This window comes from Bos indicus x Bos taurus, chromosome X, assembly GCF_003369695.1.
Source record: "Bos indicus x Bos taurus breed Angus x Brahman F1 hybrid chromosome X, Bos_hybrid_MaternalHap_v2.0, whole genome shotgun sequence".
Classification (NCBI taxonomy): Eukaryota; Metazoa; Chordata; class Mammalia; order Artiodactyla; family Bovidae; genus Bos; species Bos indicus x Bos taurus.
In genome coordinates, this window is record NC_040105.1 from 54683301 (window position 1) to 54827479 (window position 144179).

General features: G+C 39.8%; 1 protein-coding gene across 4 annotated transcripts; it reads right to left on the reverse strand.

The window, feature by feature from the left end:
• Nucleotides 1-20701: 20701 nt before the first annotated feature.
• Nucleotides 20702-100441, reverse strand: MAGED1 (MAGE family member D1). Of its 4 annotated transcripts, none has more exons than XM_027534291.1 (14): nt 100364-100384; nt 67024-67111; nt 26756-26829; nt 25304-26032; nt 23989-24657; nt 23791-23854; nt 23495-23574; nt 23206-23297; nt 22894-22973; nt 22760-22802; nt 22423-22485; nt 21750-21864; nt 21121-21506; nt 20702-20912 (listed from the first exon to the last, which is right to left on the reverse strand). In XM_027534291.1, the coding sequence occupies exons 3-13, from the start codon at nt 26798-26800 to the stop codon at nt 21129-21131; spliced, it is 2358 nt and encodes a 785-aa protein (XP_027390092.1). In that variant the 5' UTR covers nt 26801-26829; nt 67024-67111; nt 100364-100384; the 3' UTR covers nt 20702-20912; nt 21121-21128. The 4 variants fall into 4 exon arrangements, with proteins under 4 accessions (XP_027390092.1, XP_027390091.1, XP_027390093.1 ...); XM_027534290.1 differs by lacking the exon at nt 100364-100384 and adding an exon at nt 68366-68453; XM_027534292.1 differs by lacking the exon at nt 67024-67111 and having other exon boundaries at nt 100364-100441.
• Nucleotides 100442-144179: the final 43738 nt, after the last annotated feature.

Consider the following 144179-nt stretch of genomic DNA (forward strand, 5'->3'; position numbering starts at 1 on the left):
TAACAAAAAATATCCCTGAATCGTAATCCTTGCCACTTTTCATAGAGTACATAATTCCACCATGACCAATTTCAAGTTACCAGTTTCACTGAATGTAAAGACAGGATGAAGTACACATAGGGGAAAGCTGGCCCCAGCACGTTATTGGTCATAAGCAATAGGAAGTTGACTTTATTAGAAAGATGTCAGAGACTCACAGAACTGGAGGAAGACTGGAAAAAGGAATCTGAGAACTGGATAGGGAGCACAAAGCAGAAAAACAGGAATAGTCTGATCAGGATGCTGCTCTGGGGATAAAAATCACATAAACCATCTTGGGTCAATAAGTTAAGCTTCAAAGTCCAAAGGAAAGGCATGTGATTGAGCAGAGTAGGTTGCATGCCTGCCCCTTTACAATAGCAGGACAGGGAGAGGAAGAATTTGGCTTATGACATGTCAATAGGATGAGGCACATATCTGAACATGTCATCCTACAAAGACTATGTATGTTTTCTATTAATGAAAAACAACTGACTACAATTTGAGTTGAAAATAACATCCATTTATTATCTCATAGTAATTGTAGGTCAGAAGTCTAGGCACAACTTGACTGGGTTCTCTGTTCAGGCAAGCCTGAAATCAAAGTATTAGTAGGTCCACATTCCTTTATGGTGCCTCTGGGGGAAGAATTCAATTCCATGTACATTCAGACTATTGGCAGAACTCCTGTCTTTGTAGTTGTTGGTCTGCGGTCCTTGTTTCTTTCCTGACTATCAACTGAAGGCTTCATTTAGTTCATAGAAGCCACCCATATTCTTTGCCATATAGCCCCTCAAATTTTCAAATCCAGGAATGGGTAAGTTCCATGCACTAAATCCTTCTCACTCTTCAAATATCTCTTAACAGGAAGAGTACAGGTCCCCCTAAGACCTCATCTAATTAGTGTAGGCCCATCCAGGATGATCTTCCCAATTTAAGGTCAACTGATTTGGGACCTTTATTACATGTGGAAAATCTCTTCACGTCAGTGTCTAGATTGGTGCTTTATTGAATAACTGTGAGAAGCTGTATGTACACCAGAGGTGGGGATCTTGTGATTCATCCTAGAATCCTAACTACCATAGTTTTGTCTACTACAAAAATGGGAGAACTATAATATTCTAAGAGGAAATTGAGTGCCACTAAGAAAATGAATGGATACCAACAAGACAGATATTCCTTACAGTCCATTTGTCCAATATATACACACACTTTTGCCATCTCATATGCTGGGAAAATGACAACATGAAACTGTTCTTCATACAAGCAGAAATGTATTTGCTCATCCCCAAAGGGAGCCAAACCTGAAGTGTTACCAATCATAGTATCCAGGTCCAAGTTCAGGATCTTCAGATGGCATCAATTCTTCTTCTGGTTCAATACAAATATTGAATCAATATTCTGTAATAAAATGGATAAATACAAAATAAATCTACCACTAACTCATCATGTATAAGTGTTAGTCACTCAGCTATGTCTGACTCTTTGTGACCCCATGGACTGCAGCCCACGAGGCTCCTCTGTCCATGGAATTCCCCAGGCAAGAATACTGGAATGGGTTACCATTTCCTTCTCCAGGGGATATTGTTGAACTGCGATTGAACCTGGATCTCCTGCATCGCAGAAAGATTCTTTATCATCTGAGTCACCAGGGAAACCCTCATCATACATAAAATAGTAGCTAAAAGTGAATGATAAAGGGGCACGCTAAAAATATATACTTATATGCATATTGTTGTGAAGAATCAAATATGGTTAACTATTGCAGTCTTCATTTCTAAAACTTGTTGCAAGGTCAAAGTTGATATAAACTTTCTTTCTTTACTCTTCATGTCCTGTTTCCTTTTGTCCCGTGAGCATTTCAGTTGGATGGCTTCTAGATCTAGAAGAACAATTCAAACATTTGTTTATGTGGAGTCTGAGAGATTGGTAGCCTTGTCTCTATGGGGCTGCTGTAGTTGTGTAATAACTTTAACCATGTTGGGACATGATAAGTTACCCTAGAAGATCTCCTGGTCTCCAGACACACTTCTTTCTGCCCCCATTATGTAGGATCAACCTTACTTCCCCTTGAAGATTGAAATCAGTCATCTTAGCACTTGACAACACCATTTGTCACTAATTTTACCCAGTAATTGGGGTGATAATATAGGTTAGCTAATTGATTTTATATAGAGGTAAAACAAACTTCTAATCTCTTTATGACTGAAGGTAGCTGTACAGCTTGGATCCGGTACCCACAGATGTTAGACTCCTACCCCGACTTCCCAGAAAATGGGAGTTAGGGGTATCTGCCTTGACATTTGCATTTTAAAGAGATGGGTTCCAGTCTTTGAGAAAGGCATTTCTGGGTTGTAAAGCTGACAAAAGACCTATCTAGTTCGTGAAAGGATTTATCTACATTTCAAAGAAATGTAAAGAAATTACTAACAACTTTAGGGTTTCTAAAGTACATGAAAAAAGAAGGAAGGGGAATCTTTTCCTTTACTTTCTACAGGGAACTCTAAACCTCTTATTTTAAATAAAATCCTAACACTCTGAAAAGAAAAAAGAAATCGGTCATCTAGCCAGTTCAAAAGACCCAATTTTTGCCTATTTGTCTACTGGCACGGAAATTCCAAAATCACCAGGTGGCCATCTAAACTTCCAAGTCAATGGAGACATTGTTGAGTAATCTGATAGGACTATGCCTTCCTTAGATACTAAAAACTTCTAACCCAGTAGAGTCCAAAGTTTCAGGGAACAAAAACATTTTGTGAATAGGTCTTTAGGAGCAACTCTAACTTCCATTCTTCCATTCTTAGACATAGGAATTCTGGTTGTTGATCGCCTGCATGCGTGCTCAGTCCTGTCTGACTCTTTGCTACCCCATGGAGTGTAGCCCACCAGGCTCCTCTGTCCAAGGAATTCTCCAGGCAAGAATACTGGAATGGGTTGCTATTTCCTCCTCCAGGGGATCTTCCTGACTCAGAGATCAAATCCACATCTTCGTCTCCTACGTTGCAGGTGGATACTTTGCCACTGAGCCACTGCTGCTGCTGCTAAGTCGCTTCAGTCGTGTCCGACTCAGTGCAACCCCATAGGCAGCAGCCCACCAGCCTCCTCTGTCCCTGGGATTCTCCAGGCAAGAACACTGGAGTGGGTTGCCATTTCCTTCTCCAATGCAGGAAAGTGAAAAGTGAAAGTGTAGTCGCTCAGTCGTGTCAGACTCTTAGCGATCCCATGGACTGCAGCCCACAAGGCTCCTCCATCCATGGGATTTTCCAGGCAGGAGTACTGGAGTGGGGTGCCATTGCTTTCTCCAATGCAGGAAAGTGAAAAGTGAAAGTGAAGTCCCTCAGTCGTGTCCGATTCTTCTCAACCCCATGGACTGCAGCCCACAAGGCTCCTCCATCCATGGGATTTTCCAGGCAAGAGTACTGGAGTGGGTTGCCATTGCCTTCTCCGACTGAGCCACTAGATGACCTCATATATATTTGTGGCTACTTCAAGACATATGTAGTATTCCCTGGTGGCTCAGAGGGTAAAGCATCTGACTGCAATGCAGGAGACCTGGGTTTGATCCCTGGGTCAGAAGGATCCCCTGGAAAAGGAAGTGGCAACCCACTCCAGTACTCTTGCCTGGAAAATCCCATGGACAGAGAAGCCTGGTAGACTACAGTCCATGGGATCGCAAAGAGTCGGACACAATTGAGCGACTTCACTTTCACTTTCAAGACATATAGCATTATATTGTAGGGCAGCACCTCTAACACAAAACGTGTTGTCTCTCAACTTGTGGCATAACTTTCTTCAATACAGTCATTATTCTATTGGATAAGGACATTTTTTTTTATTTCTGAGTGATGGAGTACATGATAAAAGCAGTGAATTCCACAGGTATAAACCAATCACCACACTGTTTGGGTTTAAAATAATCCCTTGATCAGAAGCAATTCTTCATGAAATTTCACATGGATGAAGTTTCTGTAATATGGATGAAATGTTCTGTGAAATCACAGATGGTGGTATTGACAGAAGTACTGCAGGCAGTGAAGGTAAGTCCATGTCTAGAATACTCACTTACTGCAGAGAAATTATAAAGCTAACTAACTCTTCCATGATATAATGGGTTCAAATTAATTAACATATGCCCTCAGTACTTGACTGACTGGTCCTTGAGATTAGTATATACTAGGAATTCAGTATAGTGTTGACAAGTTGGCTATCAGCCTTTGAACAGGGAAATCATGTTCCTAAGGCCATATATAACCTCAAAGAGTGCAATGGAAAGAAGTGTGTATAGATGTTGGATAAATGAACTTGAGTAATATTTGTTAAAATAAAAATAATTTTTAAATTTTTATTTTATATAATTTAAGACTTACAAAAGAGTTGCAAGAATAATGAAAAGAATTACCATATACAGTTAGCCTAGGTCCTCCAATGTTAATATTTTACTATATTTGTATTATCCTCCCTCTATCTCTCACTCTCTACACACACACACACACACACACACACACAAGGACATAAATTTTAAAATATTTTGAGAGTAAGTTGCAGACATTCTCTTATAGAAAACAGTACAATAATCAAACCCAGACCAGTAACATTGATATTAATAGACCTTATTTGGATTTTGTCAGCTATCCAAATTGCACCAGAATTTTGTGAGCAGAGAAGGGAAAGTATTGAATCTCTTCTGAGGTGTGAACAGGGCAGATGGTATACGGAAGCCAGGATTAGGGTGAAATCCAGAGTTGGAGCCAAAGAGGCTTCCACAGGCATTGGGCCTCCTCTGCCAGCTCCAGGTCTCAATGGCACCACCTTCCTCTTACTTCAGTATCCCAAGAACTACCTTGTGGCCTTCCACACATATGATCTTGCAGTAATCACAATGTTTTGTTTAGTCATTAAGCCATGTCCTACTCATTCGACCCCATGAACTGCAGCAAACTAAGTTTCCCTGTCCTTTGCTATCTCCAGGAGTTTGCTCAAACTCATGTCATTGAGTCGGTGATGCCAGACAACCATCTCATCCTCTGTCACCCCCTTCTCTTCTTGCTCTCCATCTTTCCCAGCATCAGGGTCTTTTTCTATGAGTCAGTTCTTCACATAAGGTGGCCAAAGTATTAGACCTTCAGTTTCAGTATCAGTCCTTCCAATGAATATTCAGGGTGGATTTCCTTTAGAATTGACAGGTTTGACCTCCTTGCTATCCAAGGGACTGTCAAGAGTCTTCACCAGCATCACAGTTTGAAAGCATCAATTTTTGGGTCCTCAGCCCTCTTTATTGTCCAACTCTCACATCTATACATGACTACCAGAAAAACCATAGCTTTGACTATACAGGCCTTTGTTGGCAAAGTGATGTCTCTGCTTTTCAATACACTAAGTTTGTCATAGCTCTTTCTCCAAGGAGCAAGTATCTTCTAATTTCGTGGTTGCAGTCATCATCCACAGTGATTTCAGAGCCCAAGAGTATAAAACTTGTCAATGTTTCCAATTTTTCCCCCTTTTATTTGCATGAAGTGTTGGAACCGGGTACCAAGACTTCGTTTTTTGAGGGAACTGGGTGCTATGATGCTCCTTTTTCACCCTCATTTTGACGCTCTTTACTTCCTCTTTGCTGTCTGCCAATAAAGTGGTATCATCTGCATATCTGAGGTTCTTGAGATTTCTCTTGGAAGTCTTGATTCCAGGTTGTGATTCACCCAGCCTGGCATTTTGCACCATATATTCTGCATATAACTCAAATAAGCAGAGTGAAAATATACAGCTTTGATATACTCCTGTCCCAATTTTGAACCAGTCTGTTGCTCCATGTCCTATTCTAACAGTTGCTTCATTGATCTGCATACAGGTTTCTCAGGAGGCAGGTAAGGGGATCTGGTATTGCCATCTCTTTAAGAATTTTCCATAGTTTGTTGTGATGAGAAATCTGTATGCATGTAAAGAAGCAACAGTTAGAACCAGACATGGAACAACGGACAGGTTTCCAATTGGGAAAGGAATATGTCAATACTGTATACTGTCATCCTGCTTATTTAACTTATATGCAGTGTACATCATGTAAAATGCCAGGCTGGATGAAGCACAGCTGGAATCAAGATTGCAGGGAGAAATATCAATACCCTCAGATATGCAGATGACAGACGACACCATCCTTATGGCAGAAACTGAAGAGGAACTAAAGAGCCTCTTGATGAAAGTGAAAGAGGAGACTGAAAAAGTTGGCTTAAAACTCAACATTCAAAAAACTCAAGATTATGGCATCCAGTCTCATTCATTTCAGTTCAGTTCAGTCACTCAGTCGTGTCTGACTCTTTGGGACCCCATGAACCGCAGCATGCCAGGCTTCCCTATCCATCACAAACTGCCAGAGTTTGCCCAAACCCATGTCCATTGAGTCGGTGATGCTATCCAACCATCTCATCCTCTGTCGTCCCTTCTCCTCCTGCCCTCAATTTTTCCCAGCATCAGGGTCTTTTCAAATGAGTCAGCTCTTCACATCAGGTGGCCAAAGTACTGGAGTTTCAGCTTCAACATCAGTCCTTCCAGTGAACACCCAGGACTGATTTCCTTTAGGATGGACTGGTCCAAGAGACACTCAAGAGTTTTCTCCAACACCATAGTTCAAAAGCACCAATTCTTCTGTGCTCAGCCCTCTTTATAGTCCAACTCTCACATCCATACATGACTACTGGAAAAACCATAGCCTTGACTAGATGGACCTTTGTTGACAAAGTAATGTCTCTGTTTTTGAATATGCTGTCTAGGTTGGTCATAACTTTCCTTCCAAGGAGTAAGCGTCTTTTAATTTCATGGCTGCAATCACCATCTGTAGTGATTTTGGAGCCCCCCAAAATAAAGTCAGCCACTGTTTCCACTGTTTCCCCATCTAGTTGCCATGAAGTGATGGGACCAGATACCATGATCTTAGTTTTCTGAATGTTGAGCTTTCGGCCAACTTTTTCACTCTCCTCTTTCACTTTCATCAAGAGGCTCTTTAGTAAAAAGAACTTACTAAAGAAGAAGAACTTTCTGCCTTAAAAGTGGTGTCATCTGCATATCTGAGGTTATTGATATTTCTCCTGGCAATCTTGATTCCAGCTTGTGCTTCCTGCAGCCCAGCATTTCTCATGATGTACTCTGCATATAAGTTAAATAAGCAGGGTGACAATATACAACCTTGATGTACTCCTTTTCCTATTTGGAACCAGTCTGTTGTTCCATGTACAATTTTAACCTTTGCTTCCTGATCTGCATACAGGTTTCTCAAGAGGCAGGTCAGGTGGTCTGGTATTCCCATCTCCTTCAGAATTTTCCACAGTTTATTGTGATCCACACAGTCAAAGGCTTTGGCATAGTTAATAAAGCAGAAATAGATGATTTTCTGAAACTCTCTTGCTTTTTCAATGATCCAATGGATGTTGGCAATTTGATCTCTGGTTCCTCTGCCTTTTCTAAAACCAGCTTGAACATCTAGAATTTCAGGGTTCATGTATTGCTGAAGCCTGGTTTGGAGAATTTTGAGCATTACTTTACTAACGTGTGAGATGAGTGCAATTGTGTGTTAGTTTGAGCATGGCATTGCCTTTCTTTGGGATTGCAATGAAAACTGACCCATTAATTCATGGAAAATAGATGGGGGAAAAAATGAAAACAGTGAGAGACTTTATTTTGGGGAGCTCCAAAATCACTGCAGGTGGTGACTGCAGCCATGAAATTAAAAGATGCTTGCTCTTTGGAAGAAAAGCTATGACCAACCTAGACAGCATATTAAAAAGCAGAGGCATTACTTTGCCAACAAAGGCCCATCTAGTCAAAGATATGGTTTTTCTGGTAGTCATGTATGGATGTGAAGTTTGGACCATAAAGAAAGCTGAGTTCTGAAGAACTGATGCTTTTGAAGTGTGGTGTTGGAGAAGACTCTTGAGAGTCTCTTGTTCTGCAAGGAGATCCTACCAGTCAATCCAAAAGGAAATTAGTCCTGGATATTCACTGGAAGGACTGGTGCTGAAGCTGAAGCTCCTGTGCTTTGACCAACTGATGGGAAGAGCTGACTCATTGGGAAAGACCCTGATGCTGGGAAAGATTGAGGGCAGGAGGAGAAGGGGACAACAGAGGATGAGATGGTTAGATGGTATCACTGACTCAATGGACATGAGTTTGAGCAAGCTCCAGGAGTTAGTGATGGGCAGGGAAGCCTGCTGTGCTGCAGTCCATGGGGTCACAAAGAGTTGGACATCTCTGAGTGACTGAACTGAAATAACACAGTCAAAGGCTTTAGCATAGTCAATGAAGCAGAAGTTTTTGGAATTCCCTTGCTTTGTATATGATCCAGGGGATGTTGGCAATTTGATCTCTGGTCTCTACATTTTCTAAATCCAGCTTGTACATCTGAAAGTTCACATACTGCTGAAGCCTAGCTTGAAGAATTTTGAACATAATCTTGCAAGCATGTGAAATGAGTGCAATTGTATGGTAGTTTGCACAATCTTTGCATTGTCTTTCTTTGGGATTGGAATGAAAACTGACCTTTCCAGTCCTGTGCCCACTGCTGAGTTTTCCAAATTTGCTGGCATATTGAGTGCAACACTTTAACAGTACCATCCTTTAGGATTTGAAATAGTTCAGCTGGGATTCCATCACCTCCACTAGCTTTGTTCGTAGTAATGCTTCCTAGGGCCACTTGAGTTCACACTCCAGGATGTCTGGTTCTAGGTGTGTGATCATAGCATAGCTGTTATCTGAGTCATTAAGATCTTTTTTCCATAGTTCTTCTGTGTATTCTTACCACCTCTTCTCAATCTCTTCTGCTTCTGTTAGATCCTTGTCGTTTCTGTGCTTTATTGTGCCCATCTTTGCATGAATTCTTCCCTTAGTATCTCCAATGTTCTTGAAGAGATCTCTGGTCTTTCCCATTCTATTGTTTTCCTCTATGTCTTTGCATTATTCACTTAAGAAGGCTTTCTCATCTTCTCTTGCTAGTCTTTGGAACTCTGCATTCAGTTGGGTATATCTCTCCCTTTCTCTTTTGCCTTTCACTTCTCTTCTTTTCTCAGCTATTTGTAATACCTCCACAGACAACCACTTTTCCTTCTTGTGTTTCTGTTTTGGAGATGGTTTTGGTCACTGCCTTCTTTACAATGTTAGGACCTCCATCCCTAGTTCTTCAGGAACTTTGTTTACCAGATCAATCCCTTGAATCTATTCATCACTTCCACTGTATAATCGTAAAGGAAGTGATTTAGGTCATACCTGCATGACCTAGTGGTTTTCCCTACTTCCTTCAGTTTGAGCCTGAGTTTTGTAATAAGAAGCTGGTGATCTTTGCCCCAGTCTGCTCCAGCTCTTGTTTTTGCTGACTGTATAGAGCTTCTCTGTCTTTGGCTGCAAAGAACATAATCAGTGTGATTTCAGTATTCACCATTTGGTAATGTCCTTGTGTAGAGTCATTTCTTGGGTTCTTGGGTTGTTGGAACAGGGTGTTTGCTATGACCAGTGTGTTCTCTTGGCAAAACTCTGTTAGCCTTTGCCCTGCTTCATTTTGTACTCCAAGGCTAAACTTGCCTGTTTCTCCAGGTATCTCTTGACTTCCTACTTTGCATTCCAGTCCCCTCTGATGAAAAGGACATCTTTTTTGGCTGTTAGTTCTAGAAGATCTTGTAGGTCTTGATAGAATCATTCAACTTTGGCTTCTTCACCATTAGTGGTTGTGGCATAGTCTTAGATTACTCTGATGTTGAATGGTTTGCCTTGGAAACAAACCGAGATCATTCTGTCATTTTTGAGATTGCACCCAAGTACTACATTTCAAACTCTTTTGTTGACTTTGATGGCTACTCCATTTTTTCTAAGGCATTATTGCCCCCACCCCCAGTAGTAGATAAAATGGTCATCTGAATTAAATTCACCAATTCCTGTCCATTTTAGTTCATTGATTCCTAAAATGTTGATGTTCACTCTTGCAATCTCCTGCTTGACCACTTCCAATTTACATTGATACATGGACCTAACATTCCAGGTTCCTATGCAATGAGAACCTGTTTACAGCACTGGACTGTACTTTTACCACCAGACACATTTATAACTGAGCCAAGTTTCCTCTTTGGCCCAGCCTCTTCATTTTTTATGAAGTTGTTTCTTTGCTCTTCCCCAGTAGCATATTGGAGGCCTACTGACCTGGGGGGCTCATCTTCTGGTGTCGTACTTTCTGTCTTTTCATTGAGTTGATGGGGTTCTGAAGGCAAGAATACTGAAGTGTTTTGCCATTCCCTTCTCCAGTGGACCACGTTTTGTCAGGCACTGTCTAGCAGGGACATGCCCCTCAGCTGCTCCACATAGCTCGGTGACATGTATGGTGTCTTGGTTGTCTCACTGCTGGTCTTCATTAACCATGTAAACCTACACCAGCCACCAGGTGTCAGTCAGCATGCTACCTGGGGGCCTGGGCAAAGGCCCTGCTGGAGTCACTGGGAGGTCTGGGGAAGGCTGGAGTCAAGGTTGGAGGATATTCAGAAGTGGAGAGCTCCCTGACTTCACTGCTGCTTCTGGTTGACCAGGGGCCAACCTGCTGCCTGCATGGCCCACCACCAGCCAAGCTCTCTGCCTCTATATTACAGATAGGAAAACTGACTCTAGACTGAATATCTTGACCAGTATTACACTAAGAATAAGTGAAAGCTGGATTCAAATTCAGATCTCACACCAAAGTCAGTGATCTTTCTGCTGCACATTTAAACATATTTATTTTCCAAAGGAGAGTGTGGGCGAGGTAAGAGAAGAACGAAAAGTTCTCCAAGTGCCCTCAGAGGTGGAGAAAGTTCAGAGCCATCTGCACACTGCTGCTCTCCTTGCTACAGTAACCACATAGTTCTTGAAATATAATTTACCTGGGATTAGTTGTCCAAAGGCAGTGATCCCAAGATTCTTCCAGCACTTCAGCACCTAACACAGCTGGGAGGATGCACAGAGTTCCATCCTTATTACACAGATTAGGTTTATGTCTCACAGACAAGAGCTAAGGAGGGGGGAAGAGATCATCTCTTCTCATCTGTCATTTTCCATTGACAACTGGGCAAGGGAGCCTCAAAGAACTCTGAGACTATTAAGGGAAGAGCCTGCTTCTTAGGCCTGGTGTCATCCCCAGACATCACACAGCTGGTCTAAAGAGAAGTTTTATAACATTGCCAAAAGCCCCTATAGCTCCCCTCCCTAAAGGTCAGCTATAATCTGCACACAAATTGGAGCTGGGGGTGTGGGTGTTGATGGGGAGAGGGAATGATAGCTCAGGGGAGACCTGCGCTTACCCGGGTGGCTTACGGATGGACACATTGTTCTTTCCTGAGGCTGCAAAATAGAGTCCATCTACCTGAACGTGGGTGCTGTAAACAAGTATTGGGAGAAGCCTGGGGTAGGTGAGGGCCTCTGTGGCTGAAGCTGGGACGTGGTGAAAGCACCATCCCCTGCAGAAAGGCAGCCCCAGTCCAACAGAGCTTGGGTGTTTCCACCAACACGTAGAATAACCAGCACCCAAAAAATGTAAGGACATCAGTCCAGACCCAAGGTACCATAAGATGCAGGTCTAGAGCAACCCTGCCTGAAAGGCCTGGGTGAGGTTCTGTTGTGGCAGTCTTAAAAGAGGTTGGAAAAGAATTTCCAGATATAGAATACTGCAGATAGGAGTGAATTTATCAAGAACAAATAGCAGAGATAAAGTGAGCGCTGTGAGCGCAACAGGCTGACAACTCCTGACAGACCAGGGACAGTTTTTGTGAGTTAATAGCCAATTTTTACAGCCTCAAGACAAAGAAAATTTCTGCTGAAAGGCTGGCATTAGGTGATTGGTTGGGGCACTATAGGGTGTTTATTGGAGTGGGTATCTTTGCCTAATTTGGAGTCAGGAAACTTCTAGGTGAGGATCACGGGCTTTGGGCAATGTTACAAAGGGGCTCAGTTAGCTTTGGAGGTGTCCTTGGTTCTGGGCTCTGCTTCTGTGGCCTTGGCACAAGGCTTCACACCTGTGGCCTTGGGCGAGACTCTACATTCTTCTCTCTTCTTATCAATGTGCCAAATCTTTGGCCCCTTAACACCCTGCTCATGTCTACCTGCTTATCCTCATCTTAGGTCACGAGGACCCAGGTCATTAGAAAAGGGGCAGAGACCACTCTGGCTTCTTCCTTCTGGAGAGAGGCATTGTGGGGTCCTGGGTTCCAATGCCTGCTCTCTGCCAGGGTGCATTTGCAGAGGGAAATGAGAGTCTGTGGAATGATAAAGTGACTTGTTCCAATGCAGTCTGTGTACTAACAGGCTGCTATCCTTGTTGTAGCAACAACTGGAGGTTTATTTATCACATTCTAGATGAAACAAACTCAACAAGAAGGTTAGAGATACATGGCCCAAAGATTAACAGAAGCAGAAAAGCTGCCAAGGGGCCTAGAAAAGGGGGGCCAGTCAAGAGAGTCAGGACCAGACATTGGCCTGTGATGTAAGTTTTCCTCTGGGTATGTGGAAGATGCAAGAATTGGGGCTCATGAAAACCTTTACTTGAAAATATCTAACTATCTGAAGGCCTGTCCTGCCAGTTTTTCCCAGAGCACAGAGTACCTCATTCCTGATTTCTACCATGAACTCTTTTCAGGGGATGTTCAAAGTCAGCAGTTGCAGCAGCTCCTAATTTAATCTATGCAGAGGCACATAGCAAGTGGCAGTTTCCAGTTGGCAGGGCCTCTTCATGGGCATTAATTTGACCATGATCTGGGGGTATTTTATGACCATTTTGTCCTATAGTGCTGTGAAAGTCCATTCCCAGGTCTGGTGAAGATTTTTCTGAAAGGTCACGCAATATGTTGTTACTGGACTATGAAAGTAGCAAAACTCCTGGGCCATATCTGTCTAACTAGTAGTCTCATAGTCTAGAAAAATATTCCCTCTTGTTGCTTTATCCCATATGTAGAGTAACATTATTACAATCATTGATCTCATATGGAACTATACATCATCATTTCATTAGAAACTCAGTCACACATTTAATAATGTGAGAGAGACAATTCTGTAAAACAGGCAATATAGAAAACAATATAGCTAGCAGTTATAGAAAGGTCATAGGTAAGAATTTAAGAACTTTCCTTAGGTGCAGCCTTGGAAACTAACAGAGATCATTCTATCGTTTTTGAGATAGCACCCAAGTACTGCATTTTCTTTTGTTGAGTATGAGGGCTACTCCATTTCTTCCAAGGGATTCTTGCCCATGGGAGTAGATATAATGGTCATCTGAATTAAATTCACCCATTCCAATCCATTTTAGTTCACTGATTACTAAAATGTTGATATTCACATTTGCCATCTCCTGTTTGACCACTTCTAATTTACCTTGAATCATGGACCTAGCATTCCATGTTCCTATGCAATACTGTTCTTTACAGTATTGGACTTTACTCCCATCACCAGTCACAACCAAAACTGGGAGTTGTTTTTGCTTTGGCTGCATCTCTTCACTCTTTCTGGAGTTATTTCTCCACTCTTCTCCTGTAGTATATTTGGCTCCTACCAACCTAGGGAGTTTATCTTGCAGTGTCATATCTTTTTGCCTTTTCATACTATTCATGGGGTTCTCAAGGCAAGAATACTGAAATGGTTTGCCATTGCTTTCTCCAGTGGACAACGTTTTGTTATAACTCTCCACCATTACCTGTCTGTCTTGGGTGGCTCTACATGGCATGGCTCATAGTTTCATTGAGTTAAACAAGGCTGTGGTCCTCTTGATGAAAGTGAAAGAGGAGAGTGAAAAAGTTGGCTTAAAGCTCAACTTTCAGAAAATGAAGATCATGGCATCTGGTCCCATCACTTCATGGGAAATAGATGGGGAAACAGTGGAAACAGTGTCAGACTTTATTTTGGGGGGCTCCAAAATCACTGCAGATCGTGACTGCAGCCATGAAATTAAAAGACGCATACTCCTTGGAAGGAAAGTTATGACCAACCTAGATAGCATATTCAAAAGCAGAGACATTACTTTGCCAACAAAGGTCCGTCTAGTCAAGGCTATGGTTTTTCCAGTGGTCATGTATGAATGTGAGAGTTGGACTGTGAAGAAAGCTGAGTGCTGAAGAATTGATGCTTTTGAACTGTGGTGTTGGAGAAGACTCTTGAGAGTCCCTTGGACTGCAAGGAGATCCAACCAGTCCATTCTGAAGGAGATCGGCCCTGGCTGTTCTTTGGAAGGAATGATGCTAAAGCTGCAACTTCAGTACTTTGGCCACCGCGTGTGAAGAGTTGACTCATTGGGAAAGACTCTGATGCTGGGAGGAATTGGGGGCAGGAGGAGAAGGGGACGACAGAGGATGAGATGGCTGGATGGCATCACTGACTCGATGGACGTGAGTCTGAGTGAACTCCGGGAGTTGGTGATGGACAGGGAGGCCTGGCATGCTGCGATTCATGGGGTTGCAAAGAGTCGGACATGACTGAGTAACTAAACTGAACTGTGGTCCATGTGATCAGTTTGATTAGTTTTCTGTGATTGTGGATTTCATTCTGTCTGCCCTCTGACAGGTAAGGATAAGGGGCTTATGGAAGCTTCCTGATGTGGGGGGAACTGGGTCTTGTTTTGATGGGCAGGGCCATGCTCAGCAAATCTTTAATCCAATTTTCCGTTGATGGGCAGGGCTGTTGCTTGACCTGAGACCAAACTATGGTGGAGGTAATGAAGATAATGGCAACCTCCTTCAAAAAGTCCCATGCACGCACTGACACACTCAGTGCCCCTGACCCTGAAGCAGGCCACAGCCAACCCACACCTCCACCGGAGACTCCTGGACACTCATTGGCAAGTCTGGGTCAGTCTTTTGTGGGGTCACTGCTCCTTTCTGCTGGGTCCCGGTGTCCACAAGGTTTTGTTTGTGTCCTCCAAGAGTCTCTTTCCACAGTCCTGTGTAAGTTCTGTAATCAAATCCCACTGGCCTCCAAAGTCAAATTACCTGGGGGTTCTCAGTCCCTTTGCCAGATCCCCAGGTTGGGAAATCTGCTGTGGGTCCTAGAACTTTCTTAACTGTGTGAGAATTTATTTGGTATAATTGTCCTACAGTTTGTGAGCCATCTGCTCAGGGGCTCTATGGTGGATTTAATGGTGACCTCCTCCAAGAGGGCATATGGCACAAGCTGTGTGATACAGGTCTGCTGCACAGAGAGTCCCTGCCCCTGCAGCAGGCCACTGATGACCCATACCTCCACAAGAGACACTCAAACACTCAAACGCAGGTCTGGCTCAGTCTCTGTGGGGTCTCTGGGTCCTGGTACACACAAGGTTTTGTTTGAGCCCTCAAACGTCTCTGGCGGGTATGGGTCTTGATTCTAAATGTGATTTTGCCCCTCCAACCATCTTTCTGGGGGTTCTCCTTTGCCCTTAGACGTGGGGTATTGTTTTTTGGTGGAACACAACATTCTCCTATTTATGGTTGTACAGCTGCTGCTGCTGCTGCTGCAAAGTCGCTTCAGTCATGTCCGACCTCATAGACGGCAGCCCACCAGGTTCCCCCGTCCCTGGGATTCTCCAGGCAAGAACACTGGAGTGGGTTTCCATTTCCTTCTCCAATGCATGAAAGTGAAAAGTGAAAGTGAAGTCATTCAGTCATGTTCGACCCTTGGCGACCCCAAGGACTGCAGCCTACCAGGCTCCTGCATCCATGGGAGTTTCCAGGCAAGAGTACTGGAGTGCGTTGCCATTTCCTTCTCTGGGTTGTACAGCAGTGAGTTTTAATTTTGGAGTTCAAACAGGAGAAGATGAGCACACATCCTACTACTCTGCCATCTTGATTACATTTACTACTGTGGGCAAGAATCCTTTAGAGTATCCCTCATAGTGAACAAAAGAGTCCTAAAAGCAGTGCTTGGGTGCATTCTCAAATTTGAAGAATGATCTCTGATCTTTGAGTGAACTCCGGGAGATGGTGATGGACAGGGAGGCCTGGCGTGCTGCGATTCTTGGGGTCGCGAAGAGTCAGACATGACTGAGCAACTGAACTGAAGTGAACTGATTCATCACTTATTTGCCCATACAGAGAACAACCACCTGTAAAATCACATTTACTGCCATTTCACTTAATAAAGTGTAATTCCATTCCCTGTTCAGTTCAGTTCACTCATTCAGTCATCGATGACTCTTTGCGACCCCATGAACTGCAGCACACCAGGCCTCCCTGTCCATCACCAACTCCCGGAGTTCACTCAGACTCATGTCCATCTAGTCAGTGATGCCATCCAGCCCTCTCATCCTCTGTCATCCCCTTCTCCTCTTGCCCCCAATCCCTCCCAGCATCAGAGTCTTTTCCAATGAGTCAACTCTTCGCATGAGGTGGCCAAAGTACTGGAGTTTCAGCTTTAGCATCATTCCTTCCAAAGAAATCCCAGGGCTGATCTCCTTCAGAATGGACTGGTTGGATCTCCTTGCAGTCCAAGGGACTCTTCAAGAGTCTTCTCCAACACCACAGTTCAAAAGCATCAATTCTTCGGCCCTCAGCCTTCTTCACAGTCCAACTCTCGCATCCATACACGACCACAGGAAAAACCATAACCTTGACTAGACGGACCTTTGTTGGCAAAGTAATGTCTCTGCTTTTGAATATGCTATCTAAGTTGGTCATAACTTTCCTTCTAAGGAGTAAGCGTCTTTTAATTTCATGGCTGCAGTCACCATCTGTGGTGATTTTGGAGCCCAGAAAAATAAAGTCTGACACTGTTTCCCCATCTATTTGCCATGAAGTGATGGGACAGGATGCCATGATCTTTGTTTTCTGAATGTTGAGCTTTAAGCCAACTTTTTCACTCTCCACTTTCACTTTCATCAAGAGGCTTTTTAAAGGACATGGTAAGAGTTAACTTCAGGCTTTTACCCAGGGGTGTTTCTGTTATATTAGGATCAGAGCTCCAAAAAAGTATTTTAACAAGCCAGCTTTTTCTAATTGCACATGTGAAAAGAACCAGTTTTGCAGTTTCAAAAAAAATTCATTTTAACCAGTTTTCTCCAGAGTCTAACAATATTCTGGCTATATTGTCCTTTTCTTTTCTGTGGTCATGGTCTCATAGCTAAAAATTTTAAACCAAAGCATGTTCAGATTGACTCTGACTGTTTTCCCAGCCAGAATTGTTTATCTGGGGAGGTAGGGGTCTTAGTTTGATAAGAATCTGAAGGAGTAAGGGAACTTGCAATAGGGGAAGGTTCTTTTCCTGTTTTCTTCTCCTCCCCCCACCCTCTACTGCCCCAGGAGATAGGAGTTAGAAGCGGATTCTGTAGAATGTTAGAAGAGTTTTCCCCAGGCTTTTGATTATAGGAAAAAGTTCTGGGTTAGGAGATCTGATGGAAAGGGAGAGACAGAGGGAGTTGAGGAGATGGGGTGGCAACAGAAAGACATATGTGGCATGAGTCCCTCAAGTACAGATTCTGACTAAGTGCCATTAAGGTTTTAGCACAAGGAATGGCAAAAGAAATCAAGTTGAGGATTGTGTTATAATTTAATGTGCCATTAAGAGGCCATTCCTCTTGGTTCCCCAATTTATACCAGATCCAAGTTTTGTTGCAAAAGAATGTTAGCTTTTTCAAGATTTCCAGGGTCAAATTTTTCTAGTTACTGAGAATACAGCCTAGAGGTGAGTCTAAGGGAGGTTCTCAAGATGTACCATTCATGTACCATGAATCCATTCTTAGAATGCGAGTATTGAGAGCTCACTAGCCACAAAAACCATCCCAACTTTCCCAGTGAATCCTCCACGTGTGACAAGGCACCACATGTGGCTAATGGCACAAATGCACAACTGTCCCAACAACCGCATCTGACAGTGAGAGGTGACCCGAGTGTTTGACAGAGTGGCACAAAACCATGCAGTTAGGCCCAAGCCTAGGCACACACTGCGAAAATACACCTGGTGGCTAAGGTCAGTGACAACAGAAAAGAGTTTCCTGGAACCAACTGTGAATGCTTTTTGACGATTCCCTGAAATGTGGACGGCACTCTTTGGGACGACTCAGAGGCTGCTTTTAGGCTCCTGTAAATTAATCTGGACAGAGGGAGGAAAAGTGAAAGTAGCAGAGAGGACAGGCTGAGGAATCTGCCTTGTAGCCCTGCTGGGAAGGCAGGCGACCTGGGGAGTGGGCTGTTTTGCTTGAAGCAATATGTGCCTGAGACAGTGCACAAAGTGGTCTTGCTGGGGGCAGATGCTCTGATAGCCTGGTCTGTTCTGTGATTCCCCTTATCCTGTCATGTGAGTCTTCAAGCAGCAGGTGCCCTAATGGTTTTAAGTGCCTGACCCATACCCACACAATTTTAATTGGCCTGGTCCTCAGCTTAATGGAGGAGGAGAAAGAGAAAACGAGAGCCCTCATCCACTTGCAGAGAAGGCAATGGCAACCCACTCCAGTACTCTCGCCTGGAAAATACCATGGACGCAGGAGCCTGGTGGGCTGCAGTCCATGGGGTCGCTAAGAGTCAGACAGGACTGAGCGACTTCACTTTCACTTTTCACTTTCATGCACTGGAGAAGGCAATGGCAACCCATTCCAGTGTTCTTGCCTGGAGAATCCCAGGGACGGCAGAGCCTGGTGGGCTGCAGTCTATGGGGTCGCAGAGAGTCGGACACGACTGAAGCGACTTAGCAGCAGCAGCAGCATCCACTTGGGTGGCAGATACTGGGGCGTGGGCAGTGGAGCCTTTGGAACATGCCAGAGAGTAACCCTGACCAGAGTTGCTCAATTGCTTCCACGGCCACTTGCCTGTTCACAGAGGGTTTGAGAAAAAAATAAGAGAGAAAAGGAGAGTGGGGTAGAGCTCCCTGAGAGTAGTCCCTGTACAGTCCACCAAATGTTGGGCCAGTCCAACCATGAGTTGGAAAAGAATTTCCAAATACAGAGTACCACAGATAGGAGTAAGTTTATCAAGAACAAAGATCAGAGATAAAGTGGGCACTGCAAGTGCAGCAGGCTGACAACTCCTGACAAGCCAAAGAGAGTCAACAGTTTTCATGAGTTAATAGCCGATTTTTATAGCCTCAAGTCAAAGAAAAAATCCTGCTTTAAGGTTGGCATTAGGTAATTGGTTGGGGTGCTATAGGTGTTTACTGGAGTGGGCATCTTTGGCTAAGTTGGAGTCAGGAAGCTTGTTAATGATGATCAGGGGCTTTTGGCAACATTACAAAGGGGTTCAATTAGCGTTGGAGGTGTCCTTGGTTCTGGGCTCTGCTTCTGTGGCCTTGGTAAAAGGGGACTGGGGCAGGATTCAACAGTTCCCCCAAGCTTGCCTAAGAAAGTGGTCAGGACCCAGGCCTGGCTGAAAGAGGGAAGCCTGGCAGTGAGGACAAAAGGCAGGGAGGGGTGGGGGCTCCAGACTACTGGCTCCTTCCAACTAACACTGGGTTCTTCCTCTCAGAGGATGGATATTACCCAGGAACCTGAAAGAAGCCTTGGACACTGTCCTTGCCCACTGCCGAGCCCTTCCCAGGAAGCTAAACTCTTGGCTCTTGCTTTCTTCAGTCCCAAGAGCTCCTACATCTGACCTTGCCCACATGCGTGGGTTCCACTAAGCCTTTGAGGAAGTTATGACCTCAACCTAACTTGATCCTCAGCAAGAGAACTCTGCTTCCAGCAAGACTCCAGCAGTTCAAGCCATTCCCATACAACAGCCAAAAGGCTGACTGGCTCTGCATGGAACTTTGTCTTACTTTCTGAATTTTTGTTCCCTAAGCAATAAAGGGGGCTTTCCAGGTTGTTCTAGTGGTAAAGAACCCACCAGCCAATGCAGGAGATAAGAGACCAGGGTTGAATCCCTGGTTGGGAAGACCCCCTGGAGGAGAGCATGACAACCCACTCCAGTATTCTTCCCTGAAGAATTCCTTGGACAAAGGAGCCTGGCAGACAACAGTCTGTAGGGTCAGAGTCAGACACAACTGAAGTGACTTAGCATGCACACATAAGCAATAATTTCCGTTTTCTCCCTGGAGGAGGGGAGAAGCCATTGTGAGGCCTCCTTCACTATGCGTAAGATGTTGTCTCTGTGATGAGATCCTGTTCCTGTGGGGGTAGGGAATTGCAAACGCTTTCTAGAGGCAGATTCCTGGGCAGCATTTCCAGAGATAGCAGCGGGGATGGAAGTGGGGGGATCAGTGGGCCCACTCCTTTACAGGCAATGTGATTAGGTATGAGACTTTTCTTCTCACACAGGAATCTTTGGCACCTGGTTCATCATGTTCTCTGCTCCTATTCTTGCCCCCATCAAAGAGTTATTTCACTTTCCACATGGATAATATAACCAACACCCTTGAGTCCCCAGAACATTATCTCCAGGAACAGCTATATTCCCTTCCCTTCAACTACCCACTCTCTGAACTCTATTATTATTACCTGGAGTTCTACCTCCTCTGTCTTCTTAAATGCAACTGTCTGACCACCTACACCCTCTCTCATTTCATCTTTCAATGTCACTCCAAAACATCTAGCAGCATATCTATCACATGATTCACTTAAGTGATATTTAATACCATACCTATTTTTAGACCTCTTTAACATTCATGTTCATCAATCACTCTTTTGTTTCCCTATCCATTAGCTAGAAAACGGATCTGCCCTTCAGGCTAGTACTGAGGCCCCATTTCTCCCATTCAAACATGGTGATTTTTCATTAAACCCAAAAAAAACAGGGAACACATCTAATTTACTTTGCAGTTTCAACGTTTATTTCTGATACCAAAACTTGACAGCACACAAGGGAGGGGGTAAGCAATAGACAAGGAACAGCAAATAAATTTTTCCTGCATGCCACTTTCAGTCAACAGGATGTGGCTCTCTAGATAGCTGCGTTTAGAAGGATTCTGAGGCTTCATCCTCACTCAGGGGAAAGACAGTTGCAACGTATTAGCAATATCTGTGAACATAAAAAAGAAAAAAAAATTAAAAATCAATGCATATACCAAGTAGTAAGGAATATAAATAACAAATACTGCTTCCCCATACTTCCTTCATCTCATCACCATGGGTTTCCTAGAACTCCCAGCTAGAGCACATAAATACATTCCCATGGACTCTATAACTCCCAGTGACCCTAAGTGCCCAATCCAAAGTGATATACCTACCCAAAATCTCACTCAACCCAGAAGAAACCGATGGCACCAAAGTTGGCAGCAAAGTTGGCACTGGCTGTACCACCAGGGCCAATAATGGGGCCGGCAAAGGTCTGAGGAAATCTGGAGCGAGCATTCTGGTGGTATCTGGCCCAGAAGGTAAATGGGATTCTGGACCAGGGATCTCCAAAATCTCCTTCCTCATCCCACGTCAGCAGCTCAAACTCAATGTCATCCCAGCTCCAGGGCCCAGATACGGCCTCATCTCCAATCCCCATGCGGGTTCTCGCCTCAGCCCGTGCCTCAGCCTCGGCTGCAGCAGCATCCAAAGCATCCAAGGCCTCATCTGCGGCCTCCATGAACTGTGCAGTCCAGTCACGAGGGTCTCTCTTCTGAACCTGAGATGAGGAGTAGAAAATAAAGCCCGTGATAGTATTAGTTAATATTTATGAAGCACCCACTATATACTTAGCACCCTACTTTGTGCTACTGTTTACATAGTAACAACAACAAATACCACCAATAATGTGGCACCTACCATGTGCAATACCTAAGAAAGATCTCATTCCTGCTCTGGACTTTTCCCAGCCAGTCATACTTCATCCCTTAACCTATCAAGTCTAGAGCTGTTCCTCTATTACCTCTGCAATGAATCGTAGCACTTTCATCTTGCTAGTCTCATGGTAGGATCGGAGGCCCCAGAGGAACTCATACTCAGGAGGGTTGCTGTTGGGTACTCGTCTGTAGTCTAGGTACCTTAGAAAGAGGAGAAAGGCCTTTGTTTCTACCCAGCCAAAATCAGAGTTCATCAATGCATAATAATCCGAGATTCTGACACCTCAGATTTCAGGTAGCAACTCCCTCCAGTCTCATTCCAAAACACAGATTATTTACCCTCTAATAATCAAGCCTTCAAATTCCTGTGTTTCTACACCAGTCACCTAGGACTAGAGGATGACTTATATAGAGTCATAGAAAGGACAACACTTTTTCACCCCCTCTGCCACAGTTCTGACTCCAGGTTCTTACAATCTTGTTACTGAACCACAGATAGGCCCATTGAAAAGCCTCTGCTAACCCAGCCTTGGGAATATCTACTGTAGGCGTGGTGGACAAGCTCCACTTGCAAGACAGCTATACTGCAGGAAAATTTAGCCACAAGGAATATACTCAGTAAATACTCCTGAGTATATATGTGTGCATATGCATAGGTATAGTTAATATAAGAAATGAGCAGCATGGGAAGGGCTTTCTGAGGCTGACCAGCACACAGAATTCATGAGGACAAGACAAAGCCGCTTAGGCATCACTTACTTTTGTTTTACAAATTCGTAAGTGAGAAGCTTCCTCAGATCTCCAAGGAGGGGATGTCTTACCCTGAAAGCAAAAAAAAAAAAAAAAAAAGGAGAGATCCATAATTAGAGACTGTGACATTGCCCAAAGGAAAGAAAAGAGTTTTCCAGCACAGAAGTCAGAGATAAGAGAAGAGGAAGAGACCAGGACTATTTCCCCATCCACCCAGGTCACATCTTTGGGCTCTGTACCTCCCCAAACCAATTCCCTTAGACTACCAGGTTGATGCAATCCTGGAACCATCCTCTGTTGCCAAAGAATCATATAACAGGCAAGAGATGAGAGAGCCCAATCATACCCAGGACGCAGTCCCATCTTGCGTAGTGCCTCCCAGAGGACAGCTGCAATGGGAGGCAAGGGGAGACAAGGGATGGAAAATGAACATGGAAATCAGGCGGTAGCCAACCCCCAGCTGCTGGCCCGGCCACTCACCTTCACTGGCACGGTTGCCATTCATGAAGATGACACCCAGAATCACTAAAAGGAGACCCAGTTTTGGTGTGTCTTTGGTCCTAAAGAAGTAAAAAAAATATATATACATATTTTCAGCAGCCATTTACACAGGCACCCCAGGCCGTTTACCCATCCAGCTTTCCTAGTATTCCTCAGCTAGGAGACAACTCTATCCCAACTCTGCCCATGACCTGCTATGTGACCCTGAATCCTGAACCCTGATCTACTTGAAACTCCCAGGAAAAAACCACCACTGAGAATGGCAATGTCTCTCCTCCTTTCCCATCTTACGTTCCCAGTATGCCAGCCAGGGACTCAGGGGTGCTGATGAGAATATACAGGTGTTCTTCCTTGTCAATTTCTTTCAGTTGAATTCCAAATTTCTACAGGGGCAAGAAAACGGACTATGAAATTACAGAATCTAGCATAAGCATACCCACATTCACTCCCTGTGATTTGCATCAAACTCCCAATAGGAATCCCATGAATCTTTTAAACCAAGACTTTCTCATAATATCTATCAAAGCCCCTCCTCGCAAACCTTTCCCCATCAGTCTGTCCTTCAGGGTTGCCTTCTCACCTTCTCCAGGACAAAGCATGCACGTTCAATGATTTCTGGATACACATCAGTGTATTCACGGATGATATCCCTTAGCATTTCTGTAGGTGAGAGGAGGAAGCATCTGAGCTGAGCAGGGGCCACAGAGCTGTGACATCTTTGCCAGCCCTGCCCAGGGGAGCACAGTAAGTGAAAAAGGAAGACTCAACCATGGAAGGAGGGGATTGAAGGGGAGGGGACATATAAGCACAGAGATATCCACAGAGAATGGGGTGAGGGGAAGGGCAGATCTCTGGGAGAGGGTACTGAATGCCTACCTGAGCGCTTGATGGGCACCTTTGTGTAATCTTTAAGCATCAGGTACTTGACTAGCTTATTAGCCTGAGAGGGAAAAAGGAAATCATTCAAGTTATAAGATATTGACAGAACACTTGATTGAATTATAGATAGAAATACAACAAAGAAAAGAAGTGAGGGTGGGTGGGGAGAAGCAACTGGGGAGTTACAGTTCTTACTCTTTCCTGAAGAAGGGCCACATCTCGGGGCTGTGAGGCACCCAGGTTCTGTGAGGCACGCGAATTAGGAGAGGGGCGCAGGTTCGGTGAGGGGCGCAGGTTTTGCCAGTCTGGTGGAACTGGCCAATCAGTGGGGATCCAGTCAGGTGGGAGTGGCCAGTCAGCGGGGAGCGGCCAGTCGGGTGGCAGTGGCCAGTCAGGGGGTAGTGGCCAATCGGGAGGGCCTTGCCAATCTGGAGGACCTTGCCAGCCTGGTGGAGTCTGCCATCCAGGTGGGGTCTGCCACCCAGGTGGATTCTGCCAGGCCAGTGGGTTTGGCCAGACAACCGGACCAGGCCAGACAATGGGGTTTGGCCAGATCACGGGGTTCTGCCAGATCACTGGGTTTGGCCAGATCACTGGGTTCTGCCAAGCAACTGGGTTTTGCCAGGCTGGTGGGGTCTGCCTAGTTGGGGGGCTCTGACGTGCTGGTGGGGTCTGCCTGGTTGGCTGATTTTGCCAGCCTGATGGATTCTGCCAGGCCAATGGGGTCTGCCAGAGCACATTGGGGGGTGCGCCAGGTGGGCTCTGAGTGGTAACTGGAACTGGTGCAGACCTCCAGGTCCCTGGAGCCAGTGGGGCCCGCCTCTGATCCCCACTGCTACTCTCTTCCACGTTCAAGTTATTAATCTGCATTATCAAAGAAAAGGAAGGTCAGGGTTACCAAGTGTTTCTATGTCCTCACCATATCTATTTCAGGAAGGCCCCCTAAAACCCTCACCTGTAGTGACAGCCTGACCTACTAGCCAATGGTCACCCTGAGTCCTGGGCTTGTCTTTCACTGTCTTCCAGGCAGGAGTTTCATCTCTGAACCAGGCCAGGAGCAACCCAAGGGTGGGGCCTGAGGCTTCTCCTCTTCCTATGTCCATCACTGGCTCTGCTTGTACCACCCTGGACAAATCACTCAAGTCACTTCACCTCTCTGGGACTTATTTTCCTTCTCTGTAAAACTGAAACTATGATCCCTAGCTGCTATGAGGTACCTCGAAGATTTAGTAAGTGAGATAACCTGCGTGAATGTGCCTAGGCCAAGATCTAACACATGGCTACTTTTAAAATGTAAAATGAATTACACAAAGACTGTATATATTACGGGTCCATGTCTCATCTCCCCATTAGTCTGTGGACTAACAAGAATCATATTTACCTTATCATCCCCTACAATGTAGCTGAATACAGTTATATATATTTAATTTTGTCTTGTTTAGAACAAATGAACCGCCTCAAAGAAGAAAGGAGAGAGCCCAAAGCAAAATAGAACTAGCAGGGATCTCACCTTACGGGTCCTCTTGCCCCGAATTATAGTCCTGGACTCCAGATTCTGAGCCTGGGAACCATCCGCTGATGTCTGTGCAGCTGCACCATCAGATTCACAGATACCTGGGCTTGGGTCAGCCTCTATGTCAGTGTGGGAAGTGGCCATCTTGGCTGGGTTAACATTCTGGGTCTGGGGATCAGCAGTTGGGGCCGTAGTGGTGTCATTCCAAGCCTTGAAGGCTGTCTTGGGCTGAGGGTTGACCATCTCACTGGCATTGAGAGACTGAGAGAAATTGTAGGCCGCATTTGGGACCACTTTAGTAGTGGTATTCTGGGCCTTAAAGGCCATGTCTGACTTGTTGGCAGTTAACTCACCGGTAGGGGCTGCCTGGGAAAAATCATAGGCAGCATTTGGGCCCTTTGCGGGGGCATTTTGGGACTTAAAGTGTGCTGTAGGCAGAATGTTGGGAGTCTCCTTGGCATTAAATGCCTGGGAGAAATCATAGGCAGCATTTGGACCTTTTGTGGTGGCATTCTGGACCTTAAAGGCTGTCTTAGGCTTAGTGGCAGTTGCTAAAGCCTGCGTATCAGCCATCTCACTGACTGCTGGGGGCTGTGAACTCTGAGGACTAGCATTCGGTGCACTGGCAGCTGCTGTGGCCTGGCTGGTAGGCGGGGCCTCCGAGATCTGGATGGCCTCCATCAGGGTCTGCATAAGCAAGGTGCTGTCTTCTACGGAGGCCTCAGCCTGCAAATAAGGGGTAAAAATTAAATCTCTGGGCTCCCGAAGTGGGGTTGGAAGGGTGAGGTGGGGAGCACAATGTGTAGGGAAGGTGAGGCTGGTTGATGCAAAAAGAGAAGGGTGAGTAAGACATCTAGAGGCCTGAGTGGCATGAAGGGGTTACAAAACATCTGATAGGGGCTGAGTGAGGCAGTGGGTAAACAAGGAGTGGGGCCAAATGAAGAGAGGGGACAAGTGTGGAGGGGGGCTGCTGATCTAGGAGTGAGGTTAGAGCAGAGCAATGCAGCCTGGGGTAGGAGCTCAGGAGGAGGAGGTGGAACAAGAGTGCCGCCTTGAGGAGTTGAGGAAAATAAGGGGGTCTCAGGGGGTGGGGAATGCGGGAGAAAGGGAAGGTGGAGGCAGGAGGTTGGGGGAGGGGGCGGCAGAGAGCTCCATAAGCGCCAGGACTATGGGGGGCGGGGGGAAGGTTCCTTACTCAATCGGGATTCTCTGGGCAGATTGCCCTTACTATTAACAGGGTCTCCCCTTTATCTGAAGGGGAACTGACGGCTGAAAAGGGATGACACCCGCCCCCCTCGCCACACACACACCTTAAACCATAGGAATTTGAAAAATGACGGAATCTAGGCATCAAGAAGGCAACATCAGATCCAAGCGTCTGGACAACCAAAGGAGCCCCGGGGGAACTGTCGGCTAGGGAAACGGTGGGGTGGGGAGTGGAGATCTCACCTGGAAGCCGAGGAGGCCCGCACCACAGTCCATTTTCTCAGACATGATTCTTGTCCCTCTGGCAAGAGCAGAGCCTGGGGGGTGTGGAGGAGGAGTTGGGTGTTATACTAGAGGGCAAACGGGAAGGAACGAATTTGGGGAGCGTTATACTAGAGGGCAAACGGGAAGGAACGAATTTGGGGAGATGGTGGTGTTTGAGGTTTGATTGTGGGGGCGGATGAGGTGCTGAATATGAGAGGAACGGGCCAGACTGGAGTGGGAAAAGTGAATGGATGTCCAGATGGAGGTTCTGAATCCTGAGAAGCTACGAAGAGAAGCTTCAAATCGGGATTCAGATAAGAATTCTGAATCCAGGCAGATTGAATTAGGATTCGCATTTGGGAAATTGAATGGAGTTTTCAAATAATGAGAATCGTATAACAGTACAGACCGAAGTCGAGAAATCTGTAGAGGTTTTGAACGATGGGAGGGGTTTAGAGAGCGAACAGGGATTCTGAATAAGGGAGAATCGGGTGAGGGGTGTGAATCGGGGCTTGGGGAGTGGAAAAGGGATAAGAATCCGGGATAAAGGGATCGGGATGAAAAATAGGGGGCCCGCACCAGGGGGCAAGATGCCCTATCTGGGGGCTAATTCTCACCTTGCCTCAGGCCCCAACCCCAACCCCCTCGTAGCCTCCCTTCTTCACGACTCAGAGGATCGGGATTGCAGTTTTCGGCTCTCAGCAGCCGCACCCTCTCCTTGTCCAGGAGAAAATGCCAGCGCGGCAGCTAAGACGACCCCGCCTCTTCGCCTAATATACCACCCACCACCTCAGATGGTTGTACGCATGCGCAAGACCTGATCGACCAAATAAGAGTCCCGCCGGCTTCCCCAACAAAAGCTTCGCCCTGAAGGCTATGCTGAGCATGTGCAGTGGGAGGCAGTCCCGCCCCTTTGCCAACACACCACCCCATCACCAACCAGGTTGACAGTATGCATCGGCCCCTCCCCCAAACAGATGCGCTGTGCCTCTAGATCCCACCCCTTGCCCCACGCGTCGGCCCCCCTACCTTTTCCGCAATGCGTCTCTGTTCTTTCCCTCCCCTCTAGTGGCCCCTCCTGTCAGTCAGCGTACATCAACCACCCGCTTGTCTAGCAGCATTTAGGTCACTATTAAAGAGGTCTCTGTGTAGGGTCTCTAATTGCAACAAGTGCTAAGCTCCTGCTAAAAATAATCTCATCCATTTAGGCACCTAGGAAAATGGCCAGAGAGGGATACATTAATGGCGGTAGAAAAAATCTGTGCCTGCCTGCCATGTGACCCTACAAGATCTCCTCCCCACTCAACAGTTTCCGGACTCAAACATTAGCTACTTTCTTGCCCTTTGTGCAGCTCCAGCTATTTATTTTGTGTGGGGAGGTGGGGAGGGATGGGTACAGCTTGTACTTAACAGCAGGATCTATGCTGGGGCTTGTTTTCCTCTCACAGAAGCCCTGAAAAGTGGATATCAGCATCTCCACTTTACAGATCAAGATAATGAGGTACAGACATATTGCATGAACTAGACAAGGACAGTCAGTAAACGGAAAATGCAAAATGTGGACCTGGTTTTCCAGACCCTAAAACCCATGTTGCACCATTGCTGGCTCAGGGACTGAGGCACCCTCACTTCTTCAGTTTGAGCAGCAGATTCACTCAACCTCCCCCACTCTGTCAACGTCCATCCCAAACTTGAGCTCATGCTCTGCATCGTGGAGAACACAGGAAGGGGCCCCAGCACCCCCTCCCCACCCCTGCCTGCTCTATGTGGGTCCACCCAGGTGTGCAAATTGCTCTCTGGGGTCCACTCCCTGATCCGTCAGGCCTCTTTTGCTCTAAGTGGCACAAATGTCCCTGAGGCCTTCTTGGTGCCCTCCAGAGCAGCCAGGACGCTCAGGTACTTGTGTGTCTGAATCATGGCAAGCCTCGACTGAGAGTGAATGTTTGCCCTGGTTCCTTCCAGGGCTGGGCCTCAGTTCCTGGGATGGAGTGCTGGGCCAGTTTGTCACTAGCTGTGTGAGCCCACTCAGGCCACTGGAATTCTCTGAGTCTGGCTTCTCAACATGCAAAATGGGAAAGACAAGTAGCACTTACTGGGGTCCTATGCAATGACACAAACTGTGCTTCCAGAATGGAGAGGCTTAAAAAGGCAGAAAATGTTACATAAATGTGAAATGACTCAAACTAAACTGATACTTTCCAAACATCCAAGGTACATCTTTGTACCTTTCACATTTATTCTGGCATCAGCTCCTGCCAGAAGCCAACATACAAAAGGAAGCTAATGCTGGGAAGTACTGCAGCATTTGGTCCCCAAGGGCCAACATCAATTCTGCCTGGCTGGATAACTTTCCCCATCTGTTGCATAGCAACCTCCTCTGTCAGCTGCCTGTTTTTTCTCAGCACTTCCTCTGGAAAGTGTCTGCAGTGGGACGTGATCAGACTCAAGAAAGGAGGCCTAAAACACCATTTTATATGCTTTCTGATCCCATATCTATTATCTCCAGTCTTGACTTATGAATTCTAAATCTGTAATCTGACAACCATTAGAATCCTTTTAGGGAGATGGATTTTTGTTTTATTCATTGCTGTATCCTTAGAACATAAAATGGTGCCTAGTGTATTTTATATGCTCAAAAAATACTTGTTTAATGAATGAATGAATACCACCATCCATTCTGTTGCTTATACAAGAAACCTCAGAGGCATTCTTGTTTCTTTCCTGTGATGAATTCACCTACTTTTCCTCATTACACAAATGCATATCTGTCATTAAAAATTCAAACATTACCTAAGTATTTCAGAAATTAAGTAGCCATCACTCCAAATTTCACCACTTTGAGTTAACTGTTAAGGGTTTGTTGCTAACTTCTCATACAACACTTTATGTACATATATTCTCACATAATTGGGATTACTTTGAATTGCATTCTTTTATTAATACTTACTGCCTCCCACTTGCTTTTACCTCTACCCTCATCTGAGACATGCATTTTAAAAACCATTTTTTATATTCTATCATGTTCAAAAAGTCCTTTATTGTTTTACAAAAATGAAGATCATATTATATATATTTTAATCTATCTGATTTATCTCAGTTAATGTTAATCTACCTCTGATTCATTCTTTTGCACTGCTGCATACTATTCCATGATAGAGAGGGACCACAATATATTAAATCATTTTCTCATTGATGGTAATTCATTTTGGTTTCAGGTGTTTTGGTGTGGGGAGGAAGCACATACTGACAACACTGCAATAAAATAACTGTACATATATCATTACTTTTAATGCTTAATATTTATTCCTGTGACATCGGATGCCCAGGAGTAAGATCAATACACTAGACAGTGTTTGGCATCATAAGCCTTTTCCAGTTTTTTTCCCAACCTGGTGTGTGTTTTATTAGTATCTCCTTGTGGTTTTAATTTACATTTCTGGTAAGTAAGTAGTGGAATACATATTCATATGTCAATGGACCTACTGGATTTCTTTTGTAAAGTGCTTGTGCAAGTCTTTTGCCTATTTTTCTTGTGTTGTCTTTGTCTTAATTATTTTGGAGATTTCTTTGAACAGTCTTACAGATGCTAATTGAAATCCCGTAGGGCTAGATGTATTGCAAGTATTTTTTTCACATTTTAGTAAGGTAATACAGTGTGTATACTCTGTTACGTAACAGTTCCAACTGCAAGAGCCACCTTATCAGCTAAAAGAATGTGACCTAGGATTTACCAGTGGTAGGGTCCTGAAGGAGCCTACTGGGTCGACGTCTATGGGGTCGCACAGAGTCGGACAGACTGAAGTGACTTAGCAGCAGCAGCAGCAGGGTCCTGAAGACCACCCTTGCATTCAATGATTCACTAGAAGCACTCACAGAACTCAGGATAGGTGCTACATTCAAGGCTATAGTTTATTACAATGCAAGGATACCAATTTAAATCCACAAAGCTAAAAGGTGGATAATTCACATGTCCAGGAGAGAACAGGGGTGAGCTTCCATTTGTTCCCTTTCAGTGGAACTGTATGGCCAGTGCTTAATTCTCCCAGCAAGATGTGTGACAAACCTGATCCCTGGAATTTACTGGAGGTTAGTCACGTAGGCATGGAACACCTGGGTGGCTAACCTTAGCTACTCAGTCTCCAGCCTGTGCTGAGGTCAAACTAATGCCACAAGGCTCAAGGCCCCACTATAAATCATACTCTTAACATAAACCATCTGTTGGCCCAAAGCCCCGGCTGAACAAAAAGATTCTAATCAGGCATAATATGCCAAAGGTTTAAAGGTTATCTCCCAGGAGCTTGTCAAGAGCTGGACCTTTCTTTGGAATGTGCAGACATTTTTCTGGAATGCTCAGGGTCTGAACACCTCAGACCTGCCGAGTCAAGTCTTCTATTGCACAAACAGTCATCAGTTCAGTTCAGTTCAGTCGCTCAGGTTAATGAGGAAAATGTAAATTATAACCACAATGAGTTAGTATTTCACATCTATCAGAATGCTTACAAAAAATACAACAGGTGCTGGCAAGGATTTGGAGAAAATAGATCCACTCACACATTGTTGCTGGGAATGTAAAATGATACAATCACTGGGAAAGTTTGGCAAGTTTCTTATAAAACCTAACATGCTCCTATTACACAATCCAACAATTGCCCTCTTGGGCATTTATCCCAGAGAAATAAGAACTTATGGGCTTCCCTTGTAGCTCAGTCGGTAAAGAATTTACCTGCAGTGCAGGAGACCCGGGTTTGATCCCTGGGTTGGGAAGATTCCCTGGAGAAGGAAATGGCAACCCACTCCAGTATCCTTGCCTGGAAAATCTCATGGACACAGGAGCCTGATGGGCTGCAGTCCATGGGATCGCAAAGAGTTGGCCATGACTGAGCAGCTAACACTAATGGTTAATGATGTTGAATATTTTTAACATGCCTATTTGCCATCAATATATCCTCTTTGGTGCAATGTTTCTTCATGTCTTTTGTCCAGTTTTCTAATTTAATTGCTTGTTTTTTTTTTAAGTGTTGAGTCTTAAGAATTTATGTATTTTATGTGTAAGTCCCCTGTCAGATATATGGTTTACAAACTGGTTTCTCCCAGTTTGTAACTTTTGTCTTCATCCTCTTTAAGAGAGTCACATGGCACATTTTTTTAGAAAGTCCAATTTATTGATTTTTTCTCCTTCTAAAGATCTATGTCATTTCTAAGAACTCTTCAACAAGCCCTAACGATCTGAATATTTTATCATGTATTATATTCCAGAAGTCTTGTGGTTTTAACTTTTGTATGGAAGTCTATCTTCCATTTGGATTTAAATTTTCAATTAGATGTGAGGTCTAGGTTGAGTTTTATTTGGGGGGATGGGAGAGGCAGAGCTACAAAAATCCATCTTATCATTCCAGCACAATTTGTTAAAAGATAATCCTCCCATTGAGTTATTTTTGCACCTTGGTAAAAGCTCAGTTGGCCATACCTGTGTAAGGCTATTTCTCAAGTTCTCTACTCTGTTCCACTGGTCTATGTGTCTACTCCTCCATCAGTACTGCAGTGGTCTTGACCACTGTGGCTATACAATAGTCCTGAAGTTGAATAGAATTTTGTTCTTTTTCAGAATTATTTTATCTGTTATTCTAGTTCTTCTGCTTTCCCATACATTTGGGAATAATTTATATCTACAAAGTATCTTGGGTTCAATCCCTGGGTTGGAAAGATCCCCTAGAGAAGGAAATGGTCCAGTATTCTTGCTTGGGAAATCCCATGCACAGAGGAGCCTGGTGGGCTACAGTCCACGGGGGTCACAAAGAGTAGGACATGACTGGGCACACACACACAAAGCATCTTACTGTAATTATGATAGCAACTGCATTCAATCTGTGGGCATTCTCTCCTTTTATTTTGATTTTCTTTGACTTCTTAATCACAGTTTTTTTGTATTCTGTCATTGTTGGGGGGAGTGTTCTATAAATATCGATTAGATCCTGTTGGTTGATGATGTTGGGTCTATCCAATTATGCTTTTTTCCAAACATGGGAAGTTTTCAGACATTTTTCAGTCCCTCCTCCCATGATGACACCTATGTTAGATCTTTTGCAGTAGTCCAACAAATACTTGAAAGCTCTGTTTATTTTTGGTTTTCAGTCTATTTTTACCTGTCAGATATGATACTTTCTGTCATTCCACCTTAAGTTCATTAATTCATTTTTCTATTTATTCTACTTCTGAGTTCATCTATTATTAGTTAAGTTCATTTATTGGATTTTGGATTTTTCAGTTCCTAATTTTCTTTTTGATTGCTCCTTATACTTTCTATTTCTTTTGGAGATTTTCTATTTCTTTGCTGAGACTTTCTGTATTCTATGAACAGTTGCTCATTGAAACATCTTTATCATGGCTGTTTAAAAACCCTTGTAGATGATTCTAATATCTGTATCATCTTGATGTTGGTATGTGTTGACTGTCTTCTCTCATTCAAGGTGTGATTATCATATTTCTTGATATGACAAGTGATTTTCAATTGTATCCAAGGTATTTTGCATGTTATAAGGATCTGAATCTTATTTAATCTTCTGGCTTATCACATGTGAGTGGAAGTCCATATTCCCACTCAGCCTCCACTGACACCTGGGAGAGAGGGGCTCCTTGTTACTGAGGGCTAAATGAGAGTTCCAACTCCATATTAAGCTTGTAGGAATACTGCCCTGACTGGAAGAGACCTGGGTGCCTAATTACATAGCCAGAGACTATAGCCATAACCATCGTATCTTCTCCTTTCAGCGTGATTTCACATTTAGATTATACAGAATGCACACAAGGACAAGCATGGAAGAGTACATCTACACCATTTATTCCTTCTTGCTGGAGGTCTAAGTCCCCAAGTCAAGTATTTTTTTTAAAAATTGAGATCTCTAATGTAAAATCATACTATAAAAATAATTTGATCACTTAATTTACATTAAAAAGTACACTACATTTTCCTTAAAGGAAATCAGCTCTGAATAGTCATTGGAAGGACTGATGCTGAAGCTCAAACTCCAATACTTTGGCCACCTGACGCGAAGAACTGACTCATTTGAAAAGACCCTGATGCTAGGAAAGACAGAAGGCAGAAGAAGGAGATGACAGAAGATGAGATGGTTGGATGGCATCACAAACCAATGGACATGAGTTTGAGTAAACTCCGGGTGTTGGTGATGGACAGGGAGGCCTGGCGTGCTGCACTCCATGGGGTCACAAAGAGTCGGACACGACTGAGTGACTGAACTGAACTGAACTGAACTGAATTTACGTTATATATTACAGTTATTCTGATGACTTGGTGAAACATCAAAAAGATATTAAGTAATAATCTCAATAAGTAATATCCCTTTCTTTTTCTTGAAATGACTTTACCATTTCACCATTTAGAATGTTGTTGCTTTTTTATAAGTAGTTTTTAAACATCATATTTAGTAGTTTATTTCTCTTTTTTACTTACAGTTTTTCATGTTTTTTTTCCTGTCTTTTTTCCCAAATCCTATCCCTGTTGATTGTACCATTTTAAGTACACCTTGGTTCCATTCTATTCTCTTACTTTTTATCACCTTGTTGTTAGAAGCATGAAGAGAGGAAGAAATGAAGAGAGAAAAATTGAAAAGAGAGGGTATAAGAGGAAGAAAAGGGAGGAAGGAAAAAAGAAACAGGAAAACAGTAATAAAAGAAAAAATTAATGACAATTGCAAGTAAATAGAATTATTAAGATAATGAGAAACAAGAGAATGGAGAAACAATGGATACTAAGTTGAAATGGAAAAAGCAGGAAGAGAATAAGGAAGTAGAATGCAGAAGGGAGAAGGGACGTAGAATGGAAGAGTGTGTAAAGGAAATGGAAGGAGATAAAACAGGTTAGGGGTAAATGAAAAAGAAAGGAAAATAAACAAGGGGAAAGAAGAAAAAGAAGAGGAATGTAGAGAAAATAACTAGGGAGAAAAGAGAAGTGTCTGAAGTAAGAGGGAAAATGTGGAGGAGGAGGAGTGATGTGGAATGGCAGCTTTCACTGCAGAAAGACTGCTTAATGTTAGAAGTTCTTTCTTTTTGCTCCTCAAATATCTAGTTCCCTTTATATTTGGTACTCATCAAAGTGCCAGGGGTCATTTCTCACATGATGTCACTCTTGCCTGGAGGTAAGACCACTGTGGTTTTCAATCAATAAGAGCCACGTGGCCCATGTTTTGAATAGATAAATTTGTCTGTGATACTCAGTATTTATAGAGCTTCCCAGCTGGCGCTAGTAGTAAAGTATCTGCCTGCCAATGCAGGAGACAGAGAGAAATATGGGCTTGATCCCTGGGTCAGGAAGATCCCCTGGAGGAGGGCATGGCAACCCAATCTAGTATTCTTGCCTGGAGAATGCTTTGGATAGAGGAGCCTGGCAGGCTATATAGTCCATAGGGTCACAAAGAATTGGACACAACTGAAGTAACTTAGCACACACACTCAGCATTTATCACATACTTTCTGCTGCTGGTTCTTCATCAGGTATGGATATCATCTGACAAATTTAGGTATACAAGAAATGCAAGTTTTCTTTTTCTCTGCAACTTAGCTTGAATTCTGTCAATTTCCCAATCTACTGAGCGGCTGAAACTCAACTCCAGCAGTGTGAAGTTCTCCTCACCCCATTTATTGGGGTTGTGCCTAAATTATGGTATCTCAGTGTCAAAAACATGAGGATGCGTGATATATGTTGGGTATCATATATACATGCCAGCATGATATGATGTCGTATTTGGTTTACCATTGTTTGTCCAAACAGGTAGCTGTTGACTTGAGCCTCAATTTCTACCACAAAGCCCTGATGGGGTCTCACTCTCTCTGAGGGTGTCATATTCCACTCATATACATGGGAAATACCCTGCTACTCCTATAATATGCTGAGGCTTTTTCATCTCTGTGAGGCTGTCTTTGATGAACATACTCTTTTTATACTTCCATGATATCCTGAGCTGAGAGAAACTATGTGAGGAGACTCAAAGCTCAGAATGCCTAAAGACACCACACAACCATTTCTATTTTGTAGTCTTGTTCTCATCCTCTTCCTGGCCTTTCCCAGGAAGTGAGATGCAAAGCCACACTGTTAGAGAATCTTACAAACCTATCTGGGGTTTCTTCCCATCACTAGAATACAGGGTCTAGGTTTCTCCTTTTTTTTCAGGAACCCACAATATCAACTGACTCTTTTTTTGCATTTCTTCACAAAACAGTGAATGTGAGGCTAGAGAGTCTTGAAAAGAAGTGCTAACAACAAAAAAGCTAAACAAACTAACAGTCAATGACTTTCCTTGTACTCAACAGAAAAATGAGGTTTCAGAGCAAATCACCATCCTGTAATATTGAAGGACAGGCAAATCAAGGGTCACAAATAAGATCTGCTTACCTAAGGCAGAAGACACTAGAGCCATAAACTTGTAGGAACTCTTAAATGAAAATGTGACAAACTCCTAGAGGCTGAATGTGGACTAAAATGAGAGTGAGAAACTCTTGGGAGTGGTAGTCCTGTTGGGGAAGCACATTTTCATGGGCTTTATTTCAGGAATCTCATCAGGTTCTCACAGTCAAGATCTGAGAAAGACCCCCTGCTATGGCCCCAGCATAAGCAGGGGAAGAGTCTTTGTGATTATACCTGTGAAATATGCCCAGAGCCTACTCTGTAACAAAGTCCTACTTTTCAAGAGGAAAGACTACCAGAGCTTTGTTTCAGCCCCTCTCTACCTTTCTTGTCTCACCTAAGGTGTGTGTGTGGCAGAGAAGGGGTGGGAGGGGTGGGGGCAGGGGAGGACTAAACAAATAGAAATACTTGTAAAGGCCACAGGCCAGAGTCACAGGCCCACTAAAACACTGAAATATAATTGGAATATTACAAAACACTCCCTTTCCCCCATACCATACCATACCTTGGGCTTCACAGGTGGCTCAGTAGTAAAGAATCCACCTGCCAATGCAGGATATTTAAGAGATGTGGGTTTGATCTCTGGGTTGGGAAGATCCCCTGGAGTAGGAAATGACACCCCACTCCAGTATTCTTGCCTGGAAAATTCCATGGGCAGAGGACCCTGGCGGGCTATAGTTCATGGGGCTGTAAAGAACTGGACATGACAGAGCAAGAGAGCACCTACCACCATACCAACAGGGCTCAAGTATATTATAATGGATTATATTTGAATGAAGAAGCCCAAAGTCAAGACAGGAGACAAAATCAAGGACACTAAAGGAATATGAAGCCTCTGCTACCTATTGCTAAAGCAAAATTTAATTGCTAAAGCAAAATTTAAACGAAGCCCAACTCCTAGTAAGACAAACATAAATCTTCACAATAGAGGCCCCCCTCTGTCAGTTCCTATTACTTGTCCAGCTTTCAAAAAAAATTACAAGGCACACCAAAAGGCAAGAAGAAAAAGTCTGAAGAGACAAAGCAAAAGTAACAGACTCAAATATGACAGAACTATTGGAATTATTAGGGAATTTAATACATTATAATTAATATGTCAAAGACTCTAATAAAAAAGCAGACAATATGCAAGAACAAATGGGTAATGTAAGCAAAGAGATGGAAATCCTCAGAAAGAATCAAATGGAAATGCCAGAAGGACTTCCCTAGCAGCCCACTGGTAAGAATCCACGCTTTCACTGCAGGGGGCATGTGTTCCATTGCTGATCCAGGAACTAAGATCCCACATGCCAAGGGGTGCTGTCCCCCCAAAAGGAAATGCTAGAAATACAGAAATCTCATAAAAGAAATAAAGACTGCATTTGATGGGGTCATTAGTAGACTAGACATGGCTGAGAGAATCTGTGAACTTGGAAGATATGGCCAGAGATGCTTCCCAAACAAATATAAACAGAAGAAAGGAAAAAACAAACAAACAAACAAAAAAAAACCAGAACATTCAATTATTGTGAGACAATTTCAAAGGATTCAACATATGCCACAACTGGAACAAAAGAAGAAGAAAAAAGAGAGAATGGAACAGAAGAATGGAATGGAACATTATATTACAAATAATAATGACTAAGACTTTTCCAAAATTAATGCAGACAACAAATCACAGATTCAAGAAACTTAGATAGAGAACACCAGCAGAAAAACACTAAGAAATTTACATTGAGGAACATCATATTCAAACTGCAGAAAATCAGAAGCAAAGAAAAAATACTGGAAGAAGCCAAGGGAGAAATAAATCGAAGTATACTTATAGCAGAATAAGGATGAGAATTACAGAAGACTTCATCAGAAACTATGTAGGCAAGAAGAAGGTGAAGTGAAATCTTTAAAATGTTAAAAGAATAAAACCCAATGGCCTAGATTTCTGTGTCTAGCTAAAGTATTCTTTAAAAGTGAAGGAGATATAAAGACTTTCTCAGACAAACAAAAACTGAAGGGATTCATCACCAGAAGATCCACCCTACAAGAAGTGTTAAAAGATTTATCAGGCACAAGAAAAATGACACAGGGCAGAAACGTAGAATTATATAAAGACAGGAAAAGCATTAGAGAGGGAATAAGTGAAGCTTTCCTTCAAAGAGGAAATCCAAACTACAATTACAGATATCTTGGGGATGCTTTAATAAAAGGAAATTTATGCAATACCTTTTTCATTATTAAATAATTACATGAAACTCACAAAAGAACTATCTCAACCACAAACATACAGCAAGGATAAAAGGATGAAATAAGTTATGGCACGTAATCAATAAACAAAAGAAGATATATTCATATTAGATTCATTATTTTAGATTAAGTTTCTTGCATAATGTAAACAGAATAATATACAAAAAACAATTCGATAGCTGTACAAGGAATAAAAAACCCAAATCACAACATGTGATTATAACATCCCTTTCTAAGTAAATGATAAACTAATCATTCAAAATACGACTTCTGAGGGATTTCTCTGGTGGTCCAGTGGTTAAGACTCTGTGCTTCCACTGCAGGGGGCATGGGTTTGATTCCTGATCAGGGAACTAAGATCCTGCATGCCACAATGAGTGGCCAAACTATGATTAAAAATAAACAAATATGATTCTTGAAACTCTTACAAAGATACTATACATCAAAGCCCAAACATAAAACACCATGGTGCCTCAAAATGAGCATTATGGAATTCTTAAATCCCTCTTCCATGTTTTCTGAAATGGAGGTAACTTGATTTCATCTCTTTCATTACATATGTAAAAGAACATAGAAATTTAAAGTCCTGTATACTTATGAGATGCTATGTATTGTGATAAGTGTAGGGGATAGAATGATGAGCAAAAACACACCTAGTAACTGCTTTCAAGGACTAATGGATCTCAGTCTTACATAAACAACTGAGCCCAATCACACACAATTTTAAGAAACCTTACTGTGTTTTTCATGCCAATTTTCATCATGGGAGCCGTCAAACTGACATCTTGCGATTACATCAAATGATTTTGTTATAAACTTAAATAGGTTGCTGCTAAGTCACTTCAGTCGTATCCAACTTTGTGCGACCCCATAGACGGCAGCCCATCAGGCTCCCCCGTCCCTGGGATTCTCCAGGCAAGAACACTGGAGTGGGTTGCCATTTCCTTCTCCAATGCATGAAAGTGAAAAATCAAAGTGAAGTTGCTCAGTTGTATCCAACTATTCGTGACCCTATGGACTGCAGCCCACCAGGCTCCTCCATCCATGGGATTTTCCAGGCAAGAGTACTGGAGTGGGATGCCATTGCCTTCTTTCATTACCCCCACCCACTTCCCTTCCAGTTAATTCCTCCTTCCCATCACCTAACAACTAACATTCCATTAATAGGCAGAAGATTACCAGAAGAGACAAGAGGAAGAAGCCTACTAGTAGAACTTTCCACACAGTTTGAGAATGTTTGTTTGATATTTTATCAGATGATCATGCCACACAGGCTCTCAGTATCTTGTGACATACAGGCTCTCTATCATTTGCACTGGCAAATCCATACATATATCTACGTTCTCAGATACCTGCAATATGATTTAGCTCCATGTGTGTCTTAATGTTCAGTATCAATATAAGATGTAATTTGAGAATCAAGAAGCATTAACAACAACTGTAACAGATAAGGATCTGGGCTTAGACAAGTCTTCACATACTTCAGCTTTATGGCATTTCCTGATTACATTTTATGAAACAAGGATCATCTGAAAAGCACTGGAATACCATACCAACGCCAACATTGTACACCACACTTGCATGCACAATAGTAATAGATGTACTCCATCTAAGACAGTTTTCAGTACGTGATGTTACATCACAATTATTTTCACAAAATATTTTCCATGACATTAAAAAGCCTTGCAAACTCCCTTTATAATAACTATGCACTATCCAAGGATATAAATTTACCTATGCCTAATTAACAAAAGTATTATTTCTATTTATTTTTGTTCATTAGATTATCATTGTGGTGACTTTTCCCCCACAAACTTAAATGCATATCTCAAATTATTTCCTTATGGTATATTATTAGGAATGGAATTACTAGGCAAAGGTATATGAACTCTTTTACCAAAATGTTTTCCAGTAAGAATTTTTAATCAATACTAGTAATGTACAAGAGGTCTCATGTACTCTGAGAGTGTTAGTATTGAATGTTTACCTTAAAAATATTTCCAGTTTGATAGACAAACTGATACTTAATTGATTTAAGTTGTATTTCTTTCATGATTAATGAAGCGCAACACACTTTCAGTGTTTATTAGTCATGTGTATTTCTGCCTGAGAGTTCTTTAAATATTAATGATATTGACCTTATACCTAGCACATTTGTTGCATTTTTTTTAGTTTGTAGCTTGCCTTTTAATTTTGTTTATGAATTCCTGATCTAAGAAAAAAGGTAAACCATTGCTTTCTTTTCCACTGTTAGTCTATTTTTTTATGGCAATCCAAAAGTCAAAGAGACATTTATTTTTCTGGAAATTAATTTGGAAATGTGGATTTCGGGCCTAAAAAGGCTTTCTTAGTAATTTACCTTTCAAGACTAAGTGCAAATGATAAAATTCTGAATTATTTTGATGATTTTTCATGACAGAAGCATGCTTCTACAGAAGTATAAAGTAAGAAAACACAATACAAATTCAGCAGGACATTTAATGGGACTTCTACAGTTGCCTCAGAATTTTGGTTAAAGCTGCATTGCTAAAACAAGCAAACAAAAAAGGATGCCAAGTATCCCCATATTCTAAAAAGAAGACACCACAGAGTCCTGAACACAATCCTATAGGGCTTAGGCAGGGGTGGCTGACTAGTCATGCTACTGATACTTATTCCATTCCTTTTCAGCCCAAATCAAATGTACTTAGAGACTAGAAAGAATCAGAGAACAATTTACAGTGTTGTGAGTCCTTGGCTTGGTAGTATCTTTCCCTCTCTTGAAGAAGGGAAGGGCATGTGATTCCCTTACCAAAGCCATGTGAGTGTTAATTGCTTAGTCGTGTACGACTCTTTATGACCCCATGGACCAATAGCCCACCAGGCTCTTTGGTCCATGGAATTCTCCAAGCAAGAATACTGGAGTGGATTGCCATTTCCTTCTCTAGGGGATCTTCCCAACCCAGGGACAGAACCAGTCTCCCACATTGCAGGCAGGCTCCTTACCATGTGAGCCACCAGGGAAGCCCAAAGCCATGTGACGAGGGATCCAAAGAACCACTTACAGAGATTAGGGGGAATCTGCATGAGGTAAGAGAAGGGATGCATGTTATCTTTTGGAATTATGGTTTTCTCTGGGTGTATATATATATATGCCCTGGAGTGGAATTACTGGGTCATATGATAGCTCTGTTTTTAGTTTTTTAAGGAACATCTCCATTGTTCTCCATAGCGGCTGCACCTAACCACATTCCCACCAACAGTTCATTGTAGCACTATTTACTACAGCCAGGACATGGAAGCAACCTAAATGTCCATCAACAGAGGAATGGATACAGAAGATGTAGCACATACATACACTGGAAAACTATTTAACCATAAAAAGGAACAAAACTGTGCCACTTGCAGAGATGTGGATAGACTCAGAGACTACCATACAGAGTGAAGTAAGTCAAAAAGAGAAAAACAAATATCATATATCAACATATATATGTGCAATCTAGAAAAACTGTATGGATGAACCTATTTCCCAAGCAGAAATACAGACCCAGATGTAGAGAACAAATGTATGGGCACCAAAAGGGAAAGTGGGAGTGATGAATTGGGAGATCCTGGGAATGACATACATATACTACTATGTATGAAATAGATAAGAAATGAGAACCTACTGTATAGCACAGGGAACTCTACCCAATGCCCTCTGGTGACCTAAATGGGAAGGAAATCCAAAGAAGAGGGGATGTATGTATACATATAGCTGATTCACTTTGCTGTACAGCAGCACATAACACAACATTGTAAAGTAACTATACTCCAAAAAATTATTTAAATGAAGAGAGGGGAGTTTTGCATTACATTTTGGATAGTCAACAGTATCCCTCCAAGTTGGAATTTCTGATGATTACTAAGGTTTGACTTGTTCCTAAAGACTTTTAGAGTGCATGCCTATGGCTTCTCATCACCATGCATTGAACTACAGTTAGGAACTTTTTTATATTGAAATTTAGTTAACTTACAATATTATATTCATTTAAAGTATGCAACACTTACAGTGGTCAATACTTTTATAGATTATTCAATACTATTCAATACATTTATAGAATATATTCTATTTAAAGGAATTATAAATTCCCTGTGCTGCAGAATATAAATTTGTGGTTTATTTATTTTACACATGGTAGTTCATACGTCTTAATCCCCTACTCCTACATTGCCCTTCTCTCCTTCCCTCTGCCCACTGGTATCCACTAGCTTGTTCTCTGTACCTCAGAGTCTGTTTCTGTTTTGCTATATTCATTCATCTGTCTTATTTTTCAGATTCCACATATAAGTGATAACATACAGTATTTGTCTAGGACCATTTATGTTGTTACAAATCACAGATTTTCATTTGTTTCTATGGTTAGTATTTCTTTGTATTTGTATACTACATCTTTATGCATTCATCCTTGTCTAACTCATTTATCCATTCAGCCTTGTCTAACTCAATGAAACTATGAACCATGCCTTGTAGGGACACCCAAGACAGACGGGTCATGGTGGAGAGTTCTGACAAAATGTGGTCCACTGGAGAAGGGAATGGCAAACCACTTCAGTATTCTTGCCTTGAGAACCCCATGAACAGTATGAAAAGGCAAAAAGATGCGACACTGAAAGATTAACTCCCCAGGTCTGTAGGTGCCCAATATGCTACTGGAAAAGAGTGGAGAAATAACTCCAGAAAGAATGAAGAGATGGAGCCAAAGCAAAAACAATGCCCAGTTGTTGATGTCACTGGTGAGGAAGTAAAGTCTGATGCTGTAAAGAGCAATATTGCATAGGAACCTGGAATGTTAGGTCCATGAATAAAGATATATCAGAAGGGGTCAAACAGGAGATATCAAGAGTGAACACCAACATTTTAGGTATCAATGAACTAAACTGGACTGGAATGGGCGAATTTAATTCAGACCATTACATCTACTACTGTGGGCGAAGAATCCCTTAGAAGAAATGGAGTAGCCCTCATAGTCAACAAAAGAGTCCAAAATACAGTACTTGGTTGTAATCTTGAAAACGACAGAGTGATCTCTGTTCATTTCCAATGCAAGCCATTCAATATCACAGTAATCCAAGTATATGCCCCAGCCAGTAATGCTGAAGAAGCTGAAGTTCAATGCTTCAATCAAGATCTACAAGACCTTCTAGAACTAACACGAAAAATGATGTCCTTTTCATCATCGGGGAAAGAATGCAAAAGTAGGAAATCAAGAGATACCCGGAGTAACAACTAAGTTTGGCTTTGGAGTACAAAATGAAGCAGGGCAAAATTTTGCCAAGAGAACCTACTGGTCATAGCAAACATCCTCTTCCAATGACACAAGAGAAGACTCTACACATGGACATCACCACAAAATTAGATTGATTATATTCTTTGCAGCCAAAGATGGAGAAGTTCTATACAGTCAGCAAAAACAAGACTGGGACTGACTGTGGCTCAGATCATTAACTCCTTATTGCCAAATTCAGGCTTAAATTGAAGAAAGTAGGGAAAACCACTAGACCATTCAGGTATGACCTAAATCAAATTCATTATGATTATACAGTGGAAGTGACAAATAGATTCAAGGTATTAGATCTGATAGACAGAGTGCCTGAAGAACTATGCATGGGGGTTCATGATACTCTACAGCAGGCAGTGATCAAAACCCTCCCCAAGAAAAAGAAATCCAAAAAGGCAAAATGGTTGTCTGAGGAGGCCTTACAAACAGCTGAGAAAAGAAGAGAAGCAAAAGACAAAGGAGAAAAGGAAAGATATACCTATTTCAATGCAGAGTTCCAAAGAATAGCAAGGAAAGGTTAAAAAAAGCCTTCCTCAGTGATCAATCCAAATAGAGGAAAACAACAGAATGGCAAAGACTAGAGATCTCTTCAAGAAAATTAGGGATACCAAGGGAATATTTCATGCAAAGATGGGCACAATAAAGGACAGAAATGGTATGGACCTAACAGAAGCAGAAGATATTAAGAAGAGGTGGCAACAATACACAGAAGAACTATACAAAAAACATCTTCATGACCCAGATAACCATGATGGCGTGATCGCTCACCTAGAGCCAGACATCCTGGAGTGCAAAATTAAGTGGGCCTTAGGAAGCATCACTACGAACAAAGCTAGTGGACGTGATGGAATTCCAGTTGAGCTATTTCAAATCCTAAAAGATGATGCTGTGAAAGTGCTGCACTCAATATGCTGGCAAATTTGGAAAACTCAGCAGTGGCCACAGGACTGGAAAAGGTCAGTTTTCATTCCAATCCCAAAGAAAGGCAATGTCAAAGAATGTTCAAACTACTGAATACTTGCACTCATCTCACATGCTAGCAAAGTAATGCTCAAAATTCTCCAAGCCAGGCTTCAACAGTACATGAACCATGAACTTCCAGATGTTCAAGCTGTATTTAGAAAAGGCAGAGGAACCCGAGATCAAATTGCCAACATCCATGGGATCATCAAAAAAGCAAGAGAATACCAGAAAAACATCTACTACTTCTCTACTGACTACACCAAAGCCTTTGACTGTGTGGATCACAACAAACTCTTAAAAATTCTGTAAGAGATGGTAATACCAGACCACCTGACCTGACTCCTGAGAAATCTGTATGCAGGTCAAGAAGCAACAGTTAGAACTGGACATGGAACAACAGACTGGTTCCAAATCGGGAAAGGAATATGTTAAGGCTGCATATTGTCACCCTGCTTATTCAACTTATATGACAGGACATTATATGAAATTCCAGGTTGGATGAAGCACAAGCTGGAATCAAGATTGCCAGGAGAAATATCAGTAACCTCAGATATGCAGATGACACCACCCTTATCACAGAAAGGAAAGAAGAACTAAAGAGCCTCTTAATGAACGTGAAAGAGGAGAGTGAAAATGTTGGCTTAAAACTCAACATTCAGAAAATGAAGATCACAGCATCTGGTCCAATCACTTCATGGCAAATGGATGGGGAAAAAATGTACACAGTGAAAAACTATTTTTTGGGGCTCCAAAAATCACTGCAGATAGTGACTGCAGCCATGAATTAAAAGACGCTTGCTCCTTGGATGGAAAGCTATGATCAACCTAGACAGCATATTAAAAAGCAGAGACATTACTTGGCCAACAAAGGTCCATCTAGTCAAAGCTATTGTTTTTCCAGTAGTCATGCATGGGTTTGAGAACTGGACCATAAAGAAGGCTGAGCTCAAGAGAATTGATGCTTTTGAACTGTGGTGTTGGAGAAGACTCTTGAGAGTCCCTTGGACTGCAAGGAGATCCAACCAGTCCATCCTAAAAGAAATCAGTCCTGAATATTCATTGGAAGGAGTGATGCTGAAGCTGATATTACTTCAGCCACCTGATATGAAGAACTGACTCACTAGAAAAGACCCTAATGCTAGGAAAGACTGAAGGCAGAAGAAAGGGACAACAGAGGATGAGGTGGTTGGATGGCATCACTCGATGGACATGAGTTTGAGTAATCTCTGGGAGTTGGTGATGGACAGGGAAGCCTGGCATGCTGCAGTCTGTGGGGTCGCAAAGAGTCAGACACGCCTGAGCAACTGAACTGAACTAATGGCTAGCGATGTTGAGTAAATCTGAACTATGGCTGAAAGATCAGCCATGATCACTACATTTGTAAGGTTTACTTCTGCTGATGAATTTTCTGGTGTTAGCAATATCTGAAGTCTGGTTAAAGCTCTTCAATGCTCTTTGCACATGTTTTCTCACCATCATGACCTTCTTGGTGACTTATGATCTCTACAGTTGGACTGAAGCTATAATCATGTGACCTACATCATGGGCTGTCTGTCCTATGTATGGATTTATCCTAATATAAGACAGAGTCTGAGATTAAAGCACAGTTACTCTAACACTTACTATAGTCCTGGAAGCTCTCTGGTTGGGAACCAATTCTGTGAGTATCTATTCCAAGGCTTAAACATCTATCCTTTGACGGGAAGTTAATCCACCTCTTTAACCTGTCTTTACACTCAGAAGCTCCTTAAATTCATAATCATGAAGAGTGACCCTTGAAATATGTGGTCACATTCCCTATGACCCAAAATCTTCCTCCAATCCTTGATTTTGAATAAAGTTCTTTTTCTTGATCAGGCTCTTTCTCTTTATCTGACAACACAAATTTTAAAGTACAGCCATCACTTATACCTGATACATGGCAGCAGTGAGGAAATCAACCAGCTTACAGGAGGGGAGAGGAAGAATAAAGAAGAAGAGCAAAAGGAAATGGAAACGAAAATGGAAAGAAAGGAAAGAATTCTTTAACAAGTCTCCTCCACATAGCTTCCTGAGAGGCAAGCTAGAGACTATTTATACTCCAACCTGACAAAAAACACTTAAAAAGACAGGACCAAAAATGTGAAATAATTTTTTTAAAGACACTAGACATCAGGAAGTGAAAAACAGTGATCCCTAAGAGATAAAGGAAAATGAGGTGAACCTTTACAATTTGGGGGAGTTTCCAGTTCGTGGTACAATGAGGGAGAATGCAGTCAAGCCTCAGAGGATTCTATTAGGTGACAGGGATAAGACCAGAAAGACCAAGGTGGCTGGAGTTCAGAGAATACTAAAAAGGAGAAAGCTGCACTTAGGGAGTACTCCAAAGACCTTTGAAGGATTGCAGTATTCAGGAGAGTACTGATTAGTGAATGCACTTAAGGAAATCATACAAGGCTAGGAAAAGAACCACCTGAAAGTATTAGAGGGAACAAGTGTCAAAAGCTCAAACAGGTCTGTGGACTGTTCCCAACATTCAGAGCAGAAAAACTCATAATTCCTGAGGCATGGGTTATTCAGAGGAGTCTTGCTTCAGTACACTGGGATGATTTAGCAAACACTGCTGTGGTCCTGCCTAATCAGTCTTAAAAAGCATGGCTTGAAAAAGATTTAATTACTTCAAAGTAACTGCTTCTTGTAATAAAGCTAAAGAATATGTATAATAATACAAAAATAGCACCCAAAGGTAAACATATATACCAAAATGTTACCAAAAAGTGAAGTTCATTATGTCTGGCATCCAATTAAAAAAACCCAGGCATATGAAGAAACAAAATAACATGACCCATCATGAGGAGAAAAAAAAAAATCAATCCAAACTGACACAGAACTTATATAGATGCTATATTTAGCAGATAACATATATGTGTTCCATATGACCAAAAAGCTAGAGAAAACAATGGTCATGTTAAGTAGAGAAATGATATATAATTAATAAGATGCAAATCATAGGTGTAGTGATTAAAACCATAATAACTGAAATTTTAAAATACACTGGATGGAATTAACTAGAAAAACATTAGTGAACTTGAAGACATAACAATAGCAAATATTCTAAATTAAAGCTAAATTTTTTTTTTAAAAAACAGTGCACAAATGCCATTTATCCTGTTTCCTCTTTTGGGAACACTTTTCCCCCATCCCAACCATCCATCATCCTTCATCCAGTTAACTCTGACTCTGCCTTCAGATCTCGGCTCAATCATCACTTCCTCTGTCTTTGACCTCCCTGAGTAGATCAACCTCTCTTTAAACCTATTCACAGAACCCCGTACTTCCCGTCCACAGCAGTATCAACTTCACAAAAATTTGGTTTGTTATTAATGTCTGCCTTCTTCACAAGATAGTAAAAGTCAATGACGACAGAGAAAACATGTTTATTTTTGCCTACCACAACATCATCCCCAGCATCTCAAATTATGCCAATTATATAGTGTCCCTGTACCCTGAATCCTGTATCTCTCACATCTGATATTTTAATCTATTCATTACACCCTCTTTTCCATATGTTCAACCTCTCTTTGTCTACTGGCTGTATCCTACCCAACATCTTCTTTTCTTATTTAGATAAACCTTTTTTTTTTTTATTATGGGTGATAATGTTCCCAATGCTAAACTTATATTTCCCAGACAACCTTGCAGATACTGGTGGTCATGTGTCACAGATCTGTCCACTGGACACTGGATGTAGGTGGAAACTGTTGGGTAGGATTTAGGGGAAAGCTTTGTATAAAGGAGAATAACTCTACTGACAAGATATTTTGCCTTCTCCTCTTCCTCATCTTCCAACCTGGAACAGACTTGCAGCAGCCATTGAGCAACTATGATGGAAACAGCATGCTAAGTAGGAGTCATGGAACAACAAATAATAAAATATGTGGTAGCTAAGATATTGATGAAAATCATGGAAGTCTTGGGCTTTATACCATTGGATTTGTTTTGGGTAAGATAAAACTATCCCCTATAAGCAACTTATTTTTCAGATCACTGTTACTCATATCATATCAATTTCAAATACCTATCACAAAACATGAAATCTCTCTAACAAACATACACAGTCTTTAACATACTATCTCATTCATACATGATTCCTTCTACAACTTATATGATAATGACTAATTTATGATCTCCATATACTATCCCAATTCTCTAAACTCTCACACTAACACACAACTGTCATTATTACTCCCATTTCTGCACATACATTGTTCTATCCTGCATTATCATACACACAAGAGTCCATACAGTATCACAATACCCATTGTCAAATACGACTATCTCTAATCAACTTACATTATCACACACACCATCTCCATCACTCAGTCACATCTACCATTACTCAATCCCTACACTATCACACAGCACCTATCCACACCCACTATCACACAGAGTCCACATCCCCACTATAAAATCTCCATCATCCTCCAAAACTCCTTTCCCACATGCTCATGTCATCTCCATATCATACACTCTCACAATGAATATCCACATTACCTCCATCCTCACACACATACTTGCGCCATTCCTGACAGTCAGAAACTGCATTTTCCCAACATACACTTTATTCAACAACCCCACTCAGACACTCATGATTTCCATGCTCCAAATGATCATGTTATCATTCTCCACTGTCAGGCATGCTCACTGTACCTATCTGCCCCCGCAAATTGGTAACACTTCTCATTGCCCACCGAATCACATACAAGCATACAAATGCCCTAACCCTATCACTTCCACCATGTACCTATCTTCTACCATCACACTACATTTTCCCCATTCCATCCACTGTCTACATCCTCTTATTATTGCTTGAAATGCCCCATCCACAATTTTCAAACACACAAAGATCCCAGTGTCTCATTAACTTCATATCCTTTCTCACCATTGTCTCTCCCACCCTACTCCTTCACACATCCATTCACATGCACAATTTTCATCTTCCACAGTATGACATACACTGTGTCCCTAACTATCATTACCACATACATTCTGCTCTTGCCCTGTCACTATCATTCACACTGCTCAACTTCATTTCCAGTGATCTCATATCGTCCTCCACTGTTATTCGTACTGTCCCCACTGCCACCACGATCACACAAACCCTGGCACTTCACCACCACACTATCCCACTGTCACTCAATACTCTTCCCATTTCTGCATCAAATATATAGCTCAGATCATCCACAATTTTATACATGGTGCCAAGCCACTGCAATCTTTCTCATTTCTTTTTTCCTCTTCCTTTCTCTTTTCTCCTGCCCCCATACCATAACTCTCCCAATATGAGGATATTACATGAATGCAAATATAATACGGAAATTTCTTACTTGAAGCCTCATTTCAGAGCTTTAGTAACTAGAAGAACATACCTTGCTCAAAAGTTACAATATTTAGAGTTCCCACTTGATAGTTGTGAATGGATTTCTTTCAGTACATTTGCCTTTAAGAAGCATTTCTTCATGTTTTATTATTGCATTTAGATGAAGTTTTGAAATGTTCCACTGATATGACTTTAATATGATACTATGCAATTATTTGCACTATACTTTAGTCTTCCCAAAATATCCCAATAGATTTTTTGTGTGAACCTGGAAGCAAAAGTGTGATATTTTTGGTACTGAAGAGGATAGACAGTTTCAAGTAAATGGCAGTACTGAATATATCACTGAGCTATGTTAGATGGGACACTTAATCTTTACTTCTCATGTTTCCATGTGGAAGAACTTCAACTAGACTAACACTCCTGCTCTTCTGCCCATGGGAGAAGAAATGAGTTATATGCCTAGTATGTTTAGGAGAAATATCTGAGTAGATTTGGCTCCGGCACTTGTGCTCTGCTTCCCTTTCAGTAACTTGTGTGTCTACAGTGAACATGCATTCTGACTGGCTCCTTGCTATGCAAGAAGGGGGTTACTTTTGGCCTGGAGTCCTGTGGTTTTGTAGTTGTCTAAGTCTGCCTAACTCTGGGGTCCACACTAATTGGAAGTTCACACTAAAACCATCTTCTCCAAGCAGCTTTATGAGTAATGAAGATAATGTTTTGATCTCCATCTATCTGATTCTTACATTTATATTTCAATTGATTCTGAACCTGGGCAAGGAATACAAGTGTTATTTACTTCAGTTCAGTTACTCAATCATGTCCAACTCTTTGTGACTCCATAGCTGCAGCACGCCAGGCCTCCCTTTCCATCACCAACTCACGGAGTTTACTCAAACTCATGTCCATCAAGTCAGTGATGCCATCCAACCATCTCATCCTCTGTCATCCCCTTCTCCTCCCGCCTTCTATCTTTCCCAGCATCAGGGTCTTTTCAAATGAATCAGCTCTTCGCATTAGGTGGCCAAAGTATTGGAGTTTCAGCTTCAACATCAGTCCTTCTAGTGAATATCCAGGACTGATTTCCTTTAGGATGGACTGGCTGGATCTCCTTGCAGTCCAAGGGACTCTCAAGAGTCTTCTCCAACACCACAGTTCAAAAGCATCAATTCTTCAGCACTCAGCTTTCTTTATAGTCCAAGTGTCATATCCATACATGACTACTGGAGAGATCATAGCTTTGACTAGATGGACCTTTGTTGGCCAAGTGATGTCTCTGCTTTTTAATATGTTGTCTAGGTTGGTCAAAACTTTCCTTCCAAGGAGTAAGCATCTTTTAATTTCATGGCTGCAGTAACCATCTGCAGATTTTGGAGCCCAGAAAAATAAAGTCTGCCACTGTTGTCATTGTTTCTCCATCTATTTGCCATCAAGTGATGGGAATGGATGCCGTGTACTGATCCCTTACAACTCCTACATGATGCAGACCACTAAAATCACGTAAATTCACTTTACTGGCTTTATCCATCTTTTAACATAAACAAGTTTCTAGGTGCAATTTGTTTTTGATTAGCACTTAAGACAAATATTTGGCAGCAATTAAAGGTCCGTCTAGACAAGGCTATGGTTTATCCAGTGGTCATGTATGGATGTGAGAGTTGGACTATAAAGAAAGCTGAGCACTGAAGAATTGATGCTTTTGAACTGTGGTGTTGGAGAAGACTCTTTGAGAGTCCCTTGGACTGCAAGGAGATCCAACCAGTCCATCCTAAAGGAAATCAGTCCTGGGTGTTCATTAGAAGGACTGATGTTGAAGCTGAAACTCCAATACTTTGGCCACCTGATGCAAAAAGCTGACTTATTTGAAAAGACCCTGATGCTGGGAAGGATTGAGGGCAGGAGGAGAAGGGGACGACAAGAGGATGAGAAGGTTGGATGGCATCACCGACTCAATGGACATGGGTTTAAGTGGACTCCGGGAGTTAGTGATGGGCAGTGAGGCCTGTTGTGCTGCAGTCCATGGGGTCGCAAAGAGTTGTACACGACTGAGTGACAGAACTGAAGTGAACCGAATTGAAGATTAAATCTAAACATGAAACTTTATGTCCACCACCACTAGACTCCCAACTGCCCTGGATTAGGGAGTTCAAATTCTTAAGGGATAGAAATACTATAGTACAGTAGGTGCTACTTAATTAATCAGGATGGTGGGGACTAAGCACCAACTGGATCTATCCTCCTTGGCCACACTGATAAGTCTTACTAGAGCATAACCAAAATAACTCTTTCCTGGGATAGGATGACAAACCTTTATGTGAAATATTAGAAAGGAAGTTAGATAATCATCTAAATGTATGGAAGCCTTTTTAAAGTAAGACAGATTTTACATCAGTGAATCATTTCTTAAGGCATAAAAACACCTTTTAATAAACAACTAGAATTTACTCTGATAGGATGTTCTTTTTAACAAGTTCTCTGGAAATTGAGATCTGACAGTCATTTTGGCTATTTTTTTTCCTTTTGCTAGCTAGCTTTGTGTTAGCTTTCAAGCCCTTGCATACAAACTTAAATACTGTGCTTGTCTGCTATTACTGAAATAACACCATTTCAGAGTACAATTTGTGTCCAAGGTAAGTAGGGCCAAATAATGGAATTTTCACAGTTTTTGCCCTAGGACAATTTGTGTTGTAAAGAACTGTTCTCCGGAAATAAAGCAGACTGCACTTTACATGTGATCTCTTTTGCATAGCAACACTTTTCATACTTGTACATAGTTGGGTGCCCTAGTGGTACTGACCTAAATATATCCTCTACAGCCTACATTGGAGGCAATAGTGGTCATAAAAACAAATACACATATAAAATATGTCTCAGCAAACAAAGAAAAATAAAACTGCTGAACAATATATGTGAAAACCTAACTGAAGAGGTATTCTTTTTAGAATACCTAAGGAAAGTCAAGCACAGCACATATACCAAAACCTTTCTGAATCTCAAAGCTTAAAAAAATTCCAATTACATAATAAAATGAAAGTCATTGATGAGCCCTGAAATGAGTAAAATACCTAGGAATAAACATAACTATGAAAGTGAAACACCTATACTCTAAACTATAACACACTATGGGTTTGAGATGGTGGAGTAGAAGGATGTGTGCTTATCTTCTGTGAAAGCACCAAAATCTCAACTAGCTGTTGAACAACCATTGATGAGAAGACAATGCAACCCCCCAAAAAGATACCCCACGTCCAAAGACAAAGGAGAAGCCTCAACAAGATGGTAGGAAGGGCACAATCACGACATAATCAAATTCTTTACCCTCCAGGTGGGCAACCCACAAACTAGAGAATAATAATACCAAAGTAGTTCTCCCATTGTTGTGAAAGTTCTGAACCCCAATTCAGGCTTCCCAGACTGGAGATCCAGAAAAGGGGCTGGGAATTCCCAGGGAATCTGACTTTGAAGGCCAGTGGGATTTGATTACAGGACTTCCACAGGATTGGGAGAACAAGAGACTCCACTCTTGGAGGGCACAAACAAAATCTTGTGTGCACCAAGACCCAAGGGAAAGGAGCAATGACCCCAAAGGGTACTGAACCAGACTTACCTGCTAGTGTTGAAGGGTCTTCTGTGGAAGCATAGGTTGGTAGTGGCTCACTGTGGGGATGGGAAAACTGGCAGCAGCAGTCCTAGAAGGTATCCCTTGGTGTAATCCCTCTTGGAGGTCACCATTAACCCAACTATAGAGCCCTAGACCCAGGGCTGGGTCACCTCAAGCCAAACAACTGACAAAATCCATCATCAAATAATTGGACTTAAGTTTTACTGAGCATGCCATCAGAGCAAGACCCAGTATTTCCCACTGCCAGTCCCTCCCATTAAGAAGCTTACACAAGAATCTTAGCCTCATCCACCAGAAGGCAGACAGAAAAAGCAAGAACTATATTCCTGCAGCTGTTAGAATTAAAACCACATCAAAGAAAGCTAATCAGCATGAAAAAGAAGAGGGTTATGTCCCAGCTCAAGGGACAAAATAAAGCCCCAGAAAAACAACTAAATGAAGTGGAGAGAGGCAACCTTCCAGAAAAATGATTCAGAATGATAGTGAAGATGATCCAGGATCTTGGAAAAAGCATGGAGAAAATGTAAGAAACGTTTACCAAAGATCTAGAAATACTAAAGCACAAGCAAACAGAGATGAGCAACACACCAGAAGGAATCAATAGCAGAATAATGGAGGCAGAAGAACGGATAAGTGACCTGGAAGACGGAATGGTGGAAATCACAGCCTTGAAGACATAATGGTAGAAATCACTGCTGAAGAACAGAATATAGAAAAAAGAATCAAAGAAAATGAAGACAGCCTAAGAAACCTCTGGTACATTATTACACCAACAACACATTTTAAGCGTCCCAGAAGAAAAAGAAAGAGAGAAAGGACTCGAGAAAATATATGAAGAGATAATAGCTGAAAACTTCCCTAACATGGGAAAGGAAATGGTCAACCAAGTCCAGGAGGCATAGAGTCTCAGACAGGATAAATCCAAGCAGGAACACATCAAGACACGTAGTAATCAAACTAATGAAAAGCAAAGACAAAAATTAAACACTAAAAGCAACAAGGAAAAAACAACAAATAACCTACAAAGGAACTTCCATACGGTTATCAGCTGATTTCTCAACAGAAACTATACAGAAGGGAATGGCATGGTATATTTAAGGTGATGAAAGGGAAGAACCTACAACCAAGAATACTCTACCCAGCAAGACTCTCCTTCAGATTTGACAGAGAAATCAAAAGCTTTCCAGACAAGCAAAAATTAAGAGAATTGAGCATCATCAAACCAGCTTTACAACAAATGCTAAAGGAACTTCTCTAGGCAGGAAACACACGAGAAGGAAAAGACCAACACAAAATAAACCCAAAATAAAGTGGTAATAGGATCATGCATATAGAAAATTACCTTAAGTGTACATGGATTGAATACATCAACCAAAAGACAAAGACAGGCTAGTACATAAAAACAGGTGCATGTATGTACTTCCACTTATCACATCATTTTACTTAACCCACCAAATTGTATATAATTATTTTATATTCATGCATGCTAAGTTGCTTCAGTCATGACTGACTCTGTGTGATTCTATGGACTGTAGCCTGCCAGGCCTCTGTCCATGGGATGTTAGTTTAATCATATTTCCATTATGGCTTGCAATTCTAATTATCTTTTTATTTTTTGTCTGGTTATTGAATGTGAAAATTGATAAACATCTTTTACTATTGCAACTATGTAACTATTATTTGCTAAATACCATTGTATCATGATTGGTCAACAGAAAACAATGTAATTCTATATCACTTAAACCACCATTTAATAGAAAAGCCCATAACCACTTTTTAAATTCCAGATGTATATCAAAATTATCTTGGAATTTTCTGAAAAATACAAATGCCCAGGCATTGCTTTTTTCTCCAAAGCTCCAAATGTGTTTTTAATGAGCAGCCATGTTTAAAAACAATTAGTCTATATGATGATCTTTTACTTCTAGTTTTTTAACTTTTTCTATTTCGTATTCAGTGTTCCCATTTCACTTAGTTTGTTTTCCAGTTTCTCCATCTCTTTGTTGTTGTTCTTTCTCAAGCCCTTTTTAAAAAAAAATTATTTATTTAAATTGGAGGCTAATTACTTTACAATATTGTGGTGGTTTTTGCCATACAATGACATGAATCAGCCATGAGTGTACACGTGTTCCCCATCCTGAACCCCCCTCCCACCTCTCTCCCCATCCCATCCCTCAGGGTCATCCCAGTGCACCCTGTCTCATGCATCAAACCTGGACTGGCGATCTCTTTCACATATGATAATATACATGTTTCAATGCTATTCTCCCAAATCATCCCACCCTCGCCTTCTCCCACCGAGTCCAAAAGCCTGTTTTTCACATCTGTGTCTCTTTTGCTGCCTTGCATACAGGGTCATCATTATCATCTTTCTAAATTCAATATATATGTGTTAATATACTGTATTGGTACTTTTCTTTCTGACTTACTTCACTCTGTATGATAGGCTCCAGTTTCATCCACCTCATTAGAACTGATTCAAATGCATTCTTTTTAATAGCTGAGTAATGTTCCATTGTGTGTATGTACCACAGCTTTCTTATCATCTGCCAATGGACATCTAGGTTGCTTCCATGTCCTAGCTTCCATGTAAACAGTGCTGCGATGAACATTGGGGTATATGTGTCTCTTTCAATTCTGGTTTCTTCGGTGTGTATGCCCAGCAGTGGGATTGCTAGGTCAAATGGCAGTTTTATTTCCAGTTTTTTAAGGAATCTCCACACTATTCTCCAGATTGGCTGTACTAGTTTGCATTCCCACTAACAGGGTAAGAGGGTTCCCTTTTCTCCACACCCTCTTCAGCATTTATTGTTTGTAGACTTTTTGATAACAGCTATTCTGACTGGCATGAGATGGTACCTCATTGTGGTTTTGATTTGCATTTCTCTGATAATGAGTGATGTTGAGCATCTTTTCATGTGTTTGTTAGCCATCTGTATGTCTTCTTTGGAGAAATGTCTGTTTAGTTCTTTGGCCCATTTTTTGATTGCGTCATTTATTTTTCTGGTATTGAGCTACAGAAGTTGCTTCTCAAGCCCTTTTTAAGCATAGTAGAAAAGCTTTTGTATACATATATATATAAATAGCATGCATAATATATATTCTAGAAAACTCATTAATTTTTGCCTAGCTGAAAATTTTATGACATCTTGATTCCACTTGTTTGAATTAATATGAACAGAATGCTAAATCTGTAATTTATATTCACTCAAAACTTTGATATAGTTCCATGTACTTTGGCATCTAGTATTATGGCTAAAAGTCTAGAAAGTTTATTACCTTAATGATTACAAAAAATTTGTTATTGAGGCTTGAAATTTCTAATTCAATTCTGAGAATATAAAGAAATACTATATTGTTTAAAAATATATAAAATTAACATGTGATGCCACACTATTAACTACAGTGCAGATTTTGTTCAAACTTCACAGTTTTATGCTAGTGTCCACTATTTTCATTCACACCTCATTCCAGATACCACACAGTATTTAGTTGCATTGAGTACCTTCAGCTGCCTGCAACAAATTCTGGTAAATTCTCTCTTCAGTTTTATTCTGTTACAAGTATTTTCTAGTTTTCCTTGTTATGGCTTCTTCACAGCCACCATTTAAAAGTGGGCATTTAATTTCAAAATACATGAGGTTTTAAAAAAATCTCTGATATTAATTTCTCATTTAAATGCTTTCCTCTCTCCAATCACCCTCTGTGTGTTTTCAGTCTTCTAATTTTATTGAGGCTTTCAGTGGCTAGGTCAAAGATCTCTGTTGGTAAATGTCACATTGCACTTGAAAATATGTGGGCTATTTTCAAATATCTTTTGATACTGGTTTCTAAAATAATTCCACAGTTATAAGGGCACAGACTCTGTAGGACTTCAACACATTTAGACCATGAAACTTTTGCACCTTGTTTTATGTCCCTAAACATGAACTGGATATGTTCCAGTGTCTCCCAACTTATAGTCAATGGGAACTTGAAAAGAATTTATACCCTACTGTTGTGTGAAAATTGTAAAAATATTAATTATGTAAAAAAAATAAAAACTATGAAACACTGATGAAAGAAATTGGAGATGATACCAAAAAAGGGCAAGATATTCCATGCTTTTGGATTAGAAAAATTAATCTGTTGAAATGGCCATTCTATCCAAAGCAATTTATACACTTAATGCAATTCCTATCAAAATACCCATGACATATTTCATACTACTGGAACAAACAATCCTAAATTTCACATGGAAACACAAAAGACCCCAAACTGTCGAATATTTAGGAAAAAAGAGTACTGGAGATATCATCCTCCAAGACTTCAGACTATACTACAAATCTATAGTAATCAAAACAATATGGCACTGGCACGGATCGATGGAACAGACAGAAAGCCCAGAAACAAAGCCAAACGTCTATGATCAATTAATCTATGACAAAAGAGACCAGAATATACATTGGAGAATAGATAGTCTCATCATCATCAGGTAGTATTGGGAACACTGGACACCTACATGTAAAATAATGAGAACATTTTCTCACATCATAGACAAAAGTAAACTCAAAATGGATTAAAAACCTAAAGGTTAAGACCTGAAACCAAAAAGCTTCTGGAAGAGAACACAGAACATTCTTTGATATAAATCATAACGATGTTTTCTTGGATCTTTTTCCTAAAGAAAAAAGAAAAAGCAAAAATAAACAAATGGGACCTAATTAACTTAAAAGCTTTTGTACAGCAAAGGAAACCATAAATGAAACCAAAAGAAAACCTACAGAACCAGAGAAAATATGTGCAAATGACTCAACCAACAAGGGGTTAATATCCAAAATATAAAAGGCTCATACAATTCAGTATCAAAAACAAACAACTTAATAAAAAATCGGCTGAAGACACTAACAGACATTCTTCCGACAAAGACATACAGGTGGCCAACAGGCACATGAAAATATGTTCAGCACTGCTAATCACCAGACAAATGTAAATCAAAACTACAATGAGATACCACAATGAGGTCTATCACCTCACACCTGTCAGAAAGGCTGTCATCAAAAAGAACACCAGTAACAAATGTTGGTGAGGATGTAGAGAAAAGGGAAGCTTCTCACACTGTTGGTGGCAATGTATATTGGTGCAGTCACTATGGAAAACACTATGGAAGCTCCTCAAAAAAACTAAACCTAAGAACTACCATGTGATTCAGCAACTCTACTCCTGTGTACATATCCAAAGAAAATGGAAACATTCATTCAAAAAGATACATAGACCTCAATCTTCATCAAGTCCAGTCTCTCAGTCCTGTCCGACTCTTTGCAACAGCATGAATCGCAGCACACCAGGCCTCCCTGTCCATCACCACCCTGTCCATCACCAACTCCCGGAGTTCACGCAAACTTACGTCCATGGAGTCAGTGATGCCATCCAGCCATCTCATCCTCTGTCATCCCCTTCTCCTCCTGCCCCCAATCCCTCCCAGCATCAGAGTCTTTTCCAATGAGTCAACTCTTCGCATGAGGTGGCCAAAGTACTGGAGTTTCAGCTTCAGCATCATTTCTTCCAAAGAACATCCAGGGCTAATCTTCTTTAGAATGGACTGGTTGGATCTCCTTGCAGTCCAAGGGACTCTCAAGAGTCTTCTCCAACACCACAGTTCAAAAGCATCAATTCTTCGGTGCTCATGGAAAAACAGACTGGTTCCAAATTGGGAAAGGAGTACATCAAGGCTGTATACTGTCACCCTACTTATTTAACTTCTATGCAGAGTACATCACGTGAAATGCCAGGCTAGATGAATCACAAGGTGAACCACCATATGACTTGGTAGCTCCAGTCACAGATAGAGTGGAGCTGGAAATTACTGGTCCAAAACAGTCACGGACAGAGGAGACCGAAGACAGGAGAGGGGAAATTTATTCTGAGAGAGAAACTCAGATCGCCACAAGAGGGCACAACAAGAATGCAGTATTTCCCCTGGTTCCCCTCCATTTTTCCTGCTGCTCATTCTCATCTTTTTTGCCCACACCCTTCACCCTCACATGCGTGTATTTCTGAGATTCTGTCCTGCTCCCCCTTCTCACTCCACATATTCTCTTGGGGCAGTCTCATTCATACCTTAATTAAAATCACCACCTCTGCATTTGACCTCCAAAACTATCTAACCCTACTTTCTTCACAGCAGCAGAATAAAATTGCTGGTTGCTTACTGAGTAATTCCTCTTGGACATTCCAAAGGTGCTTCAGATTTCAACTGTTCAAAATTGAACTCATCATTTTCGCCCTCAAACCTGTTCCTCATTTTGAGTTCCCCAGCTCAGGGAATGGCTTTTAAATCTCAACCACCCAAGGCAGTAAGAAAACTGAGAATCATCCTAGATTCCTTCTTCTCATCAGCCTTCACATATCCTCCAGTCAGGCACCAAGTTCTTAATTCCTTATATACATGTATTCTAATTTCATTCCCACTGCCTTAACTCAGGCATCAACATCTCTCCTCTTTTGTAATAGCCTCTGAAATGGTCTCCCTGTACCCAGTTCTGTCTTCTTCAGTGTATCCATCACAATCTCACCCACTGGATATTTCTAAAGTGCAAATCTTACCCTGTTAATTCTTTGACTGAAATCCCCAAATGTCTTCCCACTGTTCTTAGTATAGCATTCAAGGCTCTCCATGATCCAGCCGCTATCTCCTGCTTATTAAATACCCTCTCACTCTCTATGTTCCAAGTTTACTAATGATCTTTAACATATCATAAACATACTGTAAACACTGAATTATTTCATATAATGTGTCTTTGCTCATACCACCACTGCTTGAAATGACTCTTTATTTCTCAGATCCAACAGTTAAAACTGACAACACACCTTTCAAGATGTATGCATTAATTTTTTTCTGGAACCCTCTCTCACCCAGCAGAATTAACTATTTCTTTCTTTGTGTCTCTAATGTATTCTATATAGACTTTTTATCAAGCATCTGTGATATGTTGCTGTGTAGATTTGTTTACATGTCTCTTTTTACTAACATCAGTTTCTCTATGACCAGGAACATATCTTTTGCTTATCTCTATCAAACTATATATCAGAGTACCTGGTATAGAGAAGAAACTTAAAATATTTCTTTAAAAAATCATCATCAGGATGTAGTATATGAGGCCAGCCTAATGCCAGTCTCCGATCTCTGGCAAATATCAGTAATATGCCAAACAGTTGCCCCCTTGCACCTCAGAATCACTGTCAAGACAGCATAGTATGAAAACCTATTTCAATCGGTTGGAATAGGCACAAAACACTTATTTATCTTGGAATGTAGGCTGTCACAATGGAGCGCCTAAGTAATAAGAAGAGTTGATCTAAGAGAACTAGCATGGGAGAAGTAACATAACTAATGGCAGAGTATCTCCTAAACACTCTTTCAACAGTATGTTGTACCAAAAATCGGCACTGGGAGGTAAATTCTGTCCATGTGCATACAGACTGCCCACTGAAGAAACATCTTATCATCAGAAGAAACAAAACCCCATATATTGGTATTCTGATTTATACTTCAATTTTGTCTCAACTGATTCAGAAAATATTCCTAAGGATCAGAAATCTGGTAACAAGCAAAGTGCTGTACCTGAGCTAACAGGCGTATCACACCTGGAGAAACCATGAATCGACATATCTTCATTCCTTCTGCATCCAGGACCCCTGGGAAAAGTACTGCTGCTGCTAAGTCGCTTCAGTCGTGTCCGACTCTGTGCGACCCCACAGATAGCAGCCTACCAGGCTCCCCCGTCCCTGGGATTCCCCAGGAAAGAACACTGGAGTGGGTTGCCATTTCCTTCTCCAATGCATGAAAGTGAAAAGTGAAAGTGAAGTCGCTCAGTCGTGCCCGACTCTTAGCGACCCCACGGACTGCAGCCCACCAGGCTCCTCCGTCCATGGGATTTTCCAGGCAAGAGTACTGGAGTGGGGTGCCATTACCTTCTCTGGGGAAAAGTACAGAAAAGGATAAAAGCTCTTTCCTTAAATGGAACAATTTATTGGAGCACTGTTTCCAAATCTTAAGACCATAACACATATATAAAACGTGACATGTACAGACACGAGGCTATACTCGACAAGACTTTTCATGGCCAGAAGTAACTGGCCTGGAACCTCCAGGCAAACTGGGCTACCTGTGCAGTGTATTAGTTTCCTATCATCAGTACTAATTACCACAAACTTAGTGACTTAAAGCAGCATTACGTCTATTCTTTTATAATTCTAGAAGTCAAAAGTCTAAAATGGGTTCACAAGGTTGCATTCCTTCTGGAAGTTCTAGGGGAGAATCCATTTTCTTGCTTTTTCCAGCTTCCAGAGAGTCTATATTTCTTAGTTCATGACTCTTTTACTCATTATCAAAGCCAGCAACTTAGCATCTTCTTTCCTCCCTGCAGCCCATGGGGTCGCAGAGTCAGACATGACTTAGCGACTGAAAAACAACAACAAAACTGTCTTTGCCAATTTCAGAGTCTACACCATAAGAAGTGGTTATGAAGAACATTTGAGAAGAGAATCAGGCTATTAATGAAATCTTTCAAAATTGGAGGTGATCCCTATTCAAAGGGAGTTATAGGATAAACTCTTTATAACCTTTACTCCATTTTTTGGAGACCGATGTGCAATTTCTGGGAGTATTTACCAGATCCCACAACTGACTGAATGCTACAAAAACTCACTGCACTGAAGAATGAATTGTGATTTCTGGAATGAATCCCTAAGTGATAAATAAAGGCTAACACATCTCTGAAGATTTACACATTGCCATTATAAACTCAGAAGAATTAAACTCTCTGGGATTCAAATCCTAGCTCTTCCAGTGATAGCTCTGTGACATTGGGGAAATTCTTTCATCTCTTTTTCTCAGTTTCTTCATGTGCAAAAAAAGAATGAGAGTTCCTATATTATGACTGTTGTAAGAATTAAATGATTAAACTAACTATGTAAAGTTCTTATAGTGCTTAGCACATGGCTGTTATTGTTCAGTTGCTAAGTCATATCCAACTCTTTATGACCTCATGGACGGCAGCAAGCCAGGATTTCCTGTACTTCACCATCTCCCAGAGTTTCTCAAACTCATGTCCATTGAGTTGGTGATACCATCCAACCATCTAATCCTCTGTTGCCCCCTTCTCCTCTGCCCTCAATCTTTCCCAGCATCAGGGTCTTTTCCAAAGAGTTGGCTCTTCGCATAAAGTGGCCAAAGTACTGGAGCTTCAGCTTCAGCATCAGTCCTTCCAATGACTATTCAGGGTTGATTTCCTTTAGGATTGACTGGTTTGATCTCCCTGAGGTCCAAGGGATTCTCAAGAGTCTTTTCCAGCACCACAATTCAAAATTATCAATTCTTTGGCACTCAGTCTTCTTTACATGGTCCAACTCTCACACATGGTAGGTGCATAATTATATGCAATAACTGGAAAGCTTTTAATTAACTTTTATTATAAACCTTCTTTTCATTTCTACCAAAATTTGATTTTTCTCACAAAGACCTTTCCATAGCATTACACTAATACGATTCCTGTATTGTCTAATGCTGAGTAAAATTACACTTCAAACTGAAGGCCTTTCTACATTTACTGCACTATGAACTCACTGATATCAAATAAGGCTAAATCCTGCTGAAAGCATACTTATAATTTTTATTTACACAGAGGGTCTTGCCTTTATGAATCATTTAATGATAGATAAGACAGCCTCTAATTTAAGGCTTCTTCATTCTAGTAGTTTCTTTTCACCATGAATTTGCCGATGATAAAGAAGGATCTCTTTCCATCTCCACTATGAATTTTCTGATGTTTTATAGGGCTGATATCAGCAAAATCTCTTTTCCACATTCATTACACGCATAAGGTTTCTTTGCACCATGAATTCTTCCATACTTAGTAAGGTCTGAACTGGATCTGAAAAGCTTTCCACACAGGCATTACAAGCATGGAGGATTTTTTTTCCCATCAAATATTCTCTTCTCTCTCTCATGTTTCAAAAGAAAATCTCTGAGCTTTTCTTAAAGTCTTTTCCAGTTAATACATTCACAGGGTTTCTCTTCACTATGCTTCTTCATATACTGGAAAAAGCTTGATTATTCACTGCAATTTCTTTCACATTGGGAATGTTTCCCTACCCTATGAAATTTCTGGTGTTGAAGGAGAATTGAGCTCTGCCTGAAGGCCTTCCCACATTTTTACAGTCACATGAATGAATAAGTTCTCAGGAGTGAATCCTCAGATGTCAAATAAAACCAACCTCAATGACTAAAAATTACTTTATATTCATTACCTTCATAAGATTTCTCTCTACTAGAGTATTCTGAGGCATCAAGCATGAACACTAACAACAACATCAAAAAGCTTTCAGACACTAAATACACATAGAATTTCTGTGCATCAAAAATCTCCCAGTGTCATACATTCTAAAAATTTTTCAGAGTGATAGTCCTAGGAACTGTAACTCTATGCTATTTCTTCTAGAGGTTTTCCTCATATAGCAGACATCTAGCTCAGCCTATTCTCAGCCATCGCACTCTCAGCCTTTCTCTTCAGTAGGATTATTTTTATAAGTGGCAGGCAGTGTTGTGCCTGCAACAGACCTCCCTGGAAAAGGGAACATGTTAGATTCATTCCTGCCAAGCTTTCTTGAAGCCTATGTCATCACATGTTAGTCTTCTCCACAAAAGAGACTCTGACCAATTGGTCTTAGATTCTGGATTCATAATATTCTCTGAAATTTGGCTTTTTCTGAAATTTCCCTCTATCGAGTAGATCGTACTTAATTATAAATGATAGATCCTCAAACATAAATGGGTATAAAATATGTGTAAACCATTCACAAAAAGGAAATACAAACAGATAGTAAACACATGAAATACGTCACCTTATTAGTCATCAATAACTGAAACAAATTGAAACAACCATGTGAGGTTAACTGTTCCTTTTTCATTCTCACCAAGCAATTTATATGAGTGCATGTTTGATTGTGGTCTTTGCTGTTATGAATGTAAACTGGTACCAGTTTCTAGAAAACAACTTCCCAATGTGTAATTATCAGTCAGAAAAATAGTTGTACCTTTTGAGCCACTCTTTAGAAAATCTATCCAACAGAATGGTCAGATTGCAAATAAAAATTCACGTACAAAATGACTCAAGGAAGCATTAATATTAGTGAAAAAATGGAAACACAAAATATCCAAAAACATGGAAACTGCAGTATACTCAAAAAATTGCAGTATACTGTTCTGATGGGATATTATGCAGACATCAAAAATGTTGCCAAAAGTTGTTATTGACAAGGGAGATTCTCATGAGATAATTTTTAAAGAAAGCAGGTTTTAGAGGAGAAAGTATGAGCTGATTGCATCCCTTCAAAATTCTTATGTTGAAGTCCTAACCTCCAATACCTCAGAATGTGACTATCTGGATACAGGACCTTTAAAGAGGTAATTTAGTTAAAATGAGGTCATTAGGGTAGGCCTTTATCCAATATGGCTGGTGTCCTTACAGGAAAAAGTTAGAACACTGAGACACACAGCAGAAAGAACATGTAAAGACATGACACAGAAGAAAAGATAGCTATCTACAAGCCAAGGAGAGAGGACCGAGAAGAAACTAACCCTATCAACACCCTGTATTTCGTTATGGCAGTACTGGCAATGGCAAACTAATATAGCAGAATACAAAACTGTATATACTGAAAGAAAATATATCAATTAGTTAATAGGATTTATAGCTGGGTAATGAAATGAACAAGTTTATTTCCTTCCCTATAAAGTTTTAATACAAAATATGTTTTAAAAAAGGTACAGATATCCATAAGCAAACAATTTTAAAAGAACTGACAGAAAAAAATCATATAACTTTTACTTGATGAAGCTGCCAAAATGAGGTAGAAAGAAAATTGGTCAGAAAAGTAAGACCCAGGAACTTCTTGGCTTTGTCTCATTTTTAGGTGGCTGCTCAACTCAGGAAGGCTTGGAGAAGCAAAGTAATGTCAGGATGACTGGTTTGTTTGGAAGGTAGTGGCAGAGACAGTGAAGGAAATTCAACTGAGTAGAGAAATCAGAAGATGACCTGAACAAAGGAGGTGCTAAGAGTGAAAAGCAAGGATTTGGAAGAAGGAAGACAGCAAGAGATTCATTTTCAGGGTACTGAAAAAGGGGAAGCAATAGAGAAGTAAGAAGTAACTGGGCATGCTAACAAAAAGGCAGCCACAAAGAAAACAGGAAAAAATCCTCCTTTGCCTGGTCTTGTGGCCCCCACCAGATGGAGAGTTTGAGACAGGCATAGGGGTTCAGAATGTCACCCAAAATATGCCATGTTCGCATATTGATTATTTTGAATTAAAGGTACTTGAGAAACAGCTAGTACAAGGATACTCTGGACCTCCTTTGTCTCCCTGAAAGCAGGAGAAAAGTTTCTCAAGGGAAAGATATCTTCCGTGTGGTAGAAGGCATCCTTATCACCAGAGACAGGTAATTTAGAGCCCAAGACGGCCGGACAGAAACCTTATTAATTCTTTACTATTTACTACTTCTAGCCCCAAACCCTCTATGCCTTGTTGATACTTCATAAATTTATTGGGTTTTGTTTTGTCTAAAAGGTATATAACAGCTCTGCTCTGGTCACTTGAGTTTCACATTTTTGTAGGACTACTGTACATACAAAATTAAATTAGCTTTTCTGATTTGAGAGAATACCATTGAAACACGTACATCACCATATGTAAACTACATAACCAGTGCAAACTCGGTGCATGAAGCAGGTCACTCAAAGCTGGTGCTCTGGGACAACCCAAAGGGATAGGGTTGTGGAAAAGGTAGGAGGGGGATTCAGGATGGGGGAACACATGTGCGCCCATGGCTGATTCATGTTGTTATATGGCAAAAACATCACAATATGTGAAGTAATCATCTTCCAATTAAAATTAATTAATTTAAAAATTAAATTAGTTTTTCTCCTGTTAATCTGTCATATGTCAATTATTAGACCAGCCAAAGAACCTAGAAACGAAGAAGGAAAAAATTTCCTGCCCCTACAATTGCAACAATAAGGATAACAAAAGCACAAGCACTTCACTGAAAGGCTGTACTTCACATGGAAAACCTTGAGAGACAGATATTATTTCAAATACATAGATGAAGAAACGGATGGTCAGAGAGGGGAACTGACCAGTATTTTAGAATTAGTAAGTAGGGGAACTGACAGCCAATTCAAGTATGCCTGGCTCTTAACCTGTGTTTTCCCACCATGCAAAGGGGCCTGTGGGCACCAACCAAAATTCCAAAACTACCTTAACACTATCTAATAAAGGTATAAGTTCACAAGCCTCTGCCTGCCTCAGTTTCCTTTCTGTGCTCACCTAAGAAGCTTTCTTTCTGGGTTTCTTTGTCCTCAGCTCTTTCCAAGTTCAGCTGGGAATTTATTTTGGTCTTTTGATGTGGAAAATCCTGCAGTTGAAAAGGAAACAAAACTTTGTGGTTAGAATTGGGGTACTTCATGTCCCTAAATTCAGTTCTGAAAGGTATAGGGAGGGCGGTGGAAGGGCGTTTTTTACTCAGGAGGTTTCAGAACCAGGCAAAGGTCTTATGAAAGAGGCATAGAAATGTTTGTGTTTCCAAGGGCCAGGGAGAGGGTACTGACCTTGATCAATGAAAACTCGATAAAAAAAAAAAAAGTCATTTACTCTTCATGGATTTGTTCCATAATCCACAAACAAAAAACTCTGGAATCCAAAGGTTAGAGTGCACTGAACTGGTTAAGCACATAGCCTTCAGGGTTAAGCAGAGCAAGGCTAAAATCCCAATGCTGTTTCTTCCTTGCTATTGGACCTTGGGCAAGTATCTCTGCTTTTTTGAGCACTGGATGTGTGGAAACAATGTTGCCTGCCATTCCAGTAAACAACAGATGTTATCCACCGTCAAGTCAACAGCCACCGGAGACGCCACCCCCCGCCCCCGCGCCCGACCCCCCCACCCCCTGCCTCCCTCCACGTGGTTCATTCTGAAGGGAATAGAGAAAAACAGGAAGCAATCTATGCTGGGGACACTTGCTCTAGATAGTCATAAAATGCATATGTAAGAAATAAATTGATCCCAGACTCCTGCATCTTCCCAAACATAAACACTAAAATCATTAACTAGAGATGTATATCTTTGTGATTAACAATAATATTTTGAGGTTTGAGTACATTTTTTTCCCAGAAAAAAAAAAAAAAAAAAAACCCTCCTATATATCCTGTCTCCTCCCTCAGTAAGGTTCCCGAATCAAACTTAACTCCCAACTTTTAGGTTGTACATTTTAATTCAGCCAACAGATCTTTCCTTTCTAAAATGAAGAAAATAAAACCCTGAAGGTAATGAAACATCCTGAGCCTAAATCTTATCTCAAAAAAAAAAAAAGGCAGGAAAGAGTTCGAGGAAAATTTTCTAGTTCTGGTAATTGCCCCCCAGCTTGTTTGGACAAACTCTCATAATAAAACAACTGAAAAAAATCTTGGTAAAAAAGAAGTAACAACTACCTGAAAACAACAAAAACGGCAATAAAAATATGGCAACAAAGCAACACCATGAGAAAAGGGGAACCTAGAAAAGTAAATATAAGCAGAGGCAATTTCTGCCCTGAGGGCAATCCCCACAAATTTAACTTCCATTTCAGTTGTCTTGAAAGGCAAAGGAAACAAATTAAAGCCCAGAACTACTTACAGTAGGAAAACTATCAGGAGACCCTCCCTACAACCAGCTGGATAGATGGGAAGGAGGTCATTTTGCAGCTCAACTACAGGACTTGCCCTGGGATCCTTGAACCTTGAATTAGACAAAGAAGCAAATCAGCAGGATAACAGAAAAGATTTCAAACACTGGGATTAGCAAACCCAAGCCATAAATAAGTATTTTTCACAGATAAATAACAAACTTAGATATTTCCAAGCAACAGGAAATTATAACTAGTATATAATAATTAAACCTAATCAAACTAAAAAAAAATACAATATCCTAAATGAAAAGTTCAAGGAATAGCTTCAGTAGGGAGACTAGGAAAATAATTTGTGAAAATTTAAGACAAGTCAGAGGAAATTAAAAAGAGTCAAAAGGTGGAAAGTACAGAAGAATGTAAGTATAGGTGTGTGCACACTAAATCACTTCACTCATGTCCGATTCTGTGCAACCCTATGGACTGTGGCCTGCCAGGCTCCTTTGTCCATGTAATTTTCCAGCAAGAATACTGGAGTAGGTTGCTATTTCCCCCTCCAGGCAATCTTCCTGACCCAGGGATTGAACCTGGGTTTCTTACGACTCCTGCATTGGTAGGTGGGTTCTTTACCACTAGCGCCACCTGGAAAGCCCCAGAAGACTGTAAGAGATTCAAATTGCTCTTACTCACCAAGCAGGTATAAGAACTTTGTAAAAGTGATCACACTAAATCTTAACTACTTTATGAGACACAAAATACAGAATTTCACTGATAATAAATAAAATCCTTTTCATATCTTTTTCCATTTCTAAAAGAAAAATTGGGCTCCAGACCTGCTTTTTCTTTAAAAATATTCTAGTAAAAGTCCATAACCTAATTTTACAAATGCAAATGTTCACAATCAACAAAAGGAAAATCAAAAAGAGATGTGGGCTCTGGACTCACTCCCCTACAGCCTTGGAGGGGTGGAAATCATTTTGCTTCACAATCATTTCAAATATTCTAAATTTGAAAGATGTTAAATTGAGAATTTTAATAAGATGTCAATCTTGTGCTCTTTTACAATACGGAGACTTATGAATATTCATTACTTCTACCAACTAATTCTATTCTCTGTTAATACAAATCTTTCCTTAAAAGTATTATTTAAAGAAAGGGATAAGACTTCTACAACTTTAGAAATTGATGTTTTGTTCTATGAAAATAACCCACAAAAGAAACGTGTAATTCTTACTTGATAATTCATTAACCTGGTATGGTAGACAAAATAATGGCCTTCCCAAGATGTCCACATCCTGATCCTGTGAATTTGTCACCTTACATAGCAAATGGAACTCTGCATTTGAGATTAAGGATTTTGAGATGAAGAGATTATCCTGAATTATCCTGGTGGACTCGATGTAATTACAAGAGTCTTTATAAGAAGGAAGCAGGAGGATCAGTCAGAGAAGGAGCTATGAACATGAAAGTAGAAGGTCAGAATCAGAGAGATGAAGATGATATACGGGTAGATCTAAAGATGGAGAAAAAGACCATGAACCAAGGGAATGCTGGAAGCCTCTAAGAAGCTGCAAAAAGCAAGGAAACAGATTTCCCCTTAGAACCTCAGGCGGGAGCTCAACTCTGATAATACACTGATTTTAGGACTGCTGACCTCCAGAACTGCAAGACAGTAAATTTGTGTTTATTATCTATGCCACAATTTTTACAGCAGCAATAGGAAACTAATACATCTGGTGATAAAGTTGAAATTGCCATCTCTCTATTTAAAACCAGATTAATACTTTTAAGATCATTCTGACAAATTGGGTAGGGATCATTGGCACTTTCTTCTCTACCCATAGGCATGGGTAAACATAAACCCATGATTCCACTGGACTCACTATGTAAAAAATACTTTGAGAGGATGTATTTATAATGATTTCTATTTCACCAGTGAGAAAAATGAAACATCTAAGGTCAGTGCACAAAGAGCCAGGATTCAAATCCCTATCTACTGGCTACAAAGTCCAATATTTTTTCACTACATCTTGCTGCCTCTCAAACTACTTGGGATGTGATGAAGAGAGGGTAGAACATCTAAATCTATTCCTCAGACAAACCACAGCTGCACAAAAAACTCCATGTTTGTGAGATACTCTTTCTGTAATTCCATGCTTATAATGAGCAACATGATGTTTTCTTAGTTTGACTTTCCAAGTACCCCAAATGACATGCCCTAGAAAGAGGACCTGAGTGTTCTGGGCTATCAGAAAGAAAATATTAGTGTAAGACATATGTGCTTTTCTCTCTGTATATATCTTAGTCTCAGTAAATTAATTTGTGTTTGTTTATCACCAAGTTTCATTTTAGCATTTCACAAATGCTAAAGACCAAATCCTGGACGTGCAAGCATGCTAAGTCGCTTCAGTCGTGTCTGACTCCACAACTCCATGAACTGTAGCCTGCCAGGCTCCTCAGTTCATGGGATTCTCCAGGCAAGAATACTAGAGTGGGTTGCCATGCCCTTCCCTCCAGGGGATCTTCCTGACCCAAGGATCTTAGAGCTCCTGCATTGCAGGGTTCTTTATCACTAGCACCACCCAGATAGTAGTCACTTAACTGAAATACTACCATCTGGTGGCTCAGTGGTAAAGAATTTACCTGCAATGGGGGAGATGTGGTTTGATCCCTGGGTTGAGAAGATACCCTGGAGAAGGAAATGGCAACTCACTCCAGTATTCTTGCCTGGGAAATCCCACGGTCAGAAGAGCCTGACAGGCTACAGTCCATGGGGTCAGAGAGTCAGACACGACTTATCGACTAAACAACAGGGTTTTTTATTAAGTACTGGTAAAATTTCCAAATAAAGGTAATTTCCTTTCTTTGATGAATTTTGCAGTATTTACACATCAAACACAGCTCGTTAGAGCAGGAGGCCTCAAGAGATGCTCAAGTGAAACTGTTTCACAAAAGAATTCTACTTTACTTTATCTACAGTGACATCAACTTACAGAGGTATAAGGACTGAATGGGAAAAACAATTGCAGTTATTCACAAATTACATGAACAAACCAAAAGCATTTTCCAATGATTCACTGAACTGTATAATTCATGTATAAAACACACTTCTAAGTATGTTTTACATAAATATTATGTAAAAACTCATAAAATTTGCAAACGAACAATTGGGCCTGGACAAAGGTTAGTAAGGTTAATGGATCTAAAAACCATACACCAGAAACAAGCATTCCTATACTCTAGTCACAACAAATTACAAAATATAATTTAAAAATATTAACTAGAGCAACAAAAACTATCAATACAAAGAAACAAAACAGGTATGAGACCCTTGCAGAGAAAATTATAAAACTTTTTTCAAAGACATTAAAAATACCTAGATAAAAGGAGAGATAAACTATATTCTTGTTGTAAAGATGCCATTTCTGTATCTATAATCTATAACTAAAATGTAGTTCTAATCAAAATTTCAGTTTCTTAGAGACCGTATTAACCTTATCTCAAAATTCATATGAAAAAGTAAACAGCAAAGACCATACTTTTGAGGGAGAGGAATAAGGAAGGGGTCTTTCCCTATCAAATATCAGATACATTATAAAACTACAGTAATTAACAGTGTAATACTAGTGTAGAAGAGACAAATAGACCAGTGGAACAGAACAGAAAATCTAAAAACAGATACATAAATATATACATACATAACAACTTGGTATATTATAGAGACAGCATTATAAATCTGTGGAGAAAGAACAGACAACACAGTAAACAGTCCTGAACTACTTATTAATCATTCAGAAAAAAATGAAGACCTCTACATAGTACAATACATAAAAATGAATTCAAAGTGAGTCATAAATCTAATTCTGAAGATTACAAGAATTTTATAGGAAGATATACTAGAACAGGGAGAAGGCAATGGCAACCCACTCCAGTGTTCTTGCCTGGAGAATCCCAGGGACGGGGGAGCCTGGTGGGCTGCCGTCTATGGGGTCGCACAGAGTTGGACACGACTGAAGTGACTTAGCAGCAGCAGCATACTAGAACACCTTTATGAAATCACGATGAGAAAGAATTCCTTCAAAAAGATGCAAAAACCATGGCATATAGAGAAACTGATAATTTCATAGGGAAATGGAAGTGGCTGCTCTTCCATGAAGGCTGAGGTGATCAATCAGTTCAATTCAGTCGCTCAGTCATGTCCTCTTTGCAACCCTATGAACCATAGCACGCCAGGCCTCCCTGTCCATCACCAACTGCCAGAGTCTACCCAAATCCATGTCCATTGAGTCGGTGATGCCACCCAACCATCTCATCCTCTGTCATCCCCTTCTCCTCCTGCCCTCAATCTTTCCCAGCATCAGGGTCTTTTCAAATAAGTCAGCTCTTCATACCAAGTGGCCAAAGTATTGGAGTTTCAGCTTCAACATCAGTCCTTCCAAGGAACACCCAGGACTGATATCCTTTAGGATGGACTGGTTGGATCTCCTTTCACTCCAAGGGACTCTCAAGAGTCTTCTCCAATACCACAGTTCAAAAGCATCGATTCTTCAGTGCTCAGCTTTCTTTATAGTCCAACTCTCACATCCATACATGACCACTGAAAAAACCATAGCCTTGACTAGATGGACCTTTGTTGACAAAGTAATGTCTCTGCTTTTTAAGGTGATCAATATCATAGCATAAATTGAACCATTTATGCAACTATTTCTATCTGCCCCCCTTTTCTAGCTTGTCTAGACCAGAGTGGCCTCCAACTGTCCATTTCTTCAGGTAGTTCCCAAGCTCAAGACTAGATGACCTACATGGTCTAGATGACCACCTGCTCTCTGGTCCCAACATCCAGAGGATTCTCATCCACTGCCAGGTTAACTGCTACTTCTATGGAAAATAAGTTCTTCCCATGGGCCCTTCCAGGAGGTCTTCTCTGAACCTTGCCCCAGGATGGGTTAGAGATACCCTCCTCCATATTGCTACTGAAAGTACCACACCCTGGTCTCATCAGAATATTCCCTGTTGCAATGCCTGTGTCTATCTCACCCACCAGACTCAGTAGAAAATACATCTAATTCAACTACACCTGCTTATTTTGCAGCAAAGAGTCTATCTATATCACTACATTTTAACTTATTTTCTTTATTAACAGTTTCTAGCTAATTTTTCTAAGGTTTGCAATCAACTGATCTTCTCCATTGGTATCCTAGCACTTCTAACATTCTCAGACTACGTACGTTTTCCTCTCTCATCTACTATGGCTTCCCCCTTTGTTCACTCACATTTTTTGTCTACCAGGGCCTTGGGAAAATATTTTTCTAATAACCAAGAAAACAAATAGAGGAAATGAAAAGTAGGAAGGTATGCTCATTGCCTCCTGAAGTTATCTGTTCACTATTCTCCTTCCCACCTAGAATCTCTCCTTTGTGATCTCCAGGATCCCCTCCTCCTTGAAAAATAAGCTCAAAACACCCTTCAGTGATGTATAGAACACACCCTTCACCTCCAAGCCATAAACGGAGCCTGAGCCTGCTGGATCTCCCACATCCCTGGTCGCAAAATTCCCAACTGGTAAACTACACACACTGGTATGTGAAACCTCTGCATAACATAGTACTCAAGCAACATCTGTCAGACGGACATTCTCAGGTGGCTTGCCCTGTGAAATAGAGCAAAGCCCAATGTGTCATAAAAGATAACAGGCCCCTACACTAACTGTACTATAGGACTACACTGTAGTCCTATAGTAGTCCAACTGGTAATAAAGAGGATGTTTTCTAGAACATAGAATAACAAAAGTTATTCTACAATAATTTTTCCATGTGAGTATGTATGAAAATGCAGCCAGAGCATTAAACAGACTGACACAAACAGAAGCCAAAGGATGAAAGGACATCAAGTGGAGAAGCACAATAAATATGCCACTGCTTTCAATATCTTGAAAATTCTAATTCTCAACATACATAGAGAAAACAGAAATAATAACAGTAAAAAGTAAAGAAACAGTGAACTAAAATATGAAATAAGCACCTCCTAATTTTAAATATGCTCTCAGGATCTTCCCAACCCAGGGACTGAACCTGTGTCTCTTACATCTCTTACACTGGCAAATGGGTTCTTTACCACTAGTGGAACCTGGGAAGCCCCATTTTAAATATGCTATAATATTAATGAAATAACTTATATATAGTCAGATCCAAGAAGTACATTAAATACTAACTTTAATTAAGGTTTAGAGCTATTATTCTATTATTAGTTTTAAAATAAAAAATCAATAATACATATGCATAATATTTCACATCTTAATATAAAACATTGTCAATTTTCTGAAAGTTGATAAACTCAATTTTTGACCACTGTAAGTGTATTTCCACTAAACTCAGGTAATTCAAGGTGTGCCATAAACAAACAAGCATAAAAAATGAGACTCTGGACAGGAGGACTGTACTGGAGTGGGTTGCCATTGCCTTCTCCAAAAGAATGTATAGAACCATGCAAAACTCAGTAGAACAAAGGAACTAGGGGGAAAAAACAGGAGTATTAGTAGGACTGGACCTACCCTTGGTGGGTGGGGGACTTGAAGCAGGGATCCAATCCCTACCGCAGGGCAACTGTCTGAGTCAGAGGAGAAACATTTAAGGCTGAGAGTGAAACAGCTGATCTGTGGCAGCCTAAATGGAATGAGAATCAGACAGTCCTTGCCGCAGCCATACATATGGTAAGCAGGAACACGGGTGTCCTGGAAGTGGCAGCAGCTAGGAGCTGGAGTTTAGGGATTGTGGAGTAATCCCAGGGCAAGGGCTGCTGTTGACTGCAGCAAGATGGATCAAGGGGATGTGAGGGAGGAGATCATGGTGGGAAATGCCTGTGGAGGAAAGCCAGGCAGCCATCGAAGCAAGGCGATACTGCTGAGTCACATGTAGAGGCTAGAGTCATCACCATAGCCTCTCCCTCTCCATAGGCCAGCATCAGCAGCTGAATAATAGAGAGGCTGGCCGATCAAGTAGGACCCCACCCAGGGTGATCCTTTAAGTGACTTAAGTACTGAACTATAAAGTAGGACCCCAGTCGGGGGTGGGGGGGCCTCTATGTGCCTGATGTGCTGAACAACAAAGAAGGACCCCAGGCAAGGGATGCCTTTAAGTGCCTGAATGGGCAGAGCTACAGAGAAACACTAGCCAAAGAGGCCTTCTGATTGCCACCTACAAGAGGCTCGAAAAAAGACTCTGATAGGGACATAATTCCTGCCATGGAGGCAGTTTGTGTCCCTGAACACTTGGCTCCGCCAGGGTCCCTGCAAGCCAAGCAGCTGTACCACCTTCATGCTCAACTCTCACTGGAGCAGAGCTGCCACTGGCAAAAAAAAAAAAAAAAAGTCTTGTGTTTATGCGCTCAGGGTCGCTTTGGTCCTGACTCTTTGCGACTCTGTAGAGTGTGGCCTGCCAGGCTTCTCTGTCAGAGAAGGAGTCCTCCAGGCAAGAATACTGGAGCATATTGGCAAACACTGGGTGCCATACCCTTCTAAAGCATGGTATTTCCTGCTGCCCTAGCCGCCAATGCCCCTGAGTACCTGGTGCTGCCAGAACCTCTGTGACCCAAGCAGCTGCACCACTTCCACACCTGGCCCTCAAAGGGGCAAACCCAAGCCCTCCAGGGCAGCCTCAGGAGCTAAACCCCAGTGGACAACCCACATATAGAGGTGGAAATAAAACCACAATTGAAACCCAGGGGCACTATGGCTAAGGAAGAAGACCCAAAACCTTCCCACCAGCTATACAAGCTACAGATTAAATCCACACAATCAACTAAGCAGACTCTGTGTCTATGGAATATATAAAAGGCCATTGAGAGCTCCCACAAAAGAAAACGCACTGGCTGTGATAGCTGTGGACATTGGAGGCAGAACACACAGGAGTAGGACCAGATTAGAATCTGAAGAGCCCTGACGGCAGGTCCAAAGATCAGTACCCTATTGGAGGGCATCCTAGGGAGGTAAGGTGGATGGTGATTCCCAGCACGGGAAAGGACTCTGACAGTAGAGAATCAAAAAAAAAAAAAAACATTTATTATTCTTATTTTTTGACTTGTTCTGTAGATTCTTTTGGATTTTTTTTTTCATTTTTTTCCCCCTTCCCCCTGCCACCCCCACCCTGGTCTGTTGTGGTTGTCGATTTTATCGGCACTAAGAAATCCAATGAAACTTTTGAGCTTTTTCTGTTTTCTCACTCACATTTTTTATTGTTGTCATAAACTTCTGCCTCTACATTAGGCTTTTGCAGTTGTATGGAGTTTTCCTTTTTTTCATTTTAATTTTTAAAACCTATTTTTATTTTTTCCAAATTTATTCCTTTCTTTGCTTTTCCTACTGTTCTTTTCCCCTTGTAGTTAATCTTTAATGTATATAAATCCTCTTTATCTCACTCTATTTAACTTATCTGTTCTTTCTTTCTTTCCTTTCCTCTCAACATATTTGTTAGTTTTGTTTTCATTGCTTTATTCCCCACTTGGCACCTTGCTTTATTTTTGTTTTCCAGTTTGTGCTTAAGTTAGTTTTGTTAACTGGTAAATATAATTTTTTCTTTCCTTTGTTCGCCAGATCAATCTACTGTACTGTATTTTTGTTGGACTGTTTTCACTTTGCTCATGGGTGTATATGTGTATATTCCATTATTTTAATTATCACTTGTCTGATTTTGTAACTGCCATTTGTCTGGGGTTCATCTTTGGTTTCTCATTTTTGGATATTTGTTTTACTCTCCCTTAATGCCATAACAAACCACTTGTGGAATCTTTGTTCCTGACCAGAGATCAAACCCTGAGCCATTGGGAGTGGGAGCACTGACTCCAAGACCCTAGACAACCAGAGAACTAACCCTAGGGAGTATCAAATCATGAGAACTCACACAAAGGAAACCACTTGAATACAAGACCCGGCATTACCCAACCACCAGTAGCACCCTGTGCAGGACGCCTCATCCAAACAACAAACAAAAAAACACAAACCCAATCATCAGTAGACAGGAGTACCACCTCAGACAGTTTTGCCCATCAGAGGAAAAACAAACAAACAAAAACTCAGCACAAATATCACCCTATACAATGCTCACACAAACCACTGGACCAACCTGAGGAAGGCAGAAACCAAAACGAAGAAAGAACTCAATCTTCTTCAAGGAAAGCCTAGGAAAAAGAGACCTCAAACACAATAACTTTTAAAAAAATGAAAAGGCAGTGAAATACTGTACAAATAAAGGAACAAACTAAAAAAACAGAAGTCCAAATAAATGAAGAGGAAATAGGAAAATTACCTGAAAAATAATCAGAATAATGACAGCAAAGATGATCAAAAACCTTGAAAACAAAATGGAGAAAATGCAAGAATCAATTAACAGAGACCTAGAAGAATTAAAGACTAAGCATACAGAGACAAACAACACAATTACTGAAACTAAAAATACTTTAGAAGGAATCAATAGCAGAAAATCTGAAGCAGAAGAACAAATCAGTGAGCTGGAAGATAAAATGGTGAAAATAACTTCGGAAGAGCAGAATAGAGTAAAAAGAATGAAAAGAGCTAAGGACAGTCTCACAGACCTCTGGAACCATATCAAATGCACCAACATACGAATTATACAAGTCTCAGAAGAAGAAGAGAAAAAGAAAGGGTATGAGAAAATTTTTGAAGAGATTATACTTGAAAAATGCCCCAACATGGAAAAGGAAATAGTCAATCAAGTCCAAGAGGCACAAAGAGTCCCATACAGGATAAACCCAAGGAGAAACAGGCCAAGACACATACTAATCAAACTAACAAAGACTAAACACAAAGAAAGAGTATTAAAAACAGCAAAGGAGAAGCAACAAGTAACATACAAGGGAAACGCCATATGCTTAACAGCTGATCTTTCAGCAGAAACTCTGCAGGCCAGAAGAGAATGGTAGGATATATTTAAAGTATTGAAAGGGAAAAATCTACAACCAAGATTACTGTACCTGGCAAGGATCTCATTCAAAATTGATGGAGAAATAAAAAGCTTTTCAGACAAGCAAAAGTTAAGACAATTCAGTACCACCAAACTGGCTTCACAACAAATGTTAAACGGACTTACATAGTCAAGAAATACAACAGAAGAAAAAAGGTCTACAAAATCAACCCCAAACAATTAGAAAATGGCAACAGGAACATATATGTCAATAATTACTTTAAATGTAAATGGATTAAATGCTCTGACCAAAAGACACAGACTGGCTGAATGAATACAAAAACAAGATGCAATATATGCTGTCTACAAGAAACCCACTTCAGACCTCAAGACACATACAGACTGAAAGTGACAGGATGGAAAATTAGATTCCATGCAAATGGGAAGCAAAAGAAAGCTGGAGCAGTAATCCTCATATCAGACAAAATAGGCCTTAAAATAAAGATTACAAGAAATAAGGAAGGACACTGCATAATGATCAAGGGATCAATCCAAGAGGAAGACATAACAATTGTAAATATCTATGCACCCAACATAGGAGCACCTCAATACATAAAACAAGCACTAACAGACATAAAAGGAGAAATTGACAGTAACACAGTAATAATAGGACATTTTAACACCCCACTCACACCAATGGACAGATCATCAAAACAGAAAATTACTAAGGAAACACAAGTCTTAAATGATACATTAGATCAGATGGATCTCATTGATATCTTCAGGACATTCCATCCAAATGCAGAATACACCTTCTTCTCAAGGGCACATGGAACATTCTCCAGGATAGACTATATCCTGGCTCACAAATCAAAGCTCAGTAAATTTAAGAAAACTGAAATTGTATCAAGTATTTTCTCTGACCACAATGCTATGAAACTAGATATCAATTACAAGACAAAAACTGTAAGAAACCCAAACACATGGAGATTAAATAACATGTTTCTAAATAACTAACAGGTTACTGAAGAAATCAAAATGGAAATAAAAAATTTCTAGAAACAAATGACAATGAATACAGGACAACTCAAAACCTATGGGATGCAGCAAAAGCAGTTCTAAGAGGGAAGTTTATAGCAATACAATCCTACCTCAAGAAACAAGAAAAACATCGAAGAGGCAACCTAACTTTACAGCTAAAGCAACTGGAAAAAGAAGAAAAAATCCCAAAATTAGAAGGAAGAAATCATAAAGAACAAGCAGAAATAAATGAAAAAGAAATGAAAGAAAAAATAGTAAAGAGTAATAAAACTAAAAGCTGGCTGTTTGAGAGGATAAACAAAATTGGCAAACCCTTAGCCAGACTCATCAAGAAAGAGAGAAGAATCAAATCAACAAAATTAGAAATGAAAAAAGAGAGGTTACAATAGACAATGAAGAAATACAAAGGACTAAAAGAGACTATTACGAACAACTATATGGCAATAAAATGTATAACCTAGAAGAAATGGACACATTCTTAGAAAAGTTCAATCTTCCAAGACTGAACCAGGAAGAAATAGAAATTATGAGCAACCCAATTACAAGCACTGAAATTGAAGCTGTGATCCAAAATCTCCCAAAAATCAAAAGCCCAGGACCAGATGGCTTCACAGGAGAATTCTATCAAACATTTAGAGAAGAGCTAATGCCGATCCTTCTAAAACTCTGTCAAAAAATGGCAGACCTATACAATATTGTAAAGTAACTAGCCTCCAATTAAAATAAATAAATTTATAATAAAAAAATGGCAGAGGAAGGATCACTTCCCAATGCATTCTATGAGGCCACCATCACCCTGATACCAAAACTGGACAAAGACAACACACAAAAAGAAAACTAAAGGCCAATATCACTGATGAACATAGATGCAAAAATTCTCAATAAAATTTTAGCAAACAATTCAGCAACACATCAAAAAGCTCATACACCATGATCAAGTTGGGTTTATTCCAGGGATCCAAGGATTCAATATATGGAAATCAATCAATGTGATGCACCATATTAACAAATTGAAAGATAAAAACCATATAATCACCTCAATAGATGCAGAAAAAGCCTTTGACAAAATTCACCAACAACTTATGATTAAAACTCTTCAAAAAAATGGGCATAGAAGGAACCTCAAAAAATGGGCATAGAAGGAACCTAACTGAACATAGTAAAGACCATATATAATAAGCCTACAGCAAACATTATTCTCAATGGTGAAAAACTGAAAGCATTCCCCCTAAGATCAGGAACATAACAAGAGTGTCCACATTCACCACTATTATTTAACATAGTTTTGGAAGTTCCAGTTTCAGCAATCAGAGAAGAAAAAGAAATAAAAGGATTTGAGATCAAAAAAGAAGTAAAGCTCTCATTGTTTGCAGATGACATCACTTGCATTTCTATATACTAACAAGGAAAAATCAGAAAGAGAAATAAAGGAATCAATCCCATTCACCATTGCAACAAAAAAGAATTAAATATCTAGGAATAGACTTACCTAAGGAGACAAAAGAACTGTACACAGAAAATTATAAGACACTAATGAAAGAAATTAAAGATGATGTAAACAGATGGAGAGATATTCCATGATCCTGGTTAGGAAGAATCAATATTGCGAAAATAACCAAATATACTATCAAAATATACTACCAAATGCAATCTACAAATGTAATGCAATCCCTATCAAATTACCAGTGGCATTTTTCACAGAACTGGAACAAAAAAATTTCACAATTCATATGGAAATACAAAAGACCCCGAATAGCCAAAGCAGTCCTGAGAAAGAATGAAGCTGGAATAATCAAGCTTCCTGATTTCAGATTACACTACAAAGCTACAGTCATCAAGACAGTATGGTACTGGCACAAACACAGAAATATAGACCAATGGAACAAGATAGAAAGCCCAGAAATAAACCCATACACCTATGGGCAACTTACTCTTGAAAATGGAGGCAAGACTATACAATGGGGCAAAGACAGCCTCTTCAATAAATGGTGCTGGGAAAAATGGAAAGCTACATGTAAAAGAATGAAATTAGAATACTTCCTAACACCATACACAAAAATAAACTCAAAATGGATTAAAGACCTAAATGTAAGGTCAGAAATTATAAAACTCTTAGAGGAAAACATAGGCAGAACATTCGATGACATAAATCAAAGCAACATCCTCTATAACCCACCTCCTAGAGTAACAAAAATAAAAACAAAAGTAAAGAAGTAGAACCTGATTAAACTTAAAAGTGTTTACACAGCAAAGGAAACTATAAGCAAGGTGAAAAGACAACCCTCAGAGTGGGAGAAAATAATAGCAAATGAAACAACTGACCAAGGATTAATTCCCAAAATATACAAGCAGCTCATACAACTCAATACCAGGAAAACAAACAACCCAATCAAAAAGTGGGAAAAAGACCTAAACACACAAAGAAGACATACAGATGGCTCACAAACACATGAAAAGATGCTCAACATCACTCATGAGAATGCAAATCAAAACTACAATGAGATATCACCTCACACCAGTCAGAATGGCTGTTATCAAAAAGTCTACAAACAATAAATGCTGGAAAGGGTGTGCAGAAAAGGGAACACTCTTGCACTGTTGGTGGGAATGTAAATTGATACAGCCACTATGGAAGACAGTATGGAGATTACTTAAAAAACTAGGAAGAAAATCACCATATAACCCAGGATCCCACTCCTAGGCATATACCCTGAGGAAACCAGAATTGAAAGAGACATATGTAGCCTATTGTTCATTGCAGCACTATTTACAATAGCTAGAATATGGAAGCAACCTAGATGTCCGACGACAGATGAATAGATAAAGAAGTTGTGGTATATACACACAATGGAATATTACTCAGCCATAAAAAGGAATGCATTTGAGTCAGTACTAATGAGGTGGATGAACCTAGAACCTATTACACAGAGTGAAGTGAGTCAGAAAGAGAAATATACATACCATATTCTAACACATATATATGGAATCTAAAAAAATGGAACCAAAGAATTTATTTACAGGGCAACAATGGAGAAACAGACATAGAGAATTGACTTATGGACTTATTGACTTATGGGAGGAGAGGGTGAGATGTATGGAAAGAGTAACATGGAAACTTACATACCATACGTAAAACAGATAGCCAACAGGAATTTGCTATATGGCTCAGGAAACTCAAACAGGGGCTCTAGAGAGGTGGAATGGGGAGGGTGATGAGAAGGAGCTTCAAAAGGGAGGGGATATATGTATCCCTATGGCTGATTCATGTTGAGGTTTGACAGGAGACAGCAAAATTCTGTAAAGCAATTATCCTTCAACAAAAAAATAAATTATTTTAAAAAATAAATAAAAATTTAAAAGCAACTTTCTAGACCCCGAGACAATTTAGAAGACAATGCCTTTCCCCAGTATTAGAAATGTAAGGCATTTTAAAGTTGAATATGCATCTTCCAGAGAGTTTGGTTTCTGTTGAGCATGATTGTATGAAAAGATCAAACCCCAAATAAATAAGAGAAGAAACTGAAAAAAAAAAAAATGAGAGTCTGGTAAGCAGACTTTGGTAAGCAATCCAAATGCTTACCCAGCCAGCTTCACTTCACACTGGCCACAGAAATAAACCAACCAAGGTTCTCAATAGTTGAGACTTTGGGAAAGAAACAAACAAGCCATGGCCCTCCCTAAGGAAAAGATTCCCTAAGGGACAGACTCTGGGAAAGAAAGGAACAAGCCAGCTCCCTCCTTGGAGTTGGCTAAAGACGGTTATTCAAGGATCCTCCAAAGACACAGGGTCATCTAAGTCTTTATATCTTGTTATCCACATATGCTAATTATCTCTGATCAATTCCTGGTTTCAGTTCTTGAGCCCTGAGTATGAGGAAGAGTTAACTGAGTTAGAGTCCACACACAGAACCCCTGGCTAATTGCTAAGATCATTGTTTGGACCATCCAAGAAAGAGGAGTATTGTAGGATGGTAACCCAGGTTATCTGCATTCTCAAATGGCCTCAAAGGCTGAGCAACCACACTGAATTCTATGGCCCAATTCTTGGGCCTAGCAATTCTGGGAAAGATAGGACCAAACCAAGGTTCTCTACTGAAGCAGTTAAGGGCAACTGTTCCAGGAGAAAGGTAAGATTGTAATCAAGTCCCCCATATTCACAGCAAATCACGAGTCCTTGGCTATCTCTGATCACCTCCAAGCCATAGTATTCTGGCCTCAAAACTAGGGGAGAAAAGAACCAAAGTATGAATCCTCATATACTTTTACTGGGAGTCAAAACTGGTGCAATCCTTTTGAAAATCAACTTTCCATTATCTTTTAATTATCTCTTAAAGTTATCTTTTAAGGTTAAAAAGCAATGACATCACTTTGCCAACAAAGATCCATATAGTCAAAATTATGGTTTTTCTAGTAGTCATGTACAGATGTGAGAGTTGGACCCTAAAGAAGGCTGAGCACAGAAGAATTTATGCTTTTGAACTGTGGTATTGGAGAAGACTCTTGAGAGTCCCTTGGACAGCAAGGAGATCAAACCAGTCAATCCCAAAGGAAATCAACCCTGAATATTCATTGGAAGGACTGATGCTGAAGCTGAATTTCCAATACTTTGGCCACCTGATGCAAAGAGCGAACTCATTAGAAAAGACCCTGATGCTGGAAAAGATTGAGGGCAGGAGGAGAAGGGGGAAAAAGATGAGATCGTTAGATACCATCACCAACTCAATGGACAGGAGTTTGAGCAAACTGTGGGAGATAATGAAGGACAGGGAAGCCTGGCTTGCTATAGTCCATGGGGTTACAAAGAGTCGGACATGACTGAGTGACTGAAGAACAACAACAAAGTAAAGTTGAAGATATGCATAAACTATTACTAGCAAATCCCTCTCCCAGATATGTATCTCAAGCACATGTGGAACAGGAGCAGTACTGTTCACAACAGCCAAAAACTGAAAGCAATCCAAATGTTCATAAGTAGTAGAATGCACAAGTAGGTGTGCATGTGGAAACGTGTCTGTATACACATGTGAAGAAATGATTACCATAAAAGGCAAGTCAGGATAAATGGTTACCTCTGAGAGAGAACCATTACCTCTGGTATAGAATTGAGGCTTCTAGATAACTTGCAATGTTCTATATTTGGTGTTGAAAGGTTCTTTTATGGGTGTTTACTTTATAATTACTCATTTCAGTGTACTTTTACACTTAATGCAACTTTTGGTATTTTTATTATATTACACAATATGAAAAACATTAAAAAAAAAGAATCTAGGGCCTTCATATAGAACTCCTTTAAAGCATCCCCTAAGAGCATGTGTTCTCAATCTCATAAGGGATGATATAAAAAGCATCCACCCCTTTGTGAAAGCTATAGGCACTGGTTATCCACATTCATTTATAATAGAATTCTTAGAACGGGAAGCCCGGGCAGGCTACGGTCCTACCAGCAGTGCCATTTCCCTGAGAGCTGCTAAGGGCAGTTGTTCAAGTCCCTCCAAGCACAGGAATCGGGGAACAGAATGCTATCTTAGCTTCCCTTACATTCAAGATTTTACCACTGGTTTTTTCCTAGTCCTGGTTTTTGGCCAAAAAAAAAAAAAGTTTGTGAAGCAAAGACAAAGTTGAAACAAGGCCAGGACCACCCAAGGGATCTGGTGCAAAGCTGCTTCCATCCTCCTCCCTTCTGTAAAAATCTCCATTCCTATCAAAGGATAGGAATGTCCTATCCTTTGTCCAATCAATGTCATATCCAATGTCCAATCAATGTCATACCATGTGCTTCTCAGCCACACTCACCCCTTCTTCTACAAAATAGAGCATCTTTCTCACCTTCCTCTCCACTCTTAAACCCTGTATCTTTACCCATCTTTGATGATCCCATGGCTAGCTTGTTCATCTCCCAGTTTCACAGTTCCTTGACCTCCTCCACTCCAATTCACCCACCCACAGAACCTTCTCATCATTCAGAACTACTTTTCCTCTGAAATCTTAAACTCCAATATCCTACTCTGACCATAATTTCTTATTCGCAATTCCACCTTTTAAACATCCACTCTTTGAGCTCTGAAGTTGCCATACAGCTTCATATCTTCCCAGCTTCTCTACAGAATCCTACTGAGAATACACTCTTTCCTGATAAGACTAGATCCCATGGTCTACAACCTGAACAAACCTCATCAGTAACCTCAACAACCCACTTAGCCCTTCAAACCTCCCACCACTCAAAATCATCATCACACATTCATAAATCTAAAATCAAATTCAACGTTTGCCTTCCTTGCTCCCACTTCTTGGCAGCTGAATACACCTGGAAAAAAGGACAAGACTAAAATCACTTTATTTCCAGCTCAGATATGCATTTATTACTTACTGCCCATCAATCTTCTCCCATTCCCCAGAGAAGGGTGCAACCTTACTCCTCCTTCCTCTGGCCCCTGTTCATCCCCTCGCACACTCCAGAAAGCCCTTACTACCTTATCACAGAGAATGTACCAGGGCAAGAAAGAAACTCTCAATTTCTTGCCTCTCCACAACCTCACAAACAAGCCTTTCTGACCCTCTTTAACTCTGATATTAGAAGTGATGCCCCTTCTCTTGCTCATGGCCAGTTCTTCCACATATTCACTATACCATACCTTTTCCACACCTGTTTCTCCAGTTACCCCATTTCTCTCCTCTATTTTCAACAACCTCTTTGACTTTATTAGCTCCTCCACTACAGAGCATATAAACATGCTCAAATTTCTCATCCTGAAAATATACATATACCACTTGTTATCTATTCTACTTTTCATAGACAACAGTCTACATTCACTTCATCAACACCTTTGCCAACTACATTACTGGTTCTCTCTGCCTTCACCAACACAGATCGATACACACTCACTGCCCTGGCTTCCCCTAAATCCTTAACCTAACAGAACAGTCTCAAGTCTGTATCTTATATATCCATGTAGATGAATTTCACATTATATACTTTTAAAAGTTTAAGACAGTAGTTTTAAAAGAGAAGTGCAATACACGTTTTTTAGTATACAGCAATGCCCGGCACAGAGAAACATATAAAAGGAGATAAGCATCTTCAATCATCATTTCACTCTCCCAGAGATAACTGTTAAAGCGACATACTAACCTCCAGGAGAAGCCAAAAAAAAATCACCTCACTCCCTCCCTCTCCATACCCTTAAATCCCAAGGAGAGGAGGAAGAGGAATTCTCAATATTACTTAAGGATACACAATTGGGCCTCAGTGCCAACTGGTGGAGCTTTGAAGAGGAAAAGCACAATAAGCCAAAGTTTTGGTGTGGCCTGTTAAATAAAAAATCATTCTGATACTTGTTAAAATGGTAAGAAAGACTTTATTAAAGACTACTGTGATAGGTGTCAAGACTACTGCAGTACAGGGGAGAGATTGGACTCAACTATGAATACAGTTAAAGACAGTTGGGGATCTACAGGCATGGAGCTATAGAAAATTACTAAAAGGAGACATCAGAACTAAGTTGATCTTTGCTAAACTGACTTGGGATTCTCGCTGAAGGCAGATCAGAGTGCTAAAATATCAAGCAAGGGTGGGGGGACTCTTGCTAAATTGACTTGGCAGGATTCTTTCTAAAACTGAGCTAAGTAGGCCAAGACAATGCCCAAGGATAAAGTTTAGTTGAAAAAAGGGCTCAAAGGAGCATGACTAATGTTAGGTCAAGGAGAATCTTTATTGTGGTTTCCCATCCCTCCGCCTTCCATGGGAAATGCTTCTCCACTGAAATATTCTAAAGTCTACATCCATGGCAATGAGACAGCCCCTGGATATACACCCACATACAGAATTATAAACACATAACACTACATCTATGTGTGTATGCACAGATCTATTTTAATATATTATTCTATATGTATGTGTGGTGTGTGGGACAGTCATGTGTGTGTGTATGTATATACATTATATATTAAACACTTTATATATACCTGTTGCATATAGTTCTATGTGTAATATATATAATCTATCGTGTGTATATATATACTCTATAGTATATATGTTATAACCTATTGTAATGCACACACACACACACTTCTCCCACATGCTACACACATACCTGAGGTTCACTGTAACATGACATTCTTTCTCCTCTGTTTCTCCTCCTTATTATTCTCCTACTGCCCCATTCCTCCCCACCCAGCCAGTGTATCATCAGTACATCACAGGGGTGATTATATATCTTATCTGCTTTAGACAATTTCATTACTTCTCCTTCATAGCCTTCAGAGTGAAATCTCAGTTCTCTGACCTGACTTTTGGGGCTCTCAACATCCTGGACCCCATCCAGGTCTCCAATTTTGTCTCTCTTCCCCTACATAAAACTTATGTTTCAGTTATGACCAACTATATACATACCTTTCCTTAAATACATCAAGATCCCTCTGCCTCTTTCAGTTTCCTCTGACTGAAACCCTTCATAGCTCCTCTACCTTCATACTTCTTCATTCATCCAATATCAAACATTAAAATTCTGAAAGAGATGGGAATACCAGACCACCTGATCTGCCTCTTGAGAAATTTGTATGCAGGTCAGGAAGCAACAGTTAAAACTGGACATGGTACAACAGACTGGTTCCAAATAGGAAAAGGAGTTCATCAAGGCTGTATATTGTCACCCTGCTTATTTAACTTATATGCAGAGTACATCATGAGAAACGCTGGATTGGAAGAAACCCAAGCTGGAATCAAGACTGCCAGGAGAAATATCAATAACCTCAGATATGCAGATGACACCACCCTTATGGCAGAAAGTGAAGAGGAACTAAAAAGCCTCTTGAAGAAAGTGAAAGAGGAGAGTGAAAAAGTTGGCTTAAAGCTCAACATTCAGAAAACAAAGATCATGGCATCCAGTCCCATCACTTCATGGGAAATAGATGGGGAAACAGTGGAAACAGTGTCAGACTTTATTTTTCTGGGCTCCAAAATCACTACAGATGGTGACTGCAGCCATGAAATTAAAAGACACTTACTCCTTGGAAGGAAAGTTATGACCAACCTAGATAGCATATTCAAAAGCAGAGACATTACTTTGCCAACAAAGGTTCGTCTAGTCAAGGCTATGGTTTTTCCTGTGGTCATGTATGGATGTGAGAGTTGGACCGTGAAGAAGGCTGAGCGCCGAAGAATTGATGCTTTTGAACTGTGGTGTTGGAGAAGACTCTTGAGAGTCCCTTGGACTGCAAGGAGATCCAACCAGTCCATTCTGAAGGACATCAGCCCTGGGATTTCTTTGGAAGGAATGATGCTAAAGCTGAAACTCCAGTACTTTGGCCACTTCATGCGAAGAGTTGACTCATTGGAAAAGACTCTGATGCTGGGAGGGATTGGGGGCAAGAGGAGAAGGGGACGACAGAGGATGAGATGGCTGGATGGCATCACTGACTCGATGGACGCGAGTCTCAGTGAACTCCGGGAGTTGGTGATGGACAGGGAGGCCTGGCGTGCTGCGATTCATGGGGTCACAAAGAGTCGGACACGACTGAGCGACTGATCTGATCTGATCTCCTCTTTCCAAGGCATTTTCAAATGCCCACTCTCTGCTGCCACAGACTGTCAATCCCACTTGCCTATGCCCACCAGAGTACCGATCATACTTTAGTCACTGTTTATTCATATTACCACTATAATGAACCTTCATCAAGGACAAGAAACTAGTCAGATTTACCTTCACATCTCCTATACCAAACATAACACCATATATATCATTGTAAGTGAATTTTTGCTGAATGAATGAAAAACTACATAAATAAAGCCATTCAAATGTATTCAAAATAGAGAGGAAAAGAGCACATGACAAAAAAAATCTCCTGAGCATTCACATCTTGTTTTCTAAGTACCAATCCTTACTGAAAGAATACACGATTCCTTGCAAAATGACTGATTCCAGCACTGGGGCAGACAGTGTACATGATGAGCCTAAAATGTATCAGAGAGCAATGAAGTCAAGATCTAATGAATTCTTGTCAAATGATACAGGAAACAAATGAAAACTACTTCTAATTTCTAAAATGGCACAATTTGTTTGATCCCTCTGAGCATCTCTGGCGGGTGTGAGGTATGATTCTAAACATGATTTTGCCTCCCTACTGCCTTGTTGGGGTTTTTCCTTTGCCCTTGGACGTGGGGTATCTTTTTTGGTGGGATCCAACATTCTCCTGTCAATGGTTGTTCAGAGTGAGTTGCAGTTTTAGAGTTCTCACAGGAGAAGATGAATGCACATCCTTCAACTCCACCATCTTGAATAATCCCCATTAAACCCATACTCCCACTTTGGGCGAATTTAATTCAGGAGACCACTGTATCTACTACTGTGGGCAAGAATCCCTTAGAAGAAATGGACTAGCCCTCACATTCAACAAAGGAGTCCAAAATGCAGTATTTGGGTACAATGTTAAAAACGACAGAGTGATCTCTGCTGGTTTCCAAGGCAAAACATTCAATACCACAGTAATACAAGTCTATGCCCCAACCACCAGTGCCGAATAAGCTGAAGTTGAAAGGTTCTATGATGAGCTACAAGACCTTCTAGAACTAACAACAAAAGAAAGATGCCCTTTTCATCATAGGGGACTGGAATGCAAAACTAGGAAGTCAAGAGATACCTAGAGTAACAGGCAAGTTTGGCCTTGGAGTACAAAATGAAGCAGGGCAAAACAGATGTGCAGATAGCACCACCCTTATGGCAGAAAGCAAAGAACTGAATAGCCTCTTGATGAAAGTGAAAGAGGAGAGTGAAAAAGATGGCTTAAAACTCAACATTCAGAAAACTAAGTTCATGGCATCTGGTCTCATCATTTCATGGCAAATAGATGGGGAAACAATGAAAACAGTGAGAGACTTTATTTTGGGGGCTCAAAAATCACTGCAGATGCGAACTGCACTGCAGACTGCAACAATGAAATTAAAAGACACTTGCTGCTTGGAAGAAAAGCTATGACCAACCTAGATAGCATATGAAAAAGCAGACACATTACTCTGCCAAGAAAGGTCTGTGTAGTCAAAGCCATGGTTTTTCCAGTAGTCATGTATGGCTGTGAGAGGTGGACTATAAAGAAAGCTGAGCACCAAAGAATTGATGCTTTTGAGCTGGGGTGTTGGAGAATACTCTTCAGAGTCCCTTGGACTGCAAGGAGATCCAACCAGTCAATCCTAAAGGAAATCAGTCCTAAGTGTTCATTGGCAGGACTGATACTGAAGCTGAAACTACAATACTTTGGCCACCTGATGTGAAGAACTGATTCACTGGAAAAGCCCCTGATGCTGGGAAAGACTGAAGGCAGGAGAAGAAGGGGACGACAGAGGATGAGATGGTTGGATGGCATCACCAGTTCGACATACATGAGTTTGAGCAGGCTCTGGGAGTTGGTGATGTACCAGGAAGCCTGGTGTGCTGCAGTTCATGGCATCACAAAGAGTCAGACATGAATGAGTGACTGAATGGAACTGAACTGATGGGTTTAATAAATACACACTAATATACATATAAAACAGATAAGTAACAAGGATTTACTGTATAGCATAGGCACTATATTCAATATCTTATAATAACCTCTAATGGAAAATAATCAGAATAAATATATGTCTGTAACTGAATCACTTTGCTGTAGACCTGAAACTAACACAGCATTGTAAACCAACTATACCTCCGTGAAAAATTTTAATCACAATGGATACACATTAAATACATAAAAATCCATGAATTCTTAATGATATTAAGCAATGAAGGTCTCTAGGAAATCAATTCTGAAAACTGATATATGAAAAAAAGCATTTATCCTTTGTTTTAAATGTTAACAGTTTTTAACTTAACTACAGTTAATTTATACTGTTGTGTTAGTTTCAAGTGTATGGTAAAGTGACTCAGTTATATACACATATGTGTATGTATATATAGCTTTTCACATTCTTTTCCATTGTAAGTTATTATGAGACACTGAGCACAGTTCCCTGTACTACACAATAGGATCTTGCTGTTTATCTGTTTTATAAATAGTAGTGTATATTTTAATCCCAAACTTCTAATTTATCTCTTGCTCCCCTAATCCTACTATCCCATTTGGTAAACGTCAGTTTGTTTTCTATGTCTGTGAGTCTATTTCTGTTCATAAATCTTGAGTTTCTTTTAATGAAACATAAATTAGAACAAAAAAACATATCTGGCAAGGAAAAGTTCTCCTTTATAAAATAATCCCAGCTAATAAATGCAGAATAACTGGTAGAATTCTACCACTACTTTACAACCACTACTGAAATACTGAATTTAGACAGTTATCTCCAATGGCTCTGAAAATCAACAGGAGAAAGGTTGGGAGGAAATGCTACAATGGAGGGATCAAGCTGAGATCACCTGAAAACACAAATCAACCCCAGCATCAGTTAAAAAGATAAAATCACCCATGAGGTATTGCAATAAAAAGTGCATTACACTGCCTGAGATGATTCTTACCTTTAAAAAATAATTAAACTGAAGCTAATCAAGCCTCTAGCTCTAAATTCCAGTGAAGAGGAAATATGGGAAGGAGAAAACAATAAAAACCACATCAAAGAAGCAATCATCTAAGTCCATTTGTCAATCAGACAAATGACTTAGTTTCTCCAATAAATCAACAGTCTTTAAAATTGGCAGGGCATGGGGGTGGGGGCTTTAGAGGATTTACAGGAAAAGAGACTCAAGAGAAAAACAGCCAGTAGCAATAAATGGTCTTTTTTGGATATAGATTTAACAAAGCTACTGTAAATAGACATTTTTCAGACAATCATGGAAATCTGAATATGAACTGAGTATTAGATAATATAAAGCATTACTGTTAATCTTATTAAGTATAACAGCCTCAGTTCAGTTCAGTCACTCAGTCGTGTCCGACTCTTTGCGACCCCATGAATCGCAGCACGCCAGGCCTTCCTGTCTATCACCAACTCCCAGAGTTCACTCAGACTCACGTCCATTGAGTCAGTGATGCCATCCACGCATCTCATCCTCTGTCGTCCCCTTGTGGTTCCTTATTTAACACACCTATGACTTAAGGATCCATAATGAGTTATTTATCTGTCCAATGACATAGTGGCTGAGTGCCGTTTTCTCAAATACCCCAGTGAGAAAAGTGGGTGAGGAGAAAAAATAAAACGAAATTGGTTAAACAGTATTAATTGTTGAAGCTTGGGAAAGGATTATGCATGGTTATGTGTGGTGCGTGTGCTTACTACTTTCTTCTTTAAAACTATTTGAAAATTTCAGGAATAAAAGAAAAAAAAAACAGAAGCCAACGTGAAGGAGTTTCATATGACTACTTCCAAACCAGACAGTTTGAGCAACAGAAGAAGTAATGGCTTGAAAAGTACTAAATATATAACAAGTTCAATAAAATATAGAAAACAATAAAATCTTAAGAAATATAAAAACACATTAGGTTGGATAATAGTTTTAAATAAAAGACAGTTTGAAAAAAATCTGAAAATGCAGTAGGTAGGTATATGATATTAGGGAATTATTGTTAAGTTTTCTTAGTAAGATGATGGCAATTAAATTATTTACAAAGTGTTCCTAATATTAGGAGATGAACAATGAGATATTTGTGGGAAAAGTATCAAATTGACCTATTAAACTGGTATCTTAATCAAAATGCCAAGGATTTTTGTGAAAACTGACAAGCTGATTCTAAAATGTGTGCATGCTAAGTCAATTCTGGCGTGTCCAACTCTTGGCAACCCTAGAGACCGCAGCCCTTCAGTCTCCTCTGTCCATGGGATTCTCCAGGCATGAATACTGAAGTGGGTTGCCATGCCCTCCTCCACTGGATGTTCCTGACGGATCAAACCCACATCTCTTAAGTCTTCTGCATTGGCAAGCAGGTTCTTTACAACTAGTGCCACATGGGAAGCCCTTTAAAAAATATATACAGGTGAAAATGAGTATAATAACCAAATCAATCTATAGATTCAATGCAATCTGTATCAAGCTACCAATGGTATTTTTCACAGAAGTAGAACAAATTATTTCACAATTTGTATGGAAATACAAAAAACCTTGAAAAGCCAAAGCAATCTTGAGAAAAGAATGGAACTGGAGGAATCAACCTGCCTGAATTCAGACTATACTACAAAGCTACAGTCATCAAGACAGTATGGTACTGGCACAAAGACAGAAATATAGATCAATGGAACAAAATAGAAAGCCCAGAGATAAATCCACACACCTACGGACACCTTATCTTTGACAAAGGAGGCAAAAATACACAATGGATTAAAGACAATCTCTTTAACAAGTGGTGCTGGGAAAACTGGTTAACCACCTGTAAAAGAATGAAACTAAAACACTTTCTAACACCATACACAAAAATAAACTCAAAATGGATTAAAGATCTAAACATAAGACCAGAAACTATAAAACTCCTAGAGGAAAACATAGGCTAAACACTCTACGACATAAATCACAGAAGGATCCTCTATGACCCACTTCCTAGAGGAATGGAAATAAAAGCAAAAATAAACAAATGGGACCTAACTAAACTTAAAAGCTTTTGCACAACGAAGGAAACTATAAGCAAGGTGAAAAGACAGCCTTCAGAATGGGAGAAAATAATAGCAAATGAAGCAGTTGACAAACAATTAATCTCAAAAATATATAAGCAGCTCATGCAGCTCAATACCAGAAAAATAAATGACCCAATCAAAAAATGGGCCAAAGAACTAAACAGACATTTCTCCAAAGAAGACATACAGATGGCTAACAAACACATGAAAAGATGCTCAACATCACTCATTATCAGAGAAATGCAAATCAAAACCACAATGAGGTACCATCTCATGCTGGTCAAAATGGCTGCTATGAAAAAGTCTACCAACAATAAATGCTGAAGAGGGTGTGGAGAAAAGGGAACCCTCCTACACTGTTGGTGGGCATGCACACTAGTAGAACCACTATGGAGAACAGCGTGGAGATTTCTTAAAAAACTGGAAATAGAACTGCCATTTGACCTAGCAATCCCACTGCTGGGCATACACATCGAGGAAACCAGAATTGAAAGAGACACATGTACCCCAATGTTCATGACAGCACTGTTTACATGGAAGCTAGGACATGGAAGCAACCTAGATGTCCATCGGCAGATGAATGGATAAGAAAGCTGTGGTACATATACACAATACAATATTACTCAGCTATTAAAAACAATGCATTTGAACCAGTTGTAATGAGGTGGATGAAACTGGAGCCTACTATACAGAGTGAGGTAAGTCAGAAAGAAAAACTCCAATATAGTACATTAATGCGTATATATGGAATTTAGAAAGATGGCAACAATGACCCTATACGTGAGACAGCAAAAGAGACACAAATATAAAGAACAGACTTTTGGACTCGGTGGGAGAAGGTGAGGGTGGGATGATTTTAGAGAATAGCATTGAAACATGTATATTACCATATGTGAAATAGATCACCAGTCCAAGTTCGATGCATGAAACAGGGCACACAAAGCCAGTGCACTGGGACAACCCAGAGGGCTGGGATGGGGAGGGGTTCGGGATGAGGGACACATGTACACCTCTGGCTGATTCATGTCAGTGTATAGCAAAAACCACTACAATATTGCAGAGTAATTAGCCTCCAATTAAAATAAATATATTAACTAGTTTTTTTAAATGTATATGGAATTCAAAAGGCCAAGAATAACCAAAGCATTATTAAAGATAAAGAGCAAAATTGTAGGACTTACTGACCATATATAAGATACATTATAAAGTTACATTAATTATGACAGTGGTACTAATAGAAAAACCAAAATGAAATGAATTCAGAAATAAACCCACATATATAACCTAATCATCTGATTTATGAAGAAGATGATGATGCTAGAGGGAAAGGATGATCTTTTCAATAAATGGTATTGAATTGCTGGATGTCTGTTTCAAAACAACAACACAACAACAATGGGCCTTTATCCATATATCATACTGGCAACATACAATAAAATCAGTATCAAATGAACTAGAAATATAAATGAGATTAAACAATAACATCACATAGAAAAACATCTCTATGACTTTGAGAAAGGCAAAGATTTCTTAACCAGGACAAACAAGCACTACCCATATAGAGGAAAAATTATGAACTCAACAATATTAAAATTGAGATACAAGCATATCTTGTTTTACTGTGCTTCACAAATGCTGCATTTTTTACAAATTAAAGGTCTGTGGCAACCCTGTGTGATGCTGGTTAACACTTTTTAGTAATAAAGTATTTTTTAATTAAGGTATATTCTTTTTTAGACAGTGCTATTGCACACTTGGAGTTTCCCAGGTGGCCAATGCGGGAGACACAGATTTTGGGCTGGGAAGATCCCCTGGAGGAGGAAATGGCAACCCACTCCAGTAGTCTTGCCTGAAATCTGGTGGGTTACAGTCCATGGGGTCGCAAAGAGTTGGACAAGACTTAACGACTGAGCATGCATGCATTGCACACTTACTTGACTACAGCATAGTGCAAAATTGACTTTTAAACGCACTTGAAACCAAAAAATGTGTATGATTTGTTTTATTGTGATATTCACTTTACTGCAATGGTAGTAGCAAACCTGCAATATCTCCAAAATGTGGTTGTATTCAGTTCATCAAAAGACACCATTAAGAGTCTGAAAGTGCAAGCAATTGAAAATTTGCAATAAACAGATCTAACAAAGTATTCACATCCTTACTAAAGAAAGATCTTCTACAGAACAATAAGAAAAGGATGGTCCAGGAGAAAAAGTGGTCAAAAGACTTGAATAGGTACCTTGAAAAAAAGATATCTAAGCCAACAAACAGGAAAAGATGCACATTTATCAGCAGAGATATGCAAAATAAAACCACAAGATACTATTAATAACCACTAGAATGGTTACATATTTTTTCCTTAAAAAGACAACACAGTATGTGTTGGCAATAGTCAAGAGCATTGGAACTCTTAAAATTTTCTATTAGGAGTTTTTTTAGTACAACTGCTTTGGAAAATTGGTTGGCAATACGTACTAAAGCTAATCTTATCCATAACCTATGAATTAATCAATTCTACTCTTAGGTATATGTTCAACAGAAATCTGTGTATATATCACCAAAAGACATGTTGTAGAATGTTTATAGTACTATTTGCAAATTGCCTATCAGTTGTGGCATATTCACACAATGGAATACAGAGCTATAAGAATGAAGGAATTACTACTACACTCGATAACTTGGCTCAGTATCAAAAACAAAATCTTAAGCCAAAGTCAACCACACACAAAAACATACCAAATCTTTATAAAGTCCCAAAACGGGAAAATTATTATACAGTGATAGAAGCCAAGATGTGGTTAATTTGAGGTTTAGATTGTAACTGGTAGGGAAATATATTCAAGGGATTTCAGATACTGATAATTGCTTTTTTTTAAATGAAGTATGCTGTTGTTTAGTCGTTAAGCTGTGTCCCACTTTTTTGCAATCTCCTCTATCCATGGATTTTTCAGGCAAGAATACTGAAGCAAGGTGCCATTCCTTCTCCAGGGGATCTTCCAGGACCAAGCATCGAACCTGCATTGCCTGCACTGGCAGGCAGATTCTTTAACAATGAGCCACCAGGGAAGCCCAACATGAATTTACAGTTGATTTACAGTATTATATTAGTTTCAGGTGTATAGCATGGTGACTCAGATTATACTCCATTTAAAATTATTACAATATAATAGCTATAAATCCATGTGCTATACAATATATCCTTATTGCTTATCTATTTTATACATAGTAGTTTGTATCTCTTAACCCCATACCTGCTATTTGCCCCTCTCCCTACTGGTAACCACTAGTTTGTTTTCTATATCACCAAGTCTGTTTCTGTTTTGCTATATATATATTCATTTGTATTATTTTTTAGATTCCAAATATAAGTGATACCATAAAGTATCTGTATTTCTCTGTTTCACTAAGCATAATATTCTCTAGGTACATACAACACTGCTACAAATGGCAGAATTTCATTCTTTTTTATGGCTGAGTAATTGCAAAGCTTCACTGCTAGCTCAGTGGTAAAGAATCTGCCTGCCAATGTAGGAGATGCGAGTTGGATCCCTGGGTCAGGAAGATCCCCTTGAGAAGAAAATGGCAACCTACTCCAGTATTCTTGCTGGGAAATCCCCCAGACTGAGGAGCCTGGCGAGCTACAGTACAGGGGGTAGCAAAAGAGTCGGACACGACTTAGTGACTAAAGAACAATATTCCATTGTACATATACACCATATCTTTATCCATTCATCTGCTGATGGACACTTGGGTCGTTTCCATATCCTGGCCATTGTAAATAGTACTGCTAAGAACACTGGAGTGCACACATCTTTCCAAATTAGTGTTTTCACTTTTTCCAGATATATACCATGAGTGGAATTGCTGGATCATGTGGTAGGTTACACAGTGGTGACAATGCTTTCAGCTGTACCCTTATGTATTCATACCCCAATAAAAGTTAAAAAGGAAAAAAAGAATAAAAAGTTTGAAAATGGGAAAAAAAATAAAGTAAAAAGTCATCACACTTTTCAGCTCTTAACATTTATAACTAGGAAGTAAATCAAGTACCTGATATAATCAGACTTGTGAAAGAGAGCTTACAAAATGAAATTTTTATATCCAGACTATGTCTAATAAAATTTTGTGTATTTTCTACTTCTCATTAATAAACAGAGACAGAGAGAGAGAAAGAGACAATCAGGCCAGGACTGAGTATCTGACAGACTTTAACTCCATTAACTCCACCACCATTTAGCAAGTTACTGCCCACCTGAGTCTGGGTTTTGTCATCAGGAAAATGACAATGATGATACTGACTTTTAAACAGTGGTTCTGAACATTAATTAGGGAGCCAACTACATTAAAAAGGTTGTATATAAAAGACAGGCACTAAATTCATTTCAATTTACCACACCAAACATTTATGGGCAACATTACGAACATGCAGAGAAAAGAGCAGTGAGAGAGGAAAGCGAATATGCTGCAGGTTAGCATACAGTGCACCACAAATTAACACATTGAGGAAGAGGTGAGGATAGAGGCAGACATGTCTTCCCAGAGGGGCTGGTAACTGACAATTCACCTAAATGTAGCAAGAAGCTAGCCAGGAGAAAGACAATATGGAGAACCTACATGGACAGATTAGATCATTCGAGTAGGCAGTAAGTAAGTGTTAGTCGCCCAGTTGTGCCGGACTCTTTGCGACCCCATGGACTGCAGCCCACCAGGCTCTTCTGTCCATAAGATTTTCCAGGTAAGGATACTGCAGTGGGTTGCCATTGGCTAGTGACCACAGGTAGAGGGGAGAAGAGGGAATGCTGGAAGCAAAATGACCAACAAATGCAAAGCCGCTGTCATAAATATATCCCAGCTTCCCACTCATATATGTATAGTCTGTGCCCTCTTTTCCTTTAGATTTCTGCTCAAATGTCACAATACCAGGGAGGCCTTTCTGCCTTTCCTATCTAACATAGTACAACCCTCTCTATCACAACCTATTATATATTTATGATATATTCACTCATTGTCTCTCAACTATACTTAATCATCCCTTATTTTGGCAAGTCTAACACATTACAGAAGAGGGAATAAGTTGCTTGTTCAAGGAGACTGCTAGTTAAATTCCTCTTTATAACCTGAAATACCCCTCACCCTCATTATAAATTTAATTTTCTCTCTTGGAATTGAAATAATAAATTGTGATAATTAATGAATAGTCTTGCAAGACAGTTTACACACGATAAATGGTGCAAAAACATAAATTCACATTGCAACAAATGAAAAAGACAAAATTCATATTGCACCAAATAGATAATACACGCATAGCTCCAAAAAAAAAAAAATCGCCTTAAAAATCTGTCAACTTGTTCTTCAATGTTGCTACTGAACACCAGGAAAATATTTACATAATAAACCCAACTCACATGAATTAATAAATTTGTGATTGGATGTCATATCTGTCAACCATTTCTGCCCTGTGAGAAATTCTAAAGATGGGAAAGCTTCCACCCTCTAAAGCTGACACCAAGTTATAAGCAAAACTCACTATGTTTGCCACTCAAAATTTGGAGATTCAGTTGTATACCAAAATTTTTTTATGTCATAGGCTGAAACCAGTGCAATATCTGATATGTGATTTCGTTTAGGGTAATAAATAAATACAAGTACATAATCTGAACAAGTTCCTACGTCTCTGAGAGCTCTAAAAATTTTCTGCTCCTTTGCTTATTTTTAAAGACAACAAAAACAGCCTTGCCCTTGAAATAGAAGCCACACCTGGTTTTATAAAGTATTAATAAATAATTCACTGTCCTCTGCAGAAGGAGGACCAAAGAGAATCAAAAGCCTTCAGGGGGAATAAAATACTGGGGTCTAAAGGGAAAAAAAAGGGAAGAATGTAGGCTCAGACTAGGGGAAAGAAAACAGAAGTCTCTCAGTCGTTTCCGACTCTGCGACCCCATGGACTGTAGCCTATCAGGCTCCTCCGTCCATGGGATATTCCAGGCAAGAGTACTGGAGTGGGGTGCCATTTCCTTCTTCAGCGGATTTTCCCGACCCAGGGATCGAACCTAGGTCTCCCGCATTGCAGCAGACGCTTTACTGTCTGAGCCATCATGGAAGCCAGAGTCGGGGAAGAGGGTAGCAAAAGTTCTGAAGCTAAGAGGAGGGCGGGGTGGAAGGTGGGAGTAAGAGGTAGGAAAGAAAATCGATGGTACAGGGAATGACCCAAATTCATAAAGACCAGGAAGAGGATTCGAGATAAAGAGGTGAAGTGAAGAATAATCAGGCATAAAAGGACCATAAGAGTCAGAAGGAGGGGACGACGGCCAGCCATCTCCTGAGGAGTGAGAGAGTGGAGATAGAGATCAGAACCACAAGCGTCACAAACATCCTTCAGTGTACCCTGGAGATGAATTCTTTCCACCTCGTGATGAAACAAAGAGGAAAGAGTTCCTGAAGTGTTTGGGGACTCACTTGTGAAAATTATCAATCCCTTTCTTTACACTCACCTTAGTGAAGAACGCCGCGACAAGATGAAGGCGTGACCGGAAGTGCTAATTTCTTTTGTTGGCGGAAGCTTTTGCCCGGGACGCCACACCCTCACCCCCGCCCTCATCACTCCCCGCCCCCACCTCCGCCTTCACTCCAGACAACTTCCTGTGCCTTTCTAGCAAGCTTTTGAAATACTGTATCTCAATGGCTCTCTCACCAGATGCGCACCTGGATAGTGACGTAGAATGTCTGGAAGAAGGAATCAGTAATTTTTTACAAATCCTACTAGCCCTAGTCATCCCAGGAACTGAGGCATCTCTGCCAAACTCTATGTATCCTATTTGTCACCTCACCTTGCTGATTCAGACTTTCAAGTACTGTTCCTTCCTTAACTCTCGGATGTCTACAGTTACATATTTACCATACTGATTAACTGCTTTCTGGAATTAAAAAATAAGTTCATTTTAATTACTGGTATAAAAATTTCAAGATCTTTAAAAAGTCTTAAATCTGAATCATTTCTGTCTTGAAATGGTATCCAGAGAGTGACATTCCATACTCAAATTTGCAAATGAAAGTGAGCTCATTTAGAAAGCATTCTTGTGTACTTTTATATCCCCCACCCAAATGAAGACAATGATAAATGACAAAAAGTTTCAATAATAAGAATAAGCCTTACTTTGGTTAAAAGTTCAATATTGAGTTACCTATTGCTATTACCTCCAGAAAACTCCTCTAGGGCCAAAATCTATACCCCAGTTCTTCTCTTTTGTGGTTATTTTCAGCCAGTTCGCAAGTGTACCAAATACTATGCTAGACCCAGAGACATGGCACTAGAAGCCCACAGCCTAGGAGCTAAGGCAACATTTAAACACATAAGAGTCTAGCATAAAATAGGTGATTATAGATGCTTGTGGAATGAATAAATAAATTACCAAAATGTGGTCAGGGTAATGACAAGGGCTAGCACAAGGTCTTTACTTTTGCTAGTATTTGTATAGTTCATTTCAGCATTTGACTCATGTTTTGTCATTCAACCAACAGATTTTGAACAACCACTCGGTGTAAGGTTCTGTTTCTGATATTGTCCATATGAAGAAGATTAAGATATAATCCTGGATTTCAAGACCCTCCAACCAGTGAGCAAAATGAACACATAAACAACTAGTAGCACTATAATGTGACAATAATAATAGATGAAGAGAAGACAGTGTTGAAACTATGGCTACTCCATCAATTGGTGAATAATTAAAATCTAAAATACTCCTTATATACTAGAGGGTACTCAATGAAGACTTGTTTAATGTTGACTACATGATGGAATGGATGAATGGAAAGGAAGAAAGATAGTGGATTTGAAGTATAGTGTGAAAGAAGCAGTGATGAGAGATGAAGGCTGAATGTAAGAGATCAGACAAGGAAGAACCTTGCATGCCATGTTATGGAGTTTGAGCTTAATTATGAGGAAAACAGAAAATCAAAGACAATTTTAAGTAAGAAAAAATGTAGTAATGATTCAAATCAAAATATAGAAATGGGTTGTACTAGTGCAACCTTGTTGAAAATTGGGAAAGGAGTACATCAAGGCTGTATATTGTCACCCTGTTTATTTAATTTATATGCAGAGTACATAATGGGAAATGCAAGCCTGGATGAGCTCAAGCTCGAATCAACATTGCCTGGAGAAATATCAATAACCTCAGATAGGCAGATGACACCACCCTAATGGCAGAAAGTGAAGAGGAACTAAAAAGCCTCTTGATGAAAGTGAAAGAGGAGCGTGAAAAAGCTGGCTTAAAACTTTACATTCAAAAAGCTAAGATCATGGCATCTGGTCCCGTAACTTCATGGCAAATAGATGGGGGAAAAAATGGAAACACTGACATACTTTATTTTCTTGGGCTCCAGAATCACTGCAGATGGTGACTGCAGCCATGAAATGACAGTTGCTCCTTGGAAGAAAAGCTATAACTTACCTAGACAGCATGTTAAAAGCAAAGACATCACTTTGCTGACAAAAACATCTGTCTGGTTTTTCCAGTAGTCATATATGGATGGGAGAGTTGAACCATAAAGAAAGTTGAGCACTGAAGAATTGATGCTTTCAAGCTTTGGTGCTGGAGAAGACTTTTGAGAGTCCCAACATTCAGAAAACGAAGATCATGGCATCTGGTCCCATCACTTCATGGGAAATAGATGGGGAAACAGTGGAAACAGTGTCAGACTTTATTTTTGGGGGCTCCAAAATCACTGCAGATGGTGACTGCAGCCATGAAATTAAAAGACGCTTACTCCTTGGAAGGAAAGTTATGACCAACCTAGACAGCATATTCAAAAGCAGAGACATTACTTTGCCAACAAAGATTCGTCTAGTCAAGGCTATGGTTTTTCCTGTGATCATGTATGGATGTGAGAGTTGGACTGTGAAGAAGGCTGAGGGCCGAAGAATTGATGCTTTTGAACTGTGGTGTTGGAGAAGACTCTTGAGAGTCCCTTGGACTGCAAGGAGATCCAACCAGTCCATTCTGAAGGACATCAGCCCTGGGATTTCTTTGGAAGGAATGATGCTGAAGCTGAAACTCCAGTACTTTGGCCACCTCATGCAAAGAGTTGACTCATTGGAAAGGACCCTGATGCTGGGAGGGATTGGGGGCAGGAGGAGAAGGGGACGACAGAGGATGAGATGGCTGGATGGCATCACTGATTCGATGGACATGAGTCTGGGTGAACTCCAGGAGTTGGTAATGGACAGGGAGGCCTGGCGTGCTGTGATTCATGGGGTCGCAAAGAGTTGGACACGACTAAGCGACTGAACTGGACAGCAAAGAGATCAAACCAGTCAATCCTAAGGGACAACCCTAAATATTCATTGGAAGGACTGATGCTGAGGCTGAAGCTCCAATAATTCAGCCACATGATGCGAAGAGCCGATTCACTGGAGAAGACCCTGATGCTGGGAAAAATTGAAGGCATGAGGAGATGGGGACGACAGAGGAAGAGATGGTTGGATGGCATCACTGACTCAATGGACCTGAGTTTGAGTAAACTCTGGGAGATAGTGAAGCATAAGGAAGCCTGGTATGCTGCAGTACATGGGTTGCAAAGAGTAAGACATGACTGAGCGACTGAACAGCAACAAGTGCAACCTTGAGACAGAGAGATTGGTTTAGAGGCTATTGTGGTGATCAGTGACCACATACAGAAAATGAGGGGGTTTATGATATTAAGAATTAATTGTGTTTGGAATTGAGCTGGAAAGAAAAAAACAACGGATTATTATAAATCCAGAGGCAGTGAAACCTGAGCATTTTCCTTGGTGCCCTCTGCAATCAAAATTTTGATTATTTCATGCAAAAAAAAATTAATTAATATGCACCAGGCCCTGAGGATAGAACTGTGACTAAATTGGGCAAAATTTCTGCTCTGACAGAACTTTCATTCTTGTGTCACGAATAATAAAATATTTTAGAAAATACATGCTAAAAGGTGACAAGTATAGAAATAACCCAAGTAAGTGGAATAGCGGGGCTTCCCTGGTGGCTCAGTGGTAAAGAACCCTGTCTGCCAATGCAGGAGATGAGGGTCTGATTCCTGGGTTGGAAAGATTCCCTGAAGAAGGAAATAACAACCTTCTCCAGTATTTTTTCCTGGGAAATCCCATGGACAGAGGAGCCTAGAAGGCTACAGTTCATGGGGGTCACAAAAGAGACATACACTGAACAACAATAAAGTGAGATAGGAATGTACTATCGGGGTTACATTACGTAGTGAAGGGGGAGAAGGTTGCCATTATAGAAAAACTCACTGGACATTTACAGACTTCATCCACTTCTAATTTATCAGGATCACTTAGCTCAGACCTTCCATGTTTCTCCCCCAAATGCCAACCATGATATACAAAACACTTGACAGTCTAACTCTGTCTCTCTCTCACTCCATCTCTCAACACACAGCTTCTCCCTAAATCCAAGTCTCATGCAGCTGCTTATAATTTGGAAACTGCACTAAGATCTCAGATCTCTGTGCTTTCACACTCTGCTAACTCATATTCATCTTTCAAAGGTCAGCTCAAAATCCTGCTGATGCTTTGTTTCACTCCTTAAACAAAACCAGACAACTGCTCCCCTTCTCTGCTTCTGCCATGTATACTATTCTTAGTACTTTCATTCACTCAACAAACATTTGATGGTCAACTATCCTGTGATTGCCACTGTTCCAAGCAGTAGAAATAAAACCATAAATAAGAGTGGAAAAAAGTCCTTTCACTGTTGTAATTTACATTTTAGTGAGGAAGACAAACAATAAACAACATAAATATGGACTTTATAAAGCAGTAGTTCTCAACTCAGGATGCCCATTAATATAACTAGGAGAGCTTCCATCTTTCTTCTTTTTTAAATGCCAATCCCTGATCCCCATCCCAGCTAATGTTAATCTAAAGCTTAGGAGTGAGGTCAGGCATTTATGTATATTTTTAAAGCTCCTTAAAAGTGTTTCTGATGGACAGAGACGATAGAAAACTATTGTACTCCAGGATATGGAAAATGATACCAGAAGGACAGTCTAAAAAGCTAAAAGGAATTAAGAGTAAATAAAATGATAAACATGGATGTCAATTTAAAAAACATGGTGTGTATTAAAAACATAATCATACTGAGTGGTGGGTTGAAAAAATGGTGATTCAAAGATTCTAAACAAAAATATCATACAACTCAGGAAGAGATAGAGATCAGAATAAAATTGGTAGAGAAGTTAATATATTTTTGAAGTTCAGACATTGTTAAGTTAAATAATTAAGAAATATTCAGAAGTTACCACTAAAATAACAGAAGTACAGTGAGAGTAAAAAGTACAATAAGGAAAAACGCATACACTTAAATTTGTAGAGGAATAGAATGGAATTAGTTAGTTCAGTTGCTCAGTCTTTGCAACTCCATGGACTGCAGCATACCAGGCTTCCCTGTCCTTCACCGTTCCCAGAGCTTGCTCAAACTCACATCCGTTGAGTGGGTGATACCATACAGCCATCTTGTCCTCTATCATCCCCTTCTCCTCCTGCCTTCAATCTTTCCCAGCGTCGGGGGCTTTTCTAATGAGTCAGCTCTTTGCATCAGGTGGCCGAAGTTTTGGAGTTTCAGCATCAGTCCTTCCAATTAATATTTAGGATTGACAGACTGGTTTGATCTCCTTGCAGTCCAAGGGACTCTCAAAAGAGTCTTCACCAACACCACAGCTCAGAAACATCAATTCTTTGGTGCTCAGGCTTCTTTTGGTCCAACTCACACATCCATAAATGACTACTGGAAAAAACCATAGCTTTGACTATCCAGACCTTTATGGGCAAAGTAATGTTTCTGCTTTTTAATACTCTGTCTAGATTTATCATAGCTTTTCTTCCACGGAGCAAGTGTCTTTTAATTTCATGGCTGCAGTCACCATCTGAAGTGATTTTGGAGTCCAAAAAAATAAAGTCTCTCACTGTTTCCATTGTTTCCCCATCTATTTACCATGAAGTGATGGGACCAGATGCCATGATCTTAGCTTTTTGAATGTTGAGTTTTAAGCCAACCTTTTCACTCTCCTCTTTCACCTTCACCAAGAGCCTCTTTAGTTCCTCTTCACTCTCTGCCATAAGAGTGGTGTCATCTGTGTATCTGAGGTTATTGATATGTCTCCTGGTAATCTTGATTCCAGCTTGTGCTTCATCCAGCCTGGCATTTCCTGTGATGTACTCTGCATAAACGTTAAATAAGCAGAGTGACAATATACAGCCTTGACATACTCCTTTCCCAATTTGGAACCAGTCTGTTGTTCCATGTCTGGTTCTAACTGTTGCTTCTTGACCTGCATACAGGTTTCTCAGGAGGCAGCTAAGGTGGTCTGGTATTTCTATCTCCTAAAGAATTTTCCACAGTTTGTTGTGATCTACACAGTCAAAGGCTTTAGCCTAGTCAATGAAGCAGAAGTAGATGTTTTTATCGAATTCTCTTATTTTTTCGATGATCCCACAGATGTTGGCAATTTGATCTCTGGTTACTCTGCCTTTTCTAAATCCAGCTTGAACAACTGCAAGTTCTCAGTTCACATATTGCTGAAGCCTAGCTTGGAGAATTTTGAGCATTACTTTGTTAGTGTGTGAAATGAGTGTAATTGTGTGGTAATTTGAAACATTTTTGGCATTACCTTTCTTTGGGATTGGACTGAAAACTGACCTTCTCCAATCCCATGGCCACTGCTGAGGTTTCCAAATTTGCTGTCATATTGAGTGCAACACTTTAACAGCATCATCTTTGAGGATTTGAAATAGTTCATCTGGAATTCCATCATCTCCACTAGCTTTGTTTGTGGTGATGTTTCCTAAGGCCCACTTCACTTCACACTCCAGGATGTCTGGCTGTAAGTGAGTGATCACACCATCGTGGTTATCTGGGTCATTAAGATCTTTTTTGCATAGTTCTTCTGTGTATTCTTGCACGTTTTCTTAATATCTTCTGCTTCTGTTAGGTCCATACTGTTTCTGTCCTTTATTGTGCCCATCTTTGCATGAAATATTCCCTTGCTATCTCTAAGTTTCTTGAGATCTCTAGTCTTCCCCATTCTATTGTTTAGAATGGGAAATATATTAGATGTATTATTTTCTATATATCATATATTTTAATAAAGATATAAAGAATAATTTTAAATTGCCATAAAAGAAACAAAATGATATATGATAAAAACTTTCCATCTATTTATTTATTTAAATTTGACTGCACTAGGTCTTCATTGCTGTGCATGGGCTTTCTCTAGTTGTACACAGTGGGCTTCTCATTGTGGTGGCTCCTCTTGTTGTGGAGCATGGGCTTCAGTAGATGGAGCACATGGGCTCAGTAGGTGTGGCTTGTGGGTTCTAGTCGTGCAGACTCATCATTGTGGCAATTGGGCTTTGTTGCCCTGTGGCATGTGGCGTCTTCCCGGACCAGGAATCTAACTCATGTCCCCTGTATCAGTAGGCTGTTTCTTTACCACTGAACCACCAGGGAAGTCCAACTCTCCATCTTATACCTGGCCCTTAGCTACCTAGTGCATTTCTTAATTATTCTTCCAAAGATATGTTGCTGCTGCTGCTGCTAAGTCACTTCAGTCGTGTCCGACTCTGTGCGACCCCATAGACGGCAGCCCACCAGGCTCCCCCGTCCCTGGGATTCTCCAGGCAAGAACACTGGAGTGGGTTGCCGTTTCCTTCTCCAATGCATGAAAATGAAAAGTGAAAGTGAAGTCACTCAGTCATGTCCAAGTCCTAGCAACCCCATGGACTGCAGCTTACCAGGCTCCTCCATCCATGGGATTTTCCAGGCAAGAGTACTGGAGTGGGGTGCCATTACCTTCTCCAAAAGATATGTTATACACATGCAAATAAACACACACACACACATATATATATATATATATTTATGTTTTTACCAAACAACACATGTGATACAAATTATTTTGCACCATTATTTTTTCATTTAATTATATTTTATGGGCATTAATTTCATCTTGGTATATAGACAATTGTCACTTAAAAAAATTACATATAGTAGGCTGAGTCTCCTCATTGTTCTGCTGAAACCATCACACCATTGTTTGTTATTCAGCTATACTCCAAAACAAAATAAAAAGGTTTTTTTAATTACATACAGTAAATTACTTTTATGGTATGTACAGCATAGATCATGTAACCAAACCACAGTCAGGATACAGAATAATCCCATAACTCCCAAAATTTCCTGATACCCTAAGTCACACAGCCTTCCCACTCCTAATGTTCTCTTTCAATCTAGTTTATTATTTTCTAAAATATCATCTAAATGGAAGTATAGAATATGTAACCTCTTGAGACAGGCTTTTTTTTTTTTACTTCAGATAACACCTTTAAGATTCATTCAAGTTGATGCATATATCAACCATTCATTAGTCTTTATTTATGAAGGGCATTTCATCATATGGATGTATTGCAAATTGTTTACCTATTGACCAATTGAAAAATATTTGGGTAGTTTCCACTTTTGAAGATGATGAATTAAGCAGCTATAACATTCATATCCGTCTTTTGGGTGAACATAAATTTTAATTTCTCAAAAGAAATGCCTAGGAATAGGATTGCTTATAAATGGTTATGATGTATAGATGTTTATAAGAAACTGCCAAAATGTTTTCCAAAGTGACTCTAATATTTTGTGTTCCCACCAGCAATGTGTGAGTTATAATTGCTCTACATCTTTGCCAGCACTTGGTATTGTTTATACTACTTTTATGTTTGCTATTCTAACAGATATGTAGTAGAATCTCTTAGTGATTTTAGTATGCATATCATTTGCTAAAAGCACAATTGTTTCTCCATTGAATCTGTATCTTTGCTTTTAAAATCAATTCATTGTATTTGTATTGGTCTATTTCTGAATGCTCTATTCTTTTTCACTGATCTGTGTGTTACTCCTTCACCAATATCATACTGTCCTGATAACTCTGTATGTGTGCTTAGTCACTCAGTTGTGTCCAACTCTTTTCAACCCTATGGACTGTAGCCTGCCAGGCTCCTTTGTCCATGGAATTTTCCAGGCAAGAATACTGGAGTGGGTTGCCATTTCCTCCTCCAGGGGATCTTCCCAACCAAGGGATCGAACCCAAGTTTCCTGCATCTTCTGCATTGGCAGGCAGATTCTTTACCACTGAGCCACCTGGTAAGTCCCTCTAATAACTGTAGTTTTAAAGTAAATCTTAATCTCAAGTAGTGTGATTCCTCCAAATATATTTTTCTTTTTCAAAATTGGTTTGATGATTCTAATTGCTTTGACTTTCCCTATGAATTATGGAATCAGCTTTTCTATAACTACCTATAATCCTGTTGTGATTTGGATTGAAGTTATGTTAAATCTATAGAATAACTTGGGATAATTGTTATCTTATTAATAGGACTCTACAAGAGCACTAGATCATCTCCATTTCTTTATATCTTCTTAGCTTCCTTTAATCAGTGTCCTATAGTTTTCAACCTACAGATCCAGATTCTGTTTATTTTGTTGTTGTTAAATTCACACCTAACGGTTTTCCTTTTTGAGTTATCATAAATTGTATTGTTTCTTCAATTTTGCTTAAATGTTGGAGCTAGTACAATTTTTTAAAAATTTCACTATTGTGTGCTGACCTATATCCTGAGTTTTTATTAAACTCACTTGATACTTCTAGGGGTTTTGGTTTTGTAGATTCCTGGCAATTTTTTCTAGACAATTATGTTTTCTGAAAATAAGGAATCTTTTTATTCCCCTTTCCAATTAATGTAAATTTTATTTCTTTTTCATGCATAATTGCACTGTTTAGGACTTAAAATACAATATTGAATAGAAGTGGTGAGAATAGCCTCTTTGCAGAAGTTAGGCAGAAAGCATTCAGCTTTTTAAGTATAAAAGCTGGAGTGGCTACAATAATATTAGAAAAAAATATACTTTAAAACAAAAACGTTTACTATGCATAAAGAAAAACATTTAAAATGATAAAAGAGTATTTCTGTAAGATATTAAATTTGTAAATATATATGCACCCCAAAGCAGAGTATTAAATGAAAGAAGGAGAAAGTTGTAGAATTGAAGAGAGTTATGGAGAAAGACATCTTCCCTGGTGGCTCAGATGATAAAGCCTCTGCCTACAATGCGGGAGACCCGGGTTCAACCCCTGGGTTGGGAAGATCCCCTGGAGAAGGAAATGGCAACCCACACCAGTACTCTTGCCTGGAAAATCCCATGGATGGAGGAACATGATAGGCTACAGTCCATGGGGTCGCAAAGAGTTGGACACAATTGAGAGACTTCACTTTCTTTCTTTCATGGAGAAAGACAGGGAAGCCTGGCATGCTGCAGTCCATGGGGTCACAAAGAGTCATACGCAACTGAGCAACTGAACTGAACTGATGGAGAATTCAACAATAATAGTTGGAAACTTTAACACTTTACTTTCAGGATATTCAGAACAATAAAGCAGAAGATCGACAAGGAATTAGAAGACTTGAACAACACTATAAAGAACATAAACTTAATAGACATCTATAGAACACTCCACTTAAAAAGGCAGAATAGATATTCTTGACAAGTACACACAGAACATTCTCCAAGTTAGACAATTACACTAGGCCATAAAACAACAAATTGAAAATCAAGAGAACAAAAAAATCAATTATCTGAAAAGACCAACAAAATTCGTAACTCTTTAGCTAGATGGACCAAGAGAAAAAAGGCAGAAAACTCAAATTACTAAAGTAAGGAATGAGATAGTGGGTGTTACTCTGACAGTAAAGAAACAAGAAAGTATATAAGAGAATGCTATGAGCAACTGTTGCCAATAAATTTTAATACTTAGATGAAATGGACAAATTCCTAGAAAGAATTAAACTATCTAAACTAATTCAAGAAGAAGTGGAGAATCAAAATAAAACTATAACAACTATAAAGATTGAATTTGTAATTTAAAAAACTTCCTACAAGAGAAAATACATGTTCAGATTCACTGATAAATTCTACCAAACTTTTAAATGATTAATTAGAATCAATAATAACTCTTTTCAAACTGTTACAGAAAATAGAAAAAGAGAAAGTGAAAGGGAAGTTGTTCAGTCATGTCTGACTCTTTGTGATCCCATGGACTGTAATCTACCAGGCTTCTCTGTCCATGGGATTTTCCAGGCAAGAGTACTGGAGTGGGTTGCCATTTCCTTCTCCAGGGGATCTTCCTGACCCAGGGATCGAACCCAGGTCTCCTGCATTGCAGGCAGATGCTTTACCCTCTGAGCCACCAGGGAAGCCCCAAGAAAAAGAGAAATATTTCCCAAATTCTACAAGGCCAATATTTTCCTACTAACAAAAGCAGACAAAGGAATGACAAGAAAAGAAAACTACAGGTTTTTACACAAAAATCCTCAAAAAAAAAAAAAAAAAATACTACCAAAACAAACCTACCAGCATATATAAGGGATCATATTATGACCAAGTAGAATATATCCTATAAAGGTAAAGTTGGTACAAAATCATAAAATCTATTAAAACAAGTCACCATATCAATAGAATAAAAGACGAAAACCATGACTTATTTGAATAGACACAGAAAGAGCATTTGACAAAATCCAATCCTCCTTCAAGATTTTTTTTTAAAAAGCCAAACTAGAAATTGAGCAGAATTTCCTCAATCTTATAAAGGTCTTCTGTGAGAAATGCACAACTATTATCACACTTAATAATTAAAGATTGCATGCTTTCTCCCTAAGATAAACAATAAGGCAATGATAGACACGTCCACAGCTTTTAAACACTATACTAGAGCATTGTGCTAGAGGTTCTAGAGAGGGCAGTTATGCAACAAGATTAAAAAAACAAATCTTGATTGAAAAGAATAGGTAAAACTATCTCTATTTGCAGAAGACATGATCTCATTTAGGGAAAATCCTAAGAATCTCCAAAAGAAACCTATTAGAACTAATAAATGAGTTTAACAAGTTTGTAAAGTATAAGATCAATATACAAAACTCAATTATATTTTTATACATTAGCATTAAACAATCCAAAATGAAACCAAGGAAGTGATTCCAGTTACCATAGAATTAGAAAACACAGTTAGGGGTAAATTTAATAAAAGAAGTTTAAAAAGTATACTCTTAGGCTAGAAAACATTATTAAAAGTAATTCAAGAAGACCTATATAAAGGGAAAGAAATCACATGTTCATGAATCAGAAGACTTAGTATCGTTTAGATGGAAATGCTCTCCAAATTAATCTACAAATTCAATGCAATCCCTTGTCAAATCCTACATTTTTTTGTAGAAATTGGCAAGTTAGCCATAAAATTCATAGGACTGATAATGGCTAAAACAATCTTTATTGTCAAAATTGAAGGACATAGACTGCCTGATTTTAAGATTTTCTACAAAACTAAAGCAATCAAGACATTTTGGTATTGGCATAAAAATAGACATACAGATAAATGGAATAAAGAGGAGAGTCCAGAAATAAACTCTTGGAATTGGTCTATTGATTTTCATCATTAGGTCTATTAATTTTCATCATAAATACACCAAGAGTACCAGACAGTATATAGTGATAGAATAGTCCTTTCAGTGTCCTCAGAAACTGAATATCCACATCAAAAAGAATTAATTTGGACCCCTACCTCATACTAAACACAAAAATTAACAGAAGAAAAATAAGAAGAGGAGGAGAAAGTGGAGGGGGCGGGGAGGAGGAGGAGTGGTAGGAGGAAGAGTGGGGAGGATGAGATTAGGCCTGAGAGGCTTTGAGGTAATTCTTATGCTAAACAAGGTGAGAAAACCTGAGGGGCAAAAGAAACCTCCCTGGCTTCTCTCAAAGTAATTTGCCCAAGACTGGAATTTCTGAAGACTAGGTGGGAGCAGAATAAAAGAAATATTCCTTTATTAGTCATTTAAGTTTTTGGCCATTGTGGCCTGAGAAACATGAAAAATTGGTAATTGGCAGATGAAAAAATAAACTCAGGAAAGAATACCATTGATTTAAAAAATAAAGTTTTTGACTTGCTGTCTAGACAGGAAAGATGAAAAACAGGAAGTAAACCACTACTTTTTCTACAGCATCCTGCCACTTTTCTTGATTGGAGTAATGGTTGTAATTCTATTAGCATCATTCACGTTTACTAGCACCTATTGATATTCTACCATGTGAATGATAAATAACTGGTAACAGACTGGGTGTACAAGCAGGATTTAGAAAAGGCAGAGGAACTAGAGATCAAATTGACAACATAGAAAAAGCAAGGATCATAGAAAAACCAAGGGAATTCCAGAAAAAAACATCTACTTCTGCTTCATTGACTATGCTAAAGTCTTTGTGTGGATCACAGCAAAATGTGGAAAATTCTTAAAGACATGTGAATACCAGACTACCTAACCTGCCTCCTGAGAAACCTGAATGCAGGCCAAGAAGTAACAGAACAGGATACGGAACAGCAGACTAGTTCCAAACTGGGAAAGGAGTACATCAAGGATGTATATTGTCACCCTACTTATTTCACCTATATGCAGGGTACATCATGCTAAATGAGAGGTAAGAGATGAGAGTTGGAACATAAAGAAGGCTGAGTGCCGAAAAACTGATGCTTTCAAACTGTGGTGCTGGAGAAGACTCTTGAGAGTCCCTTGGACAGAAGGAAGATTAAACCAGACAATCCTAAAGGAAATCAACCCTGAATATTCACTGGAAGTACTGATGGTGAAGCTCCAATACTTTGGCCACCTGATGTGAAGAGCTAACCCACTGGAAAATTCCCTGATGCTGGAAAAGACTGAGGGCAGAAGGAAAAGGGACAACAGAGGATGAGATGTTCGGATGGCATCACTGACTCAATGGACATGAGTTTGAGCAAGCTCCGGGAGATAGTGAAGGACAGGGAAGCCTGCAAGTCCATGGGATTGCATAGAGTTGGACACGACTTAGCAACTGAACCATAACAATGGATTAGGTGGATTTGGTATCAAGCTGGGAAAACATGAATACTCAGGCTCAGTACTGTTTGACAAAATGTGCTGGCAAGGATGTAAAGGAAAGGGAACTCTTGTGCACTGTTGATGGGAATGTAAATCGGTACAGCCACAAAAAAAAAAAAAACGGTATGGAGGATCTTCCAAAAACTAAAAATAGAACTATCATATGATCCAGCAATTCCATTTCTGGGAATTTATCCAAAGAAATTAAACACTAATTAGAAAAGATATAAGCATTCCCATGTTCATTGTAGCATTGTTTACAATAGCCAAGATATTTGAGAAACCTGATGTCTATCAATGGAAGACTAGATAAAGATGATAGATAATGTCTATCAATGGAAGATAATAGATAAATGGACTACTAGTCAGCTACAAAAAAAGAAGGAAATCGTGCCATATGCAGCAGCATGGATGAAATTTGGGGTTCTATGCTAAGTGAAATGTCAGACACAGATAAATATCATATGATCTCATTTATATATGAAATTAAAAATAAAGCAAAAACAAACCAAGCTCATGGATACAGAACACAGACTGGTGGCTGCCAGAGGCAGAGGGTAGAGGTGGGCAAAATGAGTGAAGGGGGGTCAAAAGGTACAAACTTTCAGTTATAATATAAATGAATCTTGGGGATATAATGTGCAGATGGTGACTATAGTTAGTTAAAAATACTGGATTGTATATTTGAAGGTTGCCAAGAGAGTAAACATAAAAGTCTTCATCATAAAAAAACATTTTTTGTAACTATATGTGGTGACTAGGCTTATTGTGGTGATAATTTTGTAATATATACAAATATCACATCATTATTATACACCTGAAACTAATATAGTGTTATATGTCAATTACACTTTAATTTTTTCCCAAATGTTTATTTTCCACTATGTTGGTTGATCAAAAAGTATCCTGTGTTTTTTTTTTTTTATTTTTATTACTTTCATTTCCCACTTAGGATTGTCATGTCTTTGAATGTAAATGATCTGTACTTTTTATTTTATATTGATTCATATGTTCTTTAAAAAATCTGTATATTGTCAGTAAACTCCTTAATACTCATATCTTGTTTGACATTTGAAGGTATTAAATACCTCAGATAATCACTGTGGCGGTTTAGTTGCTAAGTCGTGTGTGACTCTTGAGACCCCATGGACTGTAACCTGCCAGTCTCCACTGACCATGGAATTCTCTAAGCAAGAACACTAGAGTGGGTTGCCATTTCCTTCTCCAGGGGATCTTCCTGACCCAGGAAGACAGATTCTTTACTGACTGAGCTACAAGGGAAGCATAATCACTATCAAATAAATGCTGTGGCAGATACTGTTGCCCTGCCCATATCCTGTCCACACTCATGTCTTTACAATGAAGGTTGCCCTTATTGAACTTCTCAACTTTGTCTGAGGGAACTTTTGATTTTGTTTCTTGCTATAGGATAGGAGTACAAGTATTTTTTCCCCCTACTCTGTGTGGCTTGTGGTATCTTAGTTCACCAACCAGGGATTGAACCGGGGCCCTTGGCAATGAAAGCATAGAGACCTAACCACTGGACTGCCAGGGAATTCCTAGAAGTACACTTATTTTCAGTCAGAGCAAGCCAAAAGTGTTAAATATTTCCCTTAGAAAAACTAGTAAGTGATGGGAATGAGTGGCTAAATACAGTAGTTTCCTATACCTTAATTGATATAACTCTAAGATGCATTTACTATTTCCCAGAGTTGTCCAACTGGGTGAATTCCAATTGTGCACCTATGTTGGCTTCTTTCTGTTCTTTGTTATTCTTTCCCAGTACCATATTTACTTCTTTTTAAAATGTTTATTTTTTAAATTGAAGTAGAGATGATTTGCGATGTTTCAGGTGTATAGCAAAGGGATTCAGTTATACATACATATCTATTGTTTTTCAGATTCTTTTGCTTTATGGGTTATTACAAGATATTGAATATAGTTCCCTGTCCTATACCACAGGTCCTTGTCATTTATATACTTTATATATAGTAGTTTGTATTTGTTAATCCCAAATTTAACCCTCCCCACTTTTCTCTTTGAGAAATTAGCTTGTTTTCAAAGTCTGTGAGCCTATTTCTGTTTTGTAAATAAGCTCATTTGTATTTTTAGATTCCACATATACATAATACCTTATGGTATTTATCTTTCTCTGTCTGATTTATTTCACTTAGTGTGATAATCTCTAGGTACATCCACGTTGCTGCAAATGACTTTATTTCATTCTTTTTTAGGGCTGAAAATGTTTCATTGTATATAGCTACCAAATCTTTTATCCATTCATCTGTCAATGGACACTTAGGCCACTTCCATGTCTTGGCTATTGTAAATAGTGCTGCTATGAACACTGGGGTGCATGTATCTTTTCTAATTAGAAATTTCTTTGGATAGATGCCCAGGAGTGAGCTTGTTGGATTATATGGTAACTATTTTTAGTTTTTTAAGGAACCTCCATACTGTTCTCTGTAGTGGCCATACCAATTTATATCCCTACCAACAGTGTAGGAGGGTTCCCTTTCCTCCACACCCACACCAGCATTTATTATTTTTAGACTTTTTGGTAACTCATGTGAGGTATCAGTTACATACCTCATTATGGTTTTGATTTGGATTTCTCTAATAATTAGTAATGTTGAGTATCTTTTCATTTGCACATTGGCCATTTGTATGTCTTCTTTGGAAAAATGTCCATCTGGGACTTCTGCCCAGTTTTTTTATTGTTTGTTTTTGTTTTTTTTTTTTTTATTCAGCTGTAAGTGCTATTTGTATATTTTGGAAATTAATCCCTTGTTGATCACATAATTTGCAACTATTTTCTCCCATTCTGTGTGTTTTTTGTTTTGTTTATGGTTGCCTTTGCTGTGCAAAAAATTTTAAGTTTAATTAGGTACTGGTTGTTTATTTTTGTTTTTGTTTAATTACTCTAGGAGACTGATCCAAAAAAATACTGCTGCAATTTATGTCAAAAATTGCTCTGCCTATGCTTTCTTCTAGAAGTATCTCATCTTAGATTTGGATCAGTATCCATTTCAAGTTTATTTCTGTATATGATGTTAGGGCTAGGGCTAAGGGCTAAATCACTTCAGTCGTGTCCAACTGTTTGCGACTCCATGGACTGTAGCCTGCCAAGTTCCTCTGTCCATGGTATTCTCCAGGAAAGAACACTGGAGTTAGCTGCCATTCCCTCTTCCAGAGAACCTTCCCAACCCAAGGATCAAACCTGTGTCTTTTATGTCTCCTGCATTATAGGTAGATTCTTTACCAATTGAGTCACAGGGAAGAAACATGGAGTTAGGGAATGTTCAAATTTCATTCTTATACATGTAACTGTCCAATTTGTATAACACAATATTTAAAAAGTAAAACAAAAAGATCTACTCTGTTCTGTGATAGCTATCTGTAAAAAAAAATCAGAAGTGATAATACTTGAAGAAAAAAGACAGGAATTGATAGCTGAAGTGTGGCAGCAAAAAGATCACATGGACTTTTCATGGTGGTAGCCTAAGAACAAGGAGACTGGCTTGCAATGAAACAGTAGTGGAGGAGGAATGGGAAATCTAGAAATGCTTAAAACTTTTAATAACTTGATCTGAACAATGATTGTACAGATTGGTAGATAATTGAGTTGTATACATCTGAGTAGTGCATATTCAGTCAGTTCAGTCACGTCTGACTCTGCAACCCCATGGGCTGCAGCACGCCAGGCCTCCCTGTCCATCATCAACTCCCTGAGCTTGCTCAAACTATATCCATCGAGTTAGCGATACTATCCAATCATCTCATCCTCTGTCTTCCCCTTCTCCTCCTGCCTTCAATCTTTCCCAGCATCAGGGTCTTTTCCAATGAATTGGCTTTTTGCATCAGGTGGCCAAAGTATTGGAGCTTCAGTTTCAGCATCAGTCCTTCCAGTGAATGTTCAGGACTGATTTCCTTTAGGATTGACTGGTCTGATATCTTTGCAGTTCAAGGGACTCTCAAGAGTCTTCCCCAAAAAGAGACATGTGCACCCAAATGTTCATCACAGCACTGTTTATAATAGCCAGGACATGGAAGCAACCTAGATGCCCATCAGCAGATGAATGGATAAGAAAGCTGTGGCACATATACACAATGGAGTATTACTTCAGCCATTAAAAAGAATACATTTGAATCAGTTCTAATGAGATGGATGAAACTGGAACCTATTATACAGAGTGAAGTAAGCCAGAAAGAAAAACACCAATACAGTATACTAACACATATATGTGGAATTTAGAAAGATGGTAACAATAACCCTGTGTATGAGAGAGCAAAAGAGACACTGATGTATACATCAGTCTTTTGGACTCTGTGGGAGAGGGAGGGGGTGGGGAGATTTGGGAGAATGGCATTGAAACATGTATAATATCATATATGAAACGAGTCGTCAGTCCAGGTTCAATGCACGATACTGGATTCTTGGGGCTGGTGCACTGGGACGACCCAGAAGGAGGGTATGGGGAGGGAGGAGGGAGGGTTCAGGATGGGGAACACAGGTACACCTGTGGCGGATTCATTTCGATATTTGGCAAAACTAATACAATATTGTAAAGTTTAAAAATAAAATAAAATTTAAAAAAATTGAGTCTTCCCCAACACCACAGTTCAAAAGCATCAATTATTCGGCACTCAGCAGCAGCAGCAGCAGCAGCCTTCTTTATGGTCCAACTCTCACATCCATACATGACTACTGGAAAAACCATAGCTTTGACTAGATGGACGTTTGCCGGCAAAGTAATGCCTCTGCTTTTTAATATGCTGTCTAGGTTGGTCATAGCTTTTCTTCCAAGGAGCAAGCGTCTTTTAATTTCATGGCTTCATTCACCATCTGCAGTGATTTTTGAGCCCAAGAAAATAAAGCCTGTCACTGTTTCCATTGTTTCCCCATCTATTTACCATGAAGTTATGGGACCAGATGCCATGATCATTGTTTTTTGAATGTTGAGTTTTAAGCCAGCTTTTTCACTCTCTATCCGTTTCATCAAGAGGTTCTTTAGTTTTTCTTCCCTTTCTGTCATAAGGGTGGTGTCATCTGCCTATCTGAGGTTATTGATAGTTCTCCCAGCAATCTTGATTCCAGCTTGTGCTTCATCCAGCCCGGCATGTCTCATGATGTACTCTGCATGTAAGTTAGATAAGCAGGGTGACAATATACAGCCTTGACATACTCCTTTCCCAATCTGAAACCAGTCTGTTCTTCCATGTACAGTTCTAACTGTTGCTTCTTGACCTGCATACAGATTTCTCAGGAGGCAGGTAAGGTGGTCTGGTATTCCCATCTCTTGAAGAATTTTCCACAGTTTGTTGTGATCCACAAAGTCAAAGGCTTTGGTGTAGTCAATAAAGCAGAAGTAGATAAAGCAGAATGTAATGCCCTTATTGCCAGTGCCTATTATTGCACATAAAATACTTCAAATGATTTGGGAGAATGGCATTGAAACATGTATAATATCATATATGAAATGAGTCGCCAGTCCAGGTTCGATGCACGATACTGGATGCTTGGGGCTGGTACACTGGGATGACCCAGAGGGATCGTATGGGGAGGGAGGAGGGTTCAGGATGGGGAACATGTATATACCTGTGGTGGATTCATGTTGACATATGGCAAAACCAATACAATATTGTAAAGTTAAAAATTAAAAAATAAATTAAAAAAATTTTAAAAATGACAATAAGAAAAAATTACATATATCTTTACTATGGACAATATGAAGTAAAAACCTAAATTTACACTCAAAGCTGAGACAACCAAAAGATGTGTCAAACTATATGAAACATCAGTTTTTAAGACACTGGAGATCCAGAGGTCCAGCAATGGGAACAAGTGTGGTGAACTCAAAGGTTGCCTCAGTTTATTACTTTGAGAGGTTTTCTGGGCTATGGTGCAAGGAGAGAGAACTGAGGATAGAGTGACGGACTCCTTGCATTGAGAACATGAAGTTGAGTGTTCAGAGAAGCCTAGGTGGCTAGAATTTTCAGCAGACAGTACTATAGAAGAGAAACTGCACAGAAGTCAAACTACAGATATCTACTGAGATTCCCCTTAGCATTCAGCTGAGGACTGATCAGAACATGCATGTGAGGAAAGTATCCAAGGCCAGATAGTCACCCAAAAGGATTAGAACTAACAGTATCTGGCAGAAGGATGCAGGGCCAGAAATAATATCTATTCCCACCAACCACACTAAAAAAAAAAGCCCTCAAAATTCATAGTACACAAGATAGAGTATACAGAACAGTAGCTTCATTAGTGAGGAATCACTGGGCCTAGAATGAGCACTATGTCAGTCCTGTGGTATAATTACAAATCAAAGCATGATCCAAGAATATCAAACCATTTTCAGGTACCTTAATTATGTCCCAGAAATTTGTCAAGAATATTTATAGGAATACAAGCATATTTAGCACTGAAAAAGTTAAAATTGACACTATCAAGGTAGTATTTGGGGCTTCCCTGATGGCTCAGATGGTAAAGAATCTGCCTGCAATGCAAGAGACCTGGGTTCGATCCCTGGGTTGGGAAGATCCCCTAGAGGAGGGCATGGCAACCCACTCCAATATTCTTGCCTGGAGAATTTCATGGACAGAGGAACCTGGTGGGCTATTCATGGGGTCGCAAAGATTCAGACATGACTGAGCAACTAACACTTTCATTTTTCATTTTCAGGTAGTATTTACTTTCAAATGACAGAGAATGCAAAAAGCATAAAAATATAAACAAAAATTATTGAGGGAAAAAATCAAACTAGAAGTTGGAACTAATCAAAAGCTGAGATGTTAGATTTAGCAGACACAGTCATTTAAATAGACACTATAATCATATTCTATATGTTCATAAAGTTAAATAGAGACACGGAATATATGAAGACTCAAATAGACATTGTTAAGATGAAAGCTAAAATTTTTAGGATGCAAATAATGATGGATAGAATTAATGGATGATTACACACTGCATAAGAAATGATTAATGTACTTGATGGCATAACCTGTCCAAAATGAAACAGGGAGAATTATAAATGAATTATAAAAAATGAACAGAGTATCAGTGAGCCATGGGACCAGTAACTAACGAATGGATAATTGGAGTCTCTGAAAGAGAGAAGAGGGGAAGGAGACAGAAAAAAAAACTGAAGAAAAAAAGGCTGAAAATTTATAAATTTGATAGAACTATAAACCCACAGAACCAAGAAGATAAATGAATTCCAAGCACAAGAAAAAAGAAGAAAACTACACCTATGCACATTATGATCAAAGTGCTTAAAACCATTGAAAAACAGAAAATCTTAAAAGCACCCAGAGTAAAAGGCTTGTTATGTACAGAGGGATAAAGAAAATGATGAAATCAGTTTTCTCCTAGAAAATGATGCAAGTAAGAAGACTGGAGAAACATCTTTAACATTGTGAAAGAAAGTAAAATGGTAAAGCAAAACTCTGTATCTGATAAGAATGTCTTTCAAAAGTAAAGACATTTTTCAGACACACAAAAGCTGAAATAATTTATTACTGGCAACATGTACTACGATACCTAGTAAAACTGCTTAATGGAGAAGGAAAATGGTACCAGATGGAAAGACTTATCTACAGAAAACAATGAAGAAGGCCAGAAATAGTGTGATATTGTTATTTATAATAAGAAATATATACTTGGTCTTTGGCCACATAGCCCCTAAAATTCTTGTAATTTCCTGTATAAGAGCCATAAGGGCATTTTTTGCTATAACATTTAGTCTTTTTCCTCAGTTCCTGAAATAGTTTAAGGCATAAAGGTGAAATGGATGTCTTGTTATTCATAACAAATCCCTGTCAATCACATTTAAGATTATGTTAATGAGGTGACTTTTGGAAAGCTCCTAAGGATAGGAGCTAGTAGCCAGGAGAAACAACTTTGATTTGAAATTTTCAGCCTTAACCACCCCCCGCCTCCACACACACACACATAGCCCCCAGTGAAAGAAGAGGGGCTGAAGACTGAGTTCAGTCACCAAAGACCAAAGATTTATTTCACCATGCCTATGTAATAAAGCCTCCACAAAAACCCAAATGAACAGATTCAGAGAGTTCCCAGGTTGCTGAATATCCCAAGATGCAGGAAAAGTGGTGTGTCCAGAGAGAGCATGGAAAATCTGTGCCCCTTCCCACATCTTTGCCTTACGCATCTCTTTCATTGGACTGTGCCTGAGTTATATCCTTTTATAATAAACCAGTAATCTAGTAAATAAATTTCCTCCTGTAGTCTTTGAGCTGCTCTAGAAAATTAATTGAATCTTAGAAGGGGGTCATGGAAACCTCCAATTTACAGTCAGCAGGTGAGAAGTAAAGGTAACAACTTGGACTTGCGATTGACATCTGAAGTGAGAGGGACAGTCTTGTGGGACTGAGTCCTTAACTTCAGGCATATGATGCTATCTCCAGGTAGACAATATGAGAGTTGTAGAACACCCAGCTGGTATAGAATTGTTTGCTGGGAGATACCCCCCAACACATCTCATGTCAGAAGTGAAGAAGTGTTAAAAAACTGAGAATGGAAGACACACACAGTAATGTGTTTTTCCTCTGGAAATCGTATGAAAAATAATATATTAAATATGCTAAAATAAATCTATTACATAATTATATAATATAATATGATATATATAATTACATATAAGGCACAAAAAGAATTATATATGATTTTTATATTGCTGTTGCTGTTGTTCAGTCACTAAGTCATGTCTGAGTCATTGTGACCCCATGGACTTCAGCACACCAACCTACATCATAGTAAATTATATAAAAATAATACATAATATCTATGATAATATGTAACATATTAGAATATACGTAATAGCTACGTTAATATGTTATTGTTGATGTTCAGTTGTTCAATAATGTCCAACTCTGTGACCCCGTGAGCTGCAGGGCACCAGGCTTCCCTGTCCTTCACCATCTCCCAGAGCTTGCTCAAACTCATATCCATTGAGTCAGTGATGCCATCCAACCATTATGTCCTCTGTCTTCCCCTTCTCCTCCTGCCTTCCCCTTCTCCTCCTGCCTTCCCCTTCTCCTCCTGCCTTCAATCTTTCCCAGCATCAGGGTCTTTTTCAATGAGTTGGCTCTTTGCATCAGGTGGCCAAAGCATTGGAGCTTCAGCTTCAACATCAGTCCTTTTTTTTTTTAATATATATTTTATTTTTTAACTTTACAATATTGTATTGGTTTTGCCATATATCAACATGAATCCGCCACAGGTATACACGTGTTCCCCATCCTGAACCCTCATCCCTCCTCCCTCCCCGTACCATCCCTCTGGGTCTAATGATGAATGATTTCCTTCAGGATTGACTGGTTTGTTCTCCTTGCAGGCCAAGGGACTCTCAAGAGTCTTCTCCAACACCACAGTTCAAAAGGATCAGTTCTTCGACACTCAGCTTTCTTTATGGTCCAACACTCACATCCATACCTGATTACTGGAAAAACAATAGTTTTGACAAGATGGACCTTTGTTGGCAAAGTAATGTCTTTGCTTTTTATTATGCTGTCTAGGTTTGTCATAGATTTTCTTCAAAGTGTCTTTTAATTTTATGGCTTTGGTCACCATTTGCAGTGATTTTTGAACCCAAGAAAATAAACTTTGTCACAGTTTCCATTGTTTCCCCATCTATTTGCCATGAAGTGATGGGATCAGAAGCCATGATCTTCATTGTTTTCTTTAATTTATTTATTTTTTAATTGAAGGATAATTGCTTTACAGAATTTTGCTGTTCTATGTCAAACCTCATCGTGAAAAAGAAATATAGACCAATCGAACAAGATAGAAAGCCCAGAAATAAACCCATACACCTATGGGTACCTTATTTTTGACAAAGGAAGTAAGAATATATACAATGGGGCAAAGACAGCCTCTTCAATAAGTGGTGCTGGGAAAACTATACAGCTACATGTAAAAGAATGAAAATAGAACACTTCCTAACACAATGCTGCTGCTAAGTCGCTTCAGTCGTGTCCAACTCTGTGCGACCCCATACACAAAGATAAACTCAAAATGGATTAAAGACCTAAATATAAGACCAGAAACTATAAAGCTCTTAGAGGAAAACATAGGCAGAACACTCGATGACATAAACCTTCATTTTTTGAATGTTGAGTTTTAAGCCAGCTTTTTCACTCTCCTCTTTCACCTTTATCAAGAGGCTCTTGAGTTCCTCTTCACTTTCTGCCATAAGCGTTGTGTCATCTGCATATCTGAGGTTATTGATATTTCTGCCGGCAATCTTGATTTCAGCTTGTGCTTCATCCAGCCTGGCATTTTGCATGATGTGGTCTGCATATAAGTTAAATAAGCAGGGTGACAACATACAGTCTTGACATACTCTTTTCCCAATTTTGAACCAGTTCGTTGTTCCATGTCTGGTTCTTCTTGACCTGCATACAGGTTTCTCAGGAGTCAGGTAAGGTGGTCTGGTATTCCCATCTCCAAGAATTTTCCACAGTTTTCTGTGATCCACATAGTCAAAGGCTTTAGTGTAGTCAGTGAAGCAGAAGTAGATGTTTTTCTAGAATTCTCTTGCTTTTCTGTGATCCAACAGATGTTGGCAATTTGCTAATATGTAATATACCATATAATATAGATTATAATAAAGCATAATGAGATATATGTGAATACATAATATATATGTTTTGTATATTATATATGTACATACATATACATTATATTTCATACCTATACATGTATATGGATATAATAAATATATATTAATATTACTCTCAATATAAAGTAAGTTGTTATAAAATATATATAATAATAAGGCACAATAAGAGATATGTATGAATATAAAATAGATTATGTGATATTTGTTATATTTATCATGCATGATATATATAATGAATATATATTTTATTTATATATTAATATACATAATGAACATATATCTGTATATAATATATATAATACCCATAATATATTCTATATATAATATGTAAAGATATAAAGAGCTTGTATATATTATGGATATTTTATATTACAAATAATATATATTACAATATGTATAGTATACAATATATATAATGCATATGAGATATGAAATACATTGGTCCTGGTGTCTGAGTGATTCTCTGCACCTAGCAAAGGGACCAAAATTCCACAGCTTTGAAGACAAGTGCTAACACTCCAAAATATGGACTAATTTTCCATTCTACCTTCATTGGCTGAGGAGCTGCCAAGAACAAAGGCTGCATCTCCCAATACCTGGCGAACAAATCCAGTATTGCCTCATGAACTGATTGGTTCTGAGTTACCCACCTGTATATTTGGAGAGAAACTTCAAGGACAAGATGTGGAGCAGCTGTCCTTCTATGAGACTGGGGAGACTCCACAAAAAAAATCTGGATGTCATGAAGGAGGCAATAGTTCAGGCAGGGGAAGTGGCTGTTGAGATTACTAGGAAGCTGGAGAAACAGGAGAAGAAACACTTGAAGAAGGAAAAGAAAAGGCTGGCTGCAGTTGTCCTGGACTGAAGGAGTAGAAGGAGACAAGTGAAAGACCCAAAAAGAAGAAAAAGCAAAAGCCCTAGGAGGCTCCTCAGGAGAATGGAAAGGAAGACCCATCTGTCTCCTATACAGAAAGATCTTCATGACCCAGATAACCACAATGGTGTGATCACTCACCTAGAGCCAGACATCTTGGAATGTGAAGTTAAGTGGGCCTTAGGAAGCATCACTATGAACAAAGCTAGTGGAGGTGATGGAATTCCAGTGGAGCTGTTTCAAATCCTGAAGGATGATGCTGTGAAAGTGCTGCACTCAATATGCCAGCAAATTTGGAAAACTCAGCAGTGGCCACAGGACTGGAAAAGGTCAGTTTTCATTCCAATCCAAAAGAAAGGCAATGCTAAAGAATGCTCAAAGTACCACACAACTGCACTCATCTCACATGCTAGCAAAGTAATGCTCAAAATTCTCCAAGCTAGGCTTCGATTGTATGTGAACTGAGAACTTCCAGATGTTCAAGCTGGTTTTAGAAAAGGCAGAGGAACCAGAGATCAAATTGCCAACATCTGCTGGATCATGGAAAAAGTAAGAGAGTTCCAGAAAAACATCTATTTCTGCTTTGTTGACTATGCCAAAATCTTTGACTGTGTGGATCACAATAAACTGTGGAAAATTCTGAAAGAGATGGGAGTACCAGACCACCTGACCTGCCTCTTGAGAAACCTGTATGCAGGTCAAGAAGCAACAGTTAGAACTGGACATGGAACAACAGACTGGTTCCAAACAGGAAAAGGAGTACATCAAGGCTGTATATTGTCACCCTGCTTATTTAACTTATATACAGAGTACATCATGAGAAACGCTGAGCTGGAAGAAGCACAAGCTGGAATCAAGATTGCCGGGAGAAATATAAATAACCTCAGCTATGCAGATGATACCACCGTTATGGCAGAAAGTGAAGAACTAAAGAGCCTCTTGATGAAAGTGAAAGATGAGAGTGAAAAAGTTGGCTTAAAGCTCAACATTCAGAAAACAAAGATCATGGCATCTGGTCCTATCACTTAATGGCAAATAGATAGGGAAACATTGGGAACAGTGGCTGATTTTATTTTTGGGGTTCCAAAATCACTGCAGATGGTGATTGCAGCCATGAAATTAAAAGATGCTTACTCCTTGGAAGGAAAGTTATGACCAACCTAGACAGCATATTAAAAAGCAGAGACATTATTTTGTCAATAAAGGTCCGTCTAGTCAAGGCTACGGTTTTTCCAGTAGTCATGTATGGATGTGAGAGTTGGACTATAAAGAAGGCTGAACGCAGAAGAATTGATGCTTTTGAAGTGTGGTGTTGGAGAAGACTCTTAAGAGTCCCTTGGATTGCAGGGAGATCCAACCAGTCCATCCTAAGGGAGATCAGTCCTGGGTGTTCATTGGAAGAACTGATCTGAAGCTGAATCTCCAATACTTGGGCCACCTGATGCAAAGTGCTGACTCATTTGAAAAGATCCTGATGCTGGGAAAGATTGAGGGCTGGAGAAGGGGACGACAGAAGATGAAATGGTTGGATGGCATCACCGACTCGATGGACTTGGGTTTGGATGGACTCTGGGTGTTGGTGATGGACAGGGAGGCCTGGCATGCTAAGGTTCATGGGGTTGCAAAGAGTCAGACACAACTGAGCGACTGAACTGAACTGAACTACCCAGTTTTACAGATGAGGAAACTGAGTCTCAAAGAGTTTAAAGTACTTGCATAGGTCGATTAACATAGTAGTAGTAAATAGTAAAGATTGGATCAACTATTATATCTCTTACTCTGTACTCAAAATTTTCAGAATCATCATAATGATTCAAAGAACACAAAACATTAACATTAGTATAGTTTAGTTTATTAGGCAGGATGGTATGGACATGGGACTAAACTGTACAGTTCTATATACCTTTTTAAATGTCTCTAACATGTTATGATATTTTAAACTTAGTGATCCTAAGAACTTTAGATAATTGAGTTCTATCTTTCTCTAAACTTATGAAGTCATGTTATCATGCCACTAAAATGTATTAACTTCACTTTAAAATTTTATCATGTATTATATTATTCAGATACCAAAATGCTCTTATATAATGTATCATGGGCTACCATGTATGCTTTATTTGCAACCATGTTTACAAATTTGTCTGAAATAATTTAGCAATACCTAAGTAAGTGTTAGTTGCTCAGTTGTGCCCGACTCTTTGCAACCCCATGGTTGCATGGACAGGCTCCTTTGTCCATGAGATTTCCCAGGCAAGGATACTGGAGTGGGTTGCCATTTCCTTATCCAGGGGATCTTCCCAACCCCAGAATTGAATCTCTGTCTCCTGCACTGCAGGCAGATTCTTTACTGACTGAGTTACAAGGAAAACCCATACCTAAGGTCCATATAAATGACAAGAAGTACAGTATGAAAATCACATGTTAGAATCCAAGAAACTTGAAATCTAATAGACTATATTAGGCATAGACTGTAGAAAAACTAGTAAACAAAGAGGGGGTGCAGTGTCAATAATTAAGAAGATGTGAACATTTAATTCCTTTGGTAGAAGTGATAAGTATGTTAGTCTCATTGACATAACCCATAAGAATCATAATCTGTAAGGTCTGATCTTATTTATTTATGCACCAAGGAATCTTTCTCACTCATTAGGACTTTTTTCCATTGTAGATAGGAAGAGAACATACTTATGCAAAGGTGTAAATTATTGATGCACTTGAAAAATTAAATTCTCATTAAAAATCAACTGTCACATTATGGGACAAGATAGAGTAGACACACTTCTCCCTATTCTTCCCACTAAGAACAACTAAAAACCCTACACATGATAGGTGAAGAGAAGAAATCAGACCAGCTAGGAACCTCAGGTGGAGAAGGCAATGGCAACCCACTCCAGTGTTCTTGCCTGGAGAATCCCAGGGACGGGGGAGCCTGGTGGGCTGCTGTCTATGGGGTTGCACAGAGTCGGACACGACTGAAGTGACTTAGCAGCAGCAGCAGCAGGAACCTCAGGACATGAAGTACAACACAGCAGTGAGTTCCTGGATTTTTTTTTCCCTCGTATATCCAAGACTATGTGCAACAAAATCTAGCAACCCAGAAATGCCAATGGGTACATTTTAAAGAAAAGCCTCTTTCTGTAGCAAAAGAACCAGGATAAGATCACACACCTCAGTGTAATACGATAGGAAACTTTAGGCAATTATTGCCTTGCTCCAGCCAATCTTCACGGAAAAGAATGCAGCCTTACTTCACCCCTTGGTCCAAAATAACGGCTGAGTGGAGAGCATAGACTTCCATTTTCACCTGGCTGTAACAAGGCACATCTTTTCCTGAATCAGAGTGGTTTTAGATGAAGCCAAGTGGGGAGCTGGAATTTATCCTCCCTGGTGGTTTAGACTGTAAAGAATCTGCCTGCAATGCAAGAGACACAGGTTTGATCCCTCGGTTGGGAAGATCCCCTGGAGAAGGGAATGGCTACCTACTCCAGTATTCTTTCTTGGAGAATCCCATGGACAGAGGAGCCTGGTGGGCTACAGTCCATGGGGTTGCAAAGAGTCAGACATGACTGAGCAACCAGCACTTTAACTTTTCCCTTTTCAGTGATAAGGAAGCATTCCCCTGTGGTTTCAGTAGAGGCCACATAGGGAACAGTAACAAGGTGCCCTTTACAACATCCAGATAGGGTTGTCTCCGTGTTGGCCTAGTGGAGAGCCTGAACTCCTGCTCACCTTCCAACAGTAATGAGGAGCCACTCCTTTTCTGAGTATCAAGGGAAGCTGAGTGAGGAACCTAGACTTCCACAAACACCTGGAAATGATAAGGCAGTACTTCCCCTTCTCCCAGGGCAGGTCTGGTGGCTCAGATATTAAAGAATCTGCCTGCAATGGCAGCATATCCCCTTATCCCACTAGTATGGTGTCAGAGGAGATCTGTTGAAGGATTCAAATAAGATCCAGAGCCTCATAACATGATATAAAAATGTCCAAGATACAACACAAATCACTCATCACATCAAGAACCAGGAAAATCTCAACTTGAATGAGAAAAGACAATCAACACATGCCAACACCGAGTTGACAAAAATATTAGCATTATCTGACAAATATTTTAAAGCAGCCATCATATAAATGTTTCAATGTGCATTACAAACACACTTGAAACAAAAAAAGTAGAAAATCTCAGCAAATAAAGTATCAGCAAAGAAATAAAAGACATAAATAGAATAGAAATAGAATAGAATAGATCAAATAGAAAATTTAAAACTGAAAATACAAAAACCAGAATAAAATCACTGGATGGTCTCAAAACCAGAATAGAGAAGACAAGAAACTGAATAATTGAAATTGAATATAGAACAATAAAAATTGAATAATATTCACAGACTGGAAAAAAAGAGAACAGACCTTCGGGTACTTGTTGTTCAGTCGCTCAGTCATGTCCAACTCTTCACAACCCCATGGACTGCAGCACACCAGGTTTCCCTGTCCATCACCAACTCCCGGAGCTTGCACAAACTCATGTCCATCGAGTCAGTGATGCCATTCAACCATCTCGTCCTCTGTTGTCCCCTTCTCCTCCTGCCTTCAATCTTTCCCAGCACCAGGGTCTGTTATAAAATATAATGTTCCTGTCATCAGAGACTCACAAGAAGAGAGAAAGAGAATGCAACTGTGAGTGTATTTGAAGAAATAATGGAATAAAATTTTCCAAATTTGGAGGAAAAAATTCTTGAAAGCAGCAAGAAAGAAGTGATGTATGATATATAAGGAAGAAAAAATTTAATTTTTAATATTTATTTATTTTTAATTGATGATTGGTTTATAATATTGGTTTGATTTCTGTCACACATCAACATGAATTAACCATAGGTATACATATGTTCCCTCCCTCTTGAATCTCCCTCCCACCTCTTGCCCATTCCCACCCCTCTAGGTTATTATAGAGCCCCAGTTTGAGTTTCCTGAGTTGCACAGCAAATTCCCATTGGCTATCTATTTACATGTTAGTGTATATGTTTCCATGCTACTCCTCTCCATTTATCTCACCCTCTCCCTCTTTTCCCCCACTTTTGTCCATAAGTCTGTTCTCTATGTCTGCATCTCCATTGCTGCTCTGCAAATAGATTTGTCAGTACCATCCTTCTATATTCCATATATATACTTTAGTATAGAATATTTGTTTTTCTCTTACTTACTTCACTCTGTATAATAGGCTCTAGGTTCATCTGCCTCATTAGAACTGACTCAAATGCATTCCTTTTTATGGCTGAATAGTATTCCATTGTATATATGTACCACAGTTTTTTTATCCAGTCATCTGTTGATGGACATCTAGGTTGCTTCCATGTCTTGGCTATTGTAAATAGTGCTGCAATAAACATTGGAGTACATGTGTCTTTTTCAGTTTTTGTTTCTTTGGGGTATATGCCTATAAGTGGTATTGCTGGGTCATATGGTGGTTTTATTCCTAGTTTTTTTTTTTTTTTTTTTTTTTAAGGAATCTCCATACTGTCTTCCATAGTGGCTGTATCAATTTATATTCCCACCAGCAGCTTAGGAAGGTTCCCTTTTCTCCATACCCTCTCCAGCACTTGTTGCTTGTGGATTTTTTGATTACGGCGATTCTGTCTGGGGTGAAGTGACATCTCATTGTAGTTTTGATCTGCATATCTCTAATAATGAATGATACTGAGCATCTATTCGTATGTTTATTAGCCATCTGTATGTCTTCTTTGGAGAAATGTCTATTTAGATCTTTTGCCCACTCTTTGTTTGGGTTGTTTGTTTTTCTGGATTGAGTTGTATGGGCTGCTTGTATATTTTGGGAAATAATTCTTTGTCAGTTGTTTCATTTGCTATTATAGGAAGAAACAATTTAGATTAGCAATAGATTTCTCATCAGAAATGTGGAGGTTAAAAGGAAGTAGCAAAACATTTTTCAAGTGCTGCAAGAAAAGAAATGTTAATATAGAAATCTATATCCAGAGAAGATATCTGTCAGAAAAGAGGAGGAGATCAAGACATTCTCGGATGAAGTAAAACTAAGAATATTTGTCCCCAGCAGACCTACCCTAAAAGAATGGCTAGAAAAAAAAAATCTAAATAGAAAGGAAATGATGAAAGAAGGAGTCTTTGGAACATCAATAAAGAAGAAAGAACAACACAAAAAGAAAAATTAGGGATAAATATAATAGACTTTGTCTCTTTAGTTTTCTAAGCCATGTTTAGGAACTGAAGGAAAAAAAGTATTGTCTTAAGTGGTTCTCAAAGTATGTAGAGAAATAATTAAGATGATGATAATATTATAATAGGGAAGAACAAAGGGAATTAATAGCTGGAAAGTTTTCTAATCTTGAACTAAAAAATGAAGACATGGTTGGACTGTGATAAATTATGTACATATAGAGAATAATATGTATAATGAAATAATATGTATAGTATATAATACTTAATACAATGTAAAAATCTGTACAAAGTGATACATTCAGAAACACTATAGATAAGTAAAAATGGAATTCTAAAAATAGTGAGTAGCAAGACCATGGTCTCATTTTTTTCATGTTCCTCTCTTCTAACTATAAGCTCTGGAAATAATGCATGAAGAAACCAAATGAGAACTCTGAAAGGTAGAAAGGGGAAGATAGTCTAGTTAGGGCCCTGGGGTTGTAGGAACAACATGGTGGCAGAGTGTCTTATGACAACCCCCCACCACACACACACACACACACAAAACCCAGGCCTGGCATTTCCTAAACTCCAATCTGTTAGCAGTAGAAAGCCCAGGTAGGCTTATTTCTTGCCTGAGCTGAAGAGAAATACCATCACCAACACTCAAAGGAGCCTGGTAGTAACGGCCAGGAGGATCTATCAGGACACCTGCTGATAATAAACAGGCAGAGGAAACGCATTTCTTCCCTGCTGGGCTACCCTCTGCTACAAGAGATAAGAGGCAACAGGGTGGCAGGATCCAGAGTGCTTCTACCACAACAAGCAGCTCCACCGGGGAAGCTTCTTCATCCCCAGGGCCTCAGACACCCTTGCCAAGAATTTTAAAGCAGTCATCATAAAAATGATTTCACAAGCAATTTTAAATTCACTTAAATGAAAAATTAGGAACTCTTGGAAAGAAATAATGTAATACTGAAATAAGAAAACTCAACTCAATAGTATAGTGGAGAAGAGAGTATAAAATCACTGAATTGAGGCTATATCAAGTGAATTTATTCAATCCAAAAGTAGAATAGACCAAATACAAACCAGAACCTCAAGATCCTGTGACAAAATAATGAGTGCCGCTATTTACAAGAAACTCAGTAAAGCTTCACTTTATCTATGTCATTCAAACTCAGTAATATAGGTAAAGTGAAACATACAAAAAATATATAATGCAAGTGTTAACAAAAAGAAAGTCTTTGAGGAAAAAGCCAATAACAATAATAAACATTTTGCTTGATGAGTAAAAATTAAATGAAAGGACTCACAAATCACCATTATCATGAATAAAATTGGGGATATTGTTAAAGATTCTACATAATTAAAAACATAAAGAATATACAAATAATTTTCCATTTATAAATTTGACAACACAGAAGACAAAGGCATATTCAACAAAAATCATAACCTGCCAAAATCTAGCCAAGATAATATACATAATCTGATAATCTGATTAGTCCTATAACCATGGAAGATATTCAATTTGCAATTTAAAAGCTCTAGAAAAAGAAATCTCCATGCCAAACCTACTGAATAAAGAATAATTAACACTATTTTACACAATATCTTTCAGAAAATAGAAGAGGGGAGAATACTACTTGTATTATTCTATGATTTAAGATGAAACTGGAGCTTATTATACAGAGTGAAGTAAGTCAGAAAGAAAAACACCAATACGGTATATTAATACATATATATGGAATTTAGAAAGATGGTAATGACAACCCTGTATGCGAGACAGCAAAAGAGACACAGATATAAAGAACAGACTTTTGGACTCTGTGGGAGAAGGCGAGGTGGGATGATTTGAGAATAGCATTGAAACATGTATATTACCATATGTGAAATAGATCACCAGTCCAAGTTCGAAGCATGAAACAGGGCACTCAAAGCCAGTGCACTGGGACAACCCTGAGGGATGGGATGGGGAGGGAGGTGGGAGGGGGGTTCAGGATGGGGGACACATGTACACCCATGGCTGATTCATGTCAATGTGTGGCAAAAACCACTACAATATTGTAAAGTAATTAGCTTCCAATTAATTAAAAAAAGAAAAATATATAATAGGGAAAAAAGAGAATTACTCTTAATTGCAAAACCAGACAAAAGCAGTACAAAAACAAGTATATGAACATAACTGCAATAGAACAACAAAATATTTTAAACAAAATCTGAAAATGCAAAAGATGAATTATAGATCGTGGTCAAATGGGATTTGTTCACTACTGCATTCCCAGTACATTATAAATGTTTAGCACTGATTCATGGGAATGAACGAATGGATTAATTAGTTAATTCTTACTGAACCATTCTTTTCACTTAGTTGTCCCAAACTCAGTTCAAATTCAGCATGATTAAAAATTTACTTATTAATTTATATGTTCCTCTTCCTACTCAGCACAATGTCAGGAATATACTCAATAATACTACAAATAATCAATATTTATTGAAAGAATAAATGTACCTGTTAAAGACAGGCCACCATCATCCAAACACCTAAGCCCAAACTGAAAGACTATAGTGGTCAATGGCATAAACTTTGGAGTCAAACAGAATTGAACTGAAATTCAGTTTTGCCATTTATCACACGTGTGAACAGAAATAAGCTGATTTCTCAGGTTAAGTACAAAAGTTAGAAAAGACTAATATCCCAGCTCAGTGAGGAGAGGCAGGAAGAGTTCCTTCTTACTCCATTTATTCTATCCAGGCCTTCAACTGATTGGAAGAGGCCATCCAACATTAGAGAGGGCAATCTCCTTCACTTAGTCCACCAATTCAAATATTAATCTCATTCAGAGATTAAAGAAAGATTAATATTCTCACATACACACCCAGAAATGATGTTTTGCCAAATGTCTGAGAACCCCTGGACACACAAAATTAACCACCAGAGGGAGTAACAACTGTGAAATGAAAAGGAAGAAGAAAGATTCAGCAGACAGAGCCATTGAACCATGATGCAGAGGTGGAAAAATTTCTCTCAGAACAGTGAAGAGTTCTAGGGCAAATATTGTTTGTTAGAGGAGACTGTGCTTGGTGGAAATGGTTATGTCTTTGTATAGCGACCTTACTCAGATAGTGGATAGGAAACACCAGGAAAACTCTTGAAGTTGGCTACCTTCATCTTGTTCAGTTATTAAGTGGGGGGCATCAGAGAAGATTAGGACTTCATTTGGAAAGCAAATGCAGGCTCAAGGAGCTAACAGTTGTCAGTTAAACACATTCTTCTCAACTGGATGGCAGGTTTCATTTTGAAGCACAATACAAGACGTGCAACACAGATATATGTGCCACAGCCTAAGTCACCATCATCTCTCATTTGGATAATTTCAGTGGCCTCTTAGCTATTTTCTTGTTATCAGTCTTGTCCCTCACCTCTCGCTCCAGTGTCAGTACTCCTCACAAAGTCCTGAGAAATCCTAGTAAAATGTAAGTTAAATCCCCTATTCACCTCAACAAACTCTTAATGCTTTCCATTTTCTTTGGGGGAAAAAAAAAAAGCTAATACAAAGACTAACAAAGGCTTACATAATCAATCACTGCATTTATTATTTATTTCATAGTACTCTGAGCACATAATCAACTTCTCAGAGAGACTTTCTTATCTGCCACATCAGATGGAGAGAGTACTTCTCCATTCTCAATGACCACATTATATTTATTTCAACCATTCAGGTATGATCTGAATGAAATCCCTTACGATTATGAGGTGGAAGTGACAAATAGATTCAAGGGATTACATCTGATAGACAGAGTACCTGAAGAATTATGGACAGAGGTTCATGACATTGTACAGGAGGCAGTGATCAACACCATCCCCAAGAAAAAGAAGTGCAAAAATGGAAAACACTTGTCTGAGGAGCCTTACAAATAGCTGAGAAAAAGAGAAGAGAAAGGCAAAGGAGAAAAGGAAAGATATACCCATTTGAATGCAGAGTTCCAAAGAACAGCAAGAAGAGATAAGAAAGCCTTCCTCAGTGATGCATACAAAGAAATAGAGGAAAACAATAGAATAGGAAAGACTAAAGATCTCTTCAAGAAAATTAGAGATATCAAGGGAAAATTTCATGCAAAGATTGGCACAATAAAGGATAGAAATGGTATGGATCTAACAGAAGCAGAAGATATTAAGAAGAGGTGGCAAGAATACACAGAAGAACTGTACAAAAAAGATCTTCATGACCCAGATAACCACAATGGTGTGATCACTCACCTAGAGCCAGACATCCTGGAATGTGAAGTCAAGTGGGCCTTAGGAAGCATAACTACCAACACAGCTGGTGGAGGTGATGGAATTCCAGTTGAGCTCTTTCAAATCCTCAATGATGATGCTGTGAAAGTGCTGCACTCAATATGCCAGCAAATTTGGAAAAGTCAGCAGTGGCCACAGGACTGGAAAAATTCAGTTTTCATTCCAATCCCAAAGAAAGGCAATGCCAAAGAATGTTCAAACTACTGAAGAATTGAACTCATCTCATATGCTAGCAGAGTAATGCTCAAAATTCTCCAAGCCAGGCTTCAACAGTGAACTATGAACTTCTAGATGTTCAAGCTGGATTTAGAAAAGGCAGAGGAACCAGAGATCAAATTGCCAACATCCATGGGATCATCAAAGAATCAAGAGAATCCCAGAAAAACATCTACTTCTGGTTTATTGACTATGCCAAAGCCTTTGACTGTGTGGATCACAACAAACTGTGGAAAATTCTTTAAGAGATGGGAATACCAGACCACCTGACCTGCCTCCTGACAAATTTGTATGCAGGTCAAGAATCAACAGTTAGAACTGGGTATGGAACAACAGACTGGTTCCAAATTGGGAAAGGAGTACGTCAAGGTTGTATGTTGTCACCCTGCTTATTTAACTTATATGCAGAACAATTCATGTGAAATGCAGGGCTGGATGAAGCGCAAGCTAGAATCAAGATTGCTGGGCGAAATATCAATTACTTCAGATATGCAGATGACACTACCCTTATGGCAGAAAGGGAAGAAAAACTAAAGAGCCTCTTGATGAAAGTGAAAGAGGAGAGTGAAAAAGTTGGCTTAAAACTCAACATTCAAAAAGCTAAGATCATAGCATCCAGTCCCATCACTTCATGGCAAATAGATGGGGAAACAATGGAAACTTTGGGAGATGTTTTTTGGAGGGGGGGCTCCAAAATCACTGCAGATGGTGACTGCAGCCATGAAATTAAAAGATGCTTACTCCTTGGAAGGAAAGTTCTGACCAACCTAGACAGCATATTAAAAAGCAGAGACATTACTTTGCCAACAAAGGACCATCTAGTCAAAGCTATGGTTTTTTCAGTATGTATGGATATGAGAGTTGGACTATAAAGAAAGCTGAGCACTGAAGAATTGGTGCTTTTAAACTGTGATGTTGAAGAAGACTCTTGTTCTGCAAGGAGATCCTACCAGTCAAGCCTAAAAGGAAATCAGTCCTGAACATTCATTGGAAGGACTGATGCTGAAGCTGAAACTCTAATACTTTGGCCACGTGATGTGAAGAACTGACTCGTTGGAAAAGACTCTGATGCTGGGAAAGATTGAAGGCAGGAGGAGAAGGGCATGACAGAGGATGAGATGGTTGGATGGCATCACCGACTCGATGGGCATGAGTTAGAGTAAGCTCCGGGAGTTGGTGATAGACAGGGAAATGGTATGGACCTAGGACTGTGTGCTGCAGTCCATTGGGTGGCAAAGAGTCGGACACAACTGAGCAACTGAACTGACTGAAATCTTATCAAAGTAACCTTGACTTTAGGACACAAATTATATCCATTTTCTTCTCTGCTGCATTGCTAGCTTTGAGAACAGTGTGTTATTTCTCTCAGTTTCTCACTAAATATGTGTTGAGGGACTTCTATAATTGTTATATTGTTTTATTCCCTGGTGAAAATGTAATCTACACCAGGGCCAGAATTTGATCTGTTTCAGCTTTGGATTCGCAAGTCATAGAATAGAAACTAGCAAATAATAGGTATAAAAAAATTATTTGTAGAATGAGTAAATAACAACTATTGGGTTGTGACAATGTACCAGGCCTACTGATAGATAAAGCATAATAGTAATAAGCAAGGTAGATGTGGTAACTAAATTTAGATATAAAGAAATAAAAAATAAAAATGTATACTATAAAATATGACACATACAAACAAAGGAAAATACGTAGTGCTATCAGAATATGAAATCAAATTTTCCTTAGAAAGTAAGGAAAGCATTCTATAGAAAGCAACATATATGCTAATAAATTCAGCATAGGGAGGAGGTAGTAAGGGAAAGGAGGTTAGAACTATATTCTAGGCAGAAAGAACAGTGTATGCAAAGCCCCGGTGAAAAGTGAAAGTCACTAAGTTGTGTCTGACTCTTTGTGACCCCATGGACTATATGGTCCATTGAATTCTCCAGCCCAGAATACTGGAGTGGGTAGCCTTTCCCTTCTCCAGGGGATATTCCCAATCCTGGGATTGAACCCAGGTCTACCACATTGCAGGCGGATTCTTTACCAGCTGAACCACAAGGGAAGCCCAAGAATACTGGAAGGTGTAGCCTATTCCTTCTCCAGTGGATCTTCCTGACCCAGGGATCAAACTGGGGTCTGCTCTATGCAGGCGAATTCTCTACCAACTGAGCTATCAGGGAAGCCCAAAGTCCCTGTAGCAGGAAAGAAACTGACATGTTTGATAAGCTGAAAGAATTACTGACATTGAAGTAGTCAATGCCATCTAACCAAAGACACCAGGAATACCTAGGGGTTTAAATAAGTGGTATTTATCACTAATTGCACTAAAGAAGTGAATGACTTGTGGAACCATGAATGTATGTCAGGAAGATCATGCTAGAAAAGATATATTATGGGATTTGAGTTTGGGTTGGGTGATTTGGTTGTTTATGTCCAACGGGAGAATAACAGGGTTTAACCATCAGTAGCAAGACCTGTAATCAGCAGCACTGAGGCCTCTGTCTAACCATCAGATGAGTGGCACACGTCAGCACCTGCTTTTTTCCTTCACGTGACCAAAGAGCAGAGAGTTGTGGGGGAAAGCGGCACAAGAACCTGGAGAGGTAGGCAGGGCCAGGCCAGGCAGGGCCTAGAAGACCATGTTGGCAAAGTTGGCCTTTATCTTAAAGCAAAGAGAAATGGAAGAGTGGTGTATTTCAATCTGTGTGTTCAGGACTGTGGAGGGTCTGAGATTTTATGCTACTTGCAAATTCATGAGCTAATTTGCTACAGATTGACAGATCCTGACAGAAGACTTTTGGGTGAGACAGAGAGCCTTCCACTGGCAGCAAAGGCAGAGCGTGAGGTTTGCACCAGTGCTGCATATGCCCGAAGTCCCCTGGGGGCAAGGGAGGTAGATGTGGATGCTTACAGGTGCAGAGGGTTGTGATACACAAATGGACCCCTGAACTTGGGAGATTTCCTGCTTTTGTAGTGAGCAGAAGTACTCCTGCTCCCTGAGGGAGGTGTTATCTCATCCCTCATATCCTCAGGACAAATAAAACCCAGAGAAATCTCCCTGGTTAAGAGCAGTTAGGGTTTTATACTCTTGGCACACCCAGCAAAACCACAAAGGAACACTCAGGGCCCACAGGAGACTTCCATTCCCAACACTGTGTTGTTGAAAAGGCCAACATTTGGAGAACCTGCTCATTACATGGAGAAAACTAACACAAATCAAGGACTTAGACCAAGTCTGATCATTCCCATCAGGCTACAAACCTGCTATAACTCCTCCTGTGTTGACCCCCCACGCTCCCCTGCAGCTACTGCCCCACCTGGTCACCCTATTAATGGGGCTGGGTAATGTAACACACCCCAGGATAACTCCAGTGAGAGAGTATGTACAGAGACAGTAGCACCTTGCTGAGCGAAAAGGAGAAGCACCCAACACTATGAAGAAAGAAGGACAGGTGGAGACAAGGAAGATGGTGTCCTGGGCTGGGGACATGGAAGGTGCCTGAACCCCTGGGCACTGGTGCTCCATGAGGCATGCAAGTGCACCCCAAGAGGTGTTTTTGAGGGCCTGGTGTAAAGTGGACAGGACCCAGAAGAGAGGCACCAAACCCTCCCAGCAACTTCCAGGCCTACCTCTTAGAGAAACCTCACCTTGCATTTTCCATGGGAGATGGAGTTCCTTGAGATCCTTGGTTGCCATGGGAACTCAGTTACTTGATCTAGCTTCTGTGAACCACATGTGTCTCATCACGACCAGTTTTCCCCAAATGGATTCATGATAGTTGGATGCCTTGTTCTGAGCTTGCTCATATTGTCTGCAGATGGGTGAACAGCTGACAGTTTTAGGGGGTGGAATGGGACGCATTACTCCAACCAAAACTGTAGGAGGAAACTCTGGTTAAATCTGCAGTGGTCAATGGTTCTATCTGGTGTGATGTTTGCATGTGCTTATTATATCATGTATATATATCTTCTAATATTTTAATAAAGTATTTAACAATTAGAATTCTGATACCATACCTATTCATTGTTTATAACATAATACAAATTATAGTCTCATTAATACCCCATGGACAGAGGAGCTTGGCAGGCTACAATCCATGGGGTCTCAGGAGTTGGACATGACTTGGCAACTAAACCAACCAACCAATAATGGAATAATTATATTCAACATGTAATGATTTGTGGCATGGTATCGGGTAATATGCTAAGCACTTTACCCATAAAATCTCACTGAAGCTTCACAGAAAGGTAAGCGGTTTCGTGTTTTTATTTTTAAACCTCCATTTTGCCGATGAAGAGACTAATGCCCCAGAGAAGTTTTCTAATGACACACGGTGGGTGTGGGTACTGGAAGGGCCAGGGTGGAGAGTGTCAGGTCCAGGGGTTGGAGAGACACAAGACACCTGTGAGGACCTTAACTGCATAACACAGCAAATGGAAAACACAATGGCAAGTCAAAAGAAAGACTTGGGAGAATGTGGAGGAAAGCTTTGCACAGGTTTTTCAGTGAGAAGCTGTGAATTTTCATTTTGCACCAAGCCCCTCCTTAAATAGCTGGACCAGTGTGGTAGCTGCTGCTGCTGCTAAGTCGCTTCAGTCTTGTCCGACTCTGTGCGTCCCCATAGACGGCAGCCCACCAGGCTCCGCTGTTCCTGGGATTCTCCAGGCAAGAACACTGGAGAGGGTTGCCATTTCCTTCTCCAATGCATGAAAGAGAAAAGTGAAGGTGAAGTCGCTCAGTTGTGTCTGACTCCTAGTGACCCCATGGACTGCAGCCTACCAGGCTCCTCCATCCATGGATTTTCCAGGCAAGAGTACTGGAGTGGGGTGCCATTGCCTTCTCCAGTGTGGTAGAGAAGGTCACAAATTCAGTTTGCATAGCTCCAAATCTTGTGTTATTACTTTTCTTTTCCTCCTGTCTTAATGAGAAAATCGATGACTAGGTGATACATACACATGATATAAAATTCAAAAGTTACAAACATTCAGTCAAAAGTATGTCTCTCGCCCCAGTTGTTGGAACTTACAGCTCTCCTCCCCAAAGACAACATTTTCCCAACAGGTTCTTACATATCCTTCCTTTGACGTTAGGAAGGATGTGCAAGCATATAGGCGTATTTCAACCACTCCTCTTTATATACAAATGGTTAAATACCAAATAGCGAGTGTTCTGGGCCTACATTTTTCCATTTCAAACATATCATGGAGGTCTTTCTGCATGATCATAATGAAGCAAAAGTTAGAGAGTGCCTGTCATGCCCTTGTGTTAAGTGCTTTAAACCTGTTGGTTTCACCCTCACTATGCCCAATGAGGAGAATGGCACCCCACTCCAGTACTCTTGCCTGGAAAATCCCATGGACGGAGGAGCCTAGAAGGCTGCAGTCCATGGGATCACTGAGGGTTGGACACGACTGAGCGACTTCACTTTCACTTTTCACTTTCATGCATTGGAGAAGGAAATGGCAACCCACTCCAGTGTTCTTGCCTGGAGAATCCCAGGGACCGAGGAGCCTGGTGGGCTGCCGTCTATGGGGTCACACAGAGTCGGACACGACTAAAGCGACTTAGCAGCAGCAGCATGCCCAATGAAGTATTAAATATTATCCCCTTTAATTGATGAATAATTTAAAGTATATAGAATTTGAATAACTTGTCAAAGGCAATATGGCTAAAAGGGGAGAATCAGGATTTGACCCATTGAGTGTAGTTCCAGATTGTACACTTAAGTAACATTCTTTTTTTCTTAAATACCTGCATGATATCCTTTTACATTGATGTAGTTGCTTTTATTTACAATTCTGCTACTGATAGACACTTCTGGTTTTTCCAGTCTCACGTCATCACAAAGCTACCTTGAATAAGCTTACATATGTAATCATACCACACATGTGCAAGTACATCCAATGGCTAAATTCATAGTAGGATTTCTGGACCAAAGGGTAAATGCACACATGATTTTGACAGCTATTGCCCTCTCCATGTGTATCAATTCACACCAGCACTAACAATGCAGGAGTATTTGTTTCCCCACATCCTCACCAAAACAATGTGTTTCAAATACTTGTATATTGGGCAACCTGGTAAGTAATGAGTGATAGGTTATAGTGGTTAAAATACCCATTAGACTTATTATGAACTAGGCTGGGGATTTTAAAAACACATTTAGAGGCATAATGTATTTTCCTTTCCATAAATGTATTTGTCATACCAGTAGGCCAGAACTGACTAACTGTTCTTAAACCTGTTCCTTTTCCTGCTGGAGTTTTCCAGCCCTACAGCACCTAACTTGGGCCCATGAACTGCGTCCTGGCCAAGGGAAAGTGGATCTAAGTGATGTATATTGACCAGATGACTCTTAAAAGCTTCTTTTGAATCCTCCTATTCTCCTTCTTTCCGCATGTGCTGGCAGAAGATAAGCAAAGTTACCAATGCCGCCAGATGCTGATGCTGGCAGAGATTCTTCTGTGGGTTGATCACTGAGTAAGTTCAGAAAGCAAAGCCAAGGCTCCCAAGCCTGCTTCCACTTGAATTTTACATGGGAAACATATCTAGGGTGCAAGGCCATGAGTTTTGGGAGTTCTGCTTGTGTTATCAAAACAACAGAGGCCTTTGTTCCTCTTTTTTTTTTAATGGTTGAGTGAAAGATTGTCTTATTTGGGAAATTAGTCCATCCATTGTTTGTGATATAGATAGCAAATATTTTTTAAACTTGGCCTTTGAGTTTTAACTTGATATATAAATTTGTAATCTCTTTTCAGTCTTGTTGTACTAAAATGTTTCAAGACAATCTTTTTCTTTTGTGAATTCTACTTTGTAACATGCCTAGAAAGACCCTGTTCACTCCAAACTTATACCAAAAAAATCTTTGGAGAGTCTCTTCTACATCTCTTTTTCTAGCAGTTGTTTCAGCATGAATGAATGATGAGTTTTAAGAAGATATGTTTCTGTATCTATTGAGGAGATTATGTTTAGATTTCTCTTCTTCATCTGTTAACGTGATGAATTACCCTGACTTATTTTCTTTTTTTTTAAATTATTATTTTATTATTTTTTTACTTTACAATATTGTATTGGTTTTGCCATACATCAACATGCATCCACCATGGGTGTACACGTATTTTCAAACGGTAAATCAATCTTGCTTTCCTGGGATAAAAGCAACTTCATCATGATAACATATCTTTTCTATATATTGCTGGGATTTGTTTCTTCATTTGTTTCTTAGGATATTGTCATCTATGTTTATGAAACAAGGTTTGTAATTTTAAACTTCTGAAAGTACCCTGTCGAGTTTTTGTACCAATGTATGTATGCTACAGAAAATGCAAGAGGGTAGTGTATCCTCTATCTCTATTCTCTAAAAAGTTTATGTAGTATTGTAATTATCTCTTATTTAAATATTGATAGAACTCATTTATGAAGCTATTTGGGCTTAGAGGTCATCTGTGGAAATATTTTATTCCATTTATTTCATATTTTTAGTTCAAATAATATTTTTTAATATCCCCTCTAAACTTTAATAACTTATATTTTTGTTTTTGTTGCTGTTGTTTAGTTGCTAAGTTGATTTCAACCCTTTTGTGAGCCCCCCCACCCCCATGGACTCTAGCCCGCCAAGCCTCTCTGTCCATAGGATTTTCAAGACAAGAATACTGGAGTGGGTTGTCATTTCCTCCTCCAGGGGATCTTTCAGACCCAGGGATTGAACTCTTGTCTCCTGCACTGACAGGTGGATTCTTTATCACTGAGCCACCAGGGAAGCCCCTAAGTTGTATTTTACTTTGTATAAAATACAGTTGTATTCCCCACTTCCTCTTCATTTTCATATTTGGGATAAAGGTCTCTAGAAATGTCATCTTATTTGAATCCTGGTATTAATAAATTTTTCCTTTATCATTTTTCCCTTGAAGTCTGACCAGAGGCTTGTCCATTTTATTGACTATATAATGCTGTATTAAAATGCTGTGTTCAGTTAGGTTCAGTTCAGTTACTCAGTCAAGTCCGACACTTTGCAAGCCCACGGACTGCAGCACGTCAGGCTTCCCTGTCCATCACCAACTCCTGGATCTTGGTCAAACTCGTGTTCATCGAGTCAGTGACGCCTTCCAA

Coding starts and splice junctions, on each gene's coding strand:
- MAGED1 (XM_027534292.1), bottom strand. CDS start 26,800: ATGTCTGAGAAAATGGACTGTGGTGCGGGCCTCCTCGGCTTCCAG. Junction 21,865..22,422: donor TACGAATTTGTAAAACAAAA/GTAAGTGATGCC, acceptor CCTCTTTCTAAG/GTACCTAGACTACAGACGAG. Junction 21,507..21,749: donor TGCTACGATTCATTGCAGAG/GTAATAGAGGAA, acceptor TCCTCATCTCAG/GTTCAGAAGAGAGACCCTCG.